We start from the raw sequence: 144,179 nt of genomic DNA on the forward strand, positions 1-144,179 counted from the left end.
AATCTCATGGATAAGATAATGGTTTTCACCAAGGCACTTTTTTTATCTTCTTTTCTATTTTTTTTTAAATTTTAAGAAATAGGTCAACTATTTTCAAGTTAGATAGTGTTCCTAAAGGAAAGATAAGTTATGATAAGCCAAGACCATAGATAATTATGCTCAATGATGTTGATAGGGTGAAGGAAGTGAGATGATAGTAGGATAAGAGTTCATTCCTTGGAAGAATTTTATGAGTATGGATAGTAGGTAAGTGTAGCTTTGAAAACATTGCATAAGGGTAGGTGACAAAGTGGGGAAGATCAACATTTATACAAACCTTGGAGGGTTTCTGAATGCTGGAGGAATCATGGAGGAAATGGATCAAGGTTTAATTGTATGAGCTGGTAGGACAATGTTAGAAAAAGATTGAGTGGAATATTTGTAAGCTTTTGAGAAAGATGTTTTGAAGAAAATGGAGTGGAAGCCTTTGGAATATTGAATGTCAACTTAGATTTATGTTCAATATTAAAGTCTTTCAAGAGAGACTTTGGAATCCATTAGGCTTTAGATTTTCCTTTGGATACTTTATAAAACATTTCTTCAATAATGGGTTTAGGAACCCATATTTTCTTTGATTTCACTTTTTGAATAGTGAACCTTTGTGGTATCTTCAATATATTTTCATTATGTCCATTCACATGTTGATTAGATGAGACATAATGATCTCTATTTTTTAATGTATTATTGTATTTCTTGTGTTGAACATCCAAATTGCTTCCAAAAGATTTGGGACTTATGGATGAATAAGGCTGATATGACTGGTTTAGATGGTTGAGTGGACGGTTATTTTCTAGGATGAATGTCTTGTTCATCTTGAGGTACATTAGGAGAGCTAGAAGTAGAAAGTGTAGGAGAAGGTTTGAAGACTTTAGATTAGATGGATAAGGACCAAGGATATAATTACGAAATGAAAAGGGATAGTGACTAGGGATTTCAACATCTTTAGAGTGAGTAGCATGACCAAAGTCATCAATAGACTCATGAGTACCTTTTATAGGAGAAAGACCTTTGATAGGAGTGTTTTAATCTTGAGCATAGTTTTGAAGTGGATATGGAGAAGTGGAACATGAGGGGACACTTTGATCTTGACATCTTTCTTTATATAGCATAGAAAGATCACTTTTCCCATAAGTTTCAGTAAGCTCAATGGAGGCAGTGGAAATGGTATCCTCATCATATGTAGGAGGTGGGTAACACACAGGATATCGAAAGGTGAAATTTTGGATGAGATGAAAAGGTGTTTGATCTTGATCTTTATTTATATATTTTTCTTTTTGAGAGTCATCTTGATATGGAGCACCTTCTAAGGACAAGGGAAAATATGAGGTGTGCATGATAGAATCTTAAAGCAATAATGCAAGATTAGCTAAAGTGGGCATAGTAATCATAGTATTGCATGAATGTTGAGGACCTTTAGTCTTAGTAGCATGGAAAAGGTTTGCAGACAAGTGAAGGTTAGCTTGATTTTCTTTTAGTTGTAGCCCTTGAGGGTACACATGGTCTATATGGAAAGAATTAGGTTCTTTCTTTGGTGGAGGCATTTTTGAAAGCTTTGACACTTTAGGAGGTTCATTAGTGTTATAAGAAGTGAAGGTGTCAAGGAAATCATCACTTGACATAGGTTCATTAGCATGATCTTGTGACACATGAGTCATTAGAGGTATCAACAATCCCATCTTAAATGAGATCTTGGATTTTATGTTTCAACACTATGGAATCTTTAGTTTTATGAAATTTTCTTCCATGAAAGTGGCAATAATGATAATTTCTCCACCATGGAGGTTTGATTTTGGGTTCATAAGGTCTAGAGTTGTCTAGTAATGTGATGGATTCATTACCAAGAAGTGTTTGCAAGATGTTATCCATGTCTTCATCACTATCTTGGTCAAAGATAGGTCCATAATGAAAGTTTGGCATAGGCTCAAAGGAGGTATCACTTGCTTGTTCTCTAAAGAGGTCTTTAGATCTAGAAGATGAAGATATTTGATGTCTTGGCGTAGAATATGTAGAACTTGAAGAAGATGACCCGTGTTTATGTAAAGGTCTTAAGGGAGATTAATTTAAGAATGCAATATTCTCCTCTAACCTTTTCTCAAGTTTAGAATTGATTTCTATCATGTGCTTAGAGAGATGAAGGTAAGAAAGATTATTTGTCTCTTTTAGCTCTTTGTATTGAACATATAGATCTTGAAACTCTTTAGTAGCATGGAGGATATCATGATCATCTAGATTTGGTTGAGGTTTGGTAGCACAAGCTTTGAATACCATAGTGGTAGATAGACAATAAAGCATGAATGAGACTAGAGGAAGCTAATAAGGTGACACAAGATAACTTGATGTCCAAACTAGAGAGGTAGAGTGTTCACATGTCAAAGAGAGGTAGAAATGAATGAGTGACTTGTCAAAAAAATTGTCCAAGTAGGTTACAACACTAGTGACTCAAGTCAAGAGCTCCGAAAATATCCCAAATAGTAATGTAGATAAAGAAAGAGAGATGACAAGTGAACAAATTTAAGTGTAGTCAATAGATCAAGGAAACCATTTAGTGAAAGAAATTCTTAGTATGCATATCATAGACCATGAAGTTAGAAAATACCAATAGCTCTAAGACCAAAGAGCCATTTTAAGCATGTTCAAGCACTAGAGACATAGAAAATCAAAGTCAATTTATGAAACTCCCCTTAGCAAAAAATGCAAACAAATATTTGCACTTGAAATTTTGACTTGGTTGAAAAAGTTTGACAATAATTGATAATATTGCAAGCTTGATGTTCAAAAGAAATTTTTTTTCCAAGAAAGATAGTGACACATGGAGTAGTCTTCAAACAATCAAGAAAGGCACAAAGCAACCTTTCATGATACAAGTCAAAGGGGTCAACCTTTCTTGACAACTTTTCAAAATCAAACTCCTAACGGCTACAAGTCAGTGCCATTAGCTCCGAGTGGGTGGGTGAACCATAGTGACACCCTTGTTCCAACCACGAAGACCCTCTATCGTCCATGGCCACCCCATACCGAGGAGTCCCCAAGGTTCTCTAAGTGTGTTTTGAGGTCAATCTTCTAAGGGTCATAACTCGGAGCTTGTGAGGGATATCAATAAACTATTGAATGCTATAGGACGCTGATGTTGAGGCCTAAAATAACCTATCTCATCTTTGAGAGATCACATTCTGTTTCGATTTGGCACAGCAATCTTTCTCGATGCCAAAACTCGTAGTGTGCCTTAGTTCATAGGTGCACCACAGCGTAACTTTGAAACCGCTAATCTTGGCATCGAATCGTCAGTGCCATTAGCTCTAGATGGGTAGGTGAACCCTAGTCACACCCTTTTTCTAGCCATGGAGACCATCCATCATTTGCGGCCACCCCGTACCGAGGAGTCTCCAAGGTGCTCTAAGTGCATTTTGAGGTTGACCTTTCGAGGGTCATAACTCAGAGCTTGTGAAGGCTATCGATGAATTGTCAAATGCTATAGGACGGTGATACTGAGGCATAAAATAACCTATCTAATTTTTGAGAGATCACATTCCATTTGGATTCAACACAACGATCTCGCTCGATGCCAAAACTCATAGTGTGCCTCAGTTCACAGGTGCACCACAACATAACTTTGAAACCGCTGATCTTGTCATCGAATCGTGTTAGTGAACAGATTGTCCTCCAAGAAAATATACACAAATATAACCCTAAATTCCGAAATTAGAAGACTAATCGGCACCAACAGTTGGAGAGGTTATCATGGGGTTGATAACCTTCCTCTGAATTTTTATCGGGTACAGCTCCCTGTACAAGATGTTCAATGGGTTAAATGTGGGTTCTTTTACCAAAAAGCACGAAAGGATATCAAACATCTACCTGTAAACATAGAGTAGATGCGAAACATAAGAACTAAAAAGAAAGGAAACAAAATAAACCAGATTACACAAAGTTAATCTACCGTACACTGCATTACAAATGACAAAGGTTAAAGAACAATTTCCATTTTCCAAAGAAAAGATGAATCACAGCTTCCAGAAGATCCTGATATCAAATGCGTTCAGAAAATAGAACATCTAATGCACTTAAAGAAAACTAAAAATTACAACAACATAACCATCAGTGGAAAGAAAACTACATAGACTCAAAGTTCTAATTTGAAGATATCTTTCAAACCTCCCTTCTTTAAGATGTAAAAGACTACACAGATCCTATTAAACATGCATCAAAATAATGAAAACCATCTCTCCTACATTACATTTCAAAATCAAAATCCTCTTTAATCACTAACACAAAGTCTAGCAAATAAAGCTCTATTCTACTACAGCTCCAAAGTCTGTATGCTTTCCCTCAGAACTAAAAAATCTCCCCCTGCTGACAGCATACAGTCTGTAGCTGCCGGAAGAAAAAGTGGAACCCTTTATTTCCTTTTCCATTGGCTTATTTAACCTTTCTTTTCCCATGGCTTTTCAACTTCATAACTGATTCTTGGTATTACCTTTCTAGCATAGCATGGTGTTTTAATAGAATCCAAGAGACTCAATGACTCCTTACTAATGACATGTGGAAATTAACACTTTGGTAGTTATAGCATCTACAAATGGTAAAAATATTGAGGCACCCCTGCATAGCAGATAGACTGATGATGTGGCCATGGTATTATTCACTTTTATTATATAAATGATGTGTCAATTTCTTGTAATGAGCACAAGTTAATAAGTAGCCGAGCCTTAAAGGAGGTTAAGATGCCTCTATATCCTGCCGATTTTCCACATTTTTGAGCATTTCCATATGCATCCCAAAAGTCTTCATAACTCTATGCTGTGGCTTTTCTTTGTCTTGTACTCCACTGTTTATGTTCCAATTCTTGTAATAGCTTTGGGCCATCACTACACAGATTATCGGGTTCATTAGATTTCCCACAAGCCTCCCATACATTATTCATCTCTTTTGCTTGATAATTCAGAGTATATCTTTTGAAAACAACAAATGTGCCACACCAAGCTCCATTATTTCTATAATTAAATGCCATTGTTCTTGTTCTCCTCGAATATGATGAAGTTGTCACATGCATTCTTTTAATGCTCCATTAAGATGTAAAACATGATTTTCAGCTGCAGCTTTCTGCTGGAGTGTAGCATCAAGTTCTTGTTTTAGAGAAACTATGTCCTCTCTACCTCTTTTTTTAGCCTGATACTACTTCTTTAAAAACTTTTGCATATGTTTAATAAGGTCATTTTTAGTGTTGCTTTTAGCAAGAGTGGCAACTAACCTTTCACGTAGATCTTTCACATTATTTGAGAGCAATAACTAATTTATTGTTTCATCAGAATGCTCAGACATAGCTGACTTCAGATCCTGTTCTTCATGGCTTCTTTGTGCTGATAACAGATATGCTTGATCCACTGTGGGAGTTGAATTTCCCAACAGCTTCTTTCTCCAAAGCTAGTTCCTTTGATCCATCTTTGCTTAGAACTGATTTGATGTTCTTTCTATGGTTGTAACTCGGGCTTGCTTGTACCAAAAATCTACCCAATGATTACGTTGCCACTCTCAGTCTGAAAGCCATGATTTTTCAACATGTTGTTGCTTCTCATAGCTGACTGTGCTACCTATTAGAGCTATTTGTGCAGCAGCTTTTTGAGTTCTTCAGATCTCTAAATGGTATACCCATGCTCCTCTAATTAATTCCAATGGCTTTTACTCTAGCTCACAACAATGATGTCATGTTTTATCAAACGCCTACAGTATCTCTGCGCTTCAGAGTTGCAAGACCTCTAGTATGCATGGGAGGCCATAGCAGCTCTGCGTATGATGGAGGATTCTTCAGATTATACTGCATCTATGGTGTCAAGCAATCCATGTACTCATTAGTTTTGCTTCATAGCAGTTATCAATCAGCTTCTGCTCCACCTCTCCCACAACTCTTAGTGCAAATCTCACCATTGTGTTCTAGATGCCCAGTCCAAGTGCACCAAGTTGTATTTTCATGGGATTCATACCTTTTGAACTTGCAAGCATAATTTCCATAACCAAAGTCATGTCTATTCCTATAAGCTATGGAGGGACAAGCTAATCAAAGGTGTGGATTGACATGAAAAATATTTCCTCTTAATATCCCCTTCATGGAAAACCAAACTAGAGTAATCGAAAGTCATCACTATTGAAGATTTACCCTTCGACTCTCCTTTCTTATTATGATTGGTGCCAATATAAATTAAATCCGATTCTCAATTAAATTTGGATCATTTTATGATGTTGGTTTATATAATATCCTTGAAGCATACCATACCATGCCACCAAGGAAGTGAACTCAAATAATACCTTTCTATAGTCGGGTTTACTCTATGATTGATTTAATTCCATTAGCTTCTCGAGTGCTCAAATTTGCACTTCAGTCATCGAGCACCATCTTTCCATCATCGAGCTTGACCTTGATATTTTGTTGATTCTCAATATATTTTATAATCTCTTCATTTCATTCACAATAGCTTCCTTGCCACAATGAGCATTGATAATTAACTCTTCAATAATATCTTCAGTTGTTGAGAATCGATGAAGCCCGATCACCATTATCATAATGTGAAAATTTGAATGATGGAATTGAGTTAATTATGTTTTTCATAATGAAGAATTTCCCTACAGTGTGTCAACTAGACATGACTTCTCCCTTGCCATTATGTTTGTATTTAATACTTTCTGACCAATGACTTAGGTTCTTTGTGAGTTTATGCATTCAAAAGCTTTAAACCTTCCTCAATGATCTTGATGTCTTCGTCTAGCACATGGTGGCAATGATACCACTCAGCTAATAATCCATGCCACATGCAATTTATTGAACATGCTATTTTGTTTCCAAATGAAAATGAACACTTCTTTATCCATCCATGTTTAGGATAGTGTGGAATTCATGAATATACTAAGTCATTTTGTATCAATTTAACTCAAAATATTGAGCAAAGCTGATTGTTTCAATTGGAGACCACCAAAGTCATCCATAATACTGAGATTACCAAGCCGATGAACTGAATTATGAGTTTGTGAATCTTCCTATGTGGACTAAATCTGAACTCAATGGTCTTTATACCTCTGCATTGGATCATCGAACTTGAAGTCATTGAGTCGGAATCCTTCCTCTGAATCTGCATGTTCAAAGTACTAAACCATTTTGGACCTTTGAGGCATCGAACTACTTTGAACTACCTTGAACTTTAGTTCAAAGTGCTTCAAAAAATTTGAACTTGAAGTTTTAAATTTGTGACCACATCGGGTACTAATAGGGGCTCTAACTACGGGACTAATTTTGATGCAAAATCAAAGAACTCTAGCAATCTCTAGGAAAGAAGAGTGCCTTATCCATTGGGCAAATAGAGTCAATAAGAGAAGACCGAAATCTGCTTGTACAGAGGGTGGAGGGGAGCAGGGCAAAACCACCAAACAAAACCAACAACAAACACCTAAACTACCAACAAGCACGAGGCTCACACATTATTCCAAACTACACTATGCACAACAAAAATTTATTTACAATATTTACAAAGGTAGGAAAAGAACCTACCAAGGGAACTGGAAGAGAGAAAAGGAATCATGCAAATCCATTTACCGGCTGGGAGAAGTAGCATCCTTTCCGGAGTAGCAAGTCATGTCTCATTGGAATAGCTCCAAACCATAGCGTGTTGACAGCTCTTTCAATGTCAAACTTCAAACTAACTGCGTGCATGCATATGCTGATCCAACCTTCTTTTTTGAATAGCCACAATTCATCATAGTATTCTCCTTCACCTAAAAATGGATCCTTCATGCTAGCAAAATTTGATTCCACCTCAAGCTGAAAAACATGATATGAAAAATCCTCACCAAAAGATGATATGCAATCCTCAAGAACATTGTCATGCAGATTGAACTCTAGTGTATGGTCATGATCATCTTGCAGCCATAATGATGCCTCCCTCAACATACGATCAATCCTTGGATATATGTTTTCTCTATTTCTTTCAAGGAACCAGCTAACATCAAATGGGCCATGAATTCTATTCTTTTCTCTTCCCAAAATGTCATCCAACTTTTCAGCATTTCTTCCACAATCCCAATAAGTAACACTATGCATAGATGGATGAAGAGGAAAGAAATCAAGAAATGTTTCATTCTAAAATTGATAAAAATAGGTACTTGAGATATTATTGAAGAATTACCCCTGATTGAGTGATGAAAAAAATGTGTTTATGACCTCCTCTTCTTCATTAAGAATTGCATTCTTTAACACATATGCCGAATCACTGCTATATTGAAGGCCAACTTCATATTTTTCTATCTCAACAAGAAATTCAGCAAAGGTGTCTTTATGAAAGAATGAGTCACCATCAAAAGGACTATTTTGAGAGAAATCTTTCGGCTGAAGATATAACAAGAATTTGGCAATGATTTCCTCTTGCTGATCAAGTGACATTCCTCTCCATGCTTTAGCTGGGCAATTTTCAAACTGATTATTAATTTAAGTATCTTTATCATGGAAAATAAACTTCTTTTCATGCACTTTCACCTTGTCATAGTTACATATTTCATCATCAAATGGAAAAAATCTTTGCAAGGACTCATCACTGGTTTGCAAGCACAAGGAGTCATCTTCATTATTTATAATGATAGGAAGTTCATTTTCAGATTGTATGTTATTCTAGATTCTTTCATCAAGAAGGCTTTTCAAAGAAAGATGATCAATATCAAAGGTGAAAGATTGAAAATCTGGAGGCAAGTTGTCTAGTTCCTCATAAATAGGAGCTTCTGAAATAGGGAGACTATCAACATAGTTAAAATTGAAACTCTGAAGGTGTGGAGAAAAAGATTTGAATATACCTCCATTAAAATCAGCATCATCTACAGGGCTTTGTGCTACAAAATCTTTAGAAGGAAAAGTTTCAAGGACATGATCTCTTCCATCATTCTCATTCAAAGAGCCAATGTTTTCATGATTTCTCATGACATTAAAAGATTCATTTATAGGTAAAGCATCACTAGACAACATTCCAACAGAATCATGAAGCAAAGAATGATCACCGTGTTCTTTTACTGAAAAAATTTCTACATGGGATGAAGAAAAATCTTGAGTTAAGAATTCATCATTATTGCTTACCCTTGCTCCATATATATTTTCATCTGTTGAAACTAGATCAACATGAGGCTAGAGTAACTCTGGCTATACTTCTTGTTCACTCATGACCAGGAGATTGAGATACATGGGTGAGACTGAAATAATAGGAGGTCCATCATCATTTTCTTTCAAATTCTCCTTTAATCAAGCCACTTCTTCTTCGAGGTTTTGCAAGTGTTTCAGCTTATGAAATCTTCCATAGAGGCCTTTCCATAGCAGCCAAGAACTAGTATCATCTTCAAAACTCAGATTTTTTTGAATACCTTTGGAAATACTTTTTTCTGAAACTGTCCATAAAATCATGTAAGACTTTATCATCAAATTGACAAAGCTCTAAGAGAGAAGGATTTGGCCTTTGTTTTCTCATGACTTCCATGTTCGACATGATCTTCGCATAGAGTCTCCAATCTCTTGCACACGAAGATAATTATAAAACTAAAGAAGCAAATGTTAGGCACTTAAATCTTCACTTCAAAAGTCCCCAGCAGAGTCACCAAAAATTTGTTAGTGAACAGATTGTCCTCCAAGAAAATATACACAAATATAACCCTAAATGCCCAAATGAGAAGACTAATCGGCACCAACAGTTGGAGAGGTTATCATGGGGTTGATAACCTTCCTCTAAATTTTTATCGGGTATAGCTCCCTATACAAGATGTTCAATGAGTTAAATGCGGGTGCTTTTACCAGAAAGCACGAAAGGATATCAAACATCTATCTGTAAACACAGAGTAGATGCAAAACCTAAGAACTAAAAAGAAAGGAAATAGAATAAAACAAATTACACAAAGTTAATCTGCCATACACTGCATTACAAAGGACAAAGGTTAAAGAACAATTTCCATTTTCCAGAGAAAAGACGAATCAAAGCTTCTAGAAGATCCTCATATCAAATGCGTTCAAAAAATAGCACATCTGATGCACTTAAAGAAAATTGAAAATTACAGCAACATAACCATCAGTGGAAAGAAAACTACATAAACTCAAAGTTCTAATTTGCAGATATCTTTCAAACCTCCCTTCTTTAAGATGTAAAAGACTACATAGATCTTATTACACATGCATCAAAAAAATGAAAACCATCTCTCCTACATTACATTTCAAAATCAAAATCCTCTTTAATCACTAACACAAAGTCTAGCAAATAAAGCTCTGTTCTGTTACAACTCCAAAGTATTTATTCTTTCCCTTAGAACTGAAAAATCTCCCCCTACTGACAGCACACAGTCTATAGCTGCCGGAAGAAAAAGTGGAACCCTTTATTTCCTTTTCTATTGGCTTATTTAACCTTTCTTTTCCCATGGCTTTTCAACTTCATAACTGATTCTTGGTATTACCTTTTTAGCATAGCATGGTGTTTTAATAGAATCCAAGAGACTCAATGACTCCTTACTAATGACATGTGGAAATTAACGCTTTGGTAGTTATAGCATCTACAAATGGTAAAAATATTGAGGCACCCTTGCATAGCAGATAGACTGATGATGTGGCCACGATATTATTCACTTTTATTATATAAATGATGTGTCAATTTCTTGTAATGAGCACAAGTTAATAAGTAGCCGAGCCTTAAAGGAGGTTAAGATGCCGCTATCTCCTACCTATTTTCCACATTTTCGAGCATTTCCATATGCATCACAAAAGTCTTCATAACTATATGCTATGGCTTTTCTTTTTCTTGTACTCCACCGTTTACGCTCCAATTCTTGTAATAGCTTTGGGCCATCACTACACAGATTATCGGGTTCATTAGATTTCCCACAAGCCTCCCATACATTATTCATCTCTTTTGCTTGATAATTCAGAGTATATCTTTTCAAAATAACAAATGTGCCACACCAGGCTCTATTATTTCTATAATTAAATGCAGTTGTTCTTGTTCTCCTCGAACATGATGAAGTTGTCGCATGCATTCTTTTAATGCTCCATTAAGATGTAAAACATGATCTTTAGCTTCAGCTTTCTGCCGGAGTGTAGCATCAAGTTCTTGTTTTAGAGAAACTGTGTCCTCTCTACCTCTTTTTTTAGCCTGATACTGCTTCTTTAACAACTTTTGCATGTGTTTAACAAGGTCATTTTTAGTGTTTCTTTTAGCAAGAGTGGCAAATAACCTTTCACGTAGATCTTTCACATTATTTGAGAGCAATAACTAATTTATTGTTTCATCAGAATGCTCAGACATAGCTGACTTCAGATCCTGTTCTTCACGGCTTCTTTGTGCTGATAACATATATGCTTGATCCACTGTGGGAGTTGTCTTTTCCAACGGCTTCTTTCTCCAAAGCTAGTTCCTTTGATCCATCTTTGCTTAGAACTGATTTGATGTTCTTTCTATGGTTGTAACTCGGGCTTTCTTGTACCAAAGATCCACCCAATGATTACGTTGCCGCTCTCAGTCTGAAAGCCATGATTTTTCAACATTTTGTTGCTTCTCAAATTTGATTGTGCTTCCTATTAGAGCTATTTGTGCAGCGGCTTTTTGAGTTCTCGGATCTCTAAATGGTATACCCGTGCTCCTCCAATTAATTCCAATGGATTTTACTTTAGCTCACAACAATGATGTCATGTTTTATCAAACTCTTGCAGTATCTCTGCGCTTCAGAGTTGCAAGACTTCTGGTACGCATGGGAGGCCATGGTAGCTCTGCGTGTGATGGAGGATTCTTTAGATTATACTGCCTCTGTGGTGTCAAGTAATCCACGTGCTCATCAGGTTCGCTTCATAGTAGTTATCAATCAGCTTCTGCTCCACCTCTCCTGCAACTCTTAGTGCAAATCTTGCCATCATGTTGTAGATGCCCAATCCAAGTGCACCAAGTTGTATTTTCATGGGATTCATACATTTTGAACTTGCAAGCATGATTGCCATAACCAAAGTCATGTCTGTTCCTATAAGCTATGGAGGGACAAGCTGATCAAAGGCGTGAATTGACATGAAAAAGATTTCCTCTCAATATCCCCTTCCTGGCGAACCAAACTGGAGTAACCAGAAGCCATCACTGTTGAAGATTTACCCTTCGAATCTCCTTTCTTATTATGATTGGCACCAATATAGATTAAATCTGATTCTCAATTAAATTTGGATCATTTTATGATGGTGGTTTATATAATATCCTTGAAGCATACGATACCTTGCCACCAAGGAAGTGAACTCAAATAATACCTTTCTATAGTCGGGTTTACTCTATGATTAATTTAATTCCATTAGCTTCCAAAGTGCTCAAATTTGCACTTTAGTCATCGAGCACCATCTTTCCATCATCGAGCTCGAGCTCGATATTTTTTTGATGCTCAATATATTTTATAATCTCTTCATTTCATTCACAATAGCTTCCTTGCCACAATGAGCATTGATAATTAACTCTTCAATAATATCTTCAGTTGTTGAGAATCGATGAAGCCCGATCACCATTATCATAATGTGAAATTTTGAATGATGGAATTGATTTAATTATATTTTTCATAATGAATAATTTCCTTGCAGTGTGTCAACCAGACACGACTTCTCCCTTGCCATTATGTTTGTATTTAATACTTTTTGACCAATGACTTAGGTTCTTTGTGAGTTTATGCATTCAGAAGCTTTAAACCTTCCTCAATGATCTTGATGTCTTCGTCTAGCACATGGTGGCAATGATACCACTCAGCTAATAATCCATGCCACATGCAATTTATTGAACATGCTATTTTGTTTCCAAATGAAAATGAACACTTCTTTATCCATCCATGTTCAGGATAGTGTGGAATTCATGCATATACGAAGTCATTTTGTATCAATTTAACTCAAAATATTGAGCAAAGCTAACTGTTTCATTTGGAGACCACCAAAGTCATCCATAATACTGAGATTACCAAGCCCTTGGACTAAATTATGAGTCTGTGAATCTTCCTATGTGGTCTAAATCTGAACTCAATGTTCTTTATACCTCTGTATTAGATCATTGGACTTGAAGTCATTGAGTCAAAATCCTTCCTCTAAATCTGCATGTTCAAAGTACTAAACCATTTTGGACCTTTGAAGCATTGAACTACTTTGAACTACCTTGAACTTCAGTTCAAAGTGGTTCAAAAACTTTGAACTTGAAGTTTTATATTTGTGACCACATCGGGTACTAACAAATCGCCAGTGTCATTAGCTCTGGATAGGCAGGTGAACCCTAGTCGCACCCTTGTTCTGGCCATGGAGACCATCCATCATTTGTGGCCACCCCATACTAAGGAGTCTCCAAGGTGCTCTAAGTGCATTTTGAGGTCGATCTTTTGAGGGTCATAACTTAGAGCTCATGAGGGCTATCGATGAACTATCAAATGCTATAGGAAAGTGATACTGAGGCCTAAAATAACCTATCTCTTTTTTGAGAGATCACATTCTATTTGGATTCAGTATAGTGATCTCGCTTGATGCCAAAACTTGCAGTCTGCCTTAGTTCATAGGTGCACCACAACAAAACTTTGAAACCGCTGATCTTGGCATCGAATCGTCAGTGCCATTAGGTTCGGATGGGCAGGTGAACCCTTGTCACACCATTGTTTTGGCCACGAAGACCATCCATCATTTGCGGCCACCCCATACCGAGGAGTCTCCAAGGTGCTCTAAGTGCATTTTGAGGTTGATCCTTCGAGGGTCATAACTCAGAGCTCATGAGGGCTATAAATGAACCATTAGAGGAGACAAGTTTGTAAGAAGTAGTGGTTTAGTGTTTTTGCTAAAATAAGTTAGTGGGAAGGCTTTATTAGAGGGTCTTGGCCAAACTAGTGGGGTGTTTGCCCACTCTCTAATTTTAGAGACAATTAGGTTTTGGAGGGAGATTAGGGGAGCTCTACTACAACTATCCTTACCCTAGCTTGGACCAAGGTTGGTATCTCAAACTTTCTTCTTTTCCATTTCTTTCTTTTAGCATGGTTAAGAAAATATGCATGTGTGGAGTTTATCAATGGAGTATGCATTGCATTGCATTGTGGAGTAGCATTCATGTGAGTGTTTGAATGGTGTTTATTCCATGTAGATTAGTGTGACACCATTGTGCATCTTGTTGTATTGTGTGGAGTATTGTGAGTATGAGGTTTGGATTTCATCTATTTCCTTGTTGTATTATGGGTGTTGATATTGTGTTGTGAAAATGTGATGTGCTCTTGAAAATTTCTTGTTTTATTTCTACGTGGTTTTGTTTTCTTATTTTGTGCTTGAGTATTGTTATGGGCATGGGACTTACACTCACCCTTGTGGGAAGGGAAGAGAAGTCCAGGGTGAAGGGCTTATGTTGGGTTCAAAAAATGTATTGAGAACCTTGGAGTATGGGCTCCATTGTATGCCATAACATTTCATATCTTGTTGGGGGTGATAAGGAAAGTATGGTGTAGAAAGGAAGTTTGAGGAGTTATAGCTGATGGTAGTGGGTTTGGGGGAGGAAATGTGGAGGCCCTGAGGGCATTAAATTGTTGATTTATGATATCCCTAAGAGGGCATGAAATTTGTTGAATTATGATAGCCTCGAGAGGGCATGAAAATTTTTTATTGCAGATATAGTTTGGTATGGCAAGTCTCCATTTTAGAACACACCTTCACCCTATGTTTATGGTTCCATCTGTAAAGCCATTGTGAAATAGCCTTGGGGGGGAATTGTTCAAGTTTGAAATGTAATGTTTATGCATTGAAAGATTGTATGTGTATCCCAGTTTGAGCCTTGTTCCCTAGCATGGGGGTGGTCTCTTTGACGCCTATGGTTGGGTGGAAAGCACCCATGGTCCTTGTTATTTTATTGTGTTGCATATGCAGATTTGTGTCCAAGGGAGCAATGGAAATGGCTTGAAATGATCATCTTGTAGATTGATGTTGGATGAGGAAATTTGACATTGTGCCCTCATTTGTGAAGGAGGATTCACCAGCTTGTTCATGTTCTCAACGATCATGTTGGACAATGTTCATGCTACTCATTGTCCATATCTTTCAATGTTCATGTTCCTTATGATTTTGAAAAGTCCCTTATGTTGCATCATTGTGATGGAAGGAGATTGTATCATTGTTACCTAATGTACGTGTAGAGGAAATAATTGATAAGGTTGTATATATGCATGTTTCATTTGGAGTTTATATTGTTATGAAAGCATTGGTATGAGTCACAGATTTGCTTTGACATCATTGTTATCATTTGAAAATGTGAAAGAAAGTTTTCTCCTTGTGGTATTGTAAATGACTAGTTGATAATAACAATCCATAGATGTTATGTGATACCATTGATTGTATAAATTTAAAACTTAGTAGATTGCTTACAATCTTGTTGTGCACTCAATAATTTGAAAGGAAAATTTTATGTTCATATCACATGCATGGATAACATTGATTTTAATTACCAAGCTTAATGCAATTCTAAGCAAGGAAATCATCAAATTAATTTCATGATATAACAAAATGAAGTTTGTTGTAAGAGAAGACATAATAAAATCTATGAGATACATTGCTGTAGGCATGCATTTTCCTCTCTAGAAAATGTATGGTCAAGGCAAATAAATCCCTTCCTTAATATAGAGCAATAAAATATTAAAGAATATTCCTAGATTCTAGACTTCTATCCAATAAAAATAAAAATAATAATAGCATATAGAGAGTAATGAGTGTCCTAGACTAATATATTTCCTAAGTGATAGAATGGTACACATTACAATCTTGTGACCTCTAAGTCACATCCAACACTCAAATAATAAATTAGTAATTAAATAAATAAAGGCATATTAGTGTGCATGTTAGAGAATATGACAAATTTAAATATTTAACTCAAAAATAAAATAAAAGCCAAGATTGATCTTGACCGCCCTTCTATAGTAGCCCCCAACATTTCCTAAGCCATCATAATGCAAAAAGTTTTCTCCACTCCCCAAGGCATATTGTTAAATCTGACATTCATTTTGACATGTCATGTCAAAACTTTTATCCTTGAGCTTGCCTCCTTGAAAAGGGGTTTCATCCCCATTAATATACTTGGGTGCATAGGAGAAAAGGTTTATGTCACATCCTTGTCTTATGCACTAGTCGTCCCCTCCTTGCAGTAGTGGTCACATGTTCCCAAGCATAGGTAGTCGACTTGAAATTTCTTGCAGCAGTGGTCACATGTTCCCAAGCATAGGTAGTCGATTTGAAATTAAGAGGGAGTGGGATAGAAATCCCAAGGGATTTGTACTTAGGAGAATGTCAAGTTGACATTTAATATGACTTTTTCACATTAGGATTGTTGATTGGAGGGATGGGAAGAAGATGTCCTAAGGCTTGGATTAGTCAAAATTCTACACATGACCCACGTGGGACCTTGTGGGGACCATATGTAGGAAGAAATGTGGCCTTTGTAAGAGTTAGGGAATGATGAGGATTTAAGATAGATAGGAGATTCACCCTTTAGATTTGTTTTTATTTTTATCAGATAATTATTTAATCGTTTCAAGTCTTCAATAGAGGATAATGACATTTAGTGTATTTGACCTTAGTTTAAGGGTAATGTTTACATCAAGGGGCTCATTTAGAAACATGTAAAAATTAAACCATATGGTAATGGAAAAGCTCAATATAGGAAAATAAATTAAATGAAATAAATAAGTTGACATGAATGCATATATAATTGAACATGATGTTAAGTACGAAGGGTTTAATTAAATTAGTGTTAAGACTGTAAATTAGGATAGTTGGATGTACATATAATAGGGTTAATATGAAGTAAGTTGTCGAGATGATGGGATTGGAGAATCAAGGATAAGGATGGATGGTGGATTAAAATAATAACTCAAATCTAGTTTTATCTAGTCAATAAAGCACATTGATAGATAAGAGTTACTAGATAGAACTAAATGCATGATGAACCTGTGTAGATGTTGGATTTAATGTCAAGTGAATTTTATATTTGGCTTGAGGGAATGTTAGTTAGATAATGAATGTTGTGGATTCAATTGAAGATATTAGTAGAATATCAAAGTCGATAGAATATATATACCAATTTGAAAATGTAGTGTAGGAATAAAGCATTAGTTAGCTAGTATGTAATAAGGGTCAATAGGCATGTCATTAGAGGTAGCTTGTCAGCTCATGTACCCTATGTATAATTAATGATAATATGATTCATGTACACCACATTTTACTATGTTAGTTGCATGAAATGATGAACACATATATGTTAGAACAACAAGGTATGTTATATACAAACCTTATTTATACGCTTGTACCTAATCCTTCCATAAACAATTCATCTAACAAATTTAAATTTACACACTCAATACAATGGTGTAGTAGGATGTGTTTAAATACAGATTGTGAATTATTATTGAGTTAAGTACTTTGAATTGGCCCTTAGACTTACTAAGAGTTCCTCATTTGATGTGCTTACTAATTCCTACTATGAAACTACTTTGAATCTTAACATGCTTTGATAATAATAATATTGATAGTGAGAAAGTGAGCTTATGGTGAATAATTAAATGTAATAATGTAAAAAGTAAATGTAATAGTATAGTAATTATAGTAATTAAAATAGTAAATGTAAAAGTATGGAAATGTAGCTAGATTAGTTAGTAGTTGATGAGCTAGATAGTTAGTAATTGTCTTTTGTTAGAGTGAGTTTAATTTATGTATTGAAATAGTAATTTTTTTGTTTAGGAAATTGTAGTGAGTGCTAGTTTGGTGAGGAAGCAATGTTGATAGAATGCATAAGGATGACTAAATAGAGTAAAGAGGGAGAAAATGACTAAGTATTGGTCCAATCTTCGAGAGGACCTATGACCAGTAAGATATGGATGCAAGCACATGATATACATTTGGCACATAAAACAAATTGTTTATTCCATAAGTTGTGTAACTAATGTGTTGAATGATGGATACTATCAATGCAAGTGGCCCCTTCTCCATCATGTTTACTTCGAAGCTACCTTTGGGGCATATCTTTTCTAATTTCCAATGGTTAGATCCGATATAGTGTGGTAGATAAGTGCACATTTTCTTATTTGACTAAGGGTGCTCATGTGATGAGTACTAAATCTAAATTCTCTAGATATGTGTGTTTAATCGATTAAGATGTACTACACTTCCACACCATATAGTAATTGTCACATTAATATATATTGTAATGATTAATGAATGTGTGTACATTGGTAATGAGGATAATAAGTAATTCTGATCCCCTTCCCTTACATGCTAGAATCATGACCTAGTCCATATGATACAACCGGCAGACCCTAATAGAATATTAGTATCAGAGGCTTGTTAGGATATGAATTACCTCACTAATTTATGAGTGTTGTATCTTGAACTTTCTCTTTTGACTCGTGATGCTAAGTTGAACTAGACTGTCATCCAATCTATTTGAAAACCACCTGCGACTAAAATGTTACAACCAGATGACACTATTTACATGAGTCTTGAACTCCTATTCAATGATAACCTTGTTTTACAATATGTAATTTCTTATGCGACTTCATAAGCTACGAAAAAAATAAAAAATTGTTGTGTTTTTACTAGTAAAATTTAGGGCATGATACATGATCCACGATAAATTGAACAATACTAGATACTAAATTAATATGTATATCATTGTGCACATAAATGAAAAAAATATATATCAAAATACATGTATCCATAGAAATTTTTTTACACAAATATATATCAAAGATCATGTATCCATAGACAAAGTACTCAAATATATATCAAAATACATAGATCCATATACAAAATGTGGCTGATCATGCCATCAGAATGTGTATAATATCAATGTTTCTATATACAATGTGACATATGACATCTCAAAATGTCTCATGATGGATCCTATGAAAACTATACTATCCTAGGGTGCTGGTGGATGATCAAAATGCAGCCTCTTTGCTGCACTAGGTGGATCAGATTCCTCCTACATAAACAAAAAAGGAAAACCCAAAGTTAGACTACTAAATTTATATGATTCTATGTATCTAACATTGAATTAATCAAATGCATAATGATCTTTTCCATAATAGAGATTAATACTATAAATATTTCATAATAAATACCTCTCTCATCGACCTCTTGTGTCGGTCAGGAGTCCTCTCGTATGCCCTTGGCAATGTTGGTACCTCTCTGATTGTGGGCTATATATGTTCAAATACCTTTGTTAGATGAATCGACAATTTAAACTATAACATTATAATTCATAGCATGCTAAATTTATAACATATTTAATCATGAATTCAAACTACAACTTACTATTGTAGGCTCCTCCTCAGGAGTGAGTGGCCGCGTCATCAAATCTACATAACTGTCCCGTCAGACCTCATGTGCACTAGGAGTCTCCTATGAGATACAAAATAGTAGTTGTTAATATCACGAAAATTAGTTTTGAATTTACTTATGAAGATAAGTGATGCAAGAGCATCCCATGCTCATTAGGGGAACATTGAAGATCCAAGGCATTATAGAGGTCATGGAGCATCTCTTGAAGTCAATTGGGCAATCCTTGCACCAATTATGGCTCATGAAAGCATACAAAGTTATAATGTTGGACTCATATGTGGAAAAAAGTTGTAATTGGGCATGAGATAGGATTTTAGGATTTCATATGGTAGATGAGTCATTTGATAGGTTCATTTAGGCTTTCATGATCATATCTTGTCATTAGAAAAGTCAAAACATTCAATAACCCCATTAAAAGCATAGTTTAATAGTTAGAAATTTGAATAGTAACGGTTATGTGTTTTTTGGAGGGAAACTCCATAATTTAAATTTTATGAAGAGTTAAAAAATGAAACCAATTGGAGGTGGTTGAGGGGGTTACTAACCATCCCTTGAAACTTATAAATTGTGATTGTATGGCCTGGAGGGTCAGATTTGTACAGACTGTCTCAGAAAATTGAATGAAAGTGCTTGGTTTTCAAGAGCAACTTGAAGAATCCTTTTTTCTGTAAGTACTTTCTAATATTGGAATGAGTGGTAATATCATCTTAGATATGTAAATTCATGGTGAATGCTGAAGGAGAAGTTCTAGAATTGAGTTTTAGGGTTTGAACAAGCAGGCCCTAGTTTTTAAGCCATTTTAAGGAGGGTTTTGAAGTTTGGGTGTTTAGGAGTGTGACCAAGACCTATAATCTTGAAAATCCTTTGATTTATATCATTAATAGAGACTAAAAAAAAGGATTAAGTCAGATTTCAAGTTTGAAGGGTACTCGCTTTGTAAAAGTGGTCTAATTAGGCCTAATTCTAAGACAAACTGCCCTATTCCGTACAATCTTTCGAAAGGAGTGATATCTGATTTTTGGATATGTTATAAAATTCAAAAAAGGGTATCTGAAAAGATATTTTATTTTCTTGGTGTTTTGGAAAGTTTGGGAGAAAAATCAAGAAAACAGGGTTTGCTGATCTAAAGAAGAATATTGCCTAGTAAAGGGCAAAACTGGTCTCTTTTGTATCTACTGAAGATTTTTGGGTTTGGAAACCTTAGAAACATGTTGGATGAATTTTTTTAAGGTGTGTAGAGGTGGAGGGAACACTTGGTGAATGTAAATCCAAGTTTGGAGTCTTTGGTGGCATTGTGTGCATTTGGGAACACCATTGAAACATAGGGATTGGGTCCATATTGTGCTTGAATTTGCAAGTTTTTGGTTAGATCCTCCATCCTCTACATCAAATGGTATTAGAGCATCAACAAGGTCTTTTGGGAGTAGATAAGTTCTAGGTTTTGTCATCATAGGAGTCTTTGTCATCCTTAGTGTGCTGGTCCCTTTGTTGAAGCCTTGGAGTGTCTAATTCCTCCTTGTGTGTCCCAGAGTTGAAAGGTACATAAGTGGTGTGTAGATATTTCTTGGTGAGGAAAGAAAGAGAATCACTGAGTTGGCCCTTGGAAAGGAAGAAAACTAGTTGTGAAAATGCCTCCTAAAAATCAAATGGCTAGAGAACTTGAAGAATTGAGAGAAGAGTTGGCAAGAGAGAAAAGAGAGAGGAGAGAACTTGAAGCATCTAGAGTGAGGGAAGAAAGAAAGATGAGAAGAGAGAGGCTGAAGCTTATAGCAAGGATATAATCCTTAGAAAATGAAAGGCAAGAACCTATAGGAGAAGAGGTTAGAGGCAGAAATCATGGATAGAACCATGAAGAAGAAGAGGTTGGTAATGCAAGGCAAGAGCATGAGACAACAGATGATCCTGAAGAAAGGAGATTTATGAGAATCATTAAGGTAGTACAAGGTAATGGTGGGAAGAACCATATTGATTTCCCAATATACTAGGGTAAAATGGATAGTGAAGAAGTGCTAGGATGGATAGAGGCCCTTGAGAACTACTTTGATCTTGAAGACATAGAGGCAGATAAGAAGGTAAAAGTAGTGCCTCAAAAGAAAGATTGAGAGGAACAACACTCACTTGGTGGACTAGTGTTTAGAATGAGAGAGAGGAAAGGCGGTGCAGGGCACCTAACCTATGTGGCAGGGGGGAACAAGTATCTATGTTGCCGGACACCTTGCCACTCCATGAAAGTGAGGATTCAAGTAGATTAGGAAGTTGGAATAAAGGTTTGGTCCATATTTTACAAGTTGGTCTATGTTTTTTAATAAAGGCACATGTAAGGCCCACGAGAATTTTGGTGTGGTTATAAACCAAGTGACTCCATGGGACCAAAAGGCCTTAGAATAGGGTATTTAGAGTCTAAACAATATTAGCAAAAAGTGGTTGTTTGTTTGTTTTATGGTTGAGAACGCCTATATGGTTGTTCCAAAGGTCATGTAGACCTTTATATATGTCATATGTGATCTCATTTGAAAGGGGGAGATTAGAGTGTACAGTGGTTTGGAGAAAAACAATAAAAACTTCAATTTTCTAGAAATTTACTGGTAATCACTTGGCTATTACACTGGTACGGATCCATATGGAACTTTTATGATTGCTAAGTGTATGAAATAGTTGCAAGGGTGAGTTAGGAAAATTTTTGTTTTGGTTTGACTCAAAAAGGATTTGGGGTTTAAAAGTTATCTGCATTTTAGTAGAAGGTGGTCTGAAAAGCCTTGTTTCCTAGACCCTTCCACAAATGCATCCCTAACTTGCATTCCCATGGTGGCACCCTCTAAAAATAAGGGATATGAAAGTTAGGAGACTAGGCAACATAATTCTAGAGGTTGGAGGCCTAGAGAGAAGGGCAACTATTTTTCTAAGTCAGCCCTAGGTCAAGCAAGCCCATGTGCTTGACTAGTTTTTGCAAGGTAATTGGTGACAATCATGGTTGCAGGAACTTTTGATCAGTTTGAGTGATGGAGTTGGATGTATTGAGTGTGTTGGAGATTTCCTTAAGTGTTTTGGGTCTTGGGAACCCACCTTGCCCATTCTTCCTTGAAGCCCTAGCCTAACTTGATCATCTAGGCCTAGGTACCATGAAGTAGTTTGGAGGGTGCTAGAGCAAGATCAGCCAAAAAGCTTTTGGATTCTTAGTAGGTGCCAAGAAGGGTGTTTGGACCTATGGAGAAGTCCCTATGCTATTAAGGGATACTAGGAGAAAAGTGCAAAGAAGCTAATTGGAAGGCTACAAGGTTTGTAGGTCTATAAGTGCAAAGGTGTGTTGAGAGTTTGGTGGAGCCAAAAAAATTGATGATTTTGGGTTGGAACAGTATGTCCATGATTGTCTCCATTTTTGGTGATAGTTGGTGAGGCTTTTGAAGTGGGATTGCCTTGTTTGGCTTGGAGGTTGAGTATACCCGGAGTGGGTAAGAGGACTTGTGAGAAGTCCTAGAATCCTAAGTTGGATTGTGATAGCCATTTATTGGCTTGTGGAAGGTAGTTTCTGTAGACTCTGCATCAAAAGGGGATTGAATAAGATTTTAGATTGGGAGAGAATGAAGACCATGGTGAGAAATCAATTCTTGCCATCTGATTTAGCAATCCAAATAAAGATAAGAAGGAACAATTTGAAACAGAGGGATATGGATGTCATGTCCTATATTGAGAAATTCCATACCCTGAGTATTAGGGGAGGACTGGAAGATGAATATGAGAAGGTGGCTAGATACATTAATGGCCTCAAGTACAATATTCAAGATGAAATAGGATTGAATGTACCAAGGACACTTGGAGAATGTTTTCAGTTGGCAATCCTGGTAGAGGAGAAGTTGAAAAGAAAGAATGAGAGGCAAGAAAATCATAGAGGAGGTGGAAAAATGAGAGGAAGAGGTGTAAGAAGTCATTTTGACACTTCAAACAATCAAGACAAAGATAAAGGAAAAGAGATTACATCTGAGACAAGAGGAAGTTTCAGGGGAGGAAGATTTGGATGTGGAAGAGGTAATAGTGTTTTCACAGGTAAATGCATCACATGTGGAGGAGTAGGCAACCAATCCTACAAGTGCCCTAAGAAAGGTGTGGATTTCAGGAAGGAGGAGAGGAGAGTCACCTTGACCCAAGGAGAAGAGGAAGAAAAGAAGTACAATAATGCAGACCCTAAACTTGAAGGAGAATCTTTGATGGTGAGAAGAGGACCACAAATGCAATAGCAAAAGGAGACTAGACCATCCATTTTTAGGACAAATTGCATGAGCCATGGTAAGATTTGTAAGATGATAATAGACTCTAGTTCCTTTGATGATTTAGTATCTTATGAAATGGTAAATAAACTAGGATTGAAGAAGTATCCTATTGATAGACCATATAGGGCATCTTGGGTCAGTGATGCACAAAATATTGTTGTAAGGGAGCAAGCAATAGTGGATTTCTCTATAGGAGAATATAAAGATCAAGTTATATGTGATGTCATTCTAATGACATGCTACCATGTAATCCTTGGAAGGCCTTGGCAAGCCTCAAGAAACACTATTCATTTTGGCTCATCAAATGTTTATATAGTACACAAAGATGGTGTGAAGTTTAAGCTAAATCCTTTGACTAGTCATGATGAGGAAAGAGTTATTTATTTTGGCAAGAAAGAGTTTGTGGACTTGCAGGAGTAGAGGCAGAGTAAACATGATATGACAGATCTGCCACTGAAGCCATCTCTTTTGGTTATGAAGGATGAGATTGTTCAAGACAAAAATCAGAATTCTTCTTACAAGCAGACAGTGATAGCAAAAGGAGTGATGATAGGAATAGTATGGTGTCCTTTGGTGATGAGAGTGAATGAAGAAGTGAACATATCCATGGAGGATAAGAGACAAGGTCAGCATGACCTCAAACAACAAGTTATTCAACCTTTTTCAAGGATAAAACATGACTATTCACAATCAGCAGGTAGTAACGTTACCATGATTGGTAACAAGGATCCAATGCTTTTTGTTTCCAATGATTTGTATGCAGGCATGCAGGGTAATACATTGCAGGTGCAAAGTTGCAAACATCCCTCTAGAAGGATGGGAGGAAAGAAGATAGTACCCCTTAACTCTTGGGACAAGAGTTGCTTTGAAGGTGGGGTGTTTGGTGCAGGGGCACCTATTAAACCATCTAAGAGAGCCTTGGTACCAGATGAAGATAGAGGATCAAAGACATCATTGATTGTTAATTGGGATATATTAAAACCAATAATGGAATTATGTAATAAATAATGTACTTTGAAAGATAAGTCATAAAAGTCCTAGTAAGGACCTAAGGGCAACATGATTTAAAATGGCCAAAAGAGCCATATGGGATAGTCTTAGGATAGTTTCATACTTAGCTACATTTAATAAATCCATATGACCAATTTTGAGTCAATGGAATAGTTTAGAAAGTTAGGGAATGCATAAAAACTATAGTTTGAAATTTGAATTTCAAATTCAAACGGTCATATTAGTTTTGGAGGGAAAGTAGTAATTTGGTTTTTTTTCGATTAAATAAACCTTTTTAACCAACTTGGTTAGTTGGACAGGTGCATATAAGCCTATTTAAGTTTTAATGAACATATGAAAGACATGAATCATTATTGGTACGGAAAAAATCACAGAAATTGTACAGAACAACAATCATTCTTTCCTCTACATCAATAAGAAAAGTAAAAAAAAATAATACTTATACATACAATGGGGCTCTCTATGAAAATGGAAATCCCTGATGATCTAGGATGTCGAATCTGTATAGGCTCATCGCCAGTAGCCACACCCTATAAACAATAAAGAATATAATTAAATGGGATTACCACAAACATTTTACAAGAATGCATCGATATTTAATCAATTAGAAAACATCTAATTACCTTTCCTTTGTCAGTGCATGCTGGCTCACCCCCCGCACTTTGTCCCCTCGGGGCAGGTGGTATCTGCAAGATAAAAGAAAGATTAGCAACCATATATGGTACAATATCAAATAGAAAAAAAAATGCGAACACAACATAATGTACCATAGATGTCTCAAGGCCAAATTAAATAGCCAGGAGTGTAGCATCATCTATCTATCTGAGCTCCTCCTCGTTCATCAACTAAACATGAATGAAGATCACATACATGTAAAAGTTAGTATGGCTTAAAAATTAAAATTACTCTATTATAAAAAATTAACTTTAAATCGCATATGTCATAACAAAAAATGTATACACATACCAACACCAAAGGAGTCCATGCCTCTGCATTCCCCTCCTCTCTCGCATCAGGGTCTGTAGCCTCTGCACATGCATCTAGTGTATCCTCATCTAATACAAAATGATACTCAAGAAGATCACCTATGGGACCCAATAAAATATTCTTGCATGTAATGCAAATGTGAGGCACACAAACGTGTGATGAGCTAGCCGATGATGAATTGGCACCAACATCATCAACATGAGGAGGCATAACTGACCTAGCCTAAGATATCATTAGGCTACTAAACCTATGAATGGCTCTGATGGTCTAAGAGCTAGCCTCTACCATAATATCTAGATGCTACACTTGAGGAGGCGGGGAGATATCAGGGGGGGGGGGGAAAAAGTGCCAAGTTTCTTTCGCTGGGAAGAGGGTCTATCCTGAGGAGCTCCTAGTCCTAAGCCCATGTTGGGCTTCATGCTCCAATAGTTCACTTTAAGTTTCAACACAAATTCTGCATATAATTTTCTAAGGAAATAAAATGGTATGTCTAAATTTCCATGTGGAGGGATATCAAAGACCATCCACCAACGATCCCAAAAATTTGCACGTATGGTGTCATTTGTGCACCATTTAATCAATAGTTTAGTTTCTTTTTGGGTCAACTGGTATACCCATTTTTGGGTTAGCAAAAAAGCTAGCCAAATCATCTTTGGTTATGTTGAGGGCCGCGACTTCATCATAATCCAAACCATCATTAAACATTTGGTGCATTTCATCATGCCAATGAAGAGCGGCATTTTGTTGGTTCGTAAGGGTTTTAATGTTATCCACTATGGTGTTTAACATGGATAACGTAGGAGCCAGTGGAGGTACATTATTATATGTTCTATGCAAACCTCTCAACTCGGTGAGATTTTCAATTATCAAATCCTCGATTCGAGGAGGGTTTTGAGGAGGTAGAGGATCATATGGTGGATGGTTTTGTGGGGATAGTGAATTGTTTGGTGGTGGGTTACGAGGAATATTATTCCCTACCTTAGTTTCATCATTCTGATCAGCCATTCCTATTGAATTGCAAAACATAATCTATATTAAAAAAAAATCTAAATTTTAACCATTTTTGTCAAAAAAACTCTAGATTCAACTAAAAAAAACAAAATCATCATAAAATCTATTAAATTTAGGTTAAAAATGAGTTGGGAAAAAAAAAAAACCTAAATATCTGATATTCGATCGAAAATGGTAATACTGGCCCCAAACTCGCATAAAATGAGGGCCCTTGGGTCTATGATTTTATTTAATCCAATGCGTAGGTATCAGGTATCTGATTTTATATTAGATATTTGATATAACATCGAATATCCGATATGGCCGCAATAACATTTTATATATTTTTATATTATATTATATATATATTATATTAATTTACTATTTATTATAAAATAAAATATTATATTATATAATATTATTATAATTTATAATATATTATACTTTTTTAATTATATATTATATTATAAGATATTACTTTTTATTATTATATTATATCTTATATATATATATTATATTACATTACTATATATTATAATATATTAAATATTATATTATATTATTATAATATAATACATTATAATATTATTATTATAGTATAGTATTATATGATTATAATATAATAATAATAATTATATTATATTATAGTATAATAATAATTATAATAATAATATTAAATAATAATATTATTATTATTATTAAATAATATATCATACAATTATATTATAATAATAATTATTATTATAATAATAATAATAATTATTATAATAATAATTATTATTATTATAATAATAATTATAATAATATTAAATTATAATAATAATAGCGGGATAATATTATTACTCTATCTGGTTGCATGTCGGATATTCGATTTAAATCAAATATCTGATATCATATTGGATATCCGATAAGGCTCAGCCTTACCTTCTAGGTTTGGTTCCTAGATAGGTGAAAAAAAGTTAGAGCAAATTTTGAAGCACTTTTAGGCATCTTCAAACTCTCTTTTTTTCACATCGCCACTTTTTGGCACACCGTGATCCTACACATACCCGTGATTAATACTTAAAAGAATCTCATTCAACAAACCAAGTTGTAGATCAAAGATCATCTACTATTTCATCCTAACAGGTAGATTAGTCAAATCCTTTGACAAGGTAAACCTAATAGTCTTTTGTAAATCTCTTTACCAAGTGTATACAAAATGGGTACTTGATTTTGAACAAACGGGGTACCCAATTTTGAACAAGAAGTTGTGTCTCATTTTTGGCCAAAATGTGGAAGTGTTTTTCCTATTTTTGAAATTTTTTGTCAATTGATGTCAAGATTTGAGGCATTTAGAAATTGAATATAAAAAAACTTCAGATATAAAAAATTTAGTGTTCAAAATATAGCTTTTGAATACATAATTTATTTCTGTACCCATATGATAGATTATTTTTTTGGTATGGATCTTTAAAAACCATTTTCTCAAAATTCCTATTTCAGGACCATACCTCGCTCATGTATGGACACCATAATTTGACACAAACAAATAAATTTTTGCAAATCCTTTTAAACGGAGTTACCTAATACATTTACAATTGATGAAAATATTTTTACTTAATTTTTTATTGAATACTTTTATTATTATAATTATTAATTGGCTATAAAGGTAAATTTTAAAACCTCTCATGTACAAACACCATAATTTGATCAAAATCTCACTTTTTTCAAAAAAAAAAAAAAAAAAACCTGGAAATAATTGTATGTATATTGATGACATATAAATTAAGTTAAGAAAAATTATAAAATAAATAAGTTATGAAAGTTTTAGTGAATGTCACTTTTTAATATTTAAGAGTTAGTTTTGATTAATAAATAATGGAAAAATAGCAAATAAACTAATAAAACTATAAAATTTATATTTTTGGAATCAAAACAGTAAGACTTATAATGGATTTTTTTTTTTATTAAAAAATTCAATGGGGACGACTATAAAAAAATTACGACAATCTCAAAAATTGTTGATTAAATGCCTTAGAAAAAAATGGATCATAAAGACATGGCTTGGTGGGACCAAGCATATGCCATGCCTTTCCCCAAGGCAAAACCCCATGCAAAAGTTGTGTGCCATACCAAATTCTCGCTCTCAAGAATTGGGCACCCGATTCGTTATTCAAAAATTAGGTGCCCGATTGCATTTCAACTGTTGTAAGAATCAGGTACTTGATTATTTAAATATCAAGTACCCAATTCTTTTAAAATTGGGTAAAAAATCGGGTACCCAATTTTTAAACAATCAAGTACCCATTTATTATGTACCCATTGGGCCCCAAAAACTACCCCACAAACCAAGTTTCAATGATTGAATAATAGTTTCAATCTGCAACAACGAATTTTGTCATAGTTAGTCTATTTTCTTGTCTTGTTCTACAATTTTCAAGCTACTAATTCAAATTCAAAATTGGTGCAAACATGGGATCAAAACAAAAAAGAAAGAAGAAAGCAAAAGTCTTGACAGATGAGGAGATTGTAGCAAATAAAGAGAGTGAAGCATGACATCAACGAGAGAGAAGACAAAGAATTAGAGACTTGAACAATGTTTGAAAGGAGAAAGGCATTGAGGATACCACAATGGATGAAGAGGTCAAAGAAGACAACCCAGTGCAAGAAAATTCAGGTGCACATTCTAATCATGCATTTAATACAGGCGTGTCTCCAAACCCTCAAATTTTCTCTTGTCATGAAATTGGTGATTTTTTAGAAGTAGGTTATGATTTAGATTTTCTTCATGAGAATAAATTGTCAAACGATTATGCACAAAAAAATCCAATTGAAATGCATGCCCCAAAAGAAATACTAAGAAAAATTGAAGATGAGATTAAAATCCCAAATAACAGTGAAAATGAAGTGTTAATTTAAAATAAAAATTGCATGAATGTAGACATAGAAACACCAACTACTAAAGAAACATGTTAGAATGATAGTAAAGTGTGTCAACATAATTTTCATATTCATAATGATGTGCTAGATAATCTTGAGGGATTGGTTTCATGGAGACAAATTAGGACACATGCTAATAGATTATATAGATATTTCTTTTATAATAAGAAATTTGGGTTTCAATGTCAGTTGATGTTGCAATGAATTAAAATGTCTAAAATGTGAAAAGTAATGAGAAGGTTGGGAATGTATGCAAAACCCAAGAATAAAAATGTGTCTTTAAAACAAGTTGTGTCCACTGTTGCTAGTGCCTTTGATGTTATTAGAAAGAGAAGTCGGTCTTAAGATAAGAATGTAGCATGACGAGCAATAATAATAGCTTTAGTTAACAAATAAACATTTGACCAAAGATTAATTAGCAACATAAGTGGATATCTTAACATGAATCGTAAGACTTTAGAAAGAGCTATAAAAAGAATGGTTAACTTTGAATATGATCCATAAAATATTTTATGGACTTCTAGTGGTAGACTCTCGAGATGTGATATGAAACTTACTAGTGAAATCAAAAGTTTGATTGAAAATTTTTGGCATGATAATACAAGAGTATCACCTAATTCAAGAGATGTTCTTAAATTGAGAATTGGGTCAAAAATATGTGATCCACATATTAAACACCTTTTGGAAATGAATCAAATTGAATTGTTTAGAAAATTTGAAGATGGTAACTAGTCAAAGATCTTTTGAAAAGTGTAAACAATGGTATGTAAGGATTAATAAGGAAAGAATCACACGTTGTTGTAAAACTCGTATTCAATTTCATTACCATTATGATGTATTTCTATCTATACGTGGTACCATGCATATTAAAGAAATGTTGCAGGAATGTGGTATAAAAATACCAGCTCAAACTATAAAGGATTTCATATCAGGTTTGTTTTGTAAGCCACCTAATGCCAATACTTTCTTTCCAATGCATATCTTTCTAGTACATGTGATATGTGCGGTAATCTTTCTTTTTTAGATGAATGCTTGCATAAAAATGCTTTTACTACTTTTGGAGAACAATTAGTTGAGGTAAAAGGATTTAAAACTATTGAATATCAATTGAAGGATGAGAAGATTGGAAGAAGGTGTGATCTAGTTATAGATAAAGTTAGTTTTCATGCATTTATGGATGAGTTTAAAAGTGTGATCATACCAAAAATATGTTAAACATTCTCAATATGTTGGATGGCTTGATGAAAAATTTTGCATATGTAAGAATACATTTCCAATTGGTACTATACTTTCAGTTGTTGACTTTGCAGAGAACTACAGACTTGCACTGCAAGAAGAGGTACAACCACAATATTACAATTTAGTGCAAGTAAAAATTTATGTTCATATAGTTTACAAGCATGCAGCTGATAGTATAGAGGAGGATCAAAAAATATTGAGAGTACCATTTTTATATGAGTGATAATAAACTCCATTCATCTAAGTTTGTCCAATATTGTGTCAAGGTCTTTATGATTATTTAAAAGAGAGACAAATTCAAATGACACAACATTGGATATGGTCAGATAATTGTACAGGACAATTTAAGAATGCTAGAATGTTCTATTGGTTGAGTAGGACATATAGGAAAACTAACATCCAACATGTGTGGAGTTTTTTTGAGGCTGGACATGGTAAAGGAGAACATGATGGTGTAAGTGCAAGCGTAAAGAGAGCCCTTACTAGAGAGCAATAAATTTGAGAAAAAAGCTAAATTCAAAAATGCACATGAGATTATTTAATGGTGTAACAAATATTTATACATGGGATCAAGTGAGAACTCTACAATCAAATGTTTCTGCTACCTAGTTGAAGAAAAAAATATCCTTTCAAGATATGACTATGATACAATCAGTGGGTCAGCTAAATGGCATTCATTTAGGAGTTTAGATTCTAACAGTTGGACTATATGGACAAGGGAGCTTGCTTTTTTTTGTCAATTTTTTCTTGCAGGTGAATGGGAAGAATGCGAGAATATAGAATGGGTTGAAGATTGGAAACAAAAATCACTAGCACCTTTTGACATGTATTTTGAAGATGATATAGTAAATGAAGGCCATAATGTTAATTTTGAATCACAAGACTATGATCATATTTCAAACCTTATAGAACCTAGTATGCACAATTTAATTAGATTTTGTTGTAATCTCATGCTTCAATTTATATAATTTGCATATGTACTCCTATGATTAAAGTGTTTCTGTACTTTATATTATCTTGTAGGACATGTTTATGCTATTATTGTGCCTAGTAATAATGATGAACAAACTGAGTATTGGCTATCTAGATGTGTGGAACCTAATATAAGATTGATATATCATCAAGTAGGAAATGATGGTTTTGAGTACCCAGTTGGGTCTATCATTGCAGTTGGCACCTAGTTACGTAGATACCTAAGAAGAAGAAATGGTTTACTAGAATTTGAAGAGTACCAATCTAAAAAGAAGATTTTACACTATTCTCATTTGATTGTGGCAATAAATATCAAATTAGAAAGATACAAAGGTAGACCTGCCAATAAGGTATTATGGAAAATTTCAATGGATGAGCATGAGAGAATCATAGATATATTGCAAAAGAGCTCAAGGATGCAGATGGTACAGTGGGATGACTGCATTTAAATCAAACACATGTTAGTTTTTTCTTTATTGTGTTATTTCTATATATGTACTTATATAATTTACTTGCATGTATATTTGTGCTACCAATACCAAATTAGAGAACTTATATATATTCCTCTTATTTAGGTCTCAATTACAAGTTATGCATATTTAATTGTTAAAGTGGATCAACAATCAACATCTTGTGCAATTCCACATAGTGAGTACATACAAATTACACATATATTTACATAGTTCAGATACCTCATATTAATTTATGTGATTATTAACATGTGTTTTTGTTTTACAATTTTATTTTACAAGACCTCATTTGAAGAGATGTGTTGAACCAATTTTATATTTTGAGTTCACTTCTATATATATATCATTGACATTTTCTTACATATATTGTGAAATATGTTGTACAAACAAATTTAAAAATAGGAGTTTACTTTTATTTGAAAGTTAAAGGTGTGCACTTGATATTATAAATTAATTGTCAATTTAAGTAATGGCCTCCGATTTTTTTCCATTACTTTTGCATTCAAGCATGTTTAAATTAATGTTTGTTTGAAGTTTCAAATTACTATTAATTGTAATTAATAACCCTTCACTTGTAAATGATAATTTAAAGATCATTATTCATTGTATTGATTGTATGCTATTGTTATGTTGATAATTGACATGCATGTTTAACCATGTTAACCATGTTAAGTGAAAGGGAGGGAAGGAGGGAGGGGGAGAGAGAGAGAGAGAGAGAGGGGGGGGGGGGGGGGGGGGGGGGGAAGGGGGGAGGGATATGGGGAGGGTTATAAGTGCTTGTAATTAATCAAAAAGGGTTATAAGTCCTAAAAGTAATCTTTTCTAATGTGTCCTAGTACATTCTTATATTTCCAAGAGGTTTTGATGGGTCATATGTGGTCATAAGAAACCTTAGGACCCATTATGACTCCTTGGAACCCATTCATACCATTAACACACTTTGTGAACCCTTAGAACACATTAATCATCATAGGATACACTTTAGGGTTGTAATGTGTCCTATTTAATCCTATTTTTTCCTAAGGAGTTTTAGTGGGTCCTAAGTGGTTCTAGGAATCCTTAAGACTAATTACAACCTCCTAAGAACCATTATGACCCATTATGGGCCTTTATAGCATATTAGTCATTGTAGGACACCATTTAGAGGTCTAATGTTCCTTAATGAGTCATATGTTCTAAGGGAACATTAGGGATTTTTAGGACCCATTATTACACATTAGGTCTCATTAGGACACATTAGGATCCACTCACACACATTAGGACAAATTAGACCCCATTAAAACCTCTTATAACACATTAACCATTGCAAGACATAGTAATGTGTCCTAAGTGGTTCTAATATCTCACAATGAATCATGATTTGTCCTATGTGGTTTGAAAACCCATTGATACTATTTAGGGTGCACATTGTGACCATTTAAAACATATTAAAATCCATTAATTCCTCTTAAATAATCTTAAGGGGCATTTAAGACACGCTAAAGGGTTATAATATGACCTAATGGGTCTTAATGTGTCTTAAGGGGTTCTAATGTGTTTTAAGTGATCTCATGACCTTTTAAGACCTGCTAGGAACCCTTATAATCCATTAGAGGCCATTAGGACTCATAAGAACCAATTATAACCCCTCTAAATAGATTCACCATTATACAATATGATACTTTGTCCAAAGGCATTATAATAGTTCCTAAGTGGTTGTAATAAGTCCTAATGTTTCCTCTTGGATTTCAAATTGTGGTCTTAATATATCATAAAGGTTCAGAATGGGTTCTTAGTGGTCCTACGACATCTTAGGGTCTATTAGGATCCCTTAGAACACATTAACTATAATAGGACACACAAATGGGATGTTAATGGTTCTAATGTATCATAAGGGGTCATAATGGACTGTAAGTGGCCCTAGGACCCATTCAAAACCTTCAAATATATTTAGAGCAATTAGGACACATTAAAACTACCTCAATTGGTTATTTAATTACTTGGGATGTAAGAAAATCTAAGTCAAAGTTACAAGGAACCATCTAGGTACATGACTTTCCTATGTACATAATGATATGAACATACATACATAGCCTTGATGAGAAAATGTGTGAAAGGAAGGGTATCATCCATCATTTCATAAAAAAAACTTCAATCTTTACCTAAATTTTATAAATTTGAATTTTTAGGATAAAAATATTTATAATTTAGTAGGTCAAATTTATTTGTATGAATCTCAATGCAGAAATTTGATGTGATATTTATCCAATAATCTTTTTGATATCAGTACTAATGCTCTATAAATAGTAAAAATTATTGTTCATGTAGCATTTATACTTACAAAATGTGTAATATGTTCATGAATAAAATATGTCACAACAAAGAAAATGGTTTGAATACTTAAAACATGATGAAACATAATAATATATACTACATACACTAGCATGATAAGAAGTTGTAGAAAAATAGTACATGGTCTAACATGTCATAACATGATCTATGAAGTCAATAAATACATATAATACAGTAAACTATCCTAATACCAAGTGTATCAAAATAAAAAATATGTGTCATAAAAACAGAATCTAAAGGTGCCACCGAGACCTAATCTATATAATCGAATGTCCTCTTTACTCCATGTGAAGAGAACTTAGATGGATCATCCTGTGTAATATGAGATGTCTCATCATGTGGGACACCCTATGAGGTAGATGGAGCATCTTGTGTGATGGGAGGAGGTACATTGGGAAAGCTACCAAATGTAGCAGTGGTAAGGTCCTATAATTTACAATACATGCATTTTTAAAATTTGATAAAGAGAATTGAATGAACTATGTATGTAAATAAATCATAGTATTGACTTCAAAGAATGATGTATGTACCTCCATCTGGCTAAGTCCTTTACTCTTAGCAACACTCATTGTGACATAGTCCTAAAATTATGGATACATAAACGTTGAGTCAAAATTATATATACATGAATAATTACAAAGTATGTAAACTAAAAAGTACATAATTTGTATACTACATTTTTTATACACTATAAAAACATGTATATATATCATACCTGAGTAGTCACCATTGTCACAAATGTGTTAATAGGTATGCTAGCATGATGATCAAAAGATGGAGTTGAAAATAAACTATATCGAGGCATGTATGGATGAGTACGATCCATCTCTTGTTTGTAAAATCAAAACACATAAAATATATACATGAGTCAAAATTGTGCAGATTATAGGTTAATAACAATGTACATACACAAAATTAGTACAAATTATTTGTCTTCAATCAAAAGTTCATACCATATGTATTTGAGGCTGTGCCTCAGTGGTAATTGGATCAGGACCTCTACAAACATCAAACTATATAGCACCAAACAATCCCTACAAAATCAGATAAAAAGAACATATGAGCACATGTTATTAAATTTGAGTTTGAATATACACTTTTATAGTGTAATTCAAAGTGCATACCGTATGAGGGATGTCAATGTCTGTAGGTCTTGAAAAAAGATTATACTGCCTCCTAGGAGGAACAATATCATCCATCTTCTGTTATTTCAAAAGTCCAAATTAATATGGTTAATATAATTACACATGTATGTAGAAACTAAATAATTATGTACTTTATATTTCAATTTTAATTAAAATTTTACCTATTGCTCTTGACTATCTCCAAGCTCTCCTTGCATGAGGTCAACAAATGATGACACATCAATCTCATCACTACCATCACCATGGGTGACATATACGTCATCATCAAAATTAGCACCCTCAGCATAATGGTCATCATGCATTGCATCAACATCACTCTTAGGGCCTCTGCATATGCCTCCACAACTAGTACAAATATGTCCAAGTGGATGAGCATGTGTTGCCTATGTCCACTATTTTAGTAAATTTCTTGAAAGGGCACTCAAAGAGGTAAGAGCATATGAAACTACTCAATGATGGTGTGGAGCTGGTACAATAGGCACATAAAGAGGTACAAGGGGCTGAGGTCACCTGCAATTTCTCATTCTATCACTCAACTTTTCTCTAGGTCTATCCTGAAGCATCCCTCCACCAACCCCCCAAAATGATCTGATATCAAAATAATTGGGTTTCAAACCCAATTCAAACTTAGCCCATAGCTTCCTAAGGAAGTACATGGGCACCTCATGATTAGCATGTGGTGGATGGTCAAATACCATCCACCACCTTTCCCAAAAGTGTCCTGTTATGTGTGGATGTGTGCACCATCTAATAGAAATACAAGGCTTCTTCTCATTAATCTCCACACCCATCTTAGGGTTTACAAAATATCTTTATAAATTCCCTTTACCTATTTTGAGGTTATGCACCTGTCTATATGATAAGTCATTAGAATAGAGGACACACATGTTTTGCCTCCATAATCTAAATGAATCAACCTCAGAATCTAGATGTTGTATGGCATGAATGATGCCTTGTATGCTATCTGCAAAGCATAGTAGGTGAGGGAGTGGGGGGGGGGGGGGGGGGTGTGCCTCACATTTGATAGCTTGAATATCTTGTATGAGGTCATTAAGATTATTCCTCATGGTCTCTTGCAAATCATCTATGGTGTGTGGTGGAGGTGGTTGTGGAGGTGAGAGTGGAGATGGAGGGGGTAGAGGCAAGGGTGGGTGAGTGGGAGGTGGTGGCAGTGGGTCCATCAAATATAATCTACATATATGTTTAAACAACACAAAAAGTGACAAAAATTACTATTTAATAAAATTTAAATCTAAAATATCAATTATATAAATGCGTAGATCTTTAAAACCATATCAATTAAATAAATAAAGTTAAACACTCAAGTAAACTTTAATGTTAAGGAAAATTAAGCATTATAACAAATTTAAGTCTAATCATAAAATAATACTCGAAAAGACTATATTAATAAATCAGCTATATAAATTTGGTTTTAATATTAGATACAAACTTGTTTTGTCTATGCAAGTTGAAGGGAACATGTTTTTGATATTAAGGAAAAGGATGTGAAAGTTCCCAATAGTTTAACCATTATTTTGTTAAATTATGATCTAGATCCTAAATGGAATTACGTTATGAAATATATTGTAGTGATTTTTTTATTCATTAATATTTTATATTGAATGCTAGAGTAGTTATATTCCTATTCTATTTAGTTTTTAAAGTCTTGTTGAAAAAAAATTACAGTTATATGTTTCTGTCCTAGACCCCTAACTGACCTTATAGAAAGGGAATATATATTTTGATCCTCCTATAAGATTTTTTATTCAACACTATTTATGCATTTATTTGGTCTACTAAACTTGTGAGGAAATGCACAAAATCATTAAGAAATATAAGGATGAGATGAGATAAAAATGAGGATAATTAAGATTATGGAAAGAAAGTATGAAGAAATTGGTAGGGGGACTAAGAATGTAACTTCTAATGTGTTGTTTGTTTTAGGGCTGTTTGCCTCAAAATTGTTTCCCTTTTCTATATTCAAGTAGCTAGATCAATTTTTATGTACACTTATTTTGTGACACTAGGGGATTGTATTCTCATTATGGACTATATGTTCATCTCAAGATCAAACAAAGTTAAGATTATGGCAAGGTTATGGTTTAGAATTTTGTTCTGTTTAGGGTTCTCATGATGGCTAAGCTTAAGATTAGTATAATGATTATGACTAATGTTAGGGTTTACCTAGGATTATAGTTTTCTAGTTAGAATTATATTTAGGTTTCAAATATTTATATTTGTACTATTTTTTAAAGGATATATAATATATGGTGTTAGGATGAGAGTTAATGTTAGAATTAGAATGAAAGCTTAGAGATAGAATTATGATTTGTTTTATATTTATGATTATAGTTCATATCTATGATTATAGTTCATCCTAAATATTATCCGATAATGCAAACTATAAGTCTAGATCCTAATTCTAATACATGAACCCTATCCCTAACCACAATAATCCTAATTCTAATCATAATGCTAATTCTAATCATAATAATTAAATTTATAATTTATCTTCTTTAGTAATTTAAATCTTAACTTATCATTGAACAATTGTTATGAATTTTGAGCTAATTGAACTTTTCTTCCCTCTAAATCTCTATTTTGTAATATGTTATATTAATTGCATTTTCTAATTATGAACAAAGTCTTTTTACTATTAGAAAACTTTGTATTATATTAATCACATCTTTTATAATTACTTTTGGATGCTTACTTGTCTTCCACCTGTGAACTACTCTTGGGTCATCCAAACATTAACCTCAATAGTTTCAGTGATTAAAATAAAATATATTTTATTAATTTTGATTTGTAGGTGGAAGCAACTTCACAAATTATCATTTTTGTTAAGGTGGTTTAATGAGTTGCTAGATATAAACTTTAATCATAAATCTTAGTTATAAACCTTAATTATAAATCTTAATCATAAATCTTAAATATACACCTTAATTATAGAACCTAAATTATAATACTTATCTTATTTATATTTTAGAATTGAATGCAAATCCTAATACTAGATCCTAATTTTAAATGCTAAATGTTAAACTGGGGGATTGTATTCTTATTATGGATTATATGTTCATCTCAGGATCAAGCAAAGTTAATTTGATTATGGCAAGGTTATGGTTTAGAGTTTTGTTATGTTTAGGGTTTTCATGATGGCTAAGCTTAAGATTATTATAATGATATGACTAATATTAGGGTTTACCTTGGATTATATTTTTCTAATTAGAATTATATTTAGGTTTCAGATATTTATAATGGTGCTATTGTTTAAAGGATATATAATAGATGGATTTAGGATGAGAGTTAATGTTACAATTAGAATGAAAGCTTAGATATAGAATTATGATTTATTTTATATTTATGATTATAGCTCATCCCAAATATTATACGCTAATGCAAACTATAAGTCTAGATCCTAATTCTAATCATAATACTTAAACTTATAATTTATCTTCTTTAGTAATTTAAATCTTAACTTATCCTTTAACAATTGTTATGAATTTTGAGCTAATGGAACCTTTTTTCCCTCTAAATCTGTATGTTGGAATGTGATATATTAATTGTATTTTCTAATTATGATCAAAGTCTTTTTACTATTAGAAAACTTTGTATTATATTAATCACATCTTTTATAATTAAATACAAATCCTAATACTAGATCCTAATCTTAAATGTTAAATGTTAAACCCTAACCTTATATGTAAATCATAGTTAAGGTCAAGATTAGGGTTTAACATTTAAGCTTAATATTTTTATTTAGAATTAGGAGAAGGGCTTAGAATTTATGATTATTTTTAGGATAAAGGTTTAGAATTTAGGATAACTTAGTTAGGCCAAGGGTTAAGAATTTAGGATAAAGGTTTAGGATAAGGGTTAGACTTGAGATTAGAATTTAAAACATAATGTAAAGGTTTAATATTTTTTATTGGGTGCATGTTTTACCATTTAAAGTACACTTTTAGCATTTATAATTAGGGATGAGATTATAATATCATTGACAACTATAGTTTAGTATTTGAAGAGTTTGGATTTTTTCATTTTAAATTATCATTTACTATAACTTAGGGTTATTGCTTAGGTATGGATCTAATATTTAGTATTTAATACTTTAGATTTATGTAAATATTTTAGGATTAGGGTTAGAATTTTAATAAAATTTAGAGATTTTATAAGGGTTAGGATTTAGGGACAAGGTCAGGATTAGGAATATTAATGTTTAAGATAAGGGTTAAGCATGGATAATAGTTTATCATTTAAGGTTAGCATTATGGTTTGACATTTACAATTAGTACTTGGTTCTTAGGATACTTATTTAATTATTTATATTAGGGTGTAGGTTTTAGAAAATTAAGATTATGGCTAGGATGATAGTAGGGGTTATGATTAGAGTTTTGGTTAAAATTGGGATTATAGTTAATCCTAAATATTTTCCCTTAATCTGAAACTATTAGTGTAAATCCTATGCCTAATACTTGAACCCTAACCCTAACCATAATAATAACCTTGATGTAAAGTAAGGGGGCACATTATGTAATGCCCATCCAAGGGATCCAAAGAACTAGCCAAAAGTTTTACTAAGAAAAAAATAACATGTACAATAATTTACATAAAAAACATAAGAGATTGCATTCCTTAACAATTCCTTAATGAGCACATTTACATTTCATTTTTAAATAATTATAAGTACTAGAAGTAAAATAAATAACACATCCACATGAAAGAATAACTACAAGTTCAATCCATTTAAATAATATACATTTGTTCTGAATTCCACTTGGCAAATTAATCCAGAATGCACAATCATCCAGAATACATGTCACAGGGTATGAAAGGCTGAAAGAATATACATTTATAAAATAGTTTACATCATCCATTTGTGATCCATGAAAAAAAGTACAATACAATAAGTAAAATCATTAAATACTAAGTTTTGTGTTTGGATCCCTTGGCAGCGTGTTACGTGATTAAATACTTAGTTATATGTTTAGGGTTTTATTGTACACTTATATGGTTAGGTCAAGGTCAAAGACAAGTAAGAATATATAGTTAGTTTTATGGTTTACAAACTAATCTATAATTAAACACTAGTTATTTGAAATCAATATTTATTTGTAATTACATGTTTAAACAATGAATTTACATCTATAATCTAATCATTCAACATTGCAATTTACATATTAAATACATTTCAAAACATCTAAAATAATAATTTTCAAATGAACATCTATGAAACTATTATTTAAATTAATAGATACAATAATCTAAAGATAATACTCATTACCAATGAAAATTTACAATTTTATGTATATTAAAACTGAAAATAATAATAAATTGATGGTATATAAAACATAAAACTAAAAATAATTAAGTAAAATAGTACAAAACATAATAAAATACCAATTATGTTAGAAAATAGTAGTAGGAGGTAGTTGATAGAGGTAAAAAATGAGCTCCCATATTGCTCTAAAATTGGGTTCCCATTTTCTAAATGGTGAAAATGACACCCATATCAGCTAAAAAGGGGGTGTTTGTAACTTTTTCAAATCGAGTACTTGATGTTTTACAAATCAGGTGCCTAATTTTTAAGTGGTTTAGGCACCCAATCCGCTTTTCAAAAATTGGGTACTTGATTTTTGAATTGTGTCTTAGGTACCCAAAGCACGATTTTAGAAATGGGTACCCGATTCTAAGCAAATCAAGTACCCATTTCTGAGAAGTCCAATTTTTTGGATTTGACTTCTATGGAATTGTGACCCAACTTTGTGCTTATACCCATGAAGTAACTCATTTTGACAACAAAGAAGATGAAGAGGATCGAGTAAAAGATGCTACCAAGGAAGCAAAGCAAGATGATGAGGAGAGTGATCTAGTTAAGATAGCTACAATAGTCCTTGCCTCACTTCCTCACTCTCCAAGCAAACCAACAACCACAATAAGTGAAGAGACAACCCCAGCAAGTTTGATTGTGACCACCAGTGCTAATCCAATCATCCAATCACTCTTTTCTCCTACTTAGATTAGCACATCACTAACAAAAGTGATCTCCACTTTATCTACTAAGTATAGATTCCTCCTTCATCTACCAAGTTGAGTACTTTGATTTTGAGCACACCAATTTTGGATTCTTTAGGTATTTATGTAAATATTCCTTCAATAAGCATAGTATTAGTTTTTACAGCTAGTCCTAGCATATCTACAATTTTTTATATTCTAGATACAAAAGAAATAAGTGTAAGGAGAGTTGAGTGCAAGGTTCAACTAAGCACACAATTTTTGAGTAAGGGAAAAGAGCCAAAGGAAGAATTGATTTAGATGAGGAAATTGTTATCCCTAGTTGGGACATTTCCAAACTTACCTCAAACCAAATGTAGTTATTTGGTGAACTCCTATAGAAGAAGGCTAAACAATAGAAACTAAGAGAGGATAGAGATAAGGAATTTAAAATAATTGAAGATGCAAAGAAAATTTTGGTAGAGGCCATAGGTATTGAGATTGACTCTTCTCAGCCAATTTTTTATCAGCTAGTAGAGGTAGTTTAGAAATTTAACAAAGACATTGAGGAACAAGATAAGTTAGTACAAAAAGAGGAGAAAGAGTTTGATAATAAAGTACTAGAGCACATTGGTCAGCAAATAGCCATTTATCAAGTAGATCTTTCTACAATTTTGGGCAATTTAGAAGCATCTTGTACAAATGTGTCATCACTTTTTGGAAAGCTTTGTGATGTTTTTGAGTTTACCAAAGAAATAAAGGATAAATTGTCCAAAATAGATGAAGATTTGAAAGCTAGTGCTTAGTAGCTGCAACTTGACCCTAGTTCAAGTTCTACACATTTTCAAAGGTGTTGCCCCGCTTTTCATCCTGCACCCATTTTGCAAAATGGAAAAGACATTGTGTCTTGGTTTGGTCTAGGTATGTCTAAGTCAAGTCTTTCCTCCTTAGGTGAAAATATTGTCCATTACATTTCTCATCTTTCTCTTCTCTCGCATTTCACGGCTGGGTGGGTTTCTCCTTGATGTCACATGGGTAGCTTAGTACCTAATTCAATGGATATTCTTGTGTTTCATAAAGATGTTCACAACGTTATTTTCAAGGATGGACTTGTTCATAGCTTATCATGATTTACACGTAAAAAAATGGAGCTTGCAAAAAATCAAACATTGCCTTCTCCTTGGCGGGTTTTCAACTTGCGAATGTGATTTTTTCGTAGATGTTAATAAATGTGGCTTGTAGATTAAAGCAAGAAGAGAATGAGTTGTTCTATGGATAAGCCTTATTTTCATCATAGTATCTTACCTTGGACAACATTTAGGGTTCATCATGGAGCTTAGAATCACCTTAAGCGAAAAACTCTAAAATGACTTCTCCATGGCGGGCTTTGAACCCATGAAGTCAATTTCACTAAAGTCATTTATAGAGGGAAAAAAATGAAGAAGTGGGCCCTCTTTTGATCCCCACAATCCTTTTGTGGTTTTTCATGCTCAAAGAAAAGGCTAACCCAAGAGTTAGAAGGTAAATAAAGCTTGAGTGAAAAATTGAAGATCGCCTTCTCCTCAGCGAGCTTTCAACCCATGAAGGTGATTTTTTGCATTCATGAAAAAATTAATTTTGTAAGCAAAGTGGGTGCACAAATTTCATGTAAGACACCTTAAGATGATAATGGAAACAAGCTAACCACAGTTGGAGAAGTGTAGTGAGTAGAATTTGGCTAAGCGATATTTCCTTATAGAGTATTATGTTCTTAATTCTTTGGAACTAGGTGAAAAATGGGAATGTAAGTATGTAATAAAGGAAAGTTACTATTGGGCCAATGAAAATAGTGAAAAGACATGGAAAATTCCATTAGAAATTATTGCATTTACTAATCCAATGGATTTATCCTTTATTTCATTTGTGTGGCATGGATCTTGAAGATTAACAGGTGAATTAGGATTTCTATATAGAGAGAAACATAACAATTTTTCAAATTACCACTTTTTCTTGAACTGTTATGCTATTGAATTGCACAAAATTTTCAAATCTCTTATACTTGTAAATTCTATCCTTTACACTTCCTTCAATTTTTATGTTTCGATCCACTTCTACGTCAGATGAAATGGAAACCAAATTTGTTGGGTTTGACAGGCTTAATGGGATCAAATCCACATTTTAGAGTTACATGGATACCTCACTGCATTTTTGACATGCAAGATTTTCAAAGGAGACTGAGGTCAAAGCCAATTCATACTATAACTAAGAAGCTCTTAGGAAGTGGGCTAGTGGTAGCAGTGGGGTTTCTGGTGGCAATTCAAGCATCTGAGTTGATTGTTGAATGTATAAATCACTACAACTTAGATACTAGACAAATTTTGCTGCTTGATCATATAGTTATAATCTCTAATTATAGGAAAACTATGGTGAGTTTCCTCCAAGCTCTAGAATAGGAAGAGTTCTCTGAGTTGACAATAGGAGGGAAAATCTCTAAGTTCTTGAAGAAAATGGTGTGGAGAAAAGAAATTATGAGGTCCCAGTTCCAAAAGTTGCGGGTTGCTAAGAGTAAGGTTCCTAAAACTCTATTTGGCACTGATCTCAAGCCTGAGATTATAGACATTCTAGTTCTTTTGCATAGATTGAAAGGTGAGTTAGAAGCACTTAATTTTGTTGAAGAGTATTTCTTCCTGGTATAAATTATCTATTCAAAAACATAGTATGTTGATTGGGCCTATGAGGTAAGTGAGCATCTGTTTAGAGCCCTTAGTGTTGCAAAGTTTTACAACACCTTTTACATGTCTTCTTTCTTGATTTATATGTTAGCTAAGCCTTTCCAAAATAGAGAACTTAATTGATGATGTGAAAAGCTATGAATTCTATTCATGCTTACAATTGCACAATAGCTATGCAAAATATGTCAAAGTTAATGACACATTTACAATGAGAATTTGTAGGGAACTCCAAGGATTCTTGGAGAGGAGGTTTAAATTGGAGGAAATGGAAGCCATCAGTCAGTTTGGTAGCTATTTTATCTAGTTATCATCCTTTTCATATTTGCATCTTGTAGCTTTCGATAGATTTTCTTTGAAGCTGCCTAGGCATCTAAGTGATACGATTGTGCTGATAGAGATCATGAGGCAGGTCATCTAGTTGAATGTGTTGAGTGTAAGCTTAAAGAAGAAAGGGTATGAATTCCCTATGAAGGTTGGGGCTTACAATTGTGAGTCTCACTTTGATGTGAAAAATATGCTCAAAGCATTTGAGACTAAATATTGATTAGAAGCATATGAAGTTGTAAGACCTATGTTCAACTTGAACCGGTATACAAGAGATGTGTTGTAGATTGGGAGTGCAATAAAACATGTTATTAATATTGAAGATTATTGGGAAAACTATAGAGATGAGCTTGAAAGTAAATATTGTCCTTTTGGTACACCCATAATGGAGAAAATCAAAACATACAGTATCAAATTTGATGTAGAAGGCTTGGAGGATGATGGCCAAAATATGTATAACAATACATATTTAACTAAGTTAAGGGGGATTCCTATTAGTTCAGAGCTGTATGTATATGTTGAGGACAGTTTTGATATCATGATGGCTAGAATCATGATGAGAATAGGGAAATGGGTTGAATCTACAACCAAGAGGAGCCAGAGTAAAGGTGTAGCCACACAAGCTTCTCACATAGTTGCAACACCTTCCTCATCTTAGAGTGCTACACTAGGCATAACAATAGTTGTTACTCAAGGGCCAGCTCAACAATTAAGTGTAGGTGATCAACCTCTAGACAAGAATGTCCCCATTGTCAAGACCTATCATGATGGTTCCCTTCCAGTCATTGGAACCTAGACTCATACTGAAGAAAATAAGATGGAAGAGCTGAAGGATAGCATGGCCACCTCCATTCGATCCCCCCATGTTACACCACTTCCATCACCTCATGTTTCTCCAATCCCTTCTCCCCATAATACTCTAGTCCCCTCTCCTCATCATAGTCCCTTTCCACTAGCAAGTGCTACACTTCTGTAGCAAAGTGGCTCTTCAATATAGATAGTAGAATTAGGGGATATGAAAAGTAGTAGTAGTGAGTTTGTTGAGTCTAAAGAAGCAACAAAGAAAACTCCAAAAGTGGATAAGGGTCAGAGTTCTTCTAAACTCATCTCCTAGGATCCAACAAATCATTTCTCTTTGATTGCTATGATAGCCACTCTAGCTAAGAGAAAGATTTTTAGTATAGAATTACTCAAGAAAACCTCCAAGGTTATAGGCACTGACTCCTAGTTGGAGGATACTTTGGAGAGAAAAAGAAAAAGGAAAGATGAAAGCACTTCTACTAAAGATATTGTATCTCTTGCAATCCATTCTAGATTTGTATTGACAAAAGTAAAGAAGTAGAAAACCTTGTCCATACTTGGGCAAGATCCAAAAATATGTCACCTAGCAATAGAGATCACCAAGCCCAACAAAGGAGGGTGGATTGAGAGATGATGGCAAAAGATTTTACTCTGCACTCTATAGATCTTGGAGAAGCAAGGAATGACACCAAAGTTAGCTTATGGAAATCAACCAACAAGGTGATTGAGGGGTAGCTAGAAAGTCTAAAGTTATCTAAGACCAAAATGAAGGTTGAGATAGAAAAATTAAATAAGTTCACCAGACAACTAGTCACTCCATTAGCAACCATCTCTAGACTATTAGTGACTAAAAATCCTACTACTGCTGAAGTTTAGGCCCTCATCTCTCAACTCCAAGAAGATAGACATTTTGGCCGGATCGGTAAAGAATGGATTGAGAAGCTCAAATTAGAAGGATCCACTATTATGGAGTAGATTGGTAATGTTATCTTAAGGTTGGAAATAGAAAAAGATAACATTATATCAATTAGCAATACTCTAGCTAGAGAAAGGGTGAAGTGTGATGATTGCATCTCCCTCTTGAAGATGATCATCCAAATGAAGGCCAAGGAAGCTATTGAAGCAAAAATATTTCCAAAGGGAGATGAACCTCTATTCAAGTGGCTTCAAAGCATGTAGTTTAAGATTGAGATGATCTATTCTACAGAGAAAGGACTTAGAGAAATAGGAGATAAGGTGAAGAAGACACAAGACAAAGGGTTTGAACTTATGAGGGGATTGTATACATACTCACAAACTAGTGGTCAAGGAAAAGAAATAATTGGAATTAATTTCATGAAGGAGAACTTTTCTAGATTTTTGGATAGTTTGTCTGATATGTCTTTCCATAGTCAAGACAAGGTTGCTGAACTATAGACACTTAGTGGATGCATACACGTGGCCAAAGAGGAACAACTAAATCAATTAAATATTGTAAAAGAGTTAGCTAGAGATCATTCTAAATGGCTCTTAAGGTATACCAACATCCATATGCCTAAGCATGAAGAGCTTATCTTGATCATAGTTTCCACCAAGGCCTACAGAGAAAAAGCAGAAAAGGGGATGAAGTTGAAGTGATTCACATTCTGCCTTTTCTTTTTTAGATTTTGTAATTACTGAAACATGGAAAATTGGCACCTTGTCATTTTTCAATCTTGAGAAGATGATCCAATTGAACTTCCATTGTAATAGTCATCTCAAAATTGTATATGCATGAGATTGAAAGATTAATGAAAGGTTAGCAAATTTTTGGTGTGAACAACTTTTTTTTGTAGAGACAATTGAATGGTATATTATATCAATTATTTTCTATTCTAGTTTTTGTTTGATTTACTCTTATGTTTTCTCTTTTGTTAATGTTGAAACAAGGAAAGAATAGAGTTTCACTCCCCTATTTTGAAGCAATGAATGAATGTGATAGGTAGTGTCATTGTTCATTCAGAGAGAAATCCCTTTAGTATTTTTAGTTTATTAATTGTAGCTTAGATTCAAATTAACTCAGTTCAGTACTAGCCATTATTCAATTAAGCTTTGTGAATTCATAAGATGTGTGAATGCATAAACTTGTTTTGATATTCAGAAATTTGTATTCACTTGAGTTAGATTCTATTTAGGTCTATCTTGGTTATACCTCTTCTATTCTTAGGTCAAGAACATACCCCTGAATTAGTCTAGGAGAAGAACATAATTCATTGCAAATCTATTCTAGGGAGTTGTACCTACCATTCAAAGAGAAGCCAATTTATCCATATGTGGGTTTTCAAATGTTTGTAACTAGATATTGTTCCGAGTTTGGGCATTCAAGAGTTATAATTTAAAAGAACATAACTATTTACCAATAGATTTTTGGCAACTCTTCTGGTGAAATGAATAGTTGCTTGACTAAAAAAGCCTATGTCATGAGAAAAAATGGTACTCCATCATGAAAAAATTATTCTAGTGCTCCAACCTAATCTTGGTTTTCAAGATGATCAAGAAGACATAATTTCATCCCTAAATACATTTGTTTTGAGACTTAGGAGGAATGTTGAACATTATAGGAACACTAGTCAAATATTGGAAGAGGAAGAAAGAAGAGCTGAAGCTTTGGAAAGAGCTATTCAAAGGAGGGACATCCAAAGAGTAGAAAGAAAATTGAAACAAGCTTCTTAGAGACAAAATTAACTCAAAACCTTGGAACTAATAATGTTACTCAAAAGTACCAAGGAATGGGGTGGGAAAGATGCTATATTTGATAAAATTACAGAGCTTGGTTTTCCCATCTTAGATGTTCCAAAGTGGAAAGGTGAAAAGAAAAGTTGGAGTAGACCACCTTCACTTGTTAGGAATCAAGACACTAGCACTTCACATTCTACTTGTTAGGTATTAACCCTACACAAAATTGCAACTCCTCCAGTTGTTAATTTCTTGGCATACACTGCCAAAACAATCATGGCTGCTCCATAGGCTGCAACAATAGGACCACTAGCACTAACAACTTACCATCTCTTCTTAGTTGGTTCAAGGAAGAATTTCCCAAAATTCTTAGGACATGGGAAGGTTACTACAAATGAGCATATCGAAGCCTTCTTTGTAGCTACTCACATCTTAGGTGTCAAGCATGAGGATGTTTCCATGAGAATATTTGTGGAAAGCTTGGTAGATGGTGTGGTAGACCAGTTTTATCATTTAGATGATGGCTCAATAACTGATTGGGAACAATGAGAACGACCTTCAAGACAAGGTTCAAAACTATGAAAGATGAACATGCCTTGTTAACACAACTGAATTCAATTAAAAAGTAATCCACTATGAGTATGATAGATCTTGTTGCCAAGTTCAACAAGATTAGCAGAATTCTAATTATTGATAGACCTACAGCTAGAAATTTGAAAACCTTCTTTATCAGTGCGATGCCTTCAGACGTCAATTATGATTTGAGAAGAGCACATCACGCAGATTTAGTAGATGCACAAAAGAAGGCAATTGAATTTGAAAATGATTTAATTTCCATGGAAAAATGGAAGTGAGAACTTCAAATTAAAGGAAGTTCCAATAATACTACATCATCTAATGAGATGATTCAAAAATTGTTGAATGAATTGATAGTAGTAAAAAGATAATTACCTGGGTTCAATAATTCTTATTAGTAGAATTATCAAAATTTTCCAAGAAAGAACAATGATGGAAAATATATGTAGCTCATAGGCTCACAACCTAGGTTGTAGATTGAAGCAACACCAAAGAAAGGAAACATATGCATCTTTCACTTGACCATAGATCATGATAGTGAGAATTGTCTAGAGACTACTCGTATGATGCAATTATTATCTACCAATGAATTGAACATTGAAACTCCTCATTCAGAGTCTAATTCATATTGAAATATCAACTCTAGAAATTTATTATTAGAATATGAATCATATTCTAAACCAAAAGGTGAATGTTATGCAACCACTGATGGAACTTCATATATAGTGCTTACTTGGGGCCAAAGGCTGAAGAATCAATCCTCCCCTCATGCTCAGAAGAATGATTTTAGTCCTTTAGCAAGTAATGTTCATATTGATCAAGGAGTGTTCATTTCACAAATGGGTAAGGAAAAAATTCGTTTTGATTTCATCCAGTTTTGTGAAGAATCAAAAATTCAAATTTCCCCCATAGATTATTTGAAGTCTCACTCGTCTGAATTAAAAAGACTAGTAGGTAGATGTAAAGGGAATATTTTAGATTTGAATCATAATGTGACTATTGAAAAAGAGGATGAAACCTTGACATCTAATCTATTTAGCCAAGAGGATTCTACTATTTTAGCAACATCTCTTGGGCAAAAACTTGACCCTTTTTATATCTCATTGTATATTAATGGGTGCAAACTCAACAATTGCACAATAGATTTAGGTGCATCAGATAATGTTATGCCATATTCTGTAGCTAAAGCCCAAGGTCTCAATCTTACTAAAGTGCATGGGAGGTGTTAATCTATGGATTCCAAACAAGTCCCTTTGCTTGGGAAAATCAAAGATGCTCAAGTAGCCTTGACCTCACATCTAGAGAAGAAACTCTTATTGACTATACTAGTAGCAGATATTTTGGAGAGCTATGGACTTCTTTTAAGCAAGAGTTTTTGCTGAGGTTTAGGAGGAGAAATTAAGTTGGACTAGTCCCAAGCAGTCATACCCATCGAGAATAATAAAGTTAAGTTAGAGCCTAAAGAAAAGGAAAAATTCATGGTTCTAAAATTGGATGATCTTAAGGCCTCGATCCTTCATCAAGAACTAGAATTTGGTAATTACATGTTATTTACTAAAGAGGCTCTAGATGAACAAAGGGATAAAGATCAAAGCAAAGGAACTCTGAATGGGAACAAAGATGTAACAGGCATATGGACACTTGAATTTGATGGAAGTTGTGCTTCCTTGGGGTCTAGTGCAGGTGTAGTGTTGATATCCGTTGAGGGAGAACCTAAGCCCTTGGCTTTCAAATTGGAATTTAGGAATACAAATAATACTATCGAATATGAGGCTTTGTTATTGGGGATAATATCAGCAAAAGAAAGAGGAACAAAGATCCTGAGAGCTCGAGGTGATGTAGAACTCATTGTAAGGAAAATTAAAGGACAATATTCTATAAAAAATCATAACTTAAAGAACTATAGAAATAGAGTTTGGGATGAAATAGAAAGTCTAGATGCCTTTTCTATTGAAGCAATGCCAAGGGAGATGACACGAAAGCTGATTCTCTAGTAGTTTCTACTTCTTTGCTACTTCCCCACCTAGAATTTAAGGATAAGAAATACCAGATTGAAATTGTGTATTGAGCTTTTGTTCTAGACAATGTAGAATCCTAGCATGTTTTTGAAGATGACAAAAGCTTATAGTTGTTCCTAGAAAATGACAAATCTAGTTCTACAAATGAATCCAAGAATGATAATCATGAAAGCTCTAATGTTGAGAAGGATCAAAATGATAAAATTCAATTGCAAGGTAATATCATTCTCCCATACTTTGTAGCCTTAGAAAAATTGTGTAATAGACATGATGCCTACATAAAGCAAAAGAGGGAAGAAAGGGGACCTATCGTTAGAGAAGGGGTAAATATTGGAGACACTTATGATCCTGAAATGATCAACATTGGAAAATGTTGTTCAGTTGAAGAAAAGAAAGATGTGAAATGATTGCTCATGGAATATAGGGACATTTTTTCTTGGAGTTACAAATATTTAAAAAGCTATCGAGGTGGGCAGGTAAAACATCAAATTCCACTCAAACCTAATGTGGTTCCTTTCTAGCAAAAATAAAGGAATTATAATCCTAAGGTCATAGATGCCATTTTTCAAGAGGTAGATAAAATGTTGAAAGCAAGAATTATCTATCCCATCCATCACTCCAACTAGATAGCTAACATAGTACCACTCAGAAAGAAGAATGGAGAAATAAGGATCTACGTTGATTTCCACAATATGAAGTAGGCATCTCTGAAGGATAATTTCACCCTTCCTACTATGGATTACTTATTACAAACAGTGGATGGATCTAAAATGATGTCTATGCTCAATGGATTTTTAGGTTACAATTAAGTAGAAGTAGAAGAGAAAGACTGGCATAAGATGGAATTTACAACTCCTTGGGGTATTTTTGCATATTGCAAAATGCCCTTTGGGCTCATTAATGCTAGTGCCACATTACAGAGGTGTATGGGCAAAACATTTGCTGATTTAAAGGACCAAATTATAGTTATATATCTAGATGACCTCACTATGTTTTCAAAGAAGAGAAAAGATCACATGGAAGATTTAAAGAAAGTCTTACAGAGATGCCAAGAACATGGAATCTCATTCAATCCAAAGAAATCAGTTTTCTATGTGACAGAGGGAAAGCTCTTTGATCATATAGTGTCTCAAGAGTGCATTAGAATTGATTCTGAATGAGTAAATACCATTCAAAGGTTAAGCCTTCCCCCCAAAAAAATAGGGGTTAAGTCATTCTTTAGGCATGTGAATTTCTTCAGAAGGTTTGTACTAGATTTCGTAGAAACTACTAAACATATTGTGGATATGATGAAGGAAAATTCAAATTTCAAATGGAATGAGGCAAGAAAGTAGGCCTTTCAAAATATAAAAATTTCTATTGCTAATGCTCCAATGTTGAGTCACTCAAATTATAAGTGAGATTTCCTTATTTACTATTATGCTTCTGAACATACTTTATCAACAATACTTATGGAAGACAATGATGAAGGAGTACAAGCCCCAACAAGTTTCATGAGCATACCTTTGAAAAATCATGAATTGAAATATTCACAAATTGAGAAGCATGCTTATGCAGTAGTCAAAACACTCACAATTCTATATCTTGCATTCACATTCTATCATTTTTATCCCAGATGTAGATGTGAAAATTGTGTTAACATAGTAGAATGTAGGTTACAATCCTAGAGGAGCATGGATAGCAAAGACACAAGAATATGATATAGAAATTAAGCCTACCAAGCTAGTAAGGCATAATGCATTGTGTAAACCAATTACAAAAAATGAGATCGTTGAAGAATCAAAAGAATTAGAAGAAAAGCTACTAGTGTTCGTAGTAGGTCTTCATGATTCATGGTTTGAAAATATTACCTATCTGCTAACTTATGAAGAACGTTCGAAAGGCTTAAATGCAAGACAAGGAAAATATCTTAAGTTGAAAGTAGCTAAGTACATAATTTGGGATGGAAACTTGTTTAAAAAGGCTATTGATGGCACTTTTCTCAGATGTGTAGACAAGCAATAGCAAGAAAAGTTGTTAAAAACATTTCATGATGAAGATTGTGGAGGGAATTTTTCATCACCAGTCATAGCTTTCAAAATATTGAGACATTGCAATTATTGGTTTGTGATGTTCAAAGATGCGTATTCTTGGGTGGCAAAGTGTGAAAAAAGTAAGATGTTTACTAGACGTCCTCAATTGGCTACTTTACTATTAAGACCTATCATCATTGAAGGACTTTTTCAACAATGGGGTCTTGATTTTAGTGGTCCTATTAATCCAAAATCTAGTGCTAGTCACCAGTATGTGATAACAGTAACTAACTACTTCACTAAGTGGGTGGAGGCCAAAGCAAGGAAGAAAACTACTTTTTAAGTAGTGTGTGAATTAATTAAGGAGAACATACTAATCCAATTTGGTGTTCATTTCAAATTAGTGATGGATAATGCAACCTACTTTTCTTCAATTGAGATTACTGATTTTTGCTTTGAGTATGGAATTGCTGTTAGTCACTCATCTAATTATTTCCCATAAGGAAATGGTCAGGCTTAGTGTAGTAACAAGAATTTGATAAATATTATTAAGAAGCTGGTCTCAGACAATCAAAATACTTGGCACAAGAAAATTCATGAGGCACTGTGGGCAGATAGGGTGACACGTAAAGAAGCAATTGGTATATCTCCTTTTGAATTAGTGTATGGGGTTGAAGCTAATCTACCATTACCTTTAGAATTGGCTACAAACAAACTCAGAATAGTGATTGAAGATGATATCTACAAAGATGGTCTAGAGAAGAGAATTTTGTATCTGAGAAAACTTGAAGAGGAAATAAAAAAAATGGTGCATCACATCACACAACATAAAATATAGGTGAAGGATCTATGTGATAAGAAGGCCAGACCATATAAATTCATGGTAGGAGATAATTTGTTGCTTTGGGATAAGTGAAGTGCTCCAAAAGGTATGCATAAGAAGTTTGACACCTTGTGGAAAGGTCCATTTAGAATTCATCAGGAATTTGAAAATAATTCTTCAAATTGGCTTATGAAGATGGGGAAGTACTACCCCTGACCTATAATGGTTAGGTTTTGAAGCTTTATCAAATTGCAAGTTGAGAATAGATAATCCCTATGTTGTATTATACTTAGGTTTAGTTTCTTTTTCATGCTTCCTAGTTAGTTTCTTTTCCTTCCTTTTATTTTCTTATTCATTTCCTCATTTTTGTTTTGTTGTGTTGCCACTTTTTATCTTCTTTGCAAAACTAGAGATTTTGAGTTCCTTGCTTGGGTATGCTCTACCCAAGTCCCCAGTCAAAGCCAGCTGTTGCCCCACTTTTCATCATACACCCATTTTGTAAAGAGGAAAAGATCTTGTGTCTTAGTTTGGTCTGGGTATGTCTAAGTCTAGTCTTTTTTATGTAGGTGAAAAGATTCTCCATCAGATTTCCCATCTTTCCCTTCTCTTGTATTTCATAGTTGGGTGGGTTTCTCCTTGATGTCATATGGGTAGCTTAGTACCTAATTGAATGGAGATTCTTGTGTTTCATAAATATGTTCACAAAGTTATTTTCAAGGATGGACTTGTTCATAGCTTATCATGATTTACACATAAAAAAAATGAAGCTTGCAAAGAATCAAACATTGGCTTCTCCTCAGTGGGTTTTTGAATTGTGAAGGTGATTTTCTATAGAGGTTAATAAATGTGGCTTGTGGATTAAAGTAAGAAGAGAATGAGTTGTTCTATGGGTAAGCCTTATTTTCATCACAGCATTATGCCTTGGACAACATTTGAGATTCATGATGGAGCTCAAAATCACCTTAAGCGAAAACACTCTAAAATGACTTCTCCATGCTGGGCTTTCAACCCATGAAGTTAATTTTATGGTAAAGGAATTTGTAAAGGGAAAAAAATGAAGAAGTGGGCCCTCTTTTGATCCTTGCAGTCCTTTTGTGGTTTTCCAAACTCAAAGAAAAGGCTAACCCAAGATTTAGAAGCTAAATAAAGCTTGAGTAGAAAATTGAAGATTACCTTCTCCTTGGTGGGCTTTCAACCCATGAAGGTGATTTTTTGCATTCATGAAGAGATTGAATTTGTAAGAAAAGTGGCTACACAAATTGCATGAAAGATACCTTAAGATGATAATGGAAACAAGATAATCATAGTTGGAGAAGTGTAGTGACTGGAATATGGCTGAGCAGATATTTTCTTATAGAGTACTCCATTCTTACTTCTTTGGCACCAGGTGAAAAATGGGAAGGTAAGTATGTAATAAAGGAAATTTACCATTGGTCCAACAAAAACAATGAAAAGACATGGAAAATTCTATTAGAAATTATGAAATTTACTAATCCAATAGATTTATCCTTTATTTCATTTGTGTAGTGCAGATCTTGAAGATTAATAGGTGAATTAGGATTTCTATATAGAGAGAAACATAATAGTTTTTCAAATTACTTCTTTTTCTTGAACTGTTATGTTGTTGAATTGCACAACATTTTCAAATCTCTTATACTTGCAAATTCTTTCCTCTACACTTTCTTCAATTTCAAGGTTTTGGTCCACTTCTACCTCAGATAAAATGGCAACTAGATTTGTTGGGTTTGATGGGCTTAATGGGATCAAATCCACATTGCAGAGTTATACAGATACCTCTCTCCATTTCTATGACATGTAACTTTTCAAAGGAGACTAAGGTCAGAGCAAATTAATCCTATAACTAAGAAGCTCCAAGGAAGTGGGCTAGTGGAGACAATTGGGTTTGTTGTGGTACAGTTCATGCTCTTGAGTTGATTGTTGAATGTATAAATCACTACAACCTAGATACTAGACAAATTTTGCTACCTAATCATACAGTTCTAATCTCTACTGATAGGAAAACTATGGTGAATTGCCTCTAAGTTCTAGAATGGGAAGACTTCTCTAAGTTGATAGTAGGAAGGGCAATGTTTGAGTTCTCCTTGAAGAAAATGGTGTTGAGAAAATAAATTATGAGGACTACTTCCAAAAGCCATGCGCTGCTAAGAGTAAGGTTCCTAAAACTCTATTCAACACTAATCTAAAGCCTGAGATCGTAGACATTCTAGTTCTCTTGCACAGATTGAAAGGTGAGGTAGAAGCACTTAATTTTATTGAACAATATTTCTTTTTGGTAAAAGTTATCCATTTAGATACATAGTATGTTGATTGGGCCTATGAGGTAAGTGAGCATTTGTCTAGATCCCTTAGCACAGTAAAGTTTTACAACACCTTTTGCATGTCTTCTTTCCTAATTTATATGTCAGCTTCTCTACAATTGTGATAAGGCTTCCTAGAATAGAAAACTTCCCTAATGATGTGAAAAGCTATGAACTCTATCCATACTTACAATTGTAGAATAGCTATGCATAATATGTCAAAGTTAATGACACATTTACAATGAGAATTTGTAGGGAACTCCAAGGATTCCTAGAGAGGAGGCTCAGCTTGGAGGTAATTGTGTCCATCAGTTAGCTTGGTAGCTATTTTATCCAATTCTCATCCTTTTCATATTTGCATCTTGTAGCTTTCAATAGATTTTTTTTGAAGCTACTCAGGTATCCAAGTGATATGATCATGCTGATAGAAATCACGCGGTAGGTGATCTAGGAGAATGTGTTGAGTGCAAGCCTAAAGAAGAAAGGGTATGAATTCCCTATGAAGGTTGGGGCTTATAGTTACAAGTCTTGCTCTGATGTAAAAAATATGCTCAAAGCATTCGAGACTAAATATCAATTAGAAGCATATGAGGGTGTAAGACTAGTGTTTGACCTAAATGGGTATGCAAGAGATGTGTTGTAGATTGGGAGCATAATCAAACATGTTACTACTATCGAGATTATTGGGTAGACTGTACAGATGATCTCAAAAGTAGAGATCGTGCTTTTTCTAGGTTCATAGTGGAGCAAATCAAAACATATGGTATCAACTTTGATGTAGAAGGCTTAGGGGATGATGGAAAAAATATGTATAGAAATACATCTTTAACTAAGTTAAGGGGGATTACTATAAGTACACAGTCGTATGTAGATGTTGAGGAGAGTTTTGATATCATGATGGCCAAAATCATCAAGAGAGAAGGGAAATGGGTTAAATGGACAACCAAGAGGAGCTGGAGTAATGGTGCAGCCACTCAAGCTTCTCCAGAAGCTGCATCATTTTCCTTGTATTAGAGTGCTACACAAGGCATAATAATAGTTGCTACTCAAGGGCTAGCTCAACCATCAGGTGGACATGATCAACCTCTAGACAAGAATGTCCCCATTGCCAAGACCTATCATGATGATTCTATCCTAGTCATTGGAATGCAGACTGATACTAAAGAAAAGAAGATGGAAGAGCCAAAGGATAGCATGGACACCTCCATTCCATCCCCCCATGTTACACCACTTCTATCACCTCATGTTTCTCTAATCCCTTCTCCCCATACTACTCTAGTTCCCTCTCCTCATCACAGTCCCATTCCACTAGCAAGTGTTACACTTCTGCAACCAAGAGGCTTTCAATATAGATAGTAGACTTTAGGGATGGGAAAAGTAGTAGTAGTGAGTCTAATGAGTCTGAAGAAGAAAAAAAGAAAACTCTAGAAGTGGATAAGGGTTCGAAGAATCCTTTCTCTTTGATTACTATGACAACCACTTCAGCTAAGAGAAAGATGTTTAGTATAAAATCACTCGAGATAGGCTCCAAGGTGATAGGCATTGACTCTTGGTTAGAGGATACTCTAGAGAGAAAAAGGAAAAGGAAAGATGAAAGCACTTCTACTAAAGATATTGTATCTCTTGCAATCCATTCTGGATCTACATTGACGGGAGTAAAGAAGCAGAAAACCTTGTCCATGCTTGGGCAAGATCCAAAAATAGGTCTCTTGACAATGGACATTGCCAAGCCCAATAAACCAAGATAGATTGAGGACATGACAGCCAAAGATTTTACTTTACACTCTGTGGATCTTGGAGAAGCAAGGAATGACACCAAAGTTTGCTTATGGAAGTCAACCAATGAGGTGATCAAGGGGCAGCTAGAAAGTCTAAAGTTATCTAACACCAAAATGAAGGCTGAGATAGAAGAATTAAATAAGTTCATCTTACAGCTAGTCACTCCATTAGCAACCATCTCTGGAGTATTAGTGACTAAAAATACTACTACTGCTGAAGTTCAAGCCCTCATCTCTCAACTCCAAGAAGATAGGCATTTTGGCTGGATTGGTAAAGAATTGATTGAGAAGCTTAAATCAAAAGAAGACACTATTGTGGAGCAGTTTGGTAATGTTATCTTAAGGTTGGAAATAGAAAAATATAACATCATATCAAATAGCAATACTTTAGCTAGAGAAAGGGTGAAGTGTGATGATTGCATCTCCCTCTTGAAGATGATCATCCATATGAAGGCCAAGGAAACAATTGAAGCAAAAATCTTTCCAAAGGGAGATGAACTTCTATTCAAGTGGCTTCAAAGCATGTAGTTTAAGACTGAGATGATCCAGTCTGCAGAGAAAGGACTTAGAGACATAGAGTATAAGGTGAAGAAGACATAAGACAAAGGGGTTGAACTTATGAGGGGATTGCATATAGACTCATAGACTAGTGGCCAAGGAAAAACACTCATTAGAATCAATGTCATGAAGGAGAACTTTTCCAAATTTTTGGATAGTTTGTCTGATAAGTCTTTCCATAGTTAAGATAGGGTTGTTGAACTATAGACACTTAGCGAATGCATACACATGGCCAAAGACGAGCTGCCAAATCAATTAAATGATATGAAGGAGTTGGCTAGAGAGCACTCTAAATGGCTCTTAAGGTATACCAACATCCCCATGCCTAGTCATGAAGATCTTATCCCAATCATAGTTGTCGCCAAGGCTTATAGATAAAAAGAAGAAAAGGGGAAGAAGTTGAAGTGGTTCATATTTTGCATTTTCTTTTGTAATTACTGAAACGTGGCAAATTGGCACCTTGTCATTTGTCAATCTGGAGAAGATGAACTGATTGAACTTTCATTGTAACGGTCTTCTCAAAATTGTATATGTATGAGATTGAAAGATTAATGAAAGGCCAACAAATTTTTGGTCTGAAGAACATTTTGTTGTAGAGACAATTGAATAGTATTTTATATCAATTATTTTCAATTCTAGTTTCTGTTCAATTTAATCTTATGTTTTCTCTTTTGTTTGAGTTGAAATAAAGAAAGAACAGAGTTTCACTCCCCTATTTTGAAGAAAAAAATTAATGTGATAGGTAGTGACATTATTCATTCAAAGAGAAATCCCTTCAGTATTTTTAGTTTATTAATTACAACTCAGATTCAAATTAACTTAGTTTAGTACTAGCCATTATTCAATTAAGCTTTGTGACTTCATAAGATGTGTGAATGCATAAACTTGTTTTGATATTCAAAAAAATTTATTCGCCTAAGTTAGATTCTATTTAGGTCTAGCTTGGTTATACCTCTTCTATTCTCAGGTCAAGAACATACCCCCAAATTAGTCTAGGAGAAGAACATAATTCATTGAAAATCTATTCTAGGTAGTTGTACCTACCAATTTAGAGTGAAGCCAATTTATCCACAAGTGGCTTTTCAACTATTTGTAAATAGATATTGTTCCAAGTTTGGGCATTCAAGAGTTATAATTTAAAAGAACAAATCTATTTACCAACAAAAAGATAAGATTTTTGATAGATATGCAAGCAGAACTACTTAGAGAAGAAGGAAGAATTAGATCCACATTGATTGATACACAAAATATGACACTTCCTAGCATGGATGCACTATAGAAATATATTGTACATTCAAAATCTCTCATCCATGAATATAACTTCTCCATTATAGATCATATGATAGAATTATTAGTAGAAATCCAAATTGCACTTCACACATGCAAAATTTTGTAGGACAATTGGGATAACACCTTGGTGATCATTCTCAAGGTACATTTATATTTTCTATCTCATTTTGGTGTTACTATATAAATAAATAGAATAAATTTTTGGCATTAATGTCAAAAAGAGGGAGAAAGATATATGTATGGTGGAAGACACATATGTTATGGCGGAGATCATGCAATAAGTTGTAAAATCAATGGGGGAGTAAGATATGTACAAAGAAGAAGATGTATAGTATACTTTATAGTAGAGCTTTACCATGTATAGAAATATGCCTTACAAAATAAATTTTGAAAAATTCTCAAAAATAGTATACTCTACCAAGCTAGTATTACATGGTGATGGATATAATGTATTTTGGAAACTTTTTGAATTTAGTTTTGGCTGATAAGTGTTTTTTTCACTAATGCCAAAGGGGGAGATTGTTGACATATCAATCAAATTTTCTATTAGTGACACACACTTATTCAAATTGTATATAGTGACCAAGCTTATAGTATGACTATCAGTGTTTGCCAAGTATTTTAGTTGTCACCAAGTTCTATAGTTTCTATTGAGTCCTTTGGACAAATCTTAGTGGTTACCGAGTAGTCATAGTTACAATGAAGATTAGTAGTGTAAACCATGCATCTCAGTGTATGCCATGTTTACCAATGCAAGTTGAGTTGTGCAGTGTTCACCATGTTTGTAGTGTATGTCATGCAAGTCTAGTGCTAACCAAGTGACTCAGTTTATATCGAGCTTGAGGTGAGAATGTTTATCAAGTCATGTCATGGAAAACATGTGATTCATTTTATATGACAACTTTCACAGCATCTATCGAGTCACCAATGTAGACCAAGTTCAAGACTACTTGGAAGTGATTAGTATGGACCAAGTTTCTATGTTAAGCAAGTGCATGATGATGCCAAGCATTGACAGTGGATGTTGAGTATCAAAACCTCACTAAGTCAGTATTCAGAACCCAAATGTCTTCATGTGGGTCGACTTTGTAATATCTATGTTAATTTGTATTATGGCTAACTTTGTGCATTGTATAATTGGATTGATATATATGTAATATATTATATCATATCCAAAGTATGAGTATGAGTGAGAAATCAATGTAATCATCAGAGAAGAGAAAAAAAGAGTGAACTGAAAATGCTACAATAGTATGAGTAGCAAAGAAATATCTATCACGGAAATGTGATTAATACTTAAAGAAATATCATTCAACAAACCAAGTTGCATATCAGAGATCATCTACTATTTCATCCTAATAAGTGGATTAGTCAAATCCTTTAACAAGGTAGTCCTAATAGTCTTTTGTAAATCTCTTTATTGAGTGCATACTTAATTATATGTTTGTAAATCCTTTCACATGGTGGACCTAGCAGAACTCTTTTCTCCTAATAGGGTAGATCATTAGAAGTGATCAATGTAAGCTTTAAGAAACTAACTTTATATTGTAGTACTAAAGTTGTGGGTATCATCCCCACCCCAGTCTTACTTTCTATTTGAAAAGTTTTTGGGTCTTCAAATTCTTGTGTTATAGTGTTATGAATGCTTTCATATTTTTAGTTTCTTATGCATACAAGTAGATCAAAGTATATGTGATTGATTAAATGATAATTGAATTGTTAAGAGTTAAAATGTTGAAGTTTTAGAAGTTATTGATTCACCCCTCCCCTCTTAGTAACTTAGCTTAGTCTTGAATGTTTCCAACAACAAGATCAAAAAAGGAGGTTATTATAAAGCAACTAGTATTTTAGTGTTTCCTAGGAATCTTAACAAATGGACATTGTAAAATCTTTTATAAAAAGTTTCATCCAAGATAATATAGAGAACAATAAATTTTTGGATATGAGTACAATAATTTCAAGAGGAAAAGAGATGAAATGTTTCATCCTTCAAATTCTAGAATATATTAGAAAACCATTCATTAGAGCTTAGGGTACAATACTAATTTATTACAAAATCATATCTAGAAATATTAGGTTCAAAGAGAGTGTGATTAGTGAATTGAAAATATTTGTTATCTTTGAAAATTATAAGAGATGTTGCACTAGCCATAGGATTTGAATGTCTATTATCCTTGTGAGGAACTAACTTGATATCATAAGATGTAATTTTGTTTAGTAAATCTAGGGCTAGTTCTTTGTATTTTAGCATGTTGTCATTCTTAGTTTGATATAAACCATTTATTTGTTGGAAAATCAATTTAGAATCAATAAAGATATTGAATTTCATAATTCAAAGGGATAAAGCCTCTCATAGTCTAGCAATAAGGGCTTCATACTTCACAATATTGTTTGTGCATGAGAATGTCAATTTTTATGAAAGAGGAATCATTTTTTAAGAAGGGGGAATGAATATCACACCTTATTCAACACCAATTTTCCATCTATAATCATCAAATTGCAAGAATTTGCCTAAGGGAAGAATTCAACACCAAGATCAAGAAGCTCATTAGATAGCACAAGAGAGACAAATGATGATTAAATGAAAATGGATATCAAATGATTCGATGAATACATTATAGAAGTTCCTTGTATATAAAGGCAACTGATATGACTAGAAATCAGCAAAGAGATAAGGATAACAACTAAGCATATGTCCACCAAGAGGGGATTATCCTCCATTGTGCATGAATGTACATGAAACAATGAAAGGATAAGAATGGAAAGGTGTATCTCATAAAGAGATGTAGTACACAACATGTGCTCAAGTGGAGTGCAAACTACTGTGTTGTCTACATGACAACTCATATGAATATGCAAACTCTAGGTTTCTACATGAAAACTAATATGCTAATGCATTAACCTAAGTAAACTTAAGCAAAGTGTAAATAACAAATACTTATTTACATCAACACCTCCCCTAAGTGCAGCTTAGGGAAATGTACTTAAGCTCACAAAAGCTATATAATAATGCAAGATGGGTCCCGACTACTAGGCCATGCTAGGTACCCATGTACAATATACAAGCGCAAATGATATTTAATGAAATATCTCATAAAGTATAGAAAGCAATAAAAACTCATGGGAAAAACCCTCCCCCAATAGTAGAGATGATAAAACAAAATGCATGGATGGATGGAGTAATCGAGACCCCCCAATTACAACATACATCATGTATATACAATAGAGAAGTAAGAGAAATATAGAATCCTAGAAGAGGAAAATGTTCTCCCTACAAGAGAGAAGAATTATAAGAAGAAGAAAGGAGACAAGATAGTCCCCCCTCAATACATAATGCCCATCAGTGATAGTTGCTCCAAAATGAATGTAGAAGCTGATTAATGACTGTTGAATAATGTTCCTCCCCTTAGGAAGAAAAAATGTCATAGGTGCATATGAGATACTTCCCTAATGTGTAGAAAGAATCCTAAAGATGAATGGTGTTTCTAAAAATTGCTCAATTGTCCCTGTGTTGATACGAATGGTCACCCCTTCCAACATTGCTAAAAGGAACAAGTACAGATCTAGTAAGGATGGATGTAGAACATATACCAAAGAACCATCTCCTCAAATGATAAAGAGATCTCTTGCAACTATTGTACATAAGGATCCAAAATCATATCAACCTTGTAACATTGATCATGTAGAGAATGTTAAAAAGGGTCAAAGTGTTCCCTCACAACAACTGAAGAAGGATCCTCTTTATCAAAGAGAAGATTTATATTATCAATAATGTCTTTCTTGTGCTATCTACTAAGCTTCTTGATCTTGGTGTTGAATTATTACTTTAGGAAATTTTTTACATGGTATCAAAGCATTATATCAAAATGTACTTCACACATCAATGCACCAATATAACTAAAAACTTATAAAGATGTTTGGAATTTGACACAACTATTTACAAAAAAAAAAAGAGCACATTAATCCTTGGAACAATCTATGCCTAGTTATGGGATCCTTCTCGTGGCTTTTGAATAGTTGGTTTGTTACCCACATATATATTTCCCAAACTTCATCCTTATTCACAGATAGTATTTTTGCATCACAAAACTCAATTAGAGTGATATATGTGTGTGAAGAAGGAGTCTCAGCTAAATGATCAATTAAGGATTTCCATTTAATAGTTTTGTGAGATAAAAACTTCAAGTAAATCTCTCTCAAAATCATAACCCATTTTGTTATTTTCCTCAATAAGTTTGTCTTAGCAAAAAGATGCTTTAAATGATCAAATTTTACCATCACCTTAACATTCACATTAAGAAGATAATGTCAAATTTTTTGACAGGCAAAAACTAAATTCACACATTATTTCTAAATTTGTATATATCATTTCTCATAATTGATCAAGGTGTGACTGATATAATTAAAAAAATTCTTTATGATCATTTTTATATTAAATAATAACCACACTTAATGCATTCAAAGATGTAGATGTATATAAATACCAAAAATTATTAGGTTGTGTAGGATTAAAGACAAGAGGATTATTGAGATAATCCTTCAATTGTTTAAATGCTTGTCGACATTCATCATTCCAAGAGAAAATAGAATCTTTCTTTAGCAAGGATGTGAGTGTAATAGTTCTATTAGCCAACTTGTTTGAAATGAAATAGATCAAATATATTCTATATTTCCTTATAGATAGTGAAGCTATAATATGTTCCTTAGTGGAGGTGTATTAACAATAGCCTCTATCGTTTCACTATCAACTTCAATACCATGATTAGAGATTATAGATCCTAGTATTTTTCTAGTGTCAACTCCAAAGGCACAATTACAAGGATTCAATCACATATTATAACTTATTATCCTTAAAGATATTTTCCACAAGATAGCCACATGTTCATTATTCTTTACTTATTTAGAAAGAATTTTGTTAACATAATCTTTAAGAATCTTATATATGTAGTGATGAAATATCAGAGTCATAACACATTGATAGGTTGCACCTACATTCTTTAATCCAAAATGCATCATAACCCAAACAACATTTCCTAGGTGCTATAAATGTGTTCTTATATTAATCTTGAAAAGGAATGAAATTTTTTATTATAACCATAAAATCCATCCATTAAAGATAGAAAAGAATGTCCATCAAGTGCATCTATTAGACAAAGGAAAATCATCTTTCAAAGAAGCTTTATTCAAATCTAAAAAGTATATGCACATATAGATCTTATTTTCTCCCTCAGGGATAAAAAAAATGTTGAATATCCAAGGAGAATACTCAATTGAGAGAATGAAGCCAATGTCCAATAATTTTTCAATTTTTACTTTAACTAAAAGAATGATACTAGGATTCATCATTCAAATTTCTTTGTTTAATATGGTTGGCATTAGGTTCAAGAATAATGTTATGTGTCATGATATTAGGATAAATACCATGCAAATTAGCATAAGACCATGGAAAAATATCTTTAAATTCTTTCACCAAGTCTCTCAATTCTACTTGTTCATCAAGAGTCAAGCATTGACCAATTTTTATCATTTTTTCAGAATCCCCAAAGTACATTTTACATCAATAGTTTTTGTAATCAGAAGATTACTTTTCATAAGTCCCTCAAGAGGAAGGTTTTCATCTTATGTGCTCTCATAATTTGTCTCATCCCAAAAATAACCATCAATATTTAAACAATATGGCCTTCTCTTTTTTTAATGAAATGAAGGAATATTATCATAGAGTCTTAGAAAATTCATCAATTCTGCATGGCTAGGAAAAAGGTTCGTTTTGATTGTTTTCTCAAAATCCAAAAGGTCAAGGTTAGTCATGTTTAGAGATCCACTACATAATGTGATTAATGATTAAAGGCCAAGTGAAGGTTATTTATAAGGATTAAATCCAAATCTATAGATATGTTCAAGAAAGCCACTATCCATGGGGACTCATATTCCTTATTCATATTTTCCACAAACTTTCCCATTAAATCCAAATTTAATAAAAAAAAGTATATCTAATACTATAATAATCAGCCATGTTTTCAAGAGTTAATGATGCTTCATAACTTTTATATCATAATATTCAAGCTTAGTAGTTTCCATAGTTTATTTAGTAGAGACACATACAAATATATTTTAGGTATGTGCAGGATCATGGTGTGCCAAAAAAGTGGCGATCTAAAAAATCTGTAGTTCTTAAATATCTTAAACCATTTCAAAATCTATTCTAAACTTTTTCCCACCCACCCTGATACTAAATGAAAACAATTAATATCTTCATAAGTTCTACTATATCTTTTGATACCAAACCTATATGGTGAACTTTAAAAACATAATAAAAATGTGTTTTTGGCTTGTTTTTATGTAATTTTTACTTCAAACATGTAGTTGATGACTTTTTCACCAAAATTTGATAAAATGAAAAGGGTTTCTTAAGAATGTTCTTATATTTCTATAAATGTAAGGTTTGTCAAATTATGTGTTTAGTAAGTAATTATTACTTATTTTCTAATAGAGTTACATATAAAGTGCTAATTGACACATTAGTTGAAAAACAACTATAACTTTCAAATGGTACAACATTTTTTAAATCCAAAAGATGCATCACATTCTATGTTTCTTCTACTATAAGAAAAAAAATGAAAAAATGAATTTTACAAAGTTTTGAATTAGTTAAGGTGGTCAGACATGAGAGTTTTTTTATTCCAAAATTACTAAAGTCAAAAATTAATTAATTATTATTTATTTAGAATAAAAATAGTCAAAAACATGTGTCACATCTAGGCATAAGTCTACTACTTATATCTAGAATATTATTAAAAAATATTATCAATTGATTTTGATTAAGGTGGTCAGGCATACGTCTACTTCTTATTTTTATTTTGAAGTTTTTGTAATATTGCATTAAAATTCAAAATTCTGACCTATCAATTTTTATTTTTTGAGATAAGTCCTAGTAGTTTAGAAACTAGATTCAATTTTCTACAAATTATTTTCTCTCAAATTTTTGAAATAAAGTTAATAACAAGTAGAAAATTGAATCTCAAGTTGACATAACCCTGATTTTCTAATTTTTTATTGCCACTTAAGAGCATAGTTTGGTTGACCATGATCATACACATACCCTTTTTCAATTCACTTATAATCAAAGAGAATGGTTTATTTTTAGGTTCACCCTACTTTTTAATAAAGGATAAATCTTATACCTTATATTCTCTAATAAATTAGGATTAAATCTGAAAGGGCTCGAGTAATCCTTAGAAAGAGAAGAGGAATGGTTTTTAGTTTTAGATGGTTCTTCCTTAATTTCTATTATGAAAATTCTTGTGTAGAAGAATTTTGAACATATTTAGTATTTTGAACATGAGATTATTCTTAAAAAAACCACACCTTCTGGTGGAGTGTAGAATGAACAATGTGTAGCCAAGGTCTCCCTAAGAGTAAGTTATAATTTAAATGATCAAGGATAACATGCATAGAAGTCTCCAAGATGACATGGCTAACTTTAATGGGAAATGTTTTAATTCCAAAAGTATATTTAGCAATGTTATCCAATCAATGAATAACCACATAATTAGGTTGAATAGTAGAAATATCAACATATATAGCTTTTAACATGTCAATGATACAAATATTGAAGCTTGAACTATTATCAATTAAGGTGTGAAATATAGTGTTTTGATTGATAGACACAAAAACCATAAGAGCATAATGTCTATTTTGAATTTCTACAGGAGGAATACCATCTTCATTTAAGATGATAGAAGGATGAGATGATATTGTATAAATATAATTCAAGAAAGAAGTAATAGTGTTCAAATTAGGTGATGGAATTGGAAGAGTAGATAAAGCCTTTTGTAAAGCTTTATGTTAAGTATGTGTAGTTTGAAATAATTCCCAGAGATAAATTTTAGTAGGAGTAGCACACAATTGCTCCACCAAATCATAATCTTTAAAATAAGAAGTTGGTAATCGAGTTTCTTGAGGAAACACAAGTTGGGAAGGTAGAAAACAAATAGGAACAATAAGTTGAGATTATTTTTGGTGTGATAAGAATGAGCCATAGAATCTTAATTAATTTATTAGTTCAAAGGATTCATAGGTTTTACCTTAGCATTAAGTTTAGAATAACCCTTAATTGTCATAAAATTCTTGTCATAGAGGTGCATTGATAGAAGAAATAGTTGTAGAAAAGGGAAACCATGCACACAATTTATCATAAAAAGTGGTCTAAGAAATTTTGGAAGGGTTAGAAGGTATATCATGTACCATCACATCCAACACATCTTCCTTACCAAAGGGCTCATTTGTCAAGATATCATCAATGTACTAATGAAAGAAGCTAAACATTTTAAATGAAAACTACATGCAATACAATTCTTTTTTTTTTTTTTCATTTTTGAGAAAAAGATATGCAATATGAGATCTAAATCCAATATCAAAAGTGACAATGTTGTAATTTAGGTTCACTAAAAAATGTGATGGGCGAAATGTAAATTAAGGAAAGTAACCCTAATTTCATCACACAATCACACACACCTCAAAAGCATAGTGTCCAAGGAAAGAGGTTCTTTCAAGCCAACCCTCAAAGGTTGCAAATATTAGAAGGTTAATGTAATCAAAGGGATAAAGGAGCATCAACTCAAGATAATATCTAACAATTCTGAAAGAAGCAAAATAATGACACTTGACCTTGATATTTAAAATAGTTACTTCTTAATCCAAACAAGATACAAAATGTGAGGAAGACAAGTAATTTAAATGAAAGTATTGAATTAATAAAGGAGGTTAGAAAGGCACTTATCTTTAATATTTTGAACCTTAAATTTTTATTGTTGTGCTGTCATTAGGAGTGAATATAACTAGATCTAGACTTGAAATTGAGAGATGGATGAAACCCATAACTATTTACATGATCTATTAGGGGTGAACTTGTGCATTAGGTGTGAATTTGTGCATTAGTAGTCCAGTGCACCCTTGATGATTGGTATTTGACATTAATTTGGATTTCAATGTTCTGTTAAATAGTTAAAAGAGTACTACAATATCCAACTTCTTTTCCTTTTTGAAATCTAGGTAAAAGCACAGACCTATGTCACCGTTTATGATACCAATACCTATTTTGGTCAAATCTCATTTCTCTATCAAAACTCAATTTTAAAAAAAAAACTAAAAATACCCTTTTGTAGATCTTAGATTCAATATCATCATTATATAAATTTTTGAGTGTTTTAATTAGTTATAATATGTTATAATATCAAAATATTATAAGTTGATATTTCAACATTTCAAAAGATGCTCCCTCAAAAAAGGAAAAAAAATAGTAAATCATATCAAAAAAATTAAAAAATTATATTTATCTCTAAAGGAGAGAGTCCTCTTGATGAATATGTAATTTTTTTTTTAAGAAGGTATAGATTTGACAGGGAAGTTTTGATGGGAGGAAAAATTTTTTGGATTCTGATAAGGTCAAACTTGAGTACTTATAACAAAGAAAATATATATCAAAAATAATTATTTTATTTTTGTTCACTAGCTACACATGTCATCTATAAGATATTTTTAAATTAGAACAAAAAAAATGATTTGCATATACTTGTTTGACGGGAACTACACCTTATATTTTTTACAGTTAAAAAAGGGACTTTCACAATAAAATAAAATGAATAAATTATTACTCAAAAAATTTATAGCAATTATAGGCATAAAATTTATCCAATTCTACACATTTCATTAGTTTACATCATCTTCATATTTTAAACTCAAATACCATTTTTTTTTGTCGCTAATGTTGAACTTTCATATTCTGATATCACATTTCTTTATAAAAGGTGACATAGGTTTGTCCTTTTACCCATCTATTGATATCTTAATTATGGGATATTAGGTGGCTATGCAGGGTTTTATGCCTCTACATATAGCTAATTTGAAATGTAATGCATGTGAAGCCCATGTATGAGCAAAGAATATATAAATGCAATTATTCAAATCAATAGATCTGAAACCCTAGCATAAAGAATTGTACTTGAGTGTGGTATAAATATTAATGCTTAAATCCAAGGATAACATATAAAGCATACCAAGCCTTGAAGGCTAAAGTGCTCTAGGACATACTCATGAGTCATATTCACTACTCGATGATTGAATCTTGAATGCTTAAATTGAATCTAAGGAGGAAGATGGATAGCTCTCTTTTTGCAAAGAATGCTTCCAAGCCCCATTGCTTCCCTCTTGTAAACATGCTAAGAAAAATAGGGATTTTTGGAATGGTTTGTCCACCTAAGAATGCTTGCTTGATTGTAAGTATGATTTTTTGCTTGATAGTCCATGTGCATATGAAGTATGCTTGGATTGTGCTAAAAGAAGAAATTGAGGGTGTTTATATAGGATTCAAAATATTTTACTTCCTTGGTTTGATTAGGCTCAAAGGCCTATTCTAGATCAAACCCTTAGATGTTTCCAATTGTCAGCACACTATATGATTGATTAATCAAGGGTGTACCATGCCACTGATTTATTAGGGGTAGACTATGCCATTGATTGATCAAGGGAAAACTTTATCCCTAATAATTAGATGTAGAAGCCCCTAAGACTATCTCAAGACTCTAAAAGTGGTCACAAAATCTAGAAATCAAGTCCAGGTTTTGATGAAATCCAATTTCAGTCTAAAAAGGCATTATGTTGATTGAAGAGAAATGAAAGGGGAGTACATATATGAATATATCCTACGTTGAGTTTTACATTGTAGAGAGGGAATGACAAGGAGGACTTATTAGGTACTACCTAGGTCCCTTTTACGAGGAGGATAGGTGAGAGATTTAAGTGCAATTTTATCTTTAGATTATATTAAATACGTTATAAATGGTCATAAATTGAAGTTCTTCGAATTTAGGATAGTACAATAAGTCATTCATGTGGACGGATTTGTAAGAGCTATATCTATGTGGGGTATCCTTGAAATTTTTTTCTAATTACTATCATACATGGTTTCTCTCCTTGGAAAAATTTAGTAATCCACGTTATTTATAAAGAGTTTCTCTAAATTTTGTGATCCTTGTACCTCAAACAAACAACTTCCTTAACCATGGTGTAATGATTCAATTTAATGACTTTTCTCTCCTTACCACTTTCTCCTTTAGAATACAATAAATATCTTATTTACTTCTATACATAGTTGTTCTAAGCCTAATTTTAAAGTCTTGTTGATATCAACATAGTAGACACTTTAATAGGAAAGGATTTTATGATAGGTTTTAAATCTACTTGCAAGTGATAGGTACTAGTTATTTAATATATGTATACTTTTATATATTTATCCTTTAGTATAGCTATATTTATTTAACATCTAGACTAACCAAAAAATGATTCTAATGCAAGTCAACAAGTAGCTAGGTATCCCCCAAGCCAAATAAATTTATTTCATGGAGTAGGTGGTGTTCTATCTCAACCTAAAATGGTTGACTTAGGCAGGGAGACTCCACTACTTGATGCAATGCATACTATACCTAATTTACTCATAAGATGACATATTAATTTATAATATTTTAATAATAATGGTATTATCAAAGAATCTAATGATTGATTTGAAAAAGTAGAATAACTAATTAATTTATTTGAACCTAAGGTTCACAACTCTGGCAAAATTTTCTATGAAGTTCATGCATTCTACAACAATGACTCAACATATTTAATAGGAGAAAATAAAAGGTAATGCATAGGAGCATGATGAGAGTGCCAAGAGACACTAAATGTTCCTACCAAATGACTAAGTGGATGTACTACTAGGGAAACTAATCCCTCCTAACAAGAAGAAATAATGATGGCTTGGTCTCATTTTTTGTCATTTTTTGTTGTTATTTTACTATTGGTTAAGCTTTGGTCTTGTGTGGTCAATATGAATAATTTTTTTATAGGCTTTAATACTAATAGTATTATTATTATTATTTATTTCTAGTAACTAGTATGTCACAATCAACTATAATGATTTTGATAGTATATTGGAAAAATCTCATAGATATTTGTTTTTGATGTTAATGGGTGGCTAGTATGTTGTTTATGCTATCCATGAAATAAATTTATTCCATAGAGTTAAGGTTTGAGTTTGAGTTAGGGATAGACTATATTTTTTCCTATTGGGCTACTTACCCATTTTTTACTATTATTAATATAAAATACAGTTGTAGTATCACATACTAATTTCATGTTTTTTAGTTATTCTACATAAGATGGGTGATCCCATAATAGTGGGTGCCACTTTTGTTGCATGGACAAAATTGGAAATGGATGAAAATTTTCATATTTCAATTGTTGACATGAACTAAAATGTTCACACAAACATTAAAGAAACCCTCCCCTGAACACTCCTTGGATAAAGGTTCACGTGAACATAATCAAAGATAAATAGGGATGTTTACATGAACATAAGTAAAACAAAGGTTCATGTGAACATATTTAAGTTATGATTGTCTCTTTTAATTCACCATTTTCCATTTTCATTTTTATGTTGGAGTAAAAATGCTTTGTGCGTTGGAGTGAACATGTCAGGGTGCTGAGCAAGTTGTGTTGTTTTCCTCCAGTTTCTTGTCATTGCACTATTTTAGGTCTGTTTATATCTCATTATTTGAATCTTTTTTATGTTTTTTAAGTTTTCATAGAATATATTACTATTCGTTTAATATTTTTATTGCTTATTAATGTTAGTTAATTATATTTATTTTTTTAATTTATAATTTTATATTGATTAATTATATATTAGTGTTATTGGAAAAATATTTAAAAATATTAGAAATTATTAAAAAAAACTAGTCTAGAATATTATAAAATAATGGAAAAAATAGAAAAGAAAATATAAAAACATTAGTGTAGAATATTATAAAAATATTAGTATAACTTTAGGAAACAAATTCAAAAAAATATTAGTATTATTAGAAAAATATTAGAAAAAAAATTACAAAATATTAGAAAAAATATATAAAAATATTAGAAACTACATTAGAAAATATTATAAAAACATTTGAAAATATTAAAAAAAAAATTCTAGAATATTAGAAAAATATTAATTTAACATTAGAAAACAAAAAAAAAGGGTCTAATCCTAACCCTAACCCTCTATGTAAATATAGTTATGTAACCCTAATTCTAATCTTAACCCCTACCCTAAGCCAAACACTAACTCTAACTCTATCCCTAACTCAAACTCAAACCTTAACTCTAATTCTAACCCTCACCCTGATCCTCACTCTATCTCTAACCTTAACCCTAACTCTAGCTCTAACTCTAACTCAAACCCTAACTCTCATTGTAACCTCAACCCTCATGCTAACCCAAACTTTAACTATGTCCCCATTGTTACCCTAGAAATCTAATTCTAACTCTAACCCTAACTTTATTTTTTACCCTAACTCTAGCTCTAATTCTATTTCTAACTCTAACTCAAACTCTTACTCAAACCCTTTAATTCTAACTCTAACCCTAACCTTGGTCCTAACTCTATATCTAACCATAACCATAACCATAACCATAACCCTAATCCTAACTCTATCTCTATCTATAACACTAACTCTAACCCTAACCCTAAACCTACCCTAACACTAACCCTAATCCTAAACTTATCTCTAATTCCACCTCTAACCCTAACCCTATATATATCTCTATTTCTCTAACCTTAATTCTAATCTTAATGATAACTCTAACTCTAACTCTAGCTCAAACCCTAACTAGCTCTAACTCTAGCTCTAACATTAATTATAACTTTGATTGTAACAATAACCCTAATACTAACCCAAACATTAACTATACCCCCATTGTTTTGATTAAGTAAAAATAGGTTTTAGTGGACCCAAAACCTTTTACATAAAAATAATAGTCATGAAAGAAAAGATCACAGTCACACCATGGAGAGTGACTTTGTCATTGGACCAGTTCTTAAAGAAAGCCGTAGTGATGTGTGGCTTAAAACCATTGAGTTGCTCCATGTAACAAGTCACTTTTCCTTTCTGCAGAATTTTCCAAACATCCTTGCGAGCCTTCCATGCTAGCATTATGCTTTAAAGCAAAGATCAACATAAAATAGACCTCCTAATAGAGCAAAGAGAAACATAGAAATAGGAGGCCAACTAGAAACAGAGTTGAAAAGAATAACAAAAAGATAGAAAAAGACCAACACTCAAACAACTACATAGTCTTTATTAGGTCAATAGCCTGGTCTACCAAAATGTGCATATTCTCCATAATGGTCTTCAACTCTTCCATCTTGTTCATATCCTAATTCTTCTTAGAATGAGCTCGAGTTTGGTTGCTAGGACCCTAGTTGTTAACCATTGAAGGGGAATCCTATCCTTTTTCTTGCTCAAGCTCTTTCAAGTTTATTAACCCTATTTTTAACCCTATAACTATAATTCTATTTCTTAACCCCAACCCTAAGCCAAATCCCAACTCTAACTCTAGCTCAAACTCAAACTCAAACTCAAACCTTAACTCTAACCTTAATCTAACTCTACTTCTACTCCTACCCCTAACCATGATCCTAACTCTATTTTTAACCCTAACCCTAACCAAACCCTAATTCTAATTCCACCTCTAACCCTAACCTTAACACTATATATAACCCTAATTCTAATCTTAATTATAACTCTAGCTCTAACTCTAGCTCAAATCATAACTAACTCTAACTCAAACCCTAATTATAACTCTAATTGAAAACCTAAACCTAATGGTAACCTAAACTTTAACTATACTGCTATTGTAAACCCTAGAACTCTATTTCTAACTCTAACCCAAACTCTAATTTTTACCTTAACCCTAACCCTAACACTAATGCTAACACAAAGTTTAACTATACCCCTATTATTAACCTGATAACTATAATTCCAACTCTAACCCTAACTCTATTTTTTACCCTAACTCTAACACTAACTCTAACCCTAACCATAATCCTAACCCTAACCCTAACCCTAATGCTAACTCAAGCTTTAACTACAACCCTATTGTTAACCCTAGAACTCTAATTCTAACTCTAACCTTAACTCTAATTTTAACTCTAACTTGAATGCTAATGCTAAACTAAACCCTAATGCTTACCCAAACTATATCTATATCCCTATTGTTAATCTTAGAACTCTAATTCTAACTCTAACCCTAACTCTAATTTTTACCCTAACCTTAACCCTAATGCTAACCCAAACATTAACTATAGCCCTATTGCTAAACCTAGAACTCTAATTCTAACTCTTACCCTATCTCTAATTTTAATCCTAACTCAAGCTCTAATTCTACTTTGAACTCTAATTCTAACTCTAATCCTGGTGGGGCTCCTAGTGGGGCTCCTGGTGGGGCTCATGTTGTGACTCATGATGTAGGTCCTAGTCTAGTTCCTGGTGCAGGACCTGGTGTGGCTCTTGTTGCAATACCTTGACAGATTGATATTGATGTACTATTTTCATTTACAAGGTAGGAGGTTACTAGATTAGAGTAGTCCATACTCTCCATGGATGATGGTGTATATATCGAGACATCTATGTGACCATATGTAGGAGCTTATAGGATCTAAATACTAGATTTATATCACATCATTCTTTTACCCCTAATGTATTAGTTGCCATATCTACAGATTTTAGAGATGAGATTTTGGGAGATGCATCTTTAGAAGATGTGAAGAGGCTGACCCAAAAAGATGTCATCAAACAAGATTTTTTTCCATCATATGAGGGTACCTAGTGTAGGATGAGGTGCTATTGAGTGACACATTGCATAGATCTTGTTGTTGCTAGTATGACCTATACTCATTTCTTAGCTATGAATGGTTTTTATCCTAATAATGAGAAAATTCCTCTTTATTTTGCACAAAATTTGTACACTAAGTTCCACATAGGGCTCAAAGTCAACTTCTTAGATATTCTAGATTGTTGTAGACAAGGGCATGGTTGGATCACAAATCATGATCCAGTAGAGTGTTTGCCACCTCTATATGTCAAATAATTCATTGGGTAGGGACTTCCTACACTAACTCTAGTACTAGCTTTTATTGCTGATAGAGTTGTGATTGCTTTCCAGAGGGGAGCAATTGAAAGTATTGGACACACTACATCTATGGTCGCCACTATCACATTTGACTCTCTTGGTTGGTATATTCACACTTAATGGAGTTGTCCATGTTAATCATATTCAAAGGCATCGAGTAGCACTTCAAGAACCTCCCCTAATGAGGTATATAGATTTTTTGGACTACCATTACTAGGTGATGTTCATGCTCTTTGTAGACAACATAGACATATGGATCTAGTGCTATATTTTCTAGAGAACCTATTGTAGGGTATTGGTTATATTTCTTATACATAAGGGATACTAGTTCACTCAGTAATGGACAACATTAGACTACATTAGGACCCCATAGTTCTACTAGCACAGACCACACAGATGATAATTTCCATACAACATAGCTTAAATTTTTTTGGACTAGTCTCATGACACTCTACAAATAACTTGGGCATACGAGTTGGAGATGTTAGGATCATAGCTGAGGGCCTTGATGATTTTGTTGAGTAGTAACAAGGTCTATCTTAGATTGATACTAGTCAAAGAAAGGGATCATTATCATTCATGAACATGTTATTCTAGGGCACTGATTCTAAACCATTACCCAACAAGTTACACACACCACTTCAGTCATCATTACTAGCAGCTCAAGTTGCAGACATTGGGGTTGTTTTGGGTGCTTCAAGAGATTGTGGCATTGAGGGTGCTTTAATAGATGTTGGTGCTTTAGGAGACGTTCTTGGTATATTAGGATGAGATGTTGACACTAGTACTAGAGGTGCATCGATAGATGATATGATGGAGTGTGATGATCATCCTCCAACTTTTGAGACCTAGGTACATATATAATATTTTTAAATTTAAATTAAAAAAATTTAAAAATAGTTTAGATAAATATTAAAAAATTATAATATATAATATACATTAAATAAATTTTGCAGGCAAAAGTTACCAAGTACATTATAACATCTAGTGTTGGGTCAGGGTATGTATGCTCGAGAGAGGATTCTACGGAGACACCTAGTAGTGCTCAGGTACAATTTTTAAATAGTTTGTAAAGTTATTTATGTTTCAAAATATATTCATTTGTATTCATGTACACATTTATATATATGTGTTTAGATAGATCTAATGTATACATATTTACAGGGCTCGGTTGTTGCACCTTAGGCACAAGATGCATAGGAGACTCGATTAGAGGGTTGTTCTATTCATATGTGTTTTGAAGGGTCCCTCCAGTAGTACTAGATATATGTATATTTTGATGAATTTATATATTTGAGACTTTTTTTTACATGTTTACCTATTGTAGAGACTTACATAGATGTATTTCAGTACCTAGTTGACAAGTATTTAACTATATTTATTTTATGTATACATGTTTATTTGAGACTTTCATGCATTTTTTGTTAACATAGCTTGCATACATGAATTTCAATATATATATATATGTGTGTGTGTGTGTGTGTGTGTGTGTGTGTGTGTGTGTGTGTGTGTGTGTGTGTATGTACACACACACACACACACACACACACACACACAGATATACATGTATCTATGTATCTATGTATGTTTTAGATATAGATGTTCATTCTTGACATGTACTTGTATATTTTTGTACTTTAGTAGATTACACATATTTATGTGAGTATACATTTTAATATTTATAACATGTATGTTAATTTTGTAAATGCATGTTTAAAAGAAATATATATTATAATTATATTTATGTCATTTCCATACAAACTAAATTATGAGAGAGAGAGAGATGGGGGGGAAGGGGAAGAGAGAGAAAGGGAAGGGAGACAAAAAGAAAAGAGAAATAAATATTTTTATTAGATGACAAAGATTTATGTGAGCTTAAATTTTAATATTTATAACATGTATTTTAATTTTGTAAATGCATGTTTAAAAGAAATATATATAATAATTAATTAAATTTATGTAATTTGTATACAAACCAAATTGTGATAGAGAAGGAGGGAGGGAGGGGGGGGATGAGGGGAAGAGAAAAGAGAAGGGAAAGATGAATAGAGAGAAACATATAAATCAATTTTGAATTTCAAATATAGTTTTAAAATCCTTCATACCATGGTGCTCATGTATATCTAGAGAAATAATTAAGAAAAAAAAAATGTGTACATTTAAAGGTCCTAAAATTTGATTTAAATTAAATTAGGGCCTAGTTCAACCATGATGTTCACTTATAACATCTAATATCTTCTCATGATCTTCACTATCTACTGTCCACTTGCAATTTTCATGCTTAAATTTGACTCAATGTAGAAAAAGCCCAGTGGCAACAACTAGTTGGTTGTATTTGAAAACCTTGGTGTTAGGTTGATAATCAACAATGTGTATTCCATTTTGGACTATTTTGATTCTTCAAATATGTTCCCTATATCACAACAAAACCTACACCACAATTTTAAATATTTTAAAATTTGTCTGATAAAAATTTATTCACACATATGTGTGTGTGTGTGTGTGTGTGTGTGTGTGTGTGTGTGTGTGTGTGAGAGAGAGAGAGAGAGAGAGAGAGAGAGAGAGAGAGAGTACATGCATATGTATGTATAATAACTATAGGGAAGAAGATTTCATCACTTTCTTCATGATCATGTAACTTTGTCCTCTCTATAGTACATCACAATAAATAATAATTGACACCTTCATGAGTTTTAGCCTCAACAATCATTACAAGTACATCTCATGAAGAACAAGTATGTACATGTACATTATACAAGACAATTCAATGATAATTAAATAGAATGTTAAGATTAATTTTTATGATACTTACCCACTTTCACCAATCCAAAAATATGATTATAATCATCAAAGATCTATGGAATATCATCAAAATTTTCATCTTCATCTTCATCAAATATATCAGTAACATCTAGTAGCACCAAAAGTCATGCACCTGTTTATCCATGTGTTTGATTGATGCAATGTTTATAGTCCTCATCAATGCAACTATCAAAGAAACATGAGTATTCTCTTGTCTTAAATATCTATTTGTGATTATTTGTACTCATGACTGAATGAAATGAATGTGTATTTTCTATCCTCTTCCAACCATGCATGTTTTTTATAAATTAACTCTTGAAAGTTCATTACAAAAATATGGACAAATTAAATTTAAACTTCAATGAATCAAGTTAAAACTTTAAAATAAAATTTTGAAACTTAATTGCATAAAATTTAAACAAATTTTTACATGCATAGCTATTATCTCCCAAAGCTATCTATACGGTACCTGTCGATTTGTCGTTGATGATGCCCCAACCTTGTCTAATGCAAAATGTGTCTTACACCATTCAACAACATCATGTTAATTATTTATACAAACTCCCTTATAATTCATTTGATACTTTCATAGAGCACATTTGATGTGCAAGCTCCATTGCTATCATGTTGACCCTTTCTATGCCCACTCTCAAAGAAGCTCCATATGCATTTTATATTTTCATTACGATGATATCTACATAATACGCAAAATGGTCTAGATGATTTGAATTGTGTGATGCATCCATTAGACCAAACATAATGTTTATCAATATTTTTGTCTCTTTCTTTCAAATAAGGAAAAAACATATTGAAGCAATGTTCTACATAGTGAATGTCATGTTCTTTTTCATCACTTATATAAAAGTGATATTTCTTTTTAATGATTCGTGCTTCAAGTGTACTTTGAACACCATCCAAATCTAACTGTGCATATCTATAACAAACATGTCCTATAATAGTAACCTACTTAGAAAATAAATAATCTAATTCAATTTCTTTCTGATAAACAAAGTAATAGTTCTCTAAAAAATCAATGATTGATAGAATCATTCCAAGTAGGAAATAATCTCTCAAATTTTGAAATTGTTGTGCTTGGTGCTTTGTCAAAAATGTTTGATGAATATAAGGTTGAATCAAATTATTAAGTCTATCCATAAAAGTTACAATAGGTAACTCCTCTTCAACATATTCCATCCTTTTTGTCCCTTTCCCCAACTTTAATTCATTCTTTACATGTAACTTTTGCAATTCACCTTTTTGTTACATTAATATTTTCAATTTTCAAAGAGAAAAGAGAAAATTCACCACATGTTTCACATATTCTTTTTATGCAATTTATTTGACCAACTGGATTATCTATTTTGTCACATAAAATGGATGATATAAACTCACTATGCCTACTAGGAGGAGTAGTGTGAAAACCATAGGCGTCTTCTAAAAACTTTAAGAATACCTGATAGTAGAGATCAAATTCAGTATGATAATGACAACAAGTTTCAAACACTTTGTTTGATCTCACAAAGTATGACTTCAATCTTTCAAACAATTTTTGCCTAATTTTTATTTTAGAATGTATACTACAAAATGACACATATAGCTCATGTTGTGTTATGTCCAACCAATGTTTTGTATGATGTTCATAGTGTCCAAATACAATCCTATGCCTAATAACATCTCTACTACTTGATGAAGGATGAGTGTTATCAATCTAATATGATATGACTAAATTTTTCAAATCCCTCATCAATCTTATCAAAATGAGGTGCTCTACACATAATTTCCCAATTTCTTTCATTAGTACTATCATCCAAAATTATTCTTCTCTTAATATGTTCTCTCATTGTTTTCCTACTAAAACTCATTTCAAACAAAATTGAAGATATTTGTCTATTTTGGGTCATATTCTTATTTACAGTAGACAACAGGGTCGCTATTCTTGCCGTGGACCTATCTTTAATTTGAGACCACTTTCCTATGTTACTCAAACCTTGTCTAACATTTTAAATCATGTCAGTTTGCATGTTAGAAATTATTCTCTTCTTTGATGTTGTGTCTATAGCTAACAATTTCAATGCCTCTTGCAACTTCTTTTGTGTAAGCAAAAGTCAAAGCAACTAAGCTTGTTCAATGCAATTCAATATTAACAAATTTAAGAGTTATTTATCTTATCATCTTATTCATTGACCTTTTCTTAGAGAGACTTAAGGGTTGAATAGTAGTTGCAAGTTTTCTCAATTTATCCACATCCATTTTAAGTAAATGATTTAAATTTTTATGAGAAATTCCACTCTTTACAGTTTGAGTAATATTTACAAGTTCATCCATACCAGTAGGAGCACCTGATTCCAACCCTTCTCTAACTTATGTTACTTGAATATTTATAGGTAGTGATCTTGAGCCTTCTCCAACATTCATTATTTGAGATGTTGTAGGGAGCAATATTGAGCCTTCTCTAACATTCGTTGTTTGAGACTCTACAGGGACTGATCTTGACCCTTCTCCCAATTGTACTTCTATTTTCTTCTGTTGAGCCTCCTTCAACATTTTCTTCACCTTCACCTTGTTGATTATCTGCAACATGTTTATAAATGAATCAAATTAGACAAAAAATAATATTGAAACATAATTAAATTCAAGACCATGAAAATAAATAAATTTAATTTATATTTATAATTACATACCTTCTTTATTTCTAAGATAATGTGCCAAAGTTTTGTGAAGATTTCTTTGTTTCGCTTCATGAGATCTCTTCCTTGCACGTTTTCTCTAACTTCCTTTCTTGTTTCCCATAAAAAAAATTCAAAAAATTGTCGTTGCCTTCAAAAATTTGCATTTACTTTATAAAATTTTCCTTCAATTTCAAACATTTGTCTTGATTGTGAAAGTGCCCTATTTATGTGTTTAGGAAAACCCAAACTTTTTATACATGTTTAGGAAAACACATTAAAATATAAAATCGGTCATCATATTTCTTTGGTAGGTATGTTCACACAAAAATATGTTTGTATGAACATTATGTTTGTGTGAACATACATTTTTAAAAATATTTTGTATATTTTTAGAAAAAAATTTAAAAGTTGGTGTTTTGACCCTCAAAACTAGGATGAAATGATCTCCTACTATAAAACAAAAATGTCAAATTGTGTTACTCAAAGAAAGCTTTCCAATGACTAATTTTAATAAATATTATATTCAGTAAGACTTTCAAATATAATTTTAGCTCATTATAGGTTTATTAACGATTGAACATCAACTAATTTTGACACTTTAGGAATTTTTTTAAATTAGGCCAATTTTGTTTTGAAAAATCTCTAGGAAATAGGTTAGTGAGTTATCTTTCTATTGAAAAAAGGAAATTTGATTGATGATATATTGAGTTCAAGTTATCCTTGTCAAAATGAATGTATGTCTGAATTACGATTGATGTCACTTTAAAACATCATAAACTATACAATATTCAACTAAATTGAAGAAAGTGGAATGGATCCTCTAGATATTGATGTTACAAATCCAACATCAAAATAATTAGCTCATTCTCATTTATATAAAAAAAGTTAGGCTTGTCAAGCAGACAATCACTCTTTAAAATTTTTAAATTTTTCATATGTACCACTTTTTGGTGGAGAAGAGAAATTTGATTTAAAAAATTATTTTTTTAATTAAAAAATATGGTTACAAAGTAGAAATAAAATACTAAAATCCGTTGTTTATGACATCTTCAAATTATTCATATTTTTAGAGATATAGTAACTCAAATGTGAGGTGTGTTTCAAAAATATTATTTTTAGTATCAAAATTGGTCAAAAAGTGGTACCCGCTATTGTTGGATCACCTAGGTAATATGACAAATTTGAATTTTGTAGATATTGTGGCATCCCCTATTAGGTAAAAAAATGCATCTCTTCTATAAAAAATAGTGTTGATTCTAGTGAGGACCTTCTCCCATTGGATATTATGACATAGAATTGGTTGTGTCTATGACAATTTGCTTCCACTATACTTGTAGTCTACATTCATCAAGTTTGAGATCATCCCCAAGAAGTCATAAAATCCTAAACTTTCTAGCATAAACATTAAAAAACTCCGCTCAAAGTTATTGCAATCTTTCTCATAATCTAATACTATCATGCATATATTTTCATTAGATTCCTTGGATCAATCTAGTACCTACAACAAGGTGACTAGGTTTTCTTAGATATATCTCCCATTTACAAAGTTTCTTTATCTAGAGTTTATTAACTATCATTGGATCTTTTAAAACCTCAAGGCTAGTATATTTTCATAATCTTATATGATACATTTAAAATAGTTATTCTCTCTAGTTTTTAACTCATGTTTTGTCTCCTTCCTTTGGGATAAGATCAACGATCCCATAATTAATGTTGGATCACAATGGTTCTTTTTAATCACCTAAAATTATACTATAGTAGGTCTTCTCTATCTCAATTGATCTATATTGTTTTTGTAGAATTCAACAATAAGACCATCAAGTGTTGATGCCTTATTGATGATATCTAGTAACTGATCAAGAAATTACTATAAACTATTTCATAAATTCATTGAGGTTCAATCTAGTGGGACCCTTATGTGGTAATGGTATTTCCATAGGATCAATCTCCAAGTGGGAGATTATTATTTAATGTGGAGCATAATCAATTCCCAAGTGGGAGATTATTGATATAAGGTAGCTAATCAAGAATGTACTATACACTTTTCATAAATTGGTTTGGTTGACTCATCAAGATTTTTTGAGTTGACTTGTCAACCATTTACCAAAGTTCACTTATCAAGGGATTTTTAGGTCAACTTTTCATAATTATCTAGACTAAATTGTTAGGAGAAAATTCTTATATAAAATCATTTAGGGTTAGGGATTTCGTGCTTGGTATGATTAGATTGTATCTTCTTATGATGTTATTGACCTATAAGAGATTATAGGTTGTAATCATTAGATAATAAGAATATTGGACTTATTTTTTGGTGGACATAGTCCAAGGATTAGGTAAACCACATTAAATCTTTGTGTCTTGTGTTCTCTTTTATGTGCATTATAATTTTTTGATATTGGATATATTTGCATGTATTTTTTTTTTTTTTTTTGTCTCATTAAACCTAACACTTATATTGCTCATACACATAGCATCATTCTTAATATCCTAAACATTGATGCATTTGTTTAGAAGGCTAGCATCTTCCTTATTTTACTTTGTAACATGTAATGTTCCTTATCTTCTTTCTAGAAGATTCTATATTATTTGTCATCCTTGTTTGAGTTTAAGAGTTTGGAGTAGAATGATGCAAACGATTTGACATTAGAATCTCCAAAGTTTATATTATTTCTTTTTTCACAAATTCACTCAATTATGTCCCTATCATCCTTGAATTTTAATAAATTAAAAAAATTATGATCATTTATCATCGTGGGTTAACTAGTTAATAGTCACTCTCAATTTATCACTTTTAATTTTATGATTTTGCATCCTTGTAAACGAATCTCTCGATTGAGTTAGATATGCCATAGACTCAAAGTTAGAGGGATCTCCCTACATATTGTCCTCTACTAGTAAATATTCATCAAGTGTAGTTCAACTCTATATCTCCTATTACCCTTCGTTGTCTTCTTCCACAAAAATTAAAGCATGGGTTTCCAAATACTAACATTTTGTGTCAACAGGCCTACTTATGAATTATATCTAACACAACTTAATTTATACAACTTTATTCAATTATAATTTTAGAACTTCGCTATAGGGGCTTATGTTCTGAAGCATCCTCCTTTTAAGTTCCAGTTGATGTGGCTTCATGACTCCTCTCTTCATGATTTTGTTTTTTGTTGGTGGAAAGATGGTGCTCCTGCATATGGTACTGCAATGTTCTCATTTTCTAAAAGGCTTCAATATGTTAAAAGGCAGCTCAAGATATGGAATAGGGAATGCTTTGGGAACCTTCACTTTATGAAGAGGCTTGCTCAAGAAAATCTTGATGTCATCACAAGGGAGATTAGAGATCAAGGTTTCTCAGAGGATCTTGGCTAGGCTGAATCCCTTGCTTCTAGAGCTCTAGAAGAATGGGAACTTTGAGAGGAAATTTTTTGGAAGCAAAAGGCTCGAGTTGATTGGCTCTAGGAAGGTGATCGAAACACAACCTTTTTCCATAAAACAGTGCAATCTCGCTGGAATTAGAGCACTATCTCTTCTTTGGTTAATTCTCAAAGTATCCAATTGAATTCCTTTCCAGCTTTGTTCCAGGAGGCTATTTCGTACTTCTCTGCCCTCTTCTTTGAGGACTCTCCTCCTGCTAATAATGAAGAAAATATTATTTTGTCCTATATTCCTTCCCTTATCACTCAGGAAATGAATGATTATCCTATCTCTTTGGAAGAGCTGGAGGAGGTGGTCTTTGGCATGCCTAAGGGGAAGGCTCCTAGTCCTAATGGCTTTCCAGTTGAATTCTTTCAGGAATTTTGGGACATCATTAATCATGATTTGTTGGAGGTGGTTAAAGAATCCTATGCTAGCAAGTAGATGCTTCGAGCTTTGAACTCTACATTCTTGACTCTTATTCCTAAGAGAGAGGGTGCTAATCAATTGGAGTTTTTTAGACCAATTGCCTTATGTAATGTGGTTTACAAATTTATTACTAAGCTGATTGCTGAGAGACTGAAAAGGTGGCTTCCCATTATTATCTTAGAAGAACAAGGTGGTTTTGTTGCTGGCAGACAAATTTTGGATGGGGTGGTTATTGCTACTGAATCTATTCACTCTATGGCTACTTCAAGGGAGAGAGCCATGTTTGTTAAGCTGGATATGGCTAAGGCCTACGATAGAGTTAAATGGAGCTTCCTAAGGAGTATTCTTCTTTCTTTTGGATTTAGCTTTGATTGGGTGAGTTGGATTATGAGTTGTGTTACTTCTGCCTCTTTTTCTATTCTTATTAATGGTCAACCTTCACAACTATTTGGTGCTTCTAGAGGCCTCCGCCAGGGTGACCCTCTCTCCCCATATCTATTCATCATCATGGCTGAAGGCTTGGGCAGATTCATTAAGCATTAGGTGTCCCATAATTCTATTCAAGGCTGGCGGTGGGATAATGGCTTACCTTCTCTTTCCCATCTTCAATTTGTTGATGATTCTGCTCTTGCCAGTCTTGCTAGGATCAAGGAAGTTGAAGCCTTTCAACATGCTTTGGACATTTATTTGGCAGCTTTAGGTTAGAAAGTTAATGAGCAAAAATCTTTCATTTACTTTTTTAACAGTCCTAATTCTATTCAGCACAGGATTGTTGGTACCCTACGATTTCAGATAGGTTCACTTCCTTTGACTTATCTTGGCATTCCTGTTGCTGTTTCTAGGCAGCCACATCTCTTCTGGAAAAATTTGATTACCAAGCTTCAGGATAAGGTAAATCATTGGACTCATAGATGGCTTTCTACTGCTACCCGGGTTACTCTTCTTCAAGCCGTTATCCAAGCTCTTCCTACTTATAGAAGCATGGTTCATGCTGCACCTATTTACTTTCTCAAGGAGTTTGATGCTCTTTGTCAACAATTCCTTTGGAGTGGTAATTTGCATAGTACTAAATGAAGCTTGGTTAATTGGGCAACTGTTTGTAGGCCTAAAAAGGAGGGTGGTCTTGGTCTTCGATCTGCTCTATTGAGTAGTCAAGCTTTGGCTGCTAAACTTTATTGGCGATGGTGCTTTGGAAAACATCAACTTTGGGCTCATATTATCACTCATAAATATTTTCATGGTGCTGATCCTTGCTCTATTTCTGCACTTCCTCTTGAAGTTTGTGGCTCAATGGTTTGGCATACTTTGAAGACAGGTGCGATGTTGGTGAAGAGGGGTCTATTCTGGACATGTAAAGGAGGTTCTCAAGTTTTGTTTTGGTCTGATGCTTGGGATGGATTCCCTTCCATTTTATCCATATACCCTCATCTTCAGCCTCTTTATGACTCTTTTCTTGCCACTAGATGGGATAAAGTGGCTCATTACAAGACTCCTTATCAATTGGGACCTGTTGTTGGTTACAGATGGAAGCATTCCTCTGATTGGCCTCCTGGAGGTACAGACATGGATCGTAAGGAGCTTTCTCAAATTTCGGCCTCTAGAGAGTGTTCTTCTTTGCTTTGTCCAGATGTTTTAGCTTGGGGCGGTACCTTGTCTGGTAAATATCATGTCTCTACTGGGTATCAGGAGATAACTAGACAATTATTTGGGGATGCTGAGGTCCCTTGGTGGAAGCAAGTTTGGAATAAAGTTTCTTGGTCCAAGTGCAATTTTTTCATGTGGCTAGTGGCTCACAACCATTGTCTTACCTGGGATAATCTTTGTAAACGTGGATTTCAGGGCCCCTCTTATTGTGTTTTGTGTGGTAATGGCGAGGAGTCTATCTCTCATCTGTTCTTCCATTGCTCCTATTCTACTCAGATATGGCACCTTTGGTGGAGCACTTGGGGTTGCTCTTGTCAGCATGCTTCCTCTTTGCCTGAGTTCTAGGCCCGCTTGGGTAGTGCTCCCTCCAAGTCTTCTTCTCTCCATGCTACTTAGATTGCTGGCCCATCTTTCATGCTTTGGCATATCGGGTTGGAGAGGAATTTTTGCACATTCCAAGATGTTCGGCTTGGTGTTTTGCATCTTTGGTGGAAAATATCACATTCTCTTCAGGAAACTATTCTTTTGAAGTGTGAGCTTGATGGGGGTATGGATCCGATTGATCTTGCTATCTATAATCGCCTCAATTTTCATTTGTAGGATGGGGTTGCAACTCATAGGTTTCCTTCTATGTCCAGGCAGCTTCACCATCAGAGGAAGGGTCAGGTTAACCAGGATGGGCACTGGACTCCTCCTCCCTATGGAGTTCTAAAAATTAACACTGATGGTTCTTCCCATAGGAATCCTGGTCTGGCTGGTATTGGCGGAGTGGCTCGTTGTAGTTCTGGGGATGTTAAATTTTTCTTCTCAGTTCATAAGGGTGATTATACTAACAATCTAATGGAAGCTCAGGCTATTTTATATGCTGTGGAACAGTGTTGCTTGCGGGGATGGAGTAAGATTATTTGTGAGTCTGATTCCCAGGTGGTGGTGAACATGCTTTCTTTGCAAGAGCTTGAGGATGTTAGTTGGTAGCTGGCCACTGTTGTTAAGCAGATTCTTTTCTTCTCTTCCTCTTTTCAGTTCATTAGGTTCTTGTATATTCCTCGTGAATGGAATAGAACTGCTAATTATTTAGCTAAATGGGCTTCTAGTCATGATCTGGGTTGGAATATTAGGGATAGGGGGCAACTGTCCTTTGAGATGGTGCAAGAATTTGATGATCTTGTTGCTCAAGATCGAGCTCCTTGTTGAGCTCTCCTTGTTGTATTCCTTTCTATCTTATTAAATTTTTACCCCTCTTTTTGCTGATAATTTTAGAACATATACTCTCATTCTTGAGTGAGTGTTATGAGAAAATCCACATTTGTCCATTTAGGTTTCTATGATTTAAAGTAGATACAATGGCCACAAAGGGATGATTCTTAGAAAGTGTATAAGGTACTACAAATGCACTTACAAGATTATAATGCTTCTTGAAACTAAATATTACTTTCTTGGATAAAATGCATCTACTCTAGAGTAGATTCTCTTCTCATCTTTCTAGAAGTTAAATCGATTATGCCATATCCCCTTATAAATATCATTATTCCTTCCTCAAATAATTTACTGATCATCATATAACAATTTTGAAAAAAAAATCCATTTGAGTCTACCTTGGAGCCCCCAATTTCATCTTGTACTCTTTGAATATGTTGAAATCCCTACTATGATCCATTAAATATTCTTCAAATAGAATATCCATTTCCATAGTTTAATTTTGTCCCTAGTTTAGGCCATAGTCACGGTTCTCACTTTTCATGATGAATAAATCAAATGAAAAGTTGGAAATCCAAATTTTAGAGGAATCCTCCACAAGGATTTGAGAAAATCCAAGTTATTGGAGGATTCATGTGAATCCATAGACTTTACTCAAATTCCCATTTTCCCACTAGCCACATAGGGCTTTGAGCAAAGCCCCATCGAAGAAGACCCACCAAGAAATGGCCCAAGGGGCTTTGCTCAAAGACCATCTAAATCAAGGAAAAACCACCTTGGGGATTTGTGTGAAGGGTTTTCTCTTGATGCTTCCTCAAGGGCCTTTTTTTCAATTCATCTTCATGTAAAACCTCCGAAAATAAAAACTTCAACAAGCCTTTTGATTTTCTGCCAAAATCTCCCCTTTGGAAGACTCAAACAAGGGCTAAATAGGTCCATATTCTAAAACTAAATATAGAAAATTTGTGTACTCTGAATAATATTTCCAATGACTATAGTTTAAGTATATTTTTTATTTATTTCGATCTTTTATTTTTAATTTTATTAAATACATGTTTTTAGCCATTTCACAAATCTCTATTTGAAGCTTCAAGAAAATAGAAATTGAGAGAATAAAATATTTTGAAACTATGTTCATCAAAGCTATGCGTGTTATCTTTTTAGAAAATAAATAAAATTTTCATTTTGATAAATACAAATCAAATTATATTGGTAAAAAATAATTATGTCTAAATTATCATTAGTGCCCCTTTGCCACTAAATAAAATCTATTACTTTTGATGAAATAGAATGAAACTAGCTAAACTTGCTAGATATCAATGTTACGATTCTATCCTTGAAATAATTTATTCATTGTCATATTTAAGAAAATAGCTTATGTTGATCAAAAAACCCATCACTCTTTGAAAATGACAATTTTTAGGTAAACCACTTCTCAGAGGAGAAGGAAAAATGGACTTCAAGTCAATTATAATTTTTTTGAAAAAAATGTTATAAACTAGAAAGAAACTACTAAAAATCACTACTTTACATTATCTTCAAATTCTTTATGATTTTTTTATTAATATGCTTTTGAAAATGAAGTGTAAGAAAACAAATCTATTTAAGTTTCAAACTTGGCCAAAAAGTGGGATCCATCTTGTCCTCTATTAGGAAATGTTCATCAAGTCAACTTCATATCTCCTATTACCCTTAGCTATTTTCTTCCTCACAAATTAAAATGTGGTCTTCAAACTACTATCATTTTTTGTCCACTAGCTTGTTTTTACATAGTATTAAACATAACTTAATTTATACCATCTTATTATTTTAATTTTAGAACATATATTCTCATTCTTGAGTAAGTGAGACACATGAGAAATCCACACTTACCCCTCTAGGTTGTTATGATTTAAATTAGATTCAATGGCTACAATGGGGTGATTATTAGAGAGTTTATAAGGTACTACAAAGGCCATATCCCCTTGTAAATATCCTTATTCCTTGGTCAAACAATTTATTGATCATCTTATACCAATTAAAAATATTATTTCCTTTTGAGTTAAACTTGGAGGCCCCAATTTCATCTTTAGCTCTTTCAATATGTTGAAATCCCTACTATTATCCATTAAATATTATTCAAATAGAATATCCATTTCCATAGTTTAATTTTGTCCCTATGATCATTGGGAGCATAGACATTACCCATTCCTACATCTAAGTCATTAAGGAGGAAATTATTTAAAACTAGTTTGTGGAAAGGGGAGCACCCCCAATCTACAATGTGTTTACTCAAGTTTGTACCAACCAAGATATAATCCACTCCCCTAGCTCTAGGTTTATTTGTATAATAAGACTTGTCATCTTCCAAATGCAAGTAATGGTGCAAGGGCAACTAGGTGGCCTAAAGGAGGACCTAGGGATCCCTTTTAGATATTGGTTGTAGTGGTGTTATCCACATGACTATGTGAATAATAAGGCTAGTTTAGTCCTAAGGTGAGTTTGTGTAGGCTAAGTTGTTCATAGGTTCTCAAAATTGCCAATTTAGCTATATAGAGAAATTTTGGGTTTTGGAGGATAGAATGGTCAAACAAGTGTTTGGAGGACCTTATGATGTTTTTTTCAACCATTCAAGACCTTTGGCATGGTTTGAAATGATTGGGAGCAAGTTTGAAAGTCAAGTGATCAAAATTGTTAATGTCTTACAATTGAGAAACTTTTTAGTTAATGCACTCTAACTATCTAAAATAGTTAGGAAAGCTCACAGAAATCCTATATGATTCCATTCTCAACGTATTCAAGGGTTTGGAGAAGTTAATTTTTGCATTGTACATATTGAACAACAAGATCTAATTGACTATTTTATGCTTTTGAGATTTTTTGCTCCACAAATGGATTAGATATGGAAATTTTTTAATTGGAATAGTTGGTATAGGGTGATTTAAGATTCTTTATAGTTCTAGTTTGTTATTTTATTAAGTTTTGAGTGCTCAAATTAAATATTTTTGTTTCCTTCAGTTTGCTAGTCAGAGCTAGATTGATTGGACAAATGGAGTCATAGGGCCATTTCCCACTCTAGGTTTTTCAATGGAATTTTTGGATTTGAAACATGACTCCATGTAAATTTTGTACAATGGAGATGAGGCACTAAGAAGTTGAGAATCTTATTATGCAGTGATGCCTTAGGAAAGTCCTAGTAATTTGGTTATGGATCACAGAGTAGAGAGAGTGGAATTAGAGTGGTTGAATGTGTTTGAAATTTCAAACTAAGAGTTGATTAATATAGAACATTTTGATGACTAACTCCAATCCAAATTAGAAGCTTTCCTGAAAGTCTTAAGGTGTGCAAAAGTACCTTTGCATCATATTGTTGACAAAACCCTTATTTTAAGGTTGATTTTGTGCTAGCATTATACATAAAGTTTAGAGTCCTTAGACACTCAAAATATTTAAAAAATCTAAAAAGGGTATCTAGAAAGACCTTTTTTATAGCCCTTTTTAATGATTTTTGCAAGTTAATTGCATTTTCTATATTTGGAGGGCTAATTCTTGTAACCCTATTTCAAGTATTTGGATGCATTTTTTCTTTATAGTTGGAACTTGATTAGCATTTCAAGGTTGATTTTTCTTGAGAATATGGAAGAGAGTTCTAAGATATTCCTAGGTGTCCATCTAACAATTTTGGAGGTCTGATGAGCATTTGGGAGTTAGTTGTGTTGATGGGAGTTAGTAAACAAGGTTGTTCTATATAAATGATGTTCACCAATTGAATGGGTAGGATCTATTGACTAAGTCTTAAGGACAATAGGGTGAGTAAAAGCTATATTTGGTAGAGTGTATGACCTTGGGAGACCATGGGAGAGCCTTTGGTTTAAGAGAAAGATTGGTTGTCACATCAAAGTGGTATCACAACAAGTTAAATACTTGGGAAATGTGGTGTATGCCTGTAGCTACTTGAGAGTCAGTAGGTGAGTCCAGTATGGTGAGTAATGTAGATCTAGCCAAAGAAATTGATGAGAAAAGGGAGAAGAATAGACTCGAAGTAGAATTGGAAGAGGTGAAGACAAAATTAGAGGAAGTTTTTGATGTAGAAAAAAGGAAGGAAGAAGACGACAATGAGATGGGTAAGGAGGTAGAAGAAGAGGATGGTGTATTTGAACCTAACCCTACCTTGAATGAAGAGCCTTTCTTAAAGGGTATCGAAGCCCTAGGAGGAAAATATTTGGAAATTGTGCCACTATTCACTAGAAAAAAGGATATTGATGCAATAATGGAATCTTTGGATCGCATGGAGAACCATTTTCAGTGTGAAGGGGTATCAAAGGCACAGAAGGTCAAAGTGGCTAAGTTAAGGCTTAGAGACTCAACATTGACATGGTGGAAGTATGTACAAGATGAGAGAATCAACATGTGCAAGAATCATATAGCCAATTGGAATGCCATGGTTACTAACATAAAGGAGAACTTCCTTCCAAAAAAAATTGAGATTAACCTCTATAAAAGAAGACAAGGACTGATGCAAAAAGACCAATATTTGGCCTCTTATATAGAGGAGTTTTAGAGTTTGTGTCTCAAGAAGATGAACCAATAAAGGTAGCATGATATCTAGGAGGTTTGAAGTGGAATATCCAAGAGGAGCTTAGTTTGTGGGCATCTACCACTCTCTAAAGGTGCCATCAACTAGCCCTAAAGGAAGAGGAAAAGAACAAGAAGAAAGGGGATTCCAACTTCAAAGAAAAAGGCAAGGGAAGAATTTATAGAGGACAAAGAAGATGCTACTGATGTAGGGGTAATGATAAAAGGAACCAAAGTGAGAAAGAACTCACTAAGCAAGACATTGAAAGCACTCCTAGAGGGGGTTATAGCAAAGGAAGAGGCAACCAAGGAGGCTTAAATTGGGATAGAGGATCAGGTAGGAGTAACTCATACTTTTCTAGTATGAAGTTTTATGACTGTGGTCAATTAGGCCACCCTATATACAGATGACCTGAAAAACCCTCTTCTTTTAATCCTAACAAGAGGATAGCAAATTTTCATGAGGAAAACTATGGCTAGGATTCTAAAGTGCACAATATAGACTTAGAAAATGGAGAGAATATTATGTTTAGAAGGTTGTTGATTAAACAACCTACTCCTAATGAGCCTAAACATAGAAGATCTCTATTTAGGATCAGATGTAAGATCATAGGGAAGTTATGTAAAGTGGCAGTAGACTTTTGATCTACTAACAACACAATATCAGAGGAAGTAGTGGAAAAGCTTAAACTACCTAAGGTACCACATGTGAATCCATACAAGGCAACTTGGATCAACAAAGGATAGAGTATACTAGTAAATAAGAAGACTTGGGTGGACTTCTCCATTGTAGGCTATAAGGATAGACTATTATGTGACATCCTTCTCATGGATGCCTTCCATCTGATGTTGGACAAACTTTGGCAATTTGATAGAAAAGAAGAGTATGATGGGAGGACAAATTCCATCTCATTTAAGAAGGGAGATCGTACATTCAAAATCCAATCTCTATTGGAGGGAGAAGAGCCACACACCAAGATACCTAGTGTCTTGTTGTGTAGTGGTAACAAATTATTAAAGGACCTCAGGGATGAGGAGGGCCATAGTTATGTAGTGGTATGAAGGTCTAAAGTAGAATAGAATGTAGTCAAAGATCCATTACCAAAGGAGGTACAAGTGTTTCTTGAGAAATACAAGGACATAGTAAGTGATGGAGCTCCAGGTACACTATCTCTTAGAAGGGTTATAATTCATCAAATTGATATTTTCTATTGTGCATCCCTACCTAATAAGGAAACATAAAATCTCACTCTAGACCAATCTTGGAAGTGGCAAGGCAGGTGTAAGCATTGATGGACCAAGGAAAAATTCAAAAGAGCATAAGCCCATGTGTAGTGCCTATAGTATTAGCATCCAAGAAAGGAGGGTAATGGAGATTGTGTATGAACTCTAAAGCTATAAATAGGATAAAAATTAGGTATCAGTTTTCCATACCTAGGATTGAGTATCTCACGGATTGTCTTGGAAAAGCTAGATGTATTTCACCAAGTTAGATTTGAAGAGTTGATACCACCAATTTAGGAATAAGGAGGGAGATGAATGGAAGACAAAATTCAAGACCATAGATGGGCTCTATGAATGGCTAGTGATGCAATTTGGTCTCTCAAATGCTCCTAATACATTCATTAGGTTCATGAATAAAGTTCTTAAAGAATTCATATGCAGATTTGTGGTAGTATACCTAGATTATATACTCATCTTCAAAAAAACCAAAGAAGAACACATCAAGCTTGTGGAAGTAGTATTGAATTGACTTCATGACAAAAATCTTTCCATCACCATTGAGAAGTGTTAAAGTCAAGAAAGAGCTTGTGTACCTAGGATTTTTGGTGTCTAAGGGAACCTTGAAGATGGACCAAGAGAAGGTTGTTGAAATATTGAATTGACCACCACCTACCACTTCAACTAAGGTAAGAAGTTCTCATGGTCTTTCTCAATTCTAGATAGGAAGTTTATTAGAAACTTTAGAGGCATATGTTCACCTTTTCTAGATACCTTAAAGGGTGGAGTCAAGTCCAAGTTTAGGTGCACCATGGAAGCTACAAAGTTATTTGAAATTCTCAAGAAGCAAGTAGCTAGCCAACCTATTTTGCAACTATCTAGTTTTGAAAAACACTTCACCCTAGAATGTGATGGAATTGGCCTAGTAGTAGGGGGAGTATTGAGTCAATAATGTAGGCTAGTAGCCTTCTTTAGTGAAAATATTAATGAGGCCAAAATGAAGTATTATTCCTATGACCTTGAACTCTATGCCTTAGTTTAGTCCCTTAGAAAGTGTAGGTGCTATCTATTACTGAAAGAGTTTGTTGTGTTTACTAATAATTAGTCCCTAAGCTACATCAAAACTCAAGAAAATTTGAGCAATAGGCACTTGAAGTGGATGGAGTAATCATAGGCATTCACTTTCACAATCAAGAACAAGAAAGGACTAATGAATAAAGTGGTAGACGCATTGAGCAGGATAGTTCAATAAGTTCATCTATATAGAATTGGAATAGAGAGCTTCAAGAATATCTACAAGGAGGATGAAGACTTTGGAGAGGTCGACAAGGTATGTTTACACTTTTAGAACTATTTTTGCATCAAATTTTATGATTTTTCCTTACAAAATTTGTTTCTCTTTAAAGGTAATTAGTTGTGTGTGCCAAGGTGATCAATAAAGAGATAAAATAATCTAGGAGAAACACAATGGGAGTCTAAGTGCATACTTTGGGGTCAAAAAAACCATAGAACTAGTCTAAAGATTCTATTATTAGCCAAAAATAGTTAGAGATGTGACTAAGTATGTGGAATAGTGCTTGATATGAATGAAAGCTAAAGGAGGGATGAGAAATATAGGTCACTATTAGCCCTTACTAGTCCCTAATAGGCCATGAGAATATGTAAGTATGGATTTCATAGTAGGACTATCCAAGACCAAACATGGCTGCAATAATATCTATGTGGTTGTTGATAGGTTTAGCAAGATGGGGAGCTTCATCCCATGTAAAACAACCAATTATGTGAGCCATATTTCCCATTTATTCTTCAAACAGGTTGTGATTATTCATGGCCTTCCATTAAGAATAGTTTTAGATCGAGATGTGAAATTCATGAGTCACTTTTGGAAGACTTTTTGGAGAAAACTTGGCACAAATTTTTCATTTGGATCATCATACCACACTCAAATTGATGGTCAAACTAAGGTGGTCAATAGGGTCCTAGGTAATCTCTTAAGATGCCTAATAAAGGAGCATGGGAAAACTTGCGATATCATCATTCCCCAAGTAGAGTATGCCTGCAATGATAGTAGGAATATAACCATAGGTAGAAGCCCCTTTAATATTGTTTATGGCATGCATCCTAGAGGTTTGTGCGAGTTGAGGTATCTTGGAGGAATGGAACATATGAGTGGACATGCTAAGTACTTTTCCCAAACTACAAAAGAGATACAAGAACAAGTCAAAAGGACTATTTAGGACAATACCTAAAAGCTAAAAGCCAAGGTAGATATAAGGAGAAAGGACATATAGTTCTCCTTTGGGATTATTTCATGGTGCACTTAAACAATGCAAGATTGCAAAAATGTGCATCCACCAAGTTGCAGATGAAGAGAGTAGGACCTTGCAAGATCATAGAAAAGTATGGAGAAAATTCCTAGAAGGTGGATTTACCATTAGATTTGGGCATATATCTAGTTTTTAATGTGCAATACTTGGTTTATTTTAAAAGAAAATTTCCTACTAATGATTCTAGTATTCAAGGACTTCAAGATGAATTGAAACCTATAGTGGTCCCCACCACCACCAAGTTAGAAGCTAAAAAGGTGTTAGAATCAAGAGTGAAGAAAGCCACTAGGAACAAGGTGTACATGGAGCACCTTCTCAAGTGGAAGTTCAAACTAGACTTAAAAGCCACATGGATTTTTGAGGATGCTTTGAACAAGTTGGGCATCAACAAAGACCTACTATCCATAGGAGTGACATAGCTTTTCTCTATGGGGGAGTATGGTGCAGGGGCACCTAGGTGGGATGAAGGAGGACCTGCGGCTACCTTTTGGATTTTGTCTTGTAGAGGTTCTAGCCACACCACTAGGTGAATAATAGGGCTACTTTATTCCTAAGGTGAGTTTGTGTAGGCTAAGTTGTTCATAGTTTCTCAAAATTGCCAATTTGTCTATATAGAGGATTTTTGGGTTTTGTAGGCTAGAAAGGTCAAAAAAGTTTTTGGAGGACTATATGAAGTTTTTCTCAACCATATAAGGCCTTTGTCATGGATTTTCATCATTGGATAAAGTTTGAAAATCAAATGCTAAAAATTGCGAAAATTGCTCAAAAATTTGAATATTGTCATTAACAACTTTTCTTGCAATTGAGAAATTTTTTAGTTGAAGAACTCTATATATCTAAAATAGATAGGAGTGCTCATATAAATACTATATGAGGCCATTATCAACCCATTCAAGGGGTTGGAGAAGTTAGTCTTTCCCTTGTATGGATTGACGAACAAGATATAGTTGACTATTTTATACTTTTGAGAGTTGTTGGCCTTTAAAGGGATTAGATTTGGATCTTTTTGAATTTAAATATTTAATATAGGATGATTTAAGATTCTATATAGTTCTAGTTTTTTATTTCATTAGATTTTGTGTGCTTAGATTAAATATTTTTGTTTCCTTCATTCTACTAGTCAGAGCCAGACTGATTGCACAAATGGAGTCATAGGGCCATTTCGCACCATAGGTCTTGTATGGCCTTTTATGATTTTGAAAATTAATCCATGTAAATTCTTTATAGTGGAGATGGGGCCGTGGAAAGTTGAGGAGTTGATTATGTCGTGATCCCTAGGCAAGTCATAGTAATTTGGTTAGGGATCATAGAGAAAATAAAGAGGAATTGGAGTGGTTAAACATGTCTAATAATTAGAACCTAAGAGTGGATTAAGGTAGAAGGTGTTGATAAGTAACCCCAATCCAAATTGGGATCTTTGGTGTAAGTCTTAAGTCATGCAAAACTGCCCTTGCATCATATTGGTGACAAAACCCATAAAACCCTTATTTTAAGATTGATTTTGTGCTAGCACTATACAAGTAGTTTGGAGTCCTTAGAACCTCAATATATTTAAGAAATTTCAAAAGGGTATTTGGAATGGCCATTTTCTTAATCCCTTGATAATGATTTTTGTAAGTTAATTTGGCTTTTCTTCATTTGGAGGGCTAATTCTTGTAGCCCTATTTCAAGCCTTCAGATGCCTTCTTTCTTCATCATTGTAACTCAATAAGGGTTTCATGTTTGATTTTTCCTGAGGATCTAGAAGAGAGTCCTAAGAAATTCCTAGCTTTCCATCAAACCATTTGGGAGGTCTAATAAGCATCTGGGAGTTACTTGCATTGATGGGAGTTAGTAAGCAAGGTTGTTTTATCTAAATAATTTGCACCAATTGAATAGGTAGGATATATTGAATATAGTCCTAAGGAGAATAGGGTGAGTAGAATCCATATTTGGTCAAGTGTATGACCTAAAGAGGTCCTAGGAAAGCTTACAGTTTAAAAGCATGAATATTTTTCACATCACCTAAGGTTTATGTGAAGTGTGAATCCATTTGGCTTGGCTCCTTAATGGAGAAGGATGTAAATTATATGATTTAGCACTCTTAAAAATATATTAATGATGTGTTTATTGTTATGGGAATCAAGGTGTTTGATATTTCATGATGAGAAGTTGTTAAAAACTAAAGGTTCAAGATGACTAGGAGGTGAATCAAGAATCCATTAAATTCAAAATATAACCACAAGGACATAAAACTAACTTAAATATCAAATCTAACATCTATCCACTCATCCATTCCTTCCATATCGATTTGTGAGCTATCAATAGGAAATTAATAAAAGCATCCACACAAGTAAAATAATAAAAATAAGATTTTATCATGAAAACCCTTTTCAAGAGGGAAAATATAGGTCAATAATTAATACCCACAATTAATTTGAAATGTTTTTATATGTACCATATTAAACACTTGTCCCTATTAGGAGCTTACAATGTTAGCCAATGAAAAGAATACCATTTTAGGAGTCAACCTACTAAGGGATTTACCTAAAACCTATTAATATCATTACACTTTTGGGAGTAAACATGGTAAAGGATTTTATTCATCAAATCAATGAGTGACACTATTAAAGGTTTTAAGGTCAGACTTGGTAAGGCCTTGCTCACCTTGTTAATGAATTTAGAGTTGATAACATGTTAGGTCTAGCCAAGAATTGTGGTCTAATAATATAATTTCAATATTACTAGTTGTATAAATATAATCTAGTTCACCATTGACATATTCTTACATTTATTTAGCTACCAATTCAATTGTATATTTTTTTAATCTTACTATCCATTCTCACACTTGCAAGCAAATAATATATCATATAAATATACCTCTCAATTTTAAGTCAATCAACACTCTTAACATAAATGTTTTATACATACAATGAGACATATCTTAATAAAAATACATTATAGAACCTTAATCCATAATCATCTCATACTACCTAATTAACCACTTGAATCACACATTTATCCAATAAAGAACATTTGGACTTTTTACTCTTTTCAATGAACTTACAAACTTACAAAGAATTCCATTACAGTTATGAATTTATAAAAGATCCTTAAACAACTATTGGTTAAGATCATTTCGACAGCATCAACTAAATCATCAATGTAAAAAATTTACCAAAAATAGTCAACATGTCACTAATTTAAGATCAAATGTAATGCCCCACTAGGGAACCCAAGATAAATTCACCTATAATGTCATTAAGTTTGCTAAACAAAAATTGAAAGATGAAAAAAATAAAGAGATAAGTGGAAGCATTAACTCACATACATACATACATAAGAAATACAATAGCAATTACATCTCTCAAGGGTTCCATAATGTTGAATCACACACATAAGTTTAACTAAGATAAATATGATAAATAAACAAAGTCCATGTTATAGAATAACCACATTTACATAATCACATCAAAGAACATACAAGTACATAAAATGCCACATGGCATAATAAAAATGCATACTCATACTCTACACATGTGGTAGGGTATGAAATGCTAAAAGAATATACATTATGATAAGATAGAACATCCAATAGGATTTCAAATAACCAAAGTACAAAATACTAGAATATGACCATAGAACATAATCACAAGATAAGAGGAATATAACAACTCCACAAGGTACATCTGGCACCACCATCTAACTATTGGATCTCAATGGTATTAGAAACACTACCACCTTACCTCATGAAACCTAAATGGCCCACTCCCACTATCGTGAGGAGTTATTCTCAAGTCCCAAATGAATAACAATCCAAAAGTCATAAAAATAATCTAGGTCAAGGAATCTTGATAGTAATCTATCTCAAACTTACCAAGTACACAAGTATCATATAATCCCATATATGAAAAAAGAATTTTAGAAAACCTTACATATATGTGGGAAATTTTTATCATGTGAAGAAACTCTAAGGTTACACCAAAAACCTCTTAGGACCTGACCCCTAGTGACTCTATGTGACATCAAAATCCTTTCTTATAGACAATACATACTAACAAGGCAAGGTCACAACAAAGCATCCTCTCTAGTTGTAAGGTCCACACTAGTGCCCTATTATAGATCTTGATTAAATAAATATGATTAAGAGTTAATTAGGCTATGATTGACATTTTTGTTACTAATAATGATTTATGAGATCCTATTGGAGACTAAAGCAGATTCTGATTATCATGAGTGTTATACCCATTCAATAACATTAGGTCAAATAGATAAGATCATATGAAAATGAAATTCTATATTTTTAAGCTAGGGACTCGATCAAGGGATTCATAGAATGATTCACTAGCCAAATTAAGGAAGATAAATTAACATTTACTCTAGTGAGAAGAAAAAGGAATCTAGGTTATAATGACAACAAGACATATGGTTACATTCAAAAATCGGTTTTAAATTATTATGACATTATTATGGAAGAATTATAACAATTTGAGGAATTAACACTAAAAACTCACACACAAACCCCTCATAATGTGGTAAAGAGATATTTCTAGGAATATCGCTATGTTTAACTTGATTCAAAGGATACTAGTTAACAAGTCTGCATATTAGTGATTTTCACTTAGGACATATATACTGAGATCCATTTTATACATTTTAATGATTTAGTAGATATGACTTTAGTGTTTCATGATTATAAGTATGGTGATAGAGTTTAGAATGGAAATTTTGTTATGTTAAGAAAGATAAATGTTGATACACATATTTTGATTTTTGCAATATTTTAAATATTTATGGAAATGATTAGATGAAAGTTAATTGTACATATTAATATGAATTATGTGATAAGGTTCAAACCTATGTGAACACGGTAAAAATAAGGTGAATCTTTGGAAGATACAAAACCTCATTGTATTGTGTTTGTTTCATAATGCGACTATGCATGGGTGTAATGAGTTTAAAGATCATGAGTATTTAGAGACATGTCATCATGATGTGTAAGTATTTTAATGTGTGTGTGTGTGTGTGTGTGTGTGTGATCTAACACTTGTGCTGTTTATGTGAAAATGACATGTCATGTAGGATTTTGGGCATGAAGTCACTAAACCTAAATTTAATCCCCATTGTGAAATTAAGTTAATCCACCTTGGAGAGTGTTAGGATGAGTCACCTTCATGATAGAATTCAAATTAAAATTTTATAGGAACTTTAGAGAGCCTAAAAGTGATTCCCAAGTGTTATTTTTGTGAAAATAAGTCACCCACATGGTAACAGTATGGGTTGGGGGTCCAAATATAATCATAAGTTGGTCTAGGGGACCTAGGAGACCCTCTAGATTAGTCATTTTCAAGCCAATTCGAAAATTTGAGTGTCACATGAATTTTGTCCTCATCCCTCCACTTGGGTAAGTTCCTATTGGTAGAAGGTACAAGGGTGGAAGAGGGGTAGGTGAGGATGGAAGTGGAGATCAGTTTAGAGAGCTTATGCTAAACTTAGGGGTTTTTCACCCACTCTCTAATTGTAGAGATAGATAGGATTTTGGGAGAGGAAGCTTGGAAGCCAAGGAAGGAATGATCTTGATCACCATTTGATAACCATATCTTGGAAGGAGGTTAGTGCTTCATGCCATGTTTTCTTCATCTGATGAAGTTGAAGTTGGAAATTGTAAGAGTGCTTCTTGTAGGGTCTATGTGTGTGATATGGAATCATGTATTGTAATTGAAATCTTTGTGTTGTGTTGTGTTGTGATTGTGTATATTGTTTCATGAATTTTCTTGGGGTTTCTTCTTTGATTTCCTTGTTTTTTTTGAATGTTGAAATTTGTTCATGGGTGTGAAGGCTTCACTCACCCTTGGGAGGGAAGAGAAGCCTTGGGTGAAGGGGTTAGTTGGGCTTGAAATATAGTTGAGAACCTTGGAGTATGGGCTCCATTGTATGCCATATTCATTTATAACTTTCTTTGGGGTGATAAGGAAAATGATGGTGTAGAAATAAAGTTTATGGAGTATGGTTTTGAAGGATGCTATAGTTTATGGTAGTATGTTTTGGAGGATATTTGTGAAAGCCTCGAAAGGGAGTAGAATTTGTTGATTTTTGAAAGGCCCGAAAGGGCATGCAAATTGTTGTTGAAAATATGGTATGATATGGCAAGTATCCTAATTGAAAGCCCACTTTCACCCAACGTTTATGATTCCATCTATGAATCATTGTGCAAGCATTGGTTAGGGGTTGTAGATGTGTTGTTAAACTATGTTATTCATGTTGATTCTTGTTAATGAGATGTTGTTTGAATGTATCCCGGTTGAGCCTTGTTTCCCCTAGTGTGGGGGTGGCCTCCTTGAGGCCTAGGTTGGGAGGTGAGCCTCTATGGTTCTAGATTTGTCTTTTATTTGCAAGTATTTTCTTGAAGTCTTGGGCATTTGGAGAATTGTGAAGTCTTACTCTTGTATATAAGAAGAGAATACCATTGTTTTTGTATTGTAATGGATGGCAATTCTATCTTGTTATGTAAATCCTTTGTATTGTAGGAGTGTGGATATTGGTCTCATGTATATGCCAAATAGAGAGATGGTGAAACATCCGTGTGTGAAGTCCTCCCTTGTGTATCTTGATTTGATGATTCCACTACCCCATTGCTTGCTTTAAATGGTGTTGTTGTTGTATTATCATTATCTAAGTTTGGAATGTATTAGAGAAAAGAATTTATATCGTGATATACAGTGAAGAAATGAATTAGACATTATCATTTAAATATTTTTATCTCCTCAAATTTCATGAGAATAATTTAGTTGCTTGATGTTTAGTATTGAAAATGAATTAGTTGTAGAATATGCAATTGATAGCAATGGATTTGTAGATAGCTTAAATCATGAAATTGGATGTCGTTAAAGAATATTGAATAGTTGATGTTCATGAAATGTTGGTTTCAAGGATTTCATTGAGTTCCATGTTAGTGTATCTTGCAATCATATTTTAATAGTAATATGATAGTTGCTTTATGTTAAGTTTTCTCATTAGAATAGAAAATCATAATGCAAGATGTAATGTTAGAATATCACCAATTCAATCTAACAATCATAGAGAATGCATGAAAAGACTAGAACAAATAAGTTAAGCTTAAATGAAACCTGTAGATGCACATTTTTTCTGGAAAATGTATGGAGAAAGAACATAAATTCCTTCTCCTAATACAGAGTAATAAAATAATTGACAACATATACTCTAGAATCAAGTATATTAAATAATAATAGTATAATATAACTCTTGTAACAAAACATATACATCATTAAATTAATGCTATGTCAAAGCTATGCTAGTACCTACCCCCTTAGTACTAGGTTCCCTAAATCAATTTCTAAAGTCATCATATTTCTGAGACTGACATACGTTTAGGGGAGAGGACCCGGTACTTGAACACCCTAACTTTGCACTTATCAAAACCCTTCGTAAAAATTTCAAATTGCTCCCAATTTTTTATAACAGCTTACTTGGTGAGTCATCTACTTATAACTAAGGTTTCAAGTCCACATCACTCGTTATGATGCCACATCAGCATGTTTTTTTCCAAGTTGTCCAAAACAGCCCAAAAAAAAGTGAGACCAATGGTCGTGCATAAAGGGTACCTATAGTTGAACAACTAATGTGGCATCACATCATTGGTTACTTTTTAGATCAAAGGGTACATTTTCATTCATTTTTTTGTAATCATCATTGTAATAAAAAATTTAAAGTCACAAGTATTGGTGCAATGTTGTAAAAAAAATTGGACATTAAATTAGCAAGTGTAGGTATAAAGTAAACAATTTCTATCACAACCATTGCAACCTGTTCAAGTACTATCCAAGATGGTGCAAAAATAATAATAATAGAACTCATCAATGAGTCAAATCCAAAAAAAAAAAGAGTGAAGGTTAATATATGAATAAGCAAGCCTTCAATATTACTAAATTCTTATCAAGCATAGGGAGACTTCCCAAGGTTGACCACCTTGGGAGCCTCCCAAAGCAACCCCCTTCCTTCTCATGTTTAGAGGACATAGCAATGAGGAGATTTTAAATTTTAAAAAAAAAAAAATTAAAAGGGGATTAATGGGGATGGAGAAAAAATCTCAATTTGACAACCTTCCACATCACCCATACCATAACACCTAGGGAGGAGTAAAGGAATGATGCAAGTCAATTTGTCTTGGGATTTTACACTACCAAACATTATGGTTGTTGATTTGACCATCTTTCTTTTTGGTTGGTTTGAAACAAAAAGTTCTTGCATTAAATATAAGACAAGTTATCCCTTTTAAACCATACGCCTAGGGAAGCAAATTTTGCAGCAAGTTGTACTCTAGGCCATGGGACGTGGACCTAGGCAGGAGGAGGGAGAGTCAGTGGGGAAACCCATGAAAGGGGGATTTAGGCACTAATTTTAGAGGGGAAGAAATAATATGGTGTTAGGTAGAATTAAGGGTGGAGTTAGAAGATATTGGGGATAAAATTTAGCATAGTTTAGGTTTAAATTAAGAAGGATTTATGTCATGTGTAGGTTAAAAGTAGGAAACTAGGGTGGGATTAGATATGATAATTATTTGGGCCAAGATTATATATATATAGATACTAGTACAATTACTTTTAATGTATATTTTCTTGATTTATGATGTTATGAGGAATGTGTGTGTGTGTGATGTTATGTTTTCACTTAGATTAAGAATATATATATATATATATAATTTATTTATTAAATAAGGTATGTTGTTAAGATATTAACTTTTTATGTCTTAGGATTCATTTTGTTAAGATGTAAAAGTCAATATTGATTAGTTGTATGAAAATCTGGTACATCATAATTTATTGACATTAGAACATATGTTCAAACAAATTGGTTTAAAAAAAATTGTGTAGGATGACTTAATACCTTTAGAATTTTGCGAGTTGGTTAGACTATTACATTTGGGATGGGAAGGGCATTTAGGAACAATATTATTAAGACTTAGAATATGAAAATGGAGTTTGAGAGAATAGAATATAAGTATTTATATATTTTAATGAAGTATGTTATTAAGGAGTTAGATGAGAACTGCCTAGTTTGTTAGTGATGGGTAACTTGTAGCTCGAGAGTAAATAGTATGGACTAGAGTAATTAGACTTAATAATTTATGGTAAATTAGTGGATAAATAATAAAGGTTATTAGGGTTAATTATTCATTCCTTAACACTAGTGATGTCTAATTAGATTTGTTAATTTTTAAACTATACTAGAGGGTATAATGTAAGGTTTTTCGAAAAGATAATGAAGATATGTATAAAATAAAAAATATGTATATAATAATATTAAGTCATAGAATGTGCATGACTTGCAGAGTTAATAACGTAGAGTGTGTGTGGTGACAATTATATATTTAAACTTGACTAGTGACAATGCGACAATGCTCTAGTTTAAATAACTTGGCAGACTCTACACTCGCTCACCTTAACTTTATCGTCAGCTAGTATGGTTAGTGCTCTAATCTGAACACACACAAGTATATGGTCGGAGCTAGTAACCAAGTGAGGATTCCAATCATAACCTTCTGATGTTTGTAGCTTATTCTTTTTAATAACCTAATTTATTATTCTAAGATTTGCATGTCAGATACTAAGGGTATATATATACATATACATATATTATATATTATATGTATATGTATATGTATACATATATACATATATACATATACATATACATATACATATACATATATACATATACATAATATATATATATATATATACATATGTATGTATATGTATATGTGTATATATGTGTGTGTGTGTGTGTGTGTGTATATATAATAATTTTTAAAAAAGTTTTCTTCTCTTGTGCCTCTCAAAATTTGGGCATGACACTAGTCCCATCCTAGTCTATACTAGCACATGAGGCATTGACAAGGTAATACACTAACTCTTGTTAATTTATTTTAATCCCACTAATCAAATTTTATCACTTATTAGTACAACTTACCATGGGTTTGCTAGATAGCCTCTTTAGAGTTGTAGCAATGTCCCAACAAACATATATTTAGTCTATCCTAAGCTCATAAAAGTACATCTTATAACATCATAATAATCACATCAATCCTATACTTGCAATTGGAAAGCACCAATGGATGATTAACTAAACCTCATAGGTTATACCAATAAAACACAACACATGAGCTTACAAAGATGAACTTGATCTCATCGTAGAAACACATGAATATAACACATTGGTTGGGAAGGATATGACCATTATAGAATCAACATCACATAAAAGCATCATAAATATAGCCACCTCCCAAGCCTCTCGTAAACATTCATATTTGGCCTAACTCCTAAGTTTTCCCAAAAAACCACCAACATATAAACATAACACCTTGATATATATTTAAATGAGTGTAGTTATTCAATCATTTTAGTATTTAATATAATTTCATAAGATAAATTTTCAATAAAGTTTTAAGTTTTTATTTTTGAAGTTTTCCCAGTTAATAATTTTTTTGAAGTTTAGATCGATCAAAAAATAAGTTTCAGGTTTATAACTTAATGTCTTTATGTTTTCCAAATAACAATGTATTTGTTAGGGTCTAATGAAAATCCACATGGAAAACAAAGTAGTTTATTTAAAACTTTTACATATGGTCATTTAATAATATTTTTAAAGATCCAATAATAGAAATTAAATTATAATTACATTTGATAAATATTAAATTCTATTTAAGAAAAAAAATTTACGACTATTCAATGTAACTAAAATTAAATTAAATTAAACATAATTCAATTATATTTTAAATAATAAACTAAATTTCATTTAAAATACAATAATTCTAAACTATTAAATTTTTTTAATAAAATAAAATCTTAAAGTTTTAAAAAAACTTTAAATGTCCAAGGGCCTACTACTATGATAGCTTGTGAGGCTACCTAAAAGTGTTTATAGTTTTCGTGTAGCTCATGACATTTCTTTGTTGTGCTAATGATTGTTGTGTAGCTCATGGGGCTGCTTAGCAACACTCACAATTGCTAAACAAGTGTGAGTTGTTTCTTAGTGGCACTTGTGGCTTCTACAATATTGTGTGTTGCGACAATAGTGCTTACAACCATCGAGAGGCGATGGGGGGTGACCCTGCTTCCTAATTCCATTTTTAAAAATATTTTTTAATAAATTAAAAGAATAGACTCCCACCCACCACACCCCTTCCATTTTTTGTTTTTTTAATTATTTAATTAATTTTTTGAACTTTTCAATCATGTCTCTAATAGAGAAATAAAATACAACTAGTTGATTTCATTTTTTTTCAAACAAAGAAACTTTTCTTAGTTTTCAAGCGATACTCATGAATTCCCTTTTTAAATTTAAGTTTTCTAATTAGAGTTATGTTTTCATTTCTCCTAGATAATACAATAATGAAGAATAATTAAATCTTGATCAAGGATTTCAATTTACAAAATATTTACAGTCCAAAATATGGATATAAGAGACACGATGAATACAAACATTTTTTGAGATAATTTCTATGGTGATTTCTATAAAAGGCTACATTAGACTAATGTTGAAAAATTGACAGTAACAAAATTCTTGCAAAATTCATCTCTCCTAGATCCTTCAAAAATTTCATGTCTTTTGATTTCCAAAGTTGTTCCTGCAAACTTTGTGTGGACAAATGAACTCAAATGTCTTAATAAAGAGTCTAACCTACCTAGGGTTTTTGGTTTCAAAAACAAACAAAGACCTCTCTTTAAAATAAAATTTTATTATTTGAATCCATTTTAATTAATTTATGCATGAATTGTGCCCTTTAATTAGAATAATCTTTATTTTAAATTATACCTACTTTGTTTATAATTACTGAGACATTATTTGAAACATATTTATTAATTTAACCAATAATAATATTTAATGTCCATTATTTAAATGAAACTTCTAAATTTATTATTGTTAAATCAAATAAATATAATTATGCCAAATTTATCCTTAATAGATTTAATTGCTTTCATTTCCAAGCTTAGCCTTTTAATCAAGTCTTTTAAATTTCAACTCTATTATTGTTTCCATGTTTTCATTTTTGTTAGTTTGTCATCTTGTTTTAAAATCAAAATAGGTTAATTTTGAAGCTTGAAAGAGTTTATAATCAATGACCTTTTGGTTTATTTAGTGATCTTATTTCCACCAACTCATCTCTAGCTTCGCCCAATACTTCAAAATTTTTAATTCCAATGACCAAATCTCAAGATGTAATAGGTTAAAAAAGGTGTTGAAATATATATATTTTATCTATATCATTAACCTTAACCTTTAAGAGGTCAAGGTTCAGAGCACAAAATGCACATTTTGATCTAAAATCTTAACCGCTCATCCAAGAAAAAGAGTTAAGATGAACTTCTCAAACACACATTTGATACCATTAACCTTAACCTCCAAAATAAAAAAGGTTAAGATTGTAGTTCCAAACACATATTTTGTGTTTGGTTATTAACCTCTAACCAAGTTGATAAAAGTTAAAAATTGAAAGGTGAATCATCTCCAAGGTGTGTGTAGAATGGGAAATTCATGTCAAACATGAAAAGATGAATGGTTTGAAGATGAGAAGCTACTGTAATATATTGCACAAACATGTTTTGAATATGCCAAAGACTAGACATACAATATATTTGATGGAATGCCTCCCAAAGCCTGCTTCAAAAGTATCCCAATTGATAATATGAAGTCATGTGTAGCCATCAAATTCAAGGCATGTGGGTAGTTTGTAGGTTCTTGACAAGCTCAGGGAGAATCACAAATCATAGGATGTCACTTAGCATGAGCATTATAATGAAATTTGTATTGTATAAAGGTGGTAGAATTGGATATGAAGTTGGAATCCTTGACGTTGTATATGTAGTATGAGATACTATATCTATTTGACAAAATGCTTTGAGGAAGTACGAGTATGATAGGAAATGCATATCATATGGTGCATAGTTGCTACAAATGTGATAGACAAGCCTCATTTCATGTTTCAACACAGGAAATGGATTTTCCATCACAAAACCACCATTTCTAATGAATTTTTTTTTAAAAAAAATTATGCAAAAGAATAAATCTAAAATCAAGTGAAGTTTTATTTATTTATTATTGTGTAGTTAAACTTGCAAACTGGTAGTTCTATGAATTCTATGAACTAAATATAGAATTTGATGTAGAGTTTATGATAAGATATTTTTTTTGAAGTGAAGTTATAAATTAGTAAAAAAGTTTATAATTAATGTCAAGTAGAAAGTTAAAGTTAAATTGATAGATAATAAATTTTAATTTTAATAAAATGGTGTGTTTTTATGGAAGCTTTAGTTGATATTTATTGACTCCATACCACTTCATATTTTGTATTGAAGTTTTATTTTTGATTGTGCATTCACTTATTTATTATTAAGCATTCACTTTTATTTATTGATTATGCATGTAGTTATAATTATTATGCATTTAATTAATTAATTATTATGTATGTAGTTAAAAACTAAATAAGATATTCTTATTTTGAAGTCAAGTTATGAAAACCAAATAAAGAGTTAGTTCTTAATAAGTGTTATAACTAATAAATTAAAATTTTAGTGTACATAAAATATTGGGTATTTTAAAGTTAAAGTTAAAATATTACTTAAAGAGTGAGATTAAGAATTTTTCTATTCTTAAAAATTTTATTTAAAAATTAAATTTATGTTTTTTTTTCCCAAACCAAAAATTAATATATATTATATTTTTCGAGAATTATTTTGTTCAGATTGCATGATATTTTGATTATTTTTGTAGAAAATAAATTTAAAAGATTAATAATACATTAAAAAATATGATTTCTAGAGTTATTCTACTCTAAATTAAATGAGTTTCACACACACACACACACACACACACACACACACACACACACACACACACACACACACAATGATGTCTACATATCATTTTTTATTTTTCTATAAAAGAATTGCAATAGAGATCATACTTCACTTATTGATTGGGAAGAGTCAAAAGAAAAAAAGGGTTGACATTGGAAATTAGGTATGACTTTTTACTCAATTGTCTTTCTTCAATGAAAAAATTTATGTATTAAATTCCTAAAACAAATCTGTTGGATGTAAAAATTATTTTGATTTATCTATACTTGTACATATGTTTTTAGGTAAAATGGATGGTACTTCATCAAATCCTTCCTTGCTTGAAACACATAGTAAACACACGATCCCCATAGAATATAAATAAACAAAGAGGGAATTTGAGCAAAGGTTGTGGAAGTCTATCATAATAAATGGAGATTAGTTAGTAGGAAATCATGGTATCTCTAGAAGTAGGCAATGGAAGTGCTCATTTTGTGAGAAAAATAAGATTGGCTCCATTGCACATGTTTGATATCATTTATTGGGAGTTGGAAAAAGAGAACAAATAATAGTTTGAACCAAAGTTCTCAAAGTAAAAAGAGTTGATTTTATTCAATAGTTCAATTATGTAGATTCTTTAAATCCTATTAGGGAGAAATAAAAAGATCAAGTAAGGATGCCACAATCTTTAGGTGATTCTTCTACTTCTATTTATGAATCTCAAATTGGGAAAATGTTTGATGCTACAAATAGAAAGAATCTAGATGTGGCTATTGGAAGAATTTTCTTTGGTTGTGGAATGGAATTTAATATAGCTAGGTCTCCTTTATGGAAAGAGGCTATAAGTATGGTCAATAAGGTGACTAAAGGATATGTGCCTCCAAGTTATGAAAAAAATCATACAACTATTCTAGATGGTGAGAAGAAACATATTCAAGAAAGGCTAGAAGATTTTTGAGGTAGTTGGTTGAATATATAGGTGTTTCCATAGTTTCAAATGGATGGACTGACATTGTCATGCCCAAAATATAGGGCAAAAACACACTAACATTTTAAAAAAAAAAAAGTGATAATAGGATTAAATGTAATACATAATATTCGAATATAATTACTTAACTTCCTCATACTCAGGTATAATTATGAAATTTAAGTACCAATCAAAAGTAAATTTTCTTAACATATTTTAAAACTTAAATTGCATAACTTAATATATATAAATCAACATGTTATATAATTAACCTCAATCAAATGAATAGGATTTTAGAACATAAGAATACTGTAGGAAGGTGAAACATCATTACATCTGATTTCAAGAAAACATATACATAAAATAAAATACAAGAAATATCGTAAGTAGGAATATTACTCAATTTTTATCAACAAACATGTTTCAGTCATTTCTCATTCATTTTATTGAACCACCCGATTCAAGGGCTTTGGAAGGAAAGAACCAAGAAGAAAACCTGACATTGTTTCCATTTCAACAATAAGTTTTAATATAACATTTTTACATAGGAATAATATCCTAAGGAGAAAACTCAAAACATAACTAAATTTCAATAACAATTCTAAATTTCCTTCTTGGCTCCTCAATAGGGAAACCATTATGAAGTCTACAACACATCACGGTGATCATGGAGGGAATGAAAACTAACTGGGAGACAACCAATCATAACATGAAGACAAAATCAAACATTCACTCCTATCCCAGTTTGCACAATAGGTTCATCATTGAACTAGACTAGGAAGAAGGTCAATTTTTCCAATAGGAGACATCAACCACAACACCATAACATATGCCTTTTAGGGTTAAAATCTCAAGAACTTCCTTTCTTATAAAAATGCCCTTTCAAGCCTAATATCACAAGGATTTTTGTTCTTTCACTTTGCAAATTCCCAAAACTTAAAAATATGGTTTGTGCTGATGAATAGAGGCCCATAACAACCTACTCTCTCTCCCTCTTCTCATCCTGATAAGAGACTTTGCACTGTTGGAGTCCAACTAAAGACCTCCTCCCATACATGGCCACTTCTACCCCATCCGAGGGTGAGTAATGCCAATCCACCCATACAATCCCTTTGAAATTCAAAGCAAACTACAAAAGAAAACCATTCAAGAAGACCCATTTCAATCCCTCACCAACCATACCCAACACACACACAAAGATACATATGCAAACAAAATAACTTAAGCATGAAACAAAAAATGAACAACATGAGTTGAGGGATCCCTACCTTCACAATAAGGTTATGGTAATTGGAAAACTTGAGATGAGCTTCCCTTCCTTCTTCTCCTTCAATCCTGAAAATGCTCTCTAAAACTAGAGGTTGGGTGAACACTCAAACCCTCTCAAAAAAGCCTCTAAATAAGATCCTAAACTCAACCACTCTAAAAATCAATAACTCCCCCACTTGCCTAAAGTTCTAGAGGCTTCTAACTCAACTAGACATAAGGCTAACCTCAAGGTGGAGTTCAAGTTATCCAACTCATGATGGAAACAATCAATTTTCGTAATAAAGCAAAAATGGGGTTTTTGAGTGACCATAAAAGTCAACAAAAGGGGCTAGGGGGGTGGAAAATACCCCCAACCTATACCCATACCCCTTCGGTAGTTAGATTTCATGATTTTAGGCATTTAGGATTAATTAGGGACCTATCAAAAGCTAGGAAAATTTTAGGACTTTCTAACAACCTTCAAAAATGTAGATTACTCTCACTAATTCTGATTAGGGTAATTAACCTTGATTACTAACTGATTAGCAAAAGGTTCACTAACCTAGCCTAACTTAGATCTTTAGGTTACTCAGTTAACCCTAGCTATCATGCTAGAATGCATATACAATTCACGAGTATCAAGTTACACTGAAAAATCATTGTTACAAAACATTAAGATTTACTGATTACAAAATGATACATTCATTCATCTCACGATACAAATAAAAAATGAACAATGGGGTTTGCATCTTTAGTTAGATTTAACCTTAGTTTCCACAATGTTATATAGGGTTCAGTTTTATTTCTCCATTAGATTTTCTAGCTAACATATCTACACACTCATTGTACACATCAATAGCTCAAGAAAATCACATGCATATATATATATATATATATATATATATATATATATATATATATATATATATATATATAAGGAAAACCACATAAATTAAAACATGAATCTTTCATATAACTAACTATTTAATTCATTTCTACTCACATTTAATCATTAGTAATCAAATAATAAATATAGCATATAACTTATTCATTAATTCAAATTAAGTACTAGTATAATCATCGTTATGCATGCATATACCTAAACATCATAACATCGCCAATTAAACAATACTGAACTATCTAAAGCATTAAATTTAATCATCGTATCAAAATCAACACCCTTATCATCAAGTGAAAATGTCTTGTATCATTGTTAGTGAAATTTTAATGTTTAATTAGTTGAGATAATGTAGTAGTTCTCAAATCACTAAGTATTAAAGCATTGATGTATCAACTATTCTTAATTTCATTAGGACATTCACAACATAAAACATTACTCCATATCCGTTTCAATCTCCTATAAAGATTTTAACAGAGAATTCATATTTGATAATTACATACGAGGAGGGACCTTATAGACATTGCACATTAACTGTTGATTAATAATCTTGTTTCATCATCAAATGGCATAATTTTTTCAAATCTCATGATACTCTAGGTCATGTGAAAGATGCAACATATTTGGCCAATATTTTTCGAGAAGCAGTTGAATAGGTATGGAGAAATAATGTTGTTGAAATTATAACCAATAATGCTTCAAACAATGTCTTGGTAGGAGGGTGGATTGAAGATGAATTTTCAAACATTTTTTGGACAACTTATACAGCTCATTGTATGAACTTGCTTCTTAAATATTTACACAATAAGATTCCTTGGATTTGTGATATAGTTAAGAATGTTAAAAAAATACAACATTTTATTGCAAATTACTCTATGTCACACACTATATATAGGAAACATCCTTCTTTGTAGCTACTTAGATGTGCAAAAACCCAATATGCTTCAAATTTTATCATGGTTGACTAAATTGTAAAGGTATCCAAGCATGTAACAAGATTTCTAATCTCATAATTGGTAGTGGATCATTTTTATTTTGGCAAGAAGAAAGTGAACTTCTGATAGTTTCTTGGCCTATTCTTGATGTCCTTTGTCTTTTTGATAATGATAAACCATGCATGGGAGATGTGTTTGAGAAGCTAGATCAGCTGAGGGAGAAGATAAAAGACATGTTTACTATTGGGGCACCATCATTTGATCAAGAGGCACATGAAATTATTTGGAAATGTAGTTTACAAAGATGGAAGATGCTTCATAGTCCTCTTCATTCAATTGGATTTTTACTCAATCCAAAATGGTTTCACAAAAAGACCATGGTTAGATGATGAAGTTTCTATAGGATGGAAAACACATTTCGATAAAGTATATTGGCTATAGTATATTGTTAAAGTATATTGACTATAGTCAAGGAGGAAATGTCAAGATATATTGCTGGATTGGATAATTTTTCCCATAAAGATGTTCCATTTGATCAATTGAGAATGAAAGCCAAATCATTTTGAGAGAATTATGGAACAAAAACACCACTAGTACAAAATATTGCAATTCGTGTGTTATCTCAAGTATATTTTAGCATTATTATTTTTATGGTCTTGATGAAATCCATTTGATTATTAATGTATTTTTAGATGCTAATGTTATTTACTTTTATTTTATAAAATAGGTTTCAAGTGTTGCTACCTATGAAATAAATTTGAGTGAGTATCCCTTCATACATTCTATGAAGTGAAATAGGCTTGACAACAAAAAAAAGAAGAAGATCTTGTCTATGTTCATAAAAATCTTTGATTTCTTTCTCGAGCTTCTATTAATTACAAATCAAGACCTCATAGGATATGGGATTCTAGTGGCTCAATGGATGATGGAAATGATGAATTGCCAATAGAAGTCCTTGAAGATGATGTAGAGGAAAATGTCATGCCCAAAACACGAGGGGCAAAAAACACACCAATATTTTTTTTTTTTTTTTTAAACAGGTTAATAATACCACTACATTTGATTTAAGAACAAAATAATTACTTTAACATAATAAATCTAAATTATTATTATTATTTTTAGGCGGATAAAATATATCAACTAATTTATTTTAGAAAACATATTTACCAATATAGATAATAACTTTCTTAACCCATAAAGCTTTGCTAAATAAGAAGAACATCTAGCATTTAGACAATTTAAACTTTATTAAACCTAATATGTAAAACATCTTTCAAATCAAGACTAATAGTAATTAATTCAATATAGTTAATTAAAACACGAAAACAACAATGATGCTCCATTTAATTAAATCTATTTCATTCTCTTTTATATTAGTCAAATCGATAATCAAATAACATAAACTAATATAACACAATAAAATGTTAATCTTAATTTACTTAGTTAATAAATCATACATTTAACTATAACTAATAGTCATCAAAACTCAACTCAAATAATTAAAATAAAATCATAAAATAATCAATATTAACATTTCTCACAAACTTCTAATCTAAATCTTTTGACATTTAATCAATAAAAGAACGTACTAAATAAAATAACATTTATCGACTAATCACTCGACTGATATAATAATACATCTACCTAATATTTTATCATTCTCTAATTTATACTAAGATTGAACTAAATTTTAACATTAAATAAACTAATATGTTAAGCATCATTTAAAAATTCTACTAGAACAAAATTCAAATAATACTAATCTGAAGCACACTTTAAACTAAAATTAATAATACTTAAAACTAAATTCTAAACAACCAAGTTATTAACTTAAAGCATTAAATTATTAACACAACTAAATTAACCTAAATAAACTACACACTTAATACTAAAACTAACTTCAACTAGATATAAACTAGCTAAATTTAATATATACTAACTAAATTTAATAAATAAAAACTATCATTAACAAAGTCCTTAACTATCCTAACAACTAAACATATAAATAAATTTACTAACAAATAAAACTAACATACATCTAATACTTAACACATAACTAACCCAAATTAATTACTAACTTAAAAAAAAACAAACCTAACTAACAACTAAAACATAAGCTAAACCTACCACTAAAACCACTAACCCTACACCCTACACATCTCACTCCACTCTACCTGTGCAAATTTCCAAGTCTCTGTGCTTTCCAAGAACTTGCCAAGAGGTGGGGCACTCTTCCTGAGTTCACCATGCGCTGGTCATACTCAGGGTGAGGTGATGACCTAAAGACCAAGACGCAGGTTAGAAAGAAAACAAAGAAATTTTTAAAACAAAAGTAGACCAAGGAAAGAAGTTAGGCTTGCACACTAGCCAATGGAGATTTGGCTAAAGACAAACAAGGTGAAGAGACATATATAATTCTTTCCCTCTCACAACCTTCTATCCACCCCATGCACTTTCCTAGAAGAGGCTCGCTGTTTTAAGCTGCCAAGCCTTCTTTCTTGCAAGTTTGTCCCCCCTTCATGTGTGACAAGACCTTCCAAGGTTAGGCGCCAACAAAGGAAAAAGGTGGAAGTTTTATTTGTTTAAAACAAATGCATTTGTCATACATTTATTTGGTTGACTATGATGTCAAATAGGACACCCTTCCCCCTTATCATTCACTAGCACTAAGGTCATGCTAGGCCCTCCAAAACAAAACAAGTACATTAATGTAAAACTAGTCAAAAAGGTCTGCGCCCATGAAGGAGATAGTTAAAGCAATAAAGTAAAGTTGGTAAATGAAGATATTAGTGGTATTTCATATAGATTTCTTTGTTCATTAGTTTATTTTTTTAGGAAGTTTATATATTTATTTATAAGGGTAAAATAAGATTCTCCTCAGATTCTCTATCACAAGAGGGAAAGTTTTAAATTGGTTCCCCATACAAAAACCAGAGAGTTTTTGCTCTCTTGGAACAATTTTTTTTTTGTCTTATTTTTTTTCTAAGTATAGATTTTGGAGTTGATTTATTAACCAAGAGGGGTTATATATTTTTTCAAAATAAATCTAATAGGACTTATTACAAACTAAACAAACCAAGAATTTGAATTATCCATTTTAACCACAATGCAAGAATTTTTCTTTTTTTGCAATAACCACAAAAACTAAATCTACGTTCATAACATAATCTTTCATTTTTCAACATATATGAAAATTGAAATTTTTCTTAATTGAAAATCATCATTTCATCTTATTTTCTATGTGCATCCATATAACTGAAAATTACAAGAAAACTCATGAGAAACAATAATTTTCTATCACAATTTTATTGGCAACTTGATTCAAAGGCTCAAGCAGGAAAGAACCAGGAAGAAAACCTGGCATCGTTGCCATTACAACAAAGTTTTGAAATACAATTTACATAGGATTCCAAATCCAAAAATTAAAAAAATCAAATAAATTTCTTCCATGACCCTTATCAAGGGGTCCATATCATTTTCTACAACACATTGCTAAGATCGTGGAGGGAACATAATCTGACTAGGTGACAACAAGCATAACAAGGAGCCAAAATCAACATTCGTATTCATACTAAGTTTTCACAACAAGAATCACAATGAATCAAAAACTAGAAAAAGGTGGATTTTTCCAACAGGAGATGTGAGACACAACACCAAACTAGGTGCCCAATCAGGGCTATAATTCAAGAACTTCTATTCTTCCATTCTCACATGCCAAAACTCATATGTGGTTTGTGCTGACAGATAGGGCCCCATAACACCTTACCCTCTCTCCCTCTTCTCATCCTGAGAAGAGACTCTACACTGTTGGAGTCCAACTAAATAGACCTTTCCTAAAATTGGCCACTTCTACCCTATCCAAGGGTGAGTAATGCCAAAACACCCATACAAGAAAACTTCAAAATTCCAACAAAAACATGAAAGAAAAGCATTCAAGAAACATAGTTTCAATCCTTCCCAACATACCCAACATACATACAAGCATACAAATAACAACACAATAGCATAAGCATGAAACAAGCATGAATAATCTAAACAAAGGAGAAGAAGAACTCCTACCTTCACAAAGAGGTTATGGTAAATGAACAATTTTGAGAAAAGCTTTTCCTTCCTTGCCTTCAATCTTCGAAGACTTCTCTCTAAAAGTAGAGATTGGGTAATGACCAAAACTACTCCAAAAAGGGCCTCTAAATAATATCCAAATTCAACCACCAAAAAGGGAAATAACTCCCCCCACTCACCTAAAAATATAGAAGTTTCTAACTCAACCAATCCTAAGGTTAACCACTAAGTGGAGTTGAGGTTATGCAACTCATGGTAACCACTTTCAATTTTCGCACAAAGGCAAAAATAGACTTTTTGAGTGACCTCAAAAGTCAATAAAAGGGGCTTAGGGGGTGGAAAATAGCCCCTACCCATACCCATACCCCTTGGGTATAAATATTTCATGTTTTAAGGCCTTAGGAAAAGATTTGGGGCCAAACAAATGCAAGGAAAAATTAGGACCATCTAACAACTCTAAAATGCAGATTAAGCACTAATTCATATTAGGGGTAACTAAACTCGATTAAGACAAATTAAAAAAAATGACACCAACTTAATCCGACTTAAGTCCAAAGGTTTCATAGTTAACCCTAACTAGCATGCTGGAATGCATATGCAAATTTACAAGTGTCAAGTGACACTATAAGAACATAGTTATGAACATTAACATTAACTGATCACGAAAAGATACATTCATACATATCACAATATAATTTAGTTACAAACAACAAGGTTTCCACAAATAGCACATAGGGATTAGTTCCATTCCTCCATCGGGTTTCTCAGCTAAAATATCCTGCACACTCATTGCACACATTAGTAATCCCATAAAATCACATGCACATATGTATATATGTATCAAGAAGTCACATAAATTAAAACATACATCTATAAATCAATCAGGGTTTCTCTCATCCTACTCATATTCTTAATCATTAAAATCTCTTTATCAAAGTGTTAATCCTGCATTTACTTATTTCGTCAGCATACATGTTCATAAAGCATTAATTGACGAACTCAAATATCTGAAAGTAACATCACACAACATGAAATAATATAATATGTTCAAGTATCTGATAACGTCTCAACATCTTGAGTCGTGAGTATCAAAATAATAATGTATCAACTATGGCTATGAAGGGTCGGGGTGAGGCCTCACAAAAAAATTTCTCAGTGTTTTAATGGAGAGAGGCAAGACAAGCCAAACCATTGCTTGAACTTTAGGGCAAGACTGGAGGTTTTCTCCACCCAACTCTTTCCTACCGCTACCCTTAGTGAGCTAGGTTCTAAATAGGATTTTTGAATTTGAGTGACTTTTTTATGTGTCATTTTATGTAATCACAAAAAAATATGATTATTTTATTTTCTCTATAATATTAGTGGTCTTTATTTTATTGTATTTTATGTTCTACAAACTTTAATTTCATGCATGTGTTTAATTATATGAATAATTTTTTTTATGTTTTATATTTTTAAAACTTTAAAATAATGCATGTTTTCATATAATATGAATAAAATAAGATAGATATATCATGTGTGTGTGCACGTGTGAGAAAGAGACATGCAAGTTATATATTAACTCAAATTATATATGAATTATATGCAAGTTGTACGCACATGTATATATATATAATATATATATATGCCAATCTGATTGTGTCAAAAGTACCACTAGCTTAAAGTTCCATGAAAAAGAAGGTGACTTTGCCAAGAATCAAGTGAAGAGTTCCTCAAGAAAATGTTCAGGGATTGAGATTATGAGCCACAGAGAGAAGAGAAGGAAACATGGGTTTATGGAAAAAGAAATCCATTTGATTCAATGTTTCAAAGACTAGTTATCAATGAATAGACCATACTTATTGGAAATCTCATTTTTTTATTTTCCTTGATGGAATGTCCAAGAAAAAAGAAGTAATCTTTGAATAGAGGTGCCTCAAAGGGTGAACTGAGTGTAAAATACTATGCAAGAAGTTGCTCCCTTCTACAAATATTGTGTCTTACACCACTTAAGTAAAGTGCATCACATGCCATTAATGCTATGATATAGCTACCTTTTCCTATAACATAATGACATATTCAATGAAATACCAAATTTAAATCAACCAAACTTCAAGCAACATGTTCAAGAAATTGAAGGCATAGGTTGACATGTGTGAAAATTGTGGAAACATATATTCTACTATAACTATTTGATTGTTTGCCTCTTGGGGAAATTGCAGTCAATACATAGTGATGACTAAATATTGTTAATGGGAAATATAGCTTGGACATTTACATATTGAATGAGAAACAAAGAGAGAAGGTGTGTGAATTTTTTGAGAGGATTTTTTTTTATGGAGGTCATCCACAAACAAGTTTTATGTGTCTAATATGGGCCCATGCATTCCTAAAACCTTTTCAGCTAAGAGCTAAGGACTAAGAAGCATCCACACTATCAAATTCACCTAGGTCATAATCCCAACCTCATCCCTTATGAATTCTTTGAGCCTCACACTCAACAAGACTTGATCTCTTGTCAGTTCCTTATAACCCATTCAATTGTTTGAGAGTATGATTTGAATTAGTGGTATTTGATGAAATGTTATGATTGCAAATAAGATGTATGATGCATTGAGCTCATAACCAATATTTGTGCAATCCAAAACATACATGAATTCAAAAATATGGGGAAAGGTAGTTGAATCCTTTGGAGACCATAGACTAAAGTACTAGTTAAAATCTCTGACAAAACATCCAAGTAGAGTAAAGCATTTCACTTTGCTACCTTGGCTATCATGCTTTGTATCCATGGTCTTCATGAGAAAAAGCAAGGACCCATGCCTATGTCTAGCTCACAACTCATCACATGGTGTTAGAAGATTGAATACACATATCAGAAATGAGTTCAGTGTTCTCAATGTTGGAAACTTATCTTTGATGTTGATGCAATAGGCATGATAATGCATGGTAACTATTTGATATAATGAATAATAAAGATGCTGACATTTTATGATAAATTTTTCCGATTACCAACAAGATATGCATGGGCATTGGAAAGTCTCCCATAGAAGGCCTTTAAAACCAAAGTGCTTCTAGAGGATAGGAAAGAGTTCATGTACTTAAAGCTAAAGGTCTATTTGGTAGCGGGAATATGAATGGAATAGGCATATGTAAATTCTTAAAATTTCAAATTTTCAAATTGGGTGCACCAAATTAGAATTGTGAATAGGAATACATATTCCAATTTTGGCCCAAAAATGAGTATTTGTAATTCCACATAATATGTTGAATTGGAATACGTATAACTATTCTAGTTTTATTTATATTAGAAAACAAATTTTTTTGGGTCTGTGAATTTCCCATCAAATTCTAACTAAATCAAAAAAGAATAGGAATACATATTCTTATTTTCTATTCCAGAATACATATTCCTATTCCCATATTCTTATTTCTATAGCCAAAAAAACCCTTAATGTGCGAGATCTTTCATACCATTTAGCATTTACTACCAGTTAGTTCAATTACATGAAAAAAAGAGAGGAGTTTTTTGGTTTTTAGGGAAGCCAAAAAGGATGGTGAGGATGATGATACATCCCACCTCATTATGGAAGAGAACATTTGGATAAAACAAATGAATAGAACCATGAACTTCTTTAACAATTCACTAGAAAGTCTTGCACCATTTATGTTTAACCATCAAGAGATCAAGTGAGCTCTATTGTTTATGCTAATGGGTGGAGTAATTTTTCAAAATCTCCTCAATAATATTATACTACACATAGTTAATGATAACAAGATCACATGACTTTGATGTGCCAAAATTAATACTAGGCTCAATATAGAGATGCCACTCAAAGTAATGTGATGATTGACATGCACACTAGTATCTTTCTGATCTATGACCCTATACATACTCCAAAAACTATTCTCAAAGCATGCAAATTATTTGAAAAAAAATCTCAAAGAGGTGGCATCTTAGATAAAAATATTCAAAAATGTTCCTCATTACTCATGCAAGAAAAGTGCATTTGACAAGACATAGTTATAGAGGTAGGAAACATAAAGTCAGTATTTGGTGGACACATATATGTCTTGTCTTCTTGATCTCTTCATGGAAACATAGATATATCTTCACAAATAAAGGGATTTAATTTGAATAAACAATTCAAAGATACAAAGGGGATCAATAAGGATTGATTATTGAATCTTCTTTTTGAAAGGTGTATGGTCCAAGTTTTAGGTCATGTTTGGTTAACTTTTTCAAGGTTAACTAACATCTCCCAAATCATGTAATTGGGAGGTAGTTATTAACCACATATGAGTTGTTTTTAACCTTAAGTCTATATAAGAGGTCATTTTGGCTTTGTAAAGGTGTTTTTGAAACTTGAACAATGAATATGACGATGTTATTACTAAAGTAATATTTCTTTATGTATTGAAGACCAAGTTAATTTGAAAGTATTCTCAATGTATTTGGCTTTTCCACTTTTATTAGTTATGTTCATCATATGAGAACATGGCATTTTACACTCTCTCTTTTGTAAAAGACAAATAGTCAATTAATGAGAAGCAAGATTTCATATCAAGGGCCTATCTAACTATTGGAGAAATTGATTTGCCATGCATTGCATTGGGCCAAATCATGAATTTTCAAGCGGCAAATATATTTACCAACTATTGGAATGTTTAAATTGGAAACAATACTTCTGGGAGAGTGGGGGTGGGGGGTGAATTAGAAGTACCACATCTTTTTCAACCTTTTTCAATCCTTTAAACATTTAACTGAAAAACAAATTGCATGCATGTAAACATATAATAGAACATAAAATCAATCACATGCAATAACATATAACACAAATATTTGGTAACCCAGAAACCCTCCAGGAATAAGAAGGTAAAACTTGGTTGGGGATGACACCCACAAAATTCACTACAGCAATAAATGTTCAACCACTTCTGATGGTCTGCCCTGTGAAAGGCCTACCCTGTTAAAGGCTTTACACTATGTCAATAGTGACTTGTTTAGAGGATTTAAAAATACTTACATGAAGTCTCACCCTGTTAAAGGATTTACAATAGGTTTTTAAACCCACCTAATACATAGAATTTTCATGACCTTCTCCAAAATTTTTCCTACCTAGCTATTAAGCTAACCTATCAACATAGGATTTCAACCTCTAATACAATTGTGAGAGAGTATTAGAACATTTGACCTGATTGAATGCAATCTCAAATTGCTGGGTTCAGGTACTAGATATGCTCTTCTCATTCTAATCCTTGCTCGATATAATTTTTATATATGTACTCCTTGTCCCTTCTACTGTTCTGATCAACTTGATATGAAATTGTTTCTTTATTCCTCTAAGTCTTTCTTCTTTCACACTAATTTTTTTTTTTTAAAATTTCCCCTTACATTATTCTCTTCCACTCATGCAATGGTGCATTCAACCCCCTTTTAAAGAATGAGAAGACTTAGGGATGGGTATGGATCTACAATCCATATTGACTATCAAATTCTCGCTCAAATCCTTGGATTTTCTTCATTGGTTGCATGCATATTGCATAGGAAATGTAAATGATTTGTCCTTATCCTTTTTCTGCTTTGAAATCTCTCTAAGTTAGCTCTAGAAATGGTTTACATCTTAGTTTGTGAAAGCAAAAACTCTTATGCTCATCCTAAATTACTTGGCACTCATTACATTACTGATGCTAGGCATGAACTAGTTCTTGGATTGCTCAGCACTTGTTACTTTCCTAGCTTTCTTGGCTCCTATTAAACACTTTATTTCTTAGCACTTGTATGTTTTGTATTGCTTAGCATCTGAACATTTCCTAGATCACTCGATACATACTATGTTCTAATTTTCTCGGCACCAACTGTGGCTCAACATCTATTAGAATTTTGGCTTGACATACATTGTGTACTCAGCATATATAGTGAAAATGGTTGAGTGTGTTGACACTCAATTGTCAAGACTATTCTTTTGACCAACAATCCCCCCCCTTTGACATTAGTGTCAAAAACACTTAAGTAAGAATTTATGAACTTAACCTTATTGAGTACATTCTTTATTTACTTGGCATTCATGCAAAATTGCAAAAATATTATGAGTGACAATATACTTTATGACTCCCCTTCAGTTGATTATGCCTTGTCCATTCTTGAGACTGAGATTTTGTGCTAATGTGCCTAATTCTCTTTGTACTTTGTCCTGTTTCTACATTCTAAGCCTGTGTGCTATATCTGATTTGTGTGAAGTTAAAAAATTTGCATCGCAATTTTGCATCTCCCCCTTTCTCCTATTTACCTCACTCCCCTTTTTTAGCTATTTACAAACTTTCCACTTTATTCTCAAAATGAATGAAAGAGTGTAATAAAAAAATGTTTCAAAACTTTCAAAAAATTTGGTATTCTCCCATGGTATCTACATATATACATATATCTCCCCATTACTTTATCTCCCCCTTTTTGACACTGATGTTGAAGGGTTCTATGGAGGAATACCATGCTTAGCCAAAAATGTGCTAGTTACCTCCAAGAGTATTTTTAGAGCTGCATCCCAATTTGCTAGAGCAATGTCTAATGACTTATGCTAGATGGAAATCTTTTCTACTAATTGTATAAGTCCATTTGAGGTAGAAAGATTTGAATCTTTCTTGAGGACTTTTTCTGCATACATCTACTCCTTATGGAGTACCTCCAAGTGAGGGGTTATAGAGGACTAAATTTGCATCAACTTAGCTTTTGTATTTGCCTTCTCTGCTATTAATACAACTAATTCTCTTTGTGTGTGAAGCATTTGAGAAAAATGTTTCTCACTTTGATCTGGATTAGTGGGGAGTTGTATACTAGAAATCTTTAGATTTCTTTCCAAGCTCATTATTTTCTGGCTAGTCTCCTATGTGAAGTTGGAAAAATCACACAACTTGTTGTACAGGGAGAATATATTCCCAAGTATAATTTTTACTCTATCCAATTTCTTTGCTAGCTCAACTTGAGATAGTGCTATATCACCAAATATTTTCTCATTTACCTTTCCTTGGAACTTCCTTTTTGACCATTCCATTAATTTTGAATTTGTATCATGGTCTTCATTTGTCACCTGGTCAACTATGTCAGATAGTTGCTCTACTATTGGCCTTGACTCATAAGGTGTCTACAAGCTGAAGGCATCCATAAAGATGTCCTTTATCTCATTCAGTCTTTGCCTATATTTATATTCTTTTCTTAATACCTCTTGTCTTCTTCTTCTATACAATGCACTCTGTATCTCATTAATCTTTTCTTTAGTGAGGGTGTTGGATTCATAGTAAGGTATTGTGATTTCCTCATCAAGCTCAAGAATTCCGCACTAAAGTTTCTTGGGTACTTTTGTTGAGCTAGAGCTTGGTGTTTTAACTTGAAATGCTAACATTTCAGTGCTTGGCTTCTGAAGAGTTTGAGTAGGAGTACCTATTTTTGGTAATTCAACCAAAGTATGTATTACAGATTGCTCCTCATCTCTTGTCTCTTCATTCTCTTCAGCTTGTTTCTAACTGTCACTGTCAATGGTTGGCGGTGTGCTTGCTAGCTATTATTTTTTTCCTATCTCTACCTTTGTTGTTGCACTCAACACTTGAAGTGCATCTGTGACTTATTTTGGTGGAGATGGTGGAGGAAGGAATATGATTCCAGTAGTTTAAATGGTCCAAGGTGGTTCTTGTGTTTACTCCTTGACTTCCTTTGATTTTACTACTACCTTTTCCAACTCATCAACATTGACCAGTATTGGGCTTGAACGTAATCTATCTACTTGTTTTAATTGGTCAAGGATTTTTGCTAGATCCTCTATAGTTAATGGATTGATGTTTTGACAAGAAGTGTCAATAACATACTTAATCTTAATAATCTCTATAGGTGTGATGGTGACATGAGGAGGGTTAGGAGGTGATAGTTGTGTGTCTTGCACACTTTGTTCATGTTGCTCATCTGTACCGTTGTCTTCCTCTTTCTCCTCTTTATTCTCCACTTCATCTTTCTTTTCTTCTTCCACTTTCTTCTCTTCCTCATTCTTCTTCTCTTCTTCCTTCTTTTCTAATGTTTTTATTTCCTTTATCTTGGCATTTGTTTCTACCTTGTATTCCTCATCAAAAACATCATCAATTTTCTTATAAATTATTTTCCACAATTGTGTGGATTTTCTCACAACATGTTCAATTTTATTCTATAAAATACTAAATAACCTATGCTTTGGAGTAAATCTACTATTGTTCCTCTTGATTGCATTAATTATTTGACCCTTAGTCAAATTAGGCAACAATCTAGCTAAAGTAGACTCCCTTATTTCCTTCTCCATTTGTAAGAAAAAATGCCATTTGTCTTCTACTATTTTATACAATTCTTTGGGTATTAAGCCATCTAGCTCTAGAGGTGTGTGCTTGTATTTGGACATCATAGCATACATAGATTCCTCTATTATATTTTTCTCTTCCTTTGTGAGCTTATTAAAATCTAAATTCTTTAAGTCTTTCAAGTCATCATTTCTAATCTTTGTGCGTAATTTATCTATGGTAGACTTGGGTAGATGACTTACCACTTTGAACTAGCTATTATCATTTGTTTCTGTCTTTTCTTCATGTGAGTTAGGTTGAGCTACATATTTTCTTCTAGTTTTGGGCTCCCCATTAGTCTTCTTGGTAGTTTTCTTCCTCTTCTCTACCTCTTCTTTAGCCTTTTGTGTTGTAGCTCTGGTGGTGGCTCTGGTAGTAGGCTTCTTTGGTGCAGGTTTTGCCACTTTCTTTGCCTTGGGTTGAGGAGTAGGTCAGGTTTTAGCCTTTCTCTTGGTGAGTTTAGTTCTGATAGGTGCTTCCTTGACTTCTTCTTCCTTTACACCTCCTTCCTTGTCCTCACCTATACCTTGTGTCAATTGTAGAGGCTCATCTTCTTTATTTTCATTATCATCCTCTTCTTCATTTGCTTCCTCCCCCTCTACTATGTCAGCTTCTCAAACACAAAATTTCTTCTTGATCTTCTTGATCAATTTGTCCTTCTTTCTCACTGTTGTGGCTATCTTAAGGTCTATCACCACCCTTGATTTGACAATGTCATAAGTTTCAAAATATTTTGCAACCTTGTCAATTTCCTTTGCAAGTAGAGCTATTATTGCTACTGAGGCTTTATCAACATCAAGTTCATAACCTAGTGTCCTAAGACATCTCACTCTAGGTATGACTACTTGTATATAGGTATAATCAATATACACAAGAAAGAAAATTTCCTTTTCATGCTACTCAACTAGTGAGACTGGTATCCTCATTCTTTGTTTCATGGACTTCTTGAAGTCCTCAAAATAGCTACTCATTTGGGCATCAAAATTATCACCCATTTTCTCAATGAATCCATTTATTTTCTCAAAAATGGTCTTATTCTGATTCCATTTCACCTTGCCTACTAAAGGGAATTCTTTCATAATATAGAAAAATATACGAACCAAAATTAAGCCAAATTTGCATTGAGCTCCCTTAGACTTCCTTATATCTCCCAAATTCTCATTGATCTATTGTAACATGAGCTTTGCAAGATCATTTGTATGATCCTTCTTCACGAATTTATAAGCCACATCCATTGCAATACATGGTACACTATTTAGTCTGCTTGACTGGTAGAATTTGTGGGATATGATTCTCAAAAAAAAATTTGGTAGCGCTTCTGTAATGGTTTCTATTGTCATTCCCCTATTATTCCATTTTGCACTTGTATTCTTCTCTATTGCCTCCTTTTTGTCAGTTCTCAGGGTTTTTGGCCAATCTAGGGTTGGAATACTAGTAACGCTATGGAAAGTTTTCTTTGTAAACTTCACTGGCCCTATTTCTAACCAAAAAGCTCCATCATGGATTGTGCTCAACACTATGCATATCCATTCCATTTTGAAAACAATAGGGAAAACTAGGGCTTTGGTCAGACCCTTCTTCTCAACTATGGAAAATTCATCTTTAAGTTTTCCATTATCACATAGTTTATCAAATGCATTAAAAATTTCCAAATCTTCTATGGCTCCAATTTTATAGTTATAACACTTTTGAACATCTTGAACCATAACAACTTTATCAGGTATTATGAATAGGGCACCAGTGGGATCATTCTTATAAGAAACTTTAGGGATAGGTCTAAACTCAGGATTTTTGACTTCATTATTGACTAGTTGAATTTCATGACTTTCCTTTCCTTTGGTAGATTTTGACCTAGATTCCACTATTTACTAAACTAGGGTTTAAAATTAAATAAGCTTTCAAGCTCTATGTAGCTCGGCACTTGAATGAAATACTTGTGAATCAATGGATTCAAGTTGAATCACTGTTGGAATCACTACAATCATTGTTTGATCACTATGGAATTACCTCTTCACTCTACACAACTTTTCTTTGTGTTCAAATGATTCAAAAATGAACAATTTTCAACTTTTTTAGGGTAAAAAGGATAGCATTTATTGAATTTGTGATTATAGCTATACACTTGGCTTCCAAAGAAGTTCATCTACTCAATAGCTACTATCTGATTTCACTCATCATTAACTGATCTTTTGAATTGCTCAGTAGCCACTAACATCTCTTACTCGGTATCCACTAGTCTATTCAACTCAACATATACTAGAGTTTCACTTGGCAATCATCTTCTAACTTTTAACTTGACATCTTTTCTCATGCATATTTCTTCTTTGTAGTTCTATGTTTTCTTGGGCTGATATATGATACATCTTTATATGTATCAGCATCATGTGTTTGTCTTGTGCTTAATTGGATGAGGTGTGATCACTTGACCTCTTGGGTGAAGTGATCTCTCCATTTGATGTGCTGCATTCATCTTTCTTCTTCCATCTCTTATTCATTTCTCCTCTTATTTGTTCAACATCAATCTTCTATTTTCCTTTTTTGACTTTAGTCTTTGGTGTTGTTGACTTTGTAGGGTAGTTTTTGCTGATATGACCAATTTTCAAGCAACTAAAACATGTAGTTTGGTTTATCCACCTAGTTTAACTTCCGTTGAAATGTGTCCTTATGCAATTTTTCATTAATGTGTCCATACTCTTGACAATAGTGACAGCTATACCTGGTATTGTAATCCTAATTATAGTGATGTGCATCATTGATTCCTCTTGCAGGCTGATTAGGTGTTCACATAGGCTTTGATCTACATTCAAATGCTCTATGTCCATACTTTTTGAAATTGTAGTAATGACCTTCAAATCTTGGTGTCCTCGTGGTCTTGGTTCTATAGTCTTGTGTTGAATGTCCTTGCTTTTTGCACTTGTGACAAAAATTTGCATTTATAGGCTTGTCATGTTGATGACTATTCTTGCTTCTATACACATTAGAGGTATCTCCCTCTTTACCACAAAAATGACAAGTAGGTTTAGTGTTCTTACCTTTCTTACTTCTTTCCTCTGCAATCTTGGATGATTCTTCTTATTTAATGCTAATGTAGCCAAGTCCTAAAGTATCATTACTAGCCCTTGGTGATTTCAGCAATTGCTCAAAGTATTTGATGGACTCATTGGGTTTGCTATAACTTTTTGCTATTTCCTTTTCTCTCATCAATTCATTTTGCAATTGTTCATTCTACATCATCAAGGTGGAGATCTCAATGTCCTTCATGTTTAGCTCATGATGAACATTCATCATCTGGCTTAAGGTATCCAACTACACATTTGAGATCTTTTCAAATTAAATTGTCTTCTCTTCTAGCCTATTGATGAGATTTCTCTTGTCATCTTCTATCATGACCTTATCCTCAATAGCTCTTTTCTTTTGTTTAGTCACTTCACAAAGCATTATCGCTTGTGATTCTTGTTCAAGCTCGAGTAATTTGATTTCTTCAGCTTGTGCTCTATTTTTCTCCATTAATTTTTCTATTTCTACATCAAATTCCTTGGAATCTCGATTGTGAAAACACTTGTGTGGTGTCAATCTCCTCATAGTGTATGTCATTTTCAGCTATGGCTATCTCCTTTCTTCTTTTTAAGGGTTTTTTCAGTTCCTCCCTAGCTTCCTCTACTTTGTGTAGAGCTAGTTGCACATCAATCACCTGATTGTCAATGATCTTCCCAAGTTTGAGGACTTCCATCTTCTGACCTTTTTCTCCAAGCTATTAGGCTTCTTTCTTGTGAGAACTAGTGCTCTGATACCAATTTTTGGAATTTTCAAATTGGGAAGAGTACTTCTGAGAGGGGGTGTGAATTAGAAGTACCACATCTTTTCCAACCTTTTTCAATCCTTTAAAAATATAACTAAAAAAAAAATTGCATGCATGTAAACATATAATAGAACATAAAATCAATCACATGCAATAGCACATAACACAAAGATTTGGTAACCCAGAAACCCTCCAGGAATAAGAAGGTAAAACTAGGTTGGGGATGACACCCACAAAATTCACTACAACAATCAATGTTCAACCACTTCTGATCGTCTGGCCTATGAAAGGCCTGCCCTATTAAAGGCTCTGTCAATAGTGACTTGGTTAGAGGATTTACAAACACTTACATGAAGTCTCACCTTGTTAAAGGATTTACAATAGGTTTTTAAACCCACCTAATACATAGGATTTTCATGACCTTCTCCAAAGGTTTTCCTACCTAGCTGTTAAGCTAACCTATCAACATAGGATTTCAACCTCTAATACAATTGTGAGAGAGTATTAGAATGTTTGACCTGATTGAATGCAATATAAAATTGCTAGGTTTAGGTACTAGATTTGCTTTTCTCATTCTGATCCTTGCTTGATCTGATCTTTGTATATGTACTCCTTGTCCCTTGTACTATTCTGATCAACTTGATATGAAATTGTTGCTCTGTTCCTCTAAGTCTTTCTTCTTTCACACTAAAATTTTACTATAATTTCCCCTTACACTATTCTCTTCCACACATGCAATGGTGCATTCAACCTCCTTTTAAAGAATGTGAAGACTTACAGTTAGGTATGGATCTACGATCCATATCAAATTTCAAATTCTTGCTCAAATTATTGGATTTTCTTCATTTGTTGCATGCATTTTCCATTTTTCTCATTGGTTGCATGTAGAGTGCATAAGTAATGTAAATTATTCATCCTTATCCTTTTTCTCCTTCAAAATCTCTCCAAGTTAGCTCAAAAAATGGTTTACATCTTAGTTTGTGAAAGCACAAACTCTTATGTTGATCCTAAATTACTTTGTACTTATTACATTACTAATGCTCGACATGAACTAATTCCTAGATTGCTCGACACCTATTACTTTCCTGGTTTGCTCCATTGCTATTAAAAATATTGTATTGCTTAGCACATGTATGTTCTATATTACTCAGCATCTGAACATTTCCTGGATCACTTAGCACATACTACGTTCTGATTTTTTCAACACCAACTATGGCTTGGAATCTCTTGAAATTTTGGCTCGACATACATTATTTACTCAGCATATATAGTAAAAATGGTTAAGTGTGTTGACACTCAATTGTCAAGACTATTCTTTTGACCAACACCAACATTATTTAATTCATTTTCAATTAATTAATTTATTATATAATTGAATTTTCTCCCCTAAATTTTTCATTTAGATAGACCATTTTAATAATCAATTTTATTGATTTAATTACACTTTAAATATCACAAAAGACTTACATACTCAACTAAGAGACTCAACTAGAAACCAAAGTAAGGGATAAAACTCAAATGTCAAGATCTCAAATTCTCGTCACCTTGGTGAATTTGGAAATATAAAGAAATTAGATACTTGTCTTTTATCTTAAGATAATTAGACTTGGGTTTACCATTTAGACTTGAGAACTATAAACACTCTTTTGCCATTGAGATACTATGATATGGCACACTCATCCTGGTGATTTAGTGAAGTTGATGCCTAGTACTAACAAGTGATTATGACTCCCTCTGTCAAGCACATCAGATACATCAAACATAAAGTAAAACATACATGTACACCATACAAATGAAAGTATGGAGTAACCACAAAATTAGATATAAATCATCCATATAACTATCATGATAAAAAAAATCTGAAACCATTATATGAATTATACAAAGCATCATCATCAAATGAATAACTATGAACACATAAAATATCTATGTATGAAGTAGCTCATCAAATATATAATCAAAACATGTAAATAGTATCAATCAAATTAGGTAACTAAGTACCATTAAATTACATCACATAACCATGAAAAATGGCCTAAAATAATTTGAAAATATAACATATAAAATAAAAGTAGGGGTAGGAACTACATCCTCCCTCCCTAGAATTAGGCTTACTCCTAGAAGCCTATAAAAAAGTAGGGATATAAATATCATAATCTAGATGCATCCTCCCATGTAGCTAATGACTTATTAGTAGGGTTTTATTGGACCCTTACCTTCTCTTTATTTTAACCCTTGAGGATAAAGTCTCGCTACTAAAGAATACACATAGGCTCCAAATTAGTTGCTTGTCCTCTACCTATAATGCATTACAATAAAGAACATGTATCACATCAGGAATATATTTTCTAATAATATTAACATGGAAACCATCATGTACATGGGCTAAGTTTGGAGGCAATGTAAGATGGTAGGAAATTGAACCTGTCTTCTCAGGAATCTCAAATATCCCCACCAACCAAGGTGCTAGCTTCAAACCCTTTCCACAATGGATTGGATTCTTCAACAAACACACTATCAAGAATACCTTCTCTCCAACTACAAAAAAATTATCTATCCTATGAGTATCTCCATACTTCTTCTATCCATCTTATGTTGTAGACACATACTTATAGATGTGCACTACCTATTGCTCCATGTATTTAAAGCTTCTGAGGACCCAAGAGGATGTGATCCTCTAAATTGTCCAAATTTAATGGTGTATGACAAGGATAAGCATACAAATCATGAAAAAAATGTCATTCCAATCAAACAATGATAAATGCTATTAGATTAAAACTCTAGTAGATATAGATAATTCTCCCAAAGAATATATTAGTCCATAACATTCATCCTCAACATATCCTCCATAGCATGATTCACTCTCTCTATTTGACCATCTATCTTAGGGTGATATGTTGAGCTAAAGTTCAAATCTACTCCAATATCATGATCAAGGATGTCCAAAATGTGGACAAGATCCCTATTTGAAATGATATTTTAGGGAATTCTATAAAACCTCACAATGTCACACATAAAAAAATTGGCTACTGAAGTTGTTATGTTGGATGACCTCATCTGTGAGAAGTGTGCCACCTTAGTCAATTGACCAATTGTGACCATCATAGTACCATGTTGACAAGAATTAATAGGTGATCCTATAATAATGTCCATAGAAATAATATCCCACTTTCATGAAGGAATGAGATTAGGTTGTAGAAGCATTGCAAGATGTTGGTGCTCTACCTTAGCTCTTTGGAACTCAACAAACTTACCAAGAAAATCAATCATGTCACACCTCATTCTCATCCAATAGTATAACTTATGTAAGTCTACATACATTTTCTTGACACCTAGATGCATCAAGTAAGTGAACAATGGAGCGTAGATAAGATCAATGTATTAATCTTATCAAATAATTGTACATAAATCCTCCCTATTTGATGAAAGGGGCCATTTGACTCTAGGACATAGCCTAAAAACATGCCCTCTAAAGTTATGACCTAATCAATCTCAAGTCTCACTTCCTGATACCAAGTATCTGTAGGAAGTGACTGAAGTATAAGACTCCTCAAATTCATACTTAGAGTCAATGTTGATGTCTCATGTTTTATATGACTCAAGACATTGGCTACCACATTCTCTTTGCTTTGAATAAATTTCACCTTGGAGTCATACTCACATAAAAATTTCATCCAATACCTATGCCTAGCATTAAGATTAGGGTGTGTGAAGATATACTACAACCTATGATGGTTTTCATGAAGCTAAAATGATGGCCCAACAAGAAATGTCTCCATCTCAATAGAGAATGAACAACTATAGCTAGTTCAAGATCATATGTGGGATAGTTCACCTCATGATCCTTGAGCTTGTGAGACTTATATTAAATAGTATGTGTGTCTTGCATTAGGAATCCTCTAATCCCTTTTAGTGAAACATCAGTGCACACCATAAAATAACTTGCTAGGTTAGGTACTACTAGAATTGGCACACTATTCAAAAGCTCCTTGAGCTTCTAGAATGATTCCTCACACTTCTCTATCCAAATGAACTTCTTCCCCTATCTCTTGAGAGAAGTGATGGGCTATGAAACTCTAGAAAAATTCTAAACAAATATGTTGTATTATCTTGCCAAACCTATGAAGCTACAAATCTCAAATATAGTAGTGGGTGTAGGTTGGTCAACCAACACTTGGATCTTCATAGAATCTAATCAAATACCATCTCCTAAAATGATGTGTCCTAGATATTGTACTTTTGATTGAAAAAAGTCCCACTTTGTCAAATTTCCATATAACTGATTATCTCTTAGGCACTAAAGGACTAATTGTAAATTTTCTTCATGTTCTTCTTGAGATCTATAATATATGAATATGTCATCTGAGAACACAAGTACAAACTGGTCTAGGTAAGAATGAAATACTCCATTCATTAAGAACATGAATATGTGTGGAGCATTCTTCAAACGAAATAGAATTGGTGTGTAAACTCATAGTGTCCATATTGAGTGTGAAGGTTATCCTTTTTATGCCAATATCATGAATATATAGCTGATGGTACCCTAACTTCATATGATCTATCTCAAAGAACAAAGTGGCTCCCTCAATCTAGTCAAACAAGTCATTGACCCTTGGTAAAGGGTACCTATCATTAATTATTACCTTGTTCAATGATCTATAGTCGATGCACAATTATAAAGGCCCATCCGTCTTCTTCACAAAGAGAAAAAGTGATCCCTATGGAGAAATATTTTATCTAATACAACCTTTATACAAAAGGTCCTGTAGTTGTAGGTGCAACTCACTCAACTCCTAAGTGGTCAATGGGTAAAGATATCTAGATATGGGCTCTACTCCTCCAATGAGCCTAATGCAAAATTTAATATCCAAATTAGGTGGCATACCTAGGATCTCACTAGGAAAAAAATCAATATACTCTTGTAGGATAGGATGATCTAGGGTTTTCTCTTTAGGGTGTTCCTCCTCAAGTTAACTCATAGTAATGGTGAATACCTAACAACCCTTTTAGATGCTCTAGTTCAAATTTGTCATGGATATTATATGAAAGGATATAGGTCTTTGGATGTATACAATATTGTATTCATTACCCTGGTCATACTTACACTAAATAGTTTCCCTCCTATAGTCAATGATATCTCTATGTGGACCTAGCCAATCCATGCCCAACACTATATCATATAACCCAAGCTGAATGACTCAAAGGTCTAATGAAGTAATGAATCCTCCTAGGTCTAGTTTTAATTTTTACACTAGAGATTTTTTGTATATCCTATCCCTCTAAGCTAGTTTCACCTACCAACCTATGTCTTTCTTAACTGCCGCAAGTTTGTACTTGACTATGATAGAGGGTGATATCAAGGAATATGTAGCACTTGAAAATTAAATATAATAGAAAGGGGAGCACCTCTTATTTCTCCTTTATTCTCAACTATGGTACCCTAGAGATATTGTTGGTGGTGGTCTACCACCACAAAAACTCTATGGGATATTCTAGTGTCACCAATTGTAGGTTCAGATGCTATTGGACTTTGGGTGGATTACTAACAAGTATATTGTGGGTAGTTTTCTACAATATTCCCAAACTGTCAACATGAAAAAATCCATGTACCTCTATGAGAACCTCTACTTGCTAGAGGTGCACTAGACTATTGATGATGGTCTCTACTAGAAAAGAAATGCTTACTCTATGTAGGCTAACTATACTCATTGCACCTATTGTATTGAGAGTTACATATTTTTTAAGTGTTGGAACCATTTCCACCTCTCTGTGTTGGAGGGTAACATCCTCTCTACTACTACTATTGATCATGATTTCCTTTGGAGAAAGGAGGCTTACTATTACTTCTTATACCATATTTTTGTGTGCCCCTAGACCTTGATTGTGCATGTTCACTAGCAGGTGCACCCACACAACCACCATGTCCTTAAGTGACATTCTACTCAACAAGTATGGCTTGACAAATTGCTTCCTTAAGTCTCTTAGGTTGGAATACCTTCACAACTCTAGTTAAATGGTTTTTCAGTCCATGTATAAAGTGATGTACCATAATTGACAAATTGTCACTAATCGGGTTGCATAGGGAATGAGTTCAAAGAACTTCTTCTCATACTCTACAATGGTTAGGCTAAAATATCTCAGATTTTGAGACTCATCTTTTGAATTTTGGGTCAACTCCTCAAGTAAAAAATGCTCATAGAAGTTCTCCTAAAATAGCTCTAATGTGACATTCTTCATATCTAGTCCCTACTTCTTCTCCTCAATCTTCCACCAAGTTGTTGCAAAGATCTCCAAGTGCGTAATGGAATATATTTGTTTAAGTTTTGTGTCAAATCTTGCATTGCAAGACATATATCTAGTGTGATCAACCAAGTATGCATCATAAAAAGAACCAACTTCTGAAAAATCCATAAGCTTGACTTGCAAGAGGTCCTTTATCTGATTGGCTTTGATAGTCATTATCATGTCTCCTATGTAACTTCTCATAAGAATCCTAGATCTTTATGTCTCATCATTCCTTGAATTATTTGACTCCTCTCACTCAACCCTCTTCTTGTTAGTTAGGCATTCCAAAATAATCTATAATGATTTCTTAGTACTAGGTTCTTTTGAGTCTACATGTTGATCTCCACTATTCTCTCCCCTTTTTTCTTCTTGAATAGGACCCTCATGAATAGTCATATGTGGGAATATATCTCTTCCTCATCCATGACCCCTACCATGGTTGGAGATACAACCCCTCACAATTGATTTAGTAATGTTCAACATCCTCCTACAACATCCAAACAAGAACAATAAAATACTAACAAAATAAACAAGTGCATAATACCTTAAAGAAAAATCATAAGAAAATATGTTTTGACAACCAAAATTAGGATTATTTCATGTTTTTTATTTTTTTGTGTTTAAGTACTTGAGTTTGAAGTTCAAGTTTTTCAAGTTGAAATATGAAAGTATAATTGTTTAAGTTTATCTTAAGTTGACTAGTTGTCATATAGTGGGTATTCCAATATATATGAAATCTCCTAATGTAGAAACTCAAGTTCTAATACTAAATATAATTCCTTTACATGGAAGTTGATAGAAATTAATCTATATAGTCACTAAGTTCGCTAAATTTTTTTTTGAAATATTAAAACAATCAAGACATACCAAGAAAAAATAATAACTTACATACATACATACATACATAAGCAATACAATTTTTGAACTATATCTCTCAATGGTTACATAATGTTGAATCACACACATAAATTTTACTAAGATAAAATATGATAAATAAACAAATTCCATGTCATGGAATAATCACATGTACAAAATCACATGAAAGAGCATACAAGTACATAAGATGCTACATGACATAGCTTGAATTCATTCTCATCCTCTCAACATATCACATGGTATGAAATGCTAAAAGAATTTACATCATGATAAGATACAAAATCTCATAGGATCTCAAACAACCAAAGTACAAATACTAAAATATGACCATAGAACATAATCACAATATAAGAAGAATATAACAATTACACAAGGTACATCCATCATCGACATCCAACTGCCAGATCTTAATGTTATAAGAAACACTACTACCCCACTTCATGGAACCTAAATGTCCCACACCCACCATGCTAATAGAATAATCTCAAGTCCCAAACCAATAACAATCCAAAAGTCATATCAAGAAACTAGGTCAAGGAATCCTAATAGAAATTTATCTCAAAGGTACCAAACTCACAAGTAACATCTAATCCTAGAGGTGAACAAAGACACATAGGAAACCTAACATGCATGTGGGAATTTTTTATCAAATGATTCAACTCTAAGGTTACTCTTGGAGTCTCTTAGGACCCTAGCCCCCTAGTGACTCTATGTAGCATCGATATCCTTTCTTATAGACAAAGCATATTAGCAAGGCAAGGTTGTGACTAAGCATCCTCTCTACACCCATCCTAGTGTTTACTATCTCTTGAGGCAAAGGAGAGGTAATATACTAAATCTTTTTAATTCATTTTAATCCCATTAGTGAAATGTTAGATCATGTTGGTGTAAATATGTATTCACTATTTACACTTATTTAAGTTTACTTAGGTTAATGCATTATATAATTATTTTGCATTATTTTATTTGCGAGACACTTAGGAGTTTGTGCACCTTTTTGAGTTGTCATGTAGACAACATAGGAGTATGCAACTATATTTTAGCACATGGTTTGTACAACACTAATTTTCATGTCACACCCTTGTAGGCTTATCCTCTGATCATCGCACATACTTTTGTGCTTAATGGAGGATAACCCATATTTGGTGGACATGTGCCTAGTTGTTTAACATGTCATGTATCTAATTGCAAAGTATTCTAGATGTATCTTAGAGACTTTTATACATAGGCACTCCTAGTGTACTCTCATCATGACATAATAAATATATCATCATTCTGATCATACTCTCTCTCTTGGTATATAGTTGTGCTTGTGTTTGAGTTCTTTGTTCCTGGGTGAATTTTTCCCTTAGGAAAATTCTTACATGGTATTAGAGCTTGGAGACTTTCTCATCACATAGTCATTCGAGACCACACTTGCTTCAACACCTCAGCCTAAATCTAGAGTGCTGCAAAAATTGGGAGCGTCTAGAGCCAGATCTAACCTCACCATTGCATCTGAAATGTTGAACTAATGAAAATTAACTATAAACTTAGCTACCTTGGCCCAAAGTCAACCATGAGGCAAAATTTTTTTGCAAATTGGAACTTGGAGGCCCTAATTTACAATTCGGGTATGTTCATTTTTAGTAGATTTAATTAATTTTGAATTTGCATTATTTTATTTTCTCTATAATATTTTTCTTAGAATTTGTGGAAATTTCTTTTGCCCTTTGGGCAGCCAGTAAAGAAATTTATTTTATAGAACCAGGCTGCCAGATCCCAGCTTTGCAGTGTGGAGGTATTATTTATTTGTTGCAGGAGGAATTCATTATTTTTGTAGTGGGAATCTTCTTCAATTTGGTACAGAAGCTATACCACATACAAGAAGGCTCCATATAATTTTTGGCTACAAAAATCCAATAAGAGTGAACCTCATACTCTCGATGGCTAACTCCATTCCCGCCAGCCAACTAGAGTTCTTTATTTTAGTGCTCATGGCATCTTTCTTTTAAAAAGACCTCAACTACCCCACACTATCAATGTGGGACTAATTCCCAAAGGACTCCAACAACATCCCTTTTTATTCAACGATCATATTTGGAAGTTTCAGCATGATTTTCAATCATCACCTATGAACACAGTTTCTCTGGCAACGTAGTATTGATTTTAGACCATCACCAAAATACTCTCCAGCACCCACGCATGGTCTTTTCTAGAAATGGCTTTAAGTTTTGTGGTGGCCACAAGTTTAAATTTTTTTAGCAAATGGTAAGTTTAAACTTTCTCGCCCATAGCTTAGATCACAAACACAAACATGTGGATTTTCCAAACACCCCGACGCGGCATTGTAGCTAGGACACATGGAAAAAATTTACCACTCCACATTGGATAGCTTCAAATCAGCCCCATGGACATGTCAACAACTTGACAACTCAATAGTTGTACTTGCCAAGAGTTCTACCATGTCAACTACTACGTCAGCAGTATGGAATTTTGCCACATGTCAGTCTGTATAGTATGGACAACTAAGTCAGCTGCCACGTCATCTATGGTACACTAATTTTTTGCTTGTGTCAGTGTTTCACTATCTTAAAATTGAAGGCCATTTGACCATCACAATTTAGACTCGCAGTTTTTGCTCCAGACCCCTCTCTAGATTGCATTTCAATTTGGTAGCCTGACTTTGTGAGCCCATATCTTAGACATCCAAACTTCAATTCAAGTGCAATTGTTTTTGAAATTGGGTAGAATTTCTTGAGTTCTGTAGTGGTAGTGTTTTTTTAAGTTTTTGTGCATGGATTTTGTAGAAATTGCATTTTTTGGCAATTGTACCTACATAATCCTACATTTTGCAACTTCAAACACTTTGTACAGGCACATTTGGTCATGTTTTCAAGTTTCATTTTTTTTGAAAGCATGTATTTGTTTCTACTTTCAAGATCTAAAGTCAGATTCTAGGGTTGTGTGGACCAATTTCTCACTTTTAGAATTAGGCCTTTTTCAGCATTGTAAAGCTTTGATTCTTTTTCAGAATTATTGTAAATTTGAGCTACAATGCTTATGTGATAGATTTAAGCCTCATAAGGTAGTTGTAAAAGAAAAATTAGAAATTCCACTTTGATCATTTTGACAAGTGGCCCATTGTAAACACACTACTTATAAAGTGCCAAAAACATCTTTTTTGGGGGGGCCTTTTGATTGAGTGAAAGGGGGGGTGTGTACTATGTTTCTTGTGTCTCTATTTTGTGCTATTTCCATTTCTGTATCATGGGTTTTAAATGTCCTCCTCTAACTTGATGCAACTATTCTACATGGAAAGATATTGCATAGAGTAGATTAATGGAAAAATGATATAGTCTTTATGTTGATGGTACAATTACCAAACCTACTAATGCCAAAGAACTCATTTATTGGAAAACTCAAGACCAACATGCTTTAAGAGTTATCAAGAGTTGTGTACATGGGGATCTTCTCTTTCACATTAAAAATTATGCAGAATCTAAAGAAGCTTGGGATAAACTTGAACAATCATATGGTAAGGTGGATGAAGAAAAGGGATTTTAGATTGAAGATGATCTACTTCTCTTGGATTCAAAGAATTTTGACACAATTCAAGATTACTTCATCAAAGCCAATGAGTATAGGGTACTTCTTAAAGATTGTGAAAATCCCATGAAGGATGATAGGTTGATTCATCACATCCTAAAGAGGCTACCTTTTGAGTATGCTAACTTTGTTTCAAGTTTTAATACTCAGAGGTTGACCATGGGATCTGCTTACCAGAAGCATCCATTTGATGCATTCCTAGAAATATTGATTGTTGAACAATCTCACCTGATGGATTTAGGACTTCTCAAGTCATCAAAGACCAAAGCCTTGGTGGCTAGTGATGAGCACAAATTAAGTCAAGGAGGGAAAAGCAACAACAAAAAGAAGCAATGGAAGCAGAAAAAACAATCTAAGACACAACAATCCTACTTTCAACAAGGCAATTCTTCTTTTAACAAGAAGGGAAGTAATGAAAAGAAGGAAAAACTCTTTTGTGCATATTGCAAAAAGCCAAATCATGATGAGCATCATTGCAAGATAGAAATCCTACTTAGGAAGAACAAAATTCAAGTGCCAGGTACTTCTAAGGATTCAACTCCAACCTCTTCAAAGGGTAAAGGACAAGCACTTATGGCAAACACAAGTTCTTCTTTGGAATGGATACTTGACACAGGTGCCTCATACCATATGGGTTCTTTAAAGGAAGACTTTTCTTCGTTGAAGCAATTAAAGGTACTACACATCTTCATGGGAGATGATACTAAAATGGAAGTTGAAGAGAAAGGACACGTGGAAATGAAAAATGAGGAATTCAAAGATGTTCTCTACATTCCAAACCTTATCTCCAATCTCCTATCAGTTTACCAAATCACTCACCTTAGAGATGGTCATAAAGTTGAATTCCTTCCAAATTTAGTGATGGTGCAAAGTCTTAAAGATGATTCAATGGTTATAGTGGGGAAAGTCAATGATGACAAGAGGCTTTATTCCTTCTCCCACTTTGTGCCTAAGTCACCTTCTCAAGCCTTTTTGACTCACACTACTTCAAACATCAACTTATGGCATGAGCAATTTGGTCACCTTGACTTTCACTCTCTTCAGCAACTTTGCTCAAAACATATGGTCAAAGGTCTACCTAATGTCAACTTTTCTAAGGGAGAGTACTCATCTTGTTCAGTAGATATGAATCTCAAGGAGAAGTGTGATAAAGGGAAGTCTTCTCGAGCTCCAATTGTTCTTTAGCTAGTTCACAAGGTTTTAGAATGAGCCTTTGCAGTGGCTTTAGTTAGCCAAGGTCACTACATACTCACATTTGTTGATGAATTTTCAATATTCACTTGGATCTTCTTCCTTCATCACAAGAATGAAGTGGTTCATAAGCTTCAAGACTTCAAGACTCATGTTGAACACAAGTCAAGGAAAGCCATCAAGGTACTAAGGGTGGACAATGAGAATAGATATGTAGATAGAAGACTTAGAGACTTTTGTAGAATTGAGGAGATTGATTTTCAGAATTCACCAGCATTCAGCCCACACAAGACAGATGTTACAGCTATTTTCATGCCTAAAATATGAGGGTAAAACACACACAATTTTTTTAATTTTATTTTAATAATAATAATAAGGTGCACTCAAGTTTAAGAGTTGAATTCACGAGTGCAAGAATTAGGTTACTACATTTCATCTTCAGTTTATAATCATGAGAAGGAAAGCATCGATAAAGTTAAATACTCGTTATTAAATTGGTATCCACATTTGAATAACAATATATGTTGAACTTAAATTTAACTAAGCAAGACAATTTAACATTATCTCATTAGTCTAACATAACTTTTTTTAAACATAACAACTTATTGGATAAAAACTTTATTTAATTTAAATCTACATTAATCAATTTGCAAACAATGACACGATTAGTACTAATTTAATAAGATAAGATAATAACTAACATAGATATACTTGAAACCCTTTGAATATACTAAACAAATTTGTTACTTAATTGAAAATTAATTTCTAGATAAATTTAACGTTTCTAATTTCAACCATACTATCTTCTAAACCAAGATAACCTAGTTTATTAAATTTTATAATTTAAAGTAGAACATTTAATTATACTATTATGAAAATATTTAAAATTAAACTAGCTAAACAACATGTATACCAACTATACTATCTAAATATTTTTTTTTTAAAAAAAAGAGAATGAACAACTATCATCTAACAATAATTATGATAAATTCAAAATTACTAACAAGAAATAATAACAATTTAACTTATCCTACAATTATATTACTAAACTAACTAATATCCACTGACATAATAAATTAACCTACTTAACATATATCTTAAACTAAAACTAAAATCATAAAACAACTTACAATTAATAAGATTGCCAAAAGATACTAAACACTAATACTAAAATTACTTAATCCTAAAACTAACTTAACTCAAACTAAAAGAAAATACTAAACTAATCTAATAACTTAAAACTTAAAACTAATCTAACACTACCTCTAACATAAACTATCAACATACTAACTTAACAATAATATCATACTATCTTACTAACATGAAGTACTAACTAAACAACTAGCCTGAGACCTACCTACTTCCCTATTCCCTTGGCCACTTGGCCTCCTCCCTGCCCCACACCCCAAGGTGCTCTGGGAAAACCCCAAGACAATGTGCGCTAGCCCAAGTCTACCAGGCGTAGACCTGTCCCTTCTTCCTGATGTGCAGTAACCCTCATGTTGAGTGCACTACGCATGGAGGAGTGTGGGAAATTAAAAAAACAAGTTTCCATTAATAATTTTTACACCCCCAACTTTCCCCAAGTGAAATGCCTCAAACTAAGTTCCACCTAACTCCTTCTTCCCCCCACGTCACCTGCCAAAAAGGGTGGGAGCTAAATCAACCTTCAGGGAGCAATAAATGTGGGGTTTTCTTTTTGAAAGGAAGTATATACTTTGCTTGCATTTCCAAGGTGGAGTAAAAAAATTTTTTAAGGTCTTTCCCTTAATAAATGTTGAGTCCAAAACTCATTACCAAGACATGCTCAACTAGGCACGTGATCCCAAGATTTTGTGGCAGAATTCTAAATTAAACAATCACTCCCCTTATATTATTATAAACTTCTTTCCCTCCTAATCACTTCTGGTGCCTATGCACTTCCAGGAGAATTAATGTGTTAAAGTTTATTTCTTGATCATAGTAAGAGGTATATGCAAGTAACTATGTTATCTTTAGATCTAATTTTATTTAATTAATTTACATGCTAACAATTGATAATAGAATCCTAAGAGAATATTAAGAGAGGAATAAATAAAGGAATATTCTCTATTTCAAGAGAATGAATTAATTGTGTCTTCCATACATTTTTCAGAGGGCAGAAAGCTCCTATAGGGGTATTTTTTTTGTTCTCATTGAATTTTCTAAGTGTAAAATTTCTCATTTTAGGCTATATATATATATATATATATATATATATATATATATATTAATAATTCATGTTTTATAATTCATCATACAACAAGGGTATAT

Source organism: Cupressus sempervirens, chromosome 10, assembly GCF_028749045.1.
Source record: "Cupressus sempervirens isolate cs-2001-9-10 chromosome 10, ASM2874904v1, whole genome shotgun sequence".
NCBI lineage: Eukaryota > Viridiplantae > Streptophyta > Pinopsida > Cupressales > Cupressaceae > Cupressus > Cupressus sempervirens.